The sequence below is a fragment of the Leuciscus leuciscus genome (assembly GCF_965113295.1).
Source record: "Leuciscus leuciscus genome assembly, chromosome: 7".
NCBI lineage: Eukaryota > Metazoa > Chordata > Actinopteri > Cypriniformes > Leuciscidae > Leuciscus > Leuciscus leuciscus.
The window spans coordinates 10,856,561-11,000,739 of NC_138731.1; the positions used below are offsets into that span (position 1 = coordinate 10,856,561).

Genomic DNA, 144,179 nt, shown 5'->3' on the forward strand with positions numbered 1-144,179 from the left:
TATCCTAAAAAAGTATCACAGGTTATGAAAAAATATTAAGCAGCAGAACTGTTTCCAACTTTGATAATGAATCATCATATTAGAATGATTTCTAAAGGATCATGTGATAGACTAGATGTCACTGAGATATCAATGTGACACTAAAGACTGCAGTAATGATCCTGAAAATTCAGCTTTGCATCACAGAAATAAATTATAATTTAAAGTATAATAAATTGAAAACCAATTATTTTAAACTGTAATAATATATCACAATATTACATTTTTTTCCTGTATTTTTTATCAAATAAATGCAGGCTTGATGAGCAGAAGAAACTTCTTTCAAAAACAATAAAAATAGTAATGTGTCCAAACTTTTGACCTGTACTGTATTTCCATATTTACTGTAATGTTGCCCCAGAAACTATGTGGAGTATGTTTTAATGCAAGGAGTAAACAGGGTCTTACCAGAAGAGGCCATCTCACGCAAGCTAAAGACAGGCAACAAAAGAAAATTAAAAAGAAAATACGTTTTGAAAGTGAGTAGAGAAGACTAGGAACAAGTTTGAGCCAGACAGAACATCAACCTGACCGTCAATAACTTTTTGTCTCTCGAAATAAATTATAGACCCATCCACTGATACTCCAGGTCTGCAGCCTCCCCCTACTGGACGCATCAGGAACATCTACCAGCTCCAGGTCTGCAGCCTCCCCCTACTGGACGCATCAGGAACATCTACCAGCTCCAGGTCTGCAGCCTCCCCCTACTGGACGCATCAGGAACATCTACCGGCTCCAGGTCTGCAGCCTCCCCCTACTGGACGCATCAGGAACATCTACCAGCTCCAGGTCTGCAGCCTCCCCCTACTGGACGCATCAGGAACATCTACCGGCTCCAGGTCTGCAACCTCCCCCTACTGGACGCATCAGGAACATCTACCGGCTCCAGGTCTGCAGCCTCCCCCTACTGGACGCATCAGGAACATCTACCGGCTCCAGGTCTGCAACCTCCCCCTACTGGACGCATCAGGAACATCTACCGGCTCCAGGTCTGCAGCCTCCCCCTACTGGACGCATCAGGAACATCTACCAGCTCCAGGTCTGCAACCTCCCCCTACTGGACGCATCAGGAACATCTACCGGCTCCAGGTCTGCAACCTCCCCCTACTGGACGCATCAGGAACATCTACCGGCTCCAGGTCTGCAGCCTCCCCCTACTGGACGCATCAGGAACATCTACCAGCTCCAGGTCTGCAGCCTCCCCCTACTGGACGCATCAGGAACATCTACCGGCTCCAGGTCTGCAGCCTCCCCCTACTGGACGCATCAGGAACATATACCGGCTCCAGGTCTGCAGCCTCCCCCTACTGGACGCATCAGGAACATCTACCGGCTCCAGGTCTGCAGCCTCCCCCTACTGGACGCATCAGGAACATCTACCGGCTCCAGGTCTGCAGCCTCCCCCTACTGGACGCATCAGGAACATCTACCGGCTCCAGGTCTGCAGCCTCCCCCTACTGGACGCATCAGGAACATCTACCAGCTCCAGGTCTGCAGCCTCCCCCTACTGGACGCATCAGGAACATCTACCCGCTCCAGGTCTGCAGCCTCCCCCTACTGGACGCATCAGGAACATATACCGGCTCCAGGTCTGCAGCCTCCCCCTACTGGACGCATCAGGAACATCTACCGGCTCCAGGTCTGCAGCCTCCCCCTACTGGACGCATCAGGAACATATACCGGCTCCAGGTCTGCAGCCTCCCCCTACTGGACGCATCAGGAACATCTACCGGCTCCAGGTCTGCAGCCTCCCCCTACTGGACGCATCAGGAACATCTACCGGCTCCAGGTCTGCAGCCTCCCCCTACTGGACGCATCAGGAACATCTACCAGCTCCAGGTCTGCAGCCTCCCCCTACTGGACGCATCAGGAACATCTACCGGCTCCAGGTCTGCAACCTCCCCCTACTGGACGCATCAGGAACATCTACCGGCTCCAGGTCTGCAGCCTCCCCCTACTGGACGCATCAGGAACATCTACCGGCTCCAGGTCTGCAGCCTCCCCCTACTGGACGCATCAGGAACATATACCGGCTCCAGGTCTGCAGCCTCCCCCTACTGGACGCATCAGGAACATCTACCGGCTCCAGGTCTGCAGCCTCCCCCTACTGGACGCATCAGGAACAACAGGGCCTGGGGTGTATACCAGCTCCAGGTCTGCAGCCTCTCCACTCATTGTATGGACAACAAGCTGGTAAAATTTACAACAAAAGTCCTGGAAGTTTAATGCATATTTTACCAACTAAAAATGTTCCTAAAGGAGGAACCTTTTTTTTTTTCATACGCCTTTGCAAACATGGTTACTCCCTTACTACACCACGGGTTTATTACACTGGAAATCTACAAACCCGCCTAATGCATCGCATTGGCTTCAGGATTATTTGATGATGTTAATACCTACACTTAGAAAAGATTAAATGAAGAGTTCAGTTGCAAAAGCCTCTAAGTAAGTGCCATCTGAAATTTTCTTCTAGAATGATCATTTTTACCAAGCTCGTATATTTAAGTTCTTAAATGGCAATGCAAATTACCTATTAATTATCATTTAAGTGAAATTACTTAACTTAAATATACAAGCTTTATAAAAATGATCATTCTAGAAGAACATTTCAGATGGCACTTAGAGGCTTTTGCATCTGAACTCTTCAAATATTCAATTAGAGGTTGTCATACATTTTCTTATGTCTGGCAACCCTTATTATAATTTTTCTCTGCCATAAATGTACTTCCTAGTAATGGGATTGACATTGATATTGTAACTTATTCTTTTTCACACACCTCTCTAATATGGTATTCTTGTGTTGTTTGATGCATGGGTAGCTTTACATATGTCAATATGTAGGGTTTATGTTGTTTACTGTTGTATCATTGTTACACCTTGATTGTGGTATCCATCCATTTTTAAATATTGTTACTATTTAACTATTGCATAATTGTTATTTTATTTTAATTATTATTATTTATTTTTTTAAAACATCCTAACTAACTAGCATCCTGTAAGGCAGTATGCTCGGGGTTGGTTGGGGAGGGGTTGAAGATGTAAAATACAGTCTCTGTATACAAACAATAGCATTTGTCTTTGTAATAAAAAAGAGAGGGGAGAAAACCACCAAACTACAAAAAGTCCCTAAAATTCCGACGCCAAGTAAAGTTCAACAGACACGCAAAGCGAAACATGCATTGAACAGACAAGGCTTCGTTTGGTATCGACCACGTGATATTATGACAACAATAAGCCTTGATATGAAGCCTCTTTGGAAATTGCCCCGCATAGCCTACTCGATACACATTGGAGCCTCAGTGTCATAATAACATCACTACAAATTACTGAAGAAGAAGAAGAAGAAGAAGAAGAAGAAGAAGAAGAAGGAGGAGGAGGTAAAGCCTACGAAAATTATATTAGACATTAGTTTGACATTGAGTTTCCTATCTGTCTTAATCGGAATGCGGGCGAAATATCATGTTGGGTAGAACAGTATGTGTTTCCAGATAAATCATTAAACCAATATTTCAACAAAAAAGATAAAAAATACACTCTAGCCTAAATTATATTTACTAAATTCAAGTTGTGTAAGCTCAATGTTAATGCACTGCAGCTATAACAACACGTTTCTTCGAGTTCATAGAAAATGGTTAAAAACAATGTGAAAACAATGTAATAACCACGTTACTTTTTCTCTCTCTGCTTTTTTCACTTAATTCACACCATTACATCCAGTTTTTTTTTAATGCTACACATATTTTGGAATGAATGATTTTTGTTTATTATTGTTATGCCCTAATATATGAAAGTCCCTCAGTGAACTTGTTTAACCTATACATCCTGAGGACCAAATGACCCCACAAAGTTAGTAAAACCTGAAATGTTTTACATATATGTTTGAGTCCACCTTATAAATGATAAATTATGTGTTTTTCTTTCTTTCTTTCTTTCATGTAAATGTAAAAATGCAGAATGTTTTCTGTGAGGGTGTTTAAGGGTTAAGGTTAGTTTTTGCACACGTTTCTTAAACAGAACCAGGAAACCGTTTCAGCTGTTCAGAGAAAATGAAACTTACTGGGCTGTCATATCTGTCTTTCACTGTCTGTGTGTAAATACAGTGGAATGGCAGAAGCCAGTTTTTCTCAGGAGCAGTTCAGCTGTCCAGTGTGTCTGGATCTACTGAATGATCCGGTGGCCATTCCCTGTGGACACAGTTACTGTAAGGTCTGCATTACATGCTGCTGGGATCAGGAGGATGAGAAGGGAGTCTACAGCTGTCCTCAATGCAGACAGACCTTCACTGAAAGACCTGCGCTGAATAAAAACACCATTCTGGCTGAAGTGGTGGAGCAACTGAAGAAGATGAAACTTCAAGCTGATGTTTCTGCTCGACCGAAAGATGTGGAGATGTGTACTGGAAAAAAACGCAAGAAAGGAAAGAAAACGCCAGGAAAAAAACATCTGGTGTGCCTTAACTCTTACTTTGCTTCGTGACCGTCTCACACTATATCCATTTTTGTCCCCCAAGGTACAATCTACACTAACGTACCCCATAGGGCTTATTATTGGACCTCAAGGTACATATATGTATGTATTTTTGAGGGTCAAAAAGGTACATATATGTTCCCAAGCATTAAAAGGCCTATGCCAAGGGTACAAAAGCTGTACCCTTGAGGGTACAGCCCCAGTGACAAGCCATTGTACCCCTAAAGGTACAATTATGTACTTTTATTTTCTGAGAGTGTACACAAAATATATATTTTTTCCTCTCTCACATTTACAGTTTTACTTGTTTTTATATCCAGACGATTGTAAAAGAGCGACAGAGTAAGTTCCAGCAGAGAATCCAGCAGAGAGAGAAAGATCTTGAGGAGTTGAGAGAGGCTTTGGAGTCTCATAAGGTGAGTTTAGAGAACAACAGTAGTTTAGACTCTCTGTCAGTATCTGTCAGCCCCACTGAAGCCTATCGTTACTCAGGCCATGTCTCTGGGAACAGAAAGAGCCGACTGTGATGTGTGTCGTGTGTCCTATACAGCGCTCTGCAAAGGCAGCGGTGGGGGACAGCGAGAGGATCTTCATTGAGCTGTTCGGCAACATTGAGATGATCTGCTGTAAGGTGGCACAGCGGATCAGAGATCAGGAAAAGGCCGCAGTGAGTCGAGCTGAAGGACTCGTGGAGCAACTGGAGCAGGAGATTGATGATCTGAGGAGGAGAGATGCTGAGCTGGGGCTGCTTTCTCCCACACATCGTTTCCGCAAGGTAACAGAGATCTGAAATACATGTTGTTTTAGAAACACCTTACCATTAGATACTTTCTTCATTTTCATTTCTATTTTATTGGAGGAATTTGTTATACTCACACAGCTGAAAAACTGTTAACCTAAGTTTTAAACTTTAGTGCTTAAAGGAACACGCCGACTTTTTGGGACTTTAGCTTATTCACCGTATCCCCCAGAGTTAGATAAGTCCATACCCTTCTCATCTCCGCGCGTGCTGTAACTCTGTCTGACGCACCCAGGGCTAGCCTAGCTTAGCACAAAGACTGGAGGTAAACAGCTCCAGCTAGCATACTGCTCCCAATAAGTGACAAAATAACATTTTCCTATTTACATGTTGTGATTTGTATAGTCACAGCGTGTACAAATAACAAAGTCACATGAGACACAGCCATCTTCTAACCGTATACTGGGAACTATATTCTCAGAAGGCGAATTGCGGAGTGATTTACTCCAACTCTGAGCGAACTCTCTGCTCCTCACCACGGGGTTTCTCAGGCGCTGCGAGCAAATCACTCCGCCAAAGTAGCAGTGCTTCGCCTTCTGAGAATATAGTTCCCAGTATGTATACGGTTAGAAGATGGCTGTGTCTAATGTGACTTTGTTATTTGTACACACTGTGACTATACAAATCACAACATGTAAATAGGAAAATGTTGGCGTTATTTTGTCACTTATTGGGAGCAGTATGCTAGCTGGAGCCGTTAACCTCCAGTCTTTGTGCTAAGCTAGGCTAGCGGTGGGTGCGTCAGACAGAGTTACGGCACGCACGGAGATGAGAAGGGTATGTATGGACTTATCTAACTCTGGGGGATACGGTGAATAAGCTAAAGTCCCAAAAAGTCGGCGTGTTCCTTTAACTAAACATCATGCACCGTTTGTGCTACAGACATATATGATACATTAATTCATGCGGCTTTTTGAGAAAAGATGACACTATAACTTTTCTTAACCATTAGGATTTTAACCTGATGGATGATAAAAAGCATAAAAAGTCCCAAAGTCTTGAAAGAGGGGGTAACATTTACATTGTATTCCATTTAAACTGATTGGATTTCTCAGATCTATGGAAGCTACTTGAACAGAAGTGCTAGACTAGACCTGAACAGCCCAGTAGAACACCATGAAAACGATACAAGACACAACTGTAGCAAACAAAGCGTATATAATATCAACATAGGTGTCGATTTCGGTGGGGACGATGGGTACGTCCACTTCCCACCGATCATCATTGATCGTTGTTTAGGTATATTAAACCACGTTAAGCTTTTCCCTAACAATAGGCTCTAATGAAGCAGAAACGCTTAATGTCAGATTACGTCCATAATAATTTGACTTTTGGTTCGATTTTTTGACCGTTTTCGGTGGTTATGAGGAGCAATATGAGAGAGAAATTTGGTAATCATTGTTTAGGTACATTAATATGTACACGTCATGTCATATTGTCAACATGGTACTTATGAATCAGAATAGTGGGTCATGTCTAATGCTTTTTGAAAACTTAAGGCTTTCTTCTTCTTCATAAAACGAATCGGACATCACATTTTTGTATACATTTTTATTTATTTACATTAGTAAGCTATAGGACATCGTCTTTCAAAACATGACCAAAAAAAAAAAAAAAAAAAAAAAAGATTGCATCATTGTACCCAGCACTTCTGAAAATGCATTTCCGAATGCGTCTCTGTCCCCAGCACATTTCAAACCAAACTGACGCCCATGAATATTAAGTATACACAAGTCACTCAAGATGATTTGAATAAACAAGCAGAGTAAATATCTGTTCATGAAGGTTTTTGTCTTCCTGTAGAGTTTCCATTCTCTCTCTGAACCTCCTGAATCTACAGATGTACCCAGCATCACTGTCAGCTCTCTCCTCTCTTTTGATGATGTGGGAAAGTCTGTCTTTCAACTGAAAGAAAAACTGCTGGATTTCTGTAGAGAGGAGATAGACAAGATATCTGGCAGAGGTAAAGTAGTGGACATTTATGAACTCTTAGACTTTTTAATGGGAGCTATATTAACTATGTCTGTTTAATTTTTTTAGTAACATACATTGAAATCATTCCCACCAATGAACCCAAGATCAGGGAGGAGTTCCTGCAATGTAAGACACAATGATTACATTTACATTTTCATTAAAATATTATTAAGTAGGCTATGTTACAAAGACAATTGGGATGTCCTCACAATACAGATATTTGTGTGGCCATTTTTGGTATTTCAGTCCAACAGTAATATGCCTTTTACTGTTTGTTTACTCTCCGCTTGTCTGTGCATTAGTGGTAGGGATTTCTCAGTGATTGTTTCCATCCAAAGTTGTGAATTTAGCTTATGCACAAAATTGGAATATCGCATAAAACAATTGCGCATAAAGCACCATCTCCATCCAGCAAGTCGCAAGGAACAAAATTGTCACTTCCTGATAAACCTGTGAAAAAAGTTCCCTTTCAGTCAGTCAAGTTCAACATCACGTTGATTGACTGATGCATTGGGGTCTCACTTGGGAGCCCAATCACCTTCGATGGTAACAAAATGGGCCAATGGACATTGGCGAGTTAGATTTGCATGACAAGCCACTCCCCCGGACATACATGTATATAAGCTTGCCTGCAACTCACTCATTCAGGTTTTTGCTTCGGAGCTGAGTGGATTTGTTACAGCGATCTGCCATTCGCCTTTGCATTGAGTGGGAGAAGCTTCTTCAGTTGGAGAGAGGGCACATTTAGCTGTGTTTTCGCCTAAAAAGAGCAAACTTGCACAGATAAGTGCGGTGATTTCATCCCTGGGCGCTTCAACAATAAAAACAGCAGTTTCCCAAAGGAGCAAGCACAGGTAACATCCAACAAACAGCAGCTATCGACCTTCCCCTTAGACAGTCCTGTCCTTCCATCCCACCAAGTACGGAGGTCTGTCCGACTTACAGGGGGCACTGGGAAGGGTCAGCGGTTGTGGTGCTTTCCATAGGGACCTCAATGCGTAACGTTGAACATGAGGTCCTAACCCTTATTCACTGAAGGCGGGAACGGGGACGTTACGTCCCACCTGCCACAACCCTGTATCCCTGAATGCCTGCACCCCTCTCAGCTCCTCAGCACAAACCTAAATGAGTGAGTTGCCAGCAAGCTTATATACCCGTATTTTCGGTGTAGTGGCTTGCCATGCAAATCTAACTCGCCAGTGTCCATTGGCCCGTTTTGTTGCCACTCAAAGGTGATTGGGCTCCCAAGTGAGACCTCAATGCATCAGTCATTCGACGTAACGTCTCCGTTCCCTCATTCAGGGAGTAAGCGAGACATTGCTGCAGTAGAATTCACTGTGGGGTTTTTCAGTCATGTTATCTTGCTTTCGGAGGAGAATGCCTGCTGTTTTCAAACGTAGTTGTGTGAGACAGTTCTGGGAGGTACTTACACCGAACCACTTTGACGACAGACTTTGGCTCAGGCATTTCAGAATGACCAAAATAACATTTCAGAATCAGATGCTGTGCAACGAGATCCGCTGGTTAGTCCAGTTATGGCGTCCCATTCCCCAAAGTCACCTGTCTTTTTTGATGGACATCAAGGAATTTATTCAGTAAATGTGTTTCCATTGTAGGTTATCATGCGCATGTTTTCTTATTGGATAAAAAAAATAATTAGCCTCAATTGAGTGCCTAAGTTTTTAATGCATATTTTTTTAAATTTATGCGCATCTTGGTGTTTGCATTTTGTGTCATATCACAAAATGTGCTTAAAAATAAGGGGGATGAAGCTATTGACACACCAAAATGGAGGATGAATAAATAATTTTGTGTTTTATCTCCATCAGATTCCAGCCAGTTCACTCTAGATCCAAACACAGCGAATAAACACCTCCATCTGTCTGAGGAGAACAGAGTGGCGACTTTCACTGCCAGTGTCCAGCAGTATCCTGATCATCCAGACAGATTTCATTATTATCCTCAGGTGTTGTGCAGAGAGAGTGTGTGTGGACGCTGTTACTGGGAGCTTGAGTGGAGTGGGAGTGGATTTGTGGGTATATCAGTGTCTTATATGTACATCAAGAGGAAGGCACAGAGAGATGAGTGTGTGTTCGGATATAATGATCAGTCCTGGAGTTTGATCTGCTCTACCTCCAGATGCTCATTCATTCACAGTGACAGTCATACTGAACTCCTTGTGCCCTTCATCAGCAGTAGGATAGGAGTGTATGTGGATCACAGTGCAGGAACTCTGTCCTTCTACAGCGTCTCCGACACAATGACCCTCATCCACAGAGTCCAGGCCACATTCACTCAGCCGCTCTATCCTGGGTTTGGGGTTATAAATGGGACAGCAGTAAAACTGTGCGATCTAACACTGTAGATTACAGAAAGCTGACTGCAAATATTACTACAATGTGGCTTTGAGTTGCATGATAAATCGGGAACAGTGAGATATTATGGTGTTTAGTAAATTATTAAGTCAAGTATTTCAACACGTAAAGTAACAAAGTAAAATGTTCTCATTAGAATAATGTTCGAAACTTAGTGTATTTACTAGTTGTCATATCAACACCAAAGAAAAAAATCTTCAGAAATCTTCAGCAATTTCTTTACTATAGCCAACTTACTGAAGTTAAGTGGTTAAGTTAAGCGTTATTCAGTTTTAATGTTTATTTAAAACAAGACAAATCTGCTACTTTAATCTCTGTTCTGTTATTTAAAAGTTTAGATACTTCTTTAATGCTTAGCTAACTAGCAGAAGACACTAGCCAGGTTAAAATCCCTGTTGCGCAGATGGAGCATGTTGTTACAATGTGCCCCGCTGTTAGAACTAGCGGTTATGACGTTAGAGATATAATTCACATTAATTGCTTTAATGAATTCTATTGATAAACCATGAGAAACAGGTGAACAAATACTGAGAGTTCAATGTAAAGCAAAGACATGTAACGCATTCTGGTTCGTCTGTTTGTGTCCTGTTCTGTGAGAGCTGTGTGTGGAGGGGGGGAGGAGTGTGTTTTGTTCAGCTCTGTGTTTTTCTGAATGCGTTTCTTCATCTTTTTGCCCACATTGTTTTGAATTATGCTGTACAGATGTGTTATGCAGTGTTCATTGTCAAACTCCTGAAGTCGGTGGATTGGGATCAACTGCTGCTTCAATGTATATGTAATGAGTGATTATAATCAAGGTACTAATCAATATTTCTCCTTCTAAATATCAAATGAGTTGAATGACTTCTCTGGAGATTTTACTTTGTTATAGAAGTTACCAGTGTGATTACCTTTAATGTTCTTTTCATGTATTCTCTAATGTCTGTATTTGATATCTGAATGCCGTAACAGTGCTTGCCTATTTATCCCAGTGTCCAGAAATGAAATAGGGACTGGTTTTGTGTTTGAGAAAGGTCTTCAACGTGTTAAACACGGGGTCATTGAAGTGTATAGTTTAAGGGACCATTTGTCAGTTAAAGCCTATATTTTCCATTTAGACTAAAGTGTCCTATCCTGAGAGAAAGAACTTGTTATCTTGATGTTTTGAGACGACTCTCCTGTTTATAGTTAGAGCCTGGCCAAATCCAACCTTGGAAAAGCTGTGTGTCAGTGTGTCTTCTTGGTTACAGGTTAAGGAACCACTGGCATTATTGGAGATTGACTGAGTTCTTGTCCGGGACATGCTGGCACCCAGCAACCCAAATCTGTGACCTGGAAGATCACGACGTGCCTAACTTCAGAGTCCGAGTGTCAGCCGCATAATCTATGGAGATATGCTTCAGTCTATCTGTATATGTGTGGAAAATGTCTCTGTTTATCTATTTCTTAGCCAATGAGAATCATTCAACCTGTAAGCAATGACGTAGCTTAGACCTTGGTGTAGGGTATAACTGCTGTGATCTTTGTAACTGTAAGCGGGGCGGCCTACGCACTCCTGTGTGAGTCTTGAAGCTGAACTTCTGCTGATGAAACTACAAAATATCTTCAGTAAAACTTTTCTTCAATTTTTTATAATTCTGACTCCGGGTCTTCTTTCAAGCATCTGGGGCCTCATGTATCAATCTTGCGTACGCACAAAAACTTTGCTTACGCCAGCTTTCACGCTCACGGTCGTATGTACTAACAGTGAAATTAACGCGAGAATGTGCGTTCCTCCACGCCAATTTCATGTCTGGCGTACGTACATTTCTCAAGAGTCCTCCAAGACTCTTACAGGCAATGAAGTGAAGTTGCAAACATTACACAACGAATTGTTCTACAAGTCTATCGCACCACCACCTGTGGGAAGCATTGCTATAAATTTATAAAATAATTGACATATATTGTCACACGAGCCTTATGGGAATATTCTATCAATTATGCAATTAAGTAAGAACATATAAAAGCATGCAAATTGATACAACCCTTAGTTTATGGCAATGACAGCTTTGGTTTAATGTCCACCTTTATATCAGACCATTTCTTTTTAAGGTCATTTAGGGTAGACTGTTTACAGTTGATAGATGTGTACAGTTGAGACACCTTAAATAACTTGCGTTCGCAGCAAGCACAAGTTGTGTTTTTTTTTTTTTTTTTTGCTGTGCACGTGCGTATTAGTGTCCTCTTTGATCGTGGGAAATATGAACAACGGACGCATCTCCGATCCGAAGATATTGGGAAAAGTTTTTTTTTCTAAGAAATGACGTTCACTTCACCATGCACTCTCCACAATGAATAGCTTATTATCCTTATGTGACTGTTAAACGTAACTGGTATCACCACAAACGTTATTCTGTATTTCATGGTATTGTGTCATGCAAGGTAATTGCAAAATCTAGAGAAATGTGCGAGGTGTCCAGCGGGGGATAGTTGAGACACATATCTACTGTACCCCCGATAGAGTTCTATTAGGAAACACACTGTTTAGTTGTTCAGTGTTATGATAACAGGTTAAACGTCGTAATTAGCCAGCATAGGACGCAAATGAAAATAAAATTTGATATTTGTGATATTTAAACTGTGTATTATTAATAAATATTGTTACATATCTTGTTCCTGCTTTATACATTTTAACCAGTGCTAATTTAAATAAAATGAATGAATATAAATGGATGAATAAACAAAAATGTTGCCCAATTGTTATTTTCTTTATTTGTCTTTATTTTTTATATTTACAATGAATGGTTAGTTACCTTCACATCATTAAAAATGGGTGTCTCAACTGTACCATGCACTGTCTCAACTGTACCACATATGGGCACCTTATTTTTATGAGCTAATTGTAGAAAATATAAACTACTTGTTGTGGGTATTATTGATTGATAATATCTTAGTCTACAAGCTAATGAAATGTCATGTGGCGTGTCATGTGGAAATTCACTTCTTTTCAGTGTCTATTTTTGTGTGAAAAATCAAAACGCAAAAAGTGTCTCAACTGTACTCAGTCTACTCTACAGTGCGACTTTCAGATCCCACCGCATTGACGGCATCAGCCAAACTCTCCCACTCATATTTTTTCCTTTTGTTATTTATTCCGGAGGACAAAGTTCCAAATAAAATATTTTTTTTTTTGTTTCTACCTCCGATAGTAGCACCTCCAATTCACTCTCTGTAAAGTTTCGTTTCTTGCTGCCATTTTCTTACTGCTTTCTTTTGCCAAAGTGGACTCATTACCATATTTAAATTAATTTAATTAAGGGAGGAGACTGGGTGGGGCGCTGTGCTCGTGCATGTGCGCTCAATTTTACGTTAATTGGGATGTACAAAGAGAATATGCGTGGGATCCTTCGTACGCAGAGATTCATACATATGGGGTTTTTTTTGCGTACGCACATTTACAGCTTTGTCCGTACGCAATGTTTTAGTATGAATTCAACGCAAGTCTTTGTACATGAGGCCCCAGGTCCTTGGGTCCTAAACTGTTAACCCCTAACACTCCAAAAATGAGTTTATTTTTATTTATTTAAAAAAAAACATTATTTTATATGAAAAGGTTAATAATGTTACTTTATTGAGAAAATATTTCGCTCATAAAACTGACATTTTCATATGATCATGTTACAATGTGCCTCACCTATGGTGTGTTTGTCACATTTCACTTCCATTCTTTTGGGGTAAATAAAGAAAAGATATATACACTCTAATAATTAAACAAAACCACATGTAGCACCTGTGGAATTAATGTGGAATAAATACTCTGAACCCCAAGTGGATTTACAAACTGAGAAAGTCAAAAAAGTAGGTTGTGCACTCTGTACATCTACCAATCATTACAGCATTCTGTTAGATTTATAAACACTTACATTGGTATAGATCAGGGATAGGAATGATACTGGATACTAGTCCAACCCTAATCAAACACACACCTGCCTGTCATTTTTAAGCAGTCCTGAAGACATTAGATTTTTCAGATGCAGTCTTTTCATATGTTTAATCATGTACATACACACCTTTGTGTAGTTTAATATTTGTCCTGTTTTTAAGCATTTCATACTTTCTTGTTCTTTGAAAAAGAAAGAAAGAAAAGAAACCACACATTATCTTCTGCATCTCTATCTTCTGCTTCTTGCTGCAATGGCAGAATAAAATGGTCAGGTGGAATGTGCAGTACTAGACTCTGTGTTCTTCCCTGCTTGGACTCAAGCCAGACATTTCAAGCACTAACCCAATGGTTTCCAGTCCAGGGACCAGAGGCCGGATGTATAAACGTCGCAGTGTCGCAATTTTTCCCACACGTATCGGGATTTATAAAAAAGAAATTGAAATATAAAATTAAATAAAAGCATAAATATGTTCACACAATATATACCAATATAACCTACATGGTAGCCTATATGCCCCCAGAGGGTAATAACTGTAAAATATAGCAATGAGTTAACAAAAAGCAAAAAAGCAATAACTGTAATGTTTGCTGTTTTCTTTTAATGGAGAATTTTAGCATTACTCTTTCCTTTTTTTTTTTTTTTTTTACATCTTTGAGAAAACAATCGCGTTTTTGACATTCGGTTATATTGATCCTCCCCGGCACCCGTCAGCCGCGCCTCCTCCGCATCCGCGCACCCGGAAACTGATCAGTGCAACAAAAGCATCGCTTTCTGCAGGCAATAAACACCACCAGGTCTGTTCACAACATGCTTTCAGATAGGAGAAAACATTTCAGCAGTATGTTTATAATACAAATCAACTGTTTATCCTTCAGTATGTCACTTTTAATGTGTTGGGTGTAGTCCAGCGGTAGGGTTTTACTGGGGCTGCTACTACTGTGAATCAGATGGCAGTAACACACATTAAAGTCCTCTGTGTTATATATATATATATATATATATATATATATATATATATATATATATATATATATATATATATAACATGCATGCTGTAAGACTGTGTGGTTGATGTTTTGTTGTTTCTGCTGTGAGAAGGCAGAAGTTAATCTCATTCAGATTAATCCGCTTTAAAATGGATTACAGTAAATGTTTATGTGCTCTCAGAATCAGAGAAGTGTACACAGACTTGAAATAGATTATTGGACTTTCAGTTTTGTAGTGCCTAAACAAACAATGATATTATTATCATTATTAATGCATATTATGATCCCATGAGTTGCTGAAAGATCGATCTGTGTCTCTGCTCTCTTTGCTATAAATTACACTGAAAATGCTGATAATTCTAGACTTGGACAGTTAATTCAAGCCTAAATTGCATAAATGCCATTGTATTGTATAAACACATTCACATGCAGTGTCATTCAAAACATTAGATGTAATGTTGTGCGATCTTGTCAGATGTAAGTGGAAAGATGTTCATAGTTAATGTGATGAACTCGAGGAGAAATGACTAAATATATTCACTTAAATTCACAAAAACTTCTGTTAAAGTCTTTGCACAAGAATGAAGAAGAACAATATAATTCTGCGAAAAGATCAGTATGTTTTGCCACTTGAGATCGTTCAGGAAGTTGGTTGAAAGAAGTGCTTCTTTTATGCTGAAATTACTAAAATGATCTTGTGTGACTCTGTTTTTAAAGTGTTGAGTTTAACAGTGGTTATATTGTGCTGTGAACTCCTCCTAAGATCACGAGTTGTGGCGTGATGTTTCTGTATCAGGACTCAGACAGTGCTGGAGTCTCCAGTGGAAACTGGCCTGGTTACTGGACTAAACTAGTCCGTTTCAAGTGCATTAATGTGGTCATTCAGAGCGGTCTTTGAGATACACACACACGACTCCTGTACATCTGTCTGAAGAGCCTGAGACGAGACTAGGTGAAGGAAGGGTGTCTTCTTTCCCTCAGCGCCTTACGCTTTTCTCTTACTGTTTGCTGAGAATGTAAATAGAAATAAGTCACACCCGAGGTTGTGTGTTACTGTAATTCAGCAGTACATTTTTAAAAGCCTACTATATCATATTTGATACACAATTCTAAAGCCTCTACATTAACATATATATAGGCTAGTTGATAATTCATACTTTTTATCAAGTATAACCGCCTCAGGTTGTTGTACACAAGTCTTTTTGCTGTGAAATCTTAAGAAGTAGACAAAAGAATAACATTTATGTTGTAAGTAATATTGAAGATGAACATACATATTTTTTTTATATGATACCTCAGGCTTTTGAGGATGTATTTGTTCATCTCTCAATCATCATTGTATTGCATTGCGTTATATATGTTTTGCCCCCACAACAAAAACTACAGAGCTTTGATCATAAAACTAAGCATTTAAATATCATCTTACTGAGACATTATTTTAATAGCAGATATAGAGTGACGACTTGTATTTATATGCATTGTATGTAAGTAGCCTGCTTATGAAGATCTCACTGATTTGCATTACAATCACAATTTTACTTTTTGGCCATATAAATAAATTAGAATTTTTTTGCTCAGTTTGTGCCTCTGAATAAAATGTGTTTTTTTCCTCCTCGAGAATGAGCTTCATATTCTCACTATATCAAACTATATTAGCCCCCCCCCAAAAAAAACTATATTAGCCAAAAAAAACCTTATGTAATCAATATGATACTCAACAAAAACACATATGCAAACTATTTTTTTTTATTATCTAAAGGTTAAATATAAAATAAAAAAAAACGGGCTGTTTTTCCTTTTTTGACATTGTCTCTCTAAATAATTGTAGATGTAATCATTTTGAATGCACATTATACAGAAAAACCTTGCATAACACATATATTCTGGCTTCCTGACACTAACTTTTCTTTGTGTGTGTGTGTGTGTGTTTTGTGAAGCATCATGTCAGATAAAAGTGAGCTGAAGGCTGAGCTTGAGCGAAAGAAACAACGCTTGGCTCAGATAAGAGAGGAGAAGAAGAGAAAGGAGGAGGAACGCAAGAAAAAAGAGGTACAGACGTTTTACTTGCATTAAAGGGATAGCTCACCCAAAAATGAAAATTCTGTCATCATTTGCTCTCACTCAAGTTGTTCCAAACCTGTATACATTTCTTTCATCTCTTGAACACAAAAGAAGATATTTTGAAGAATGTCAGTAACCAGATAGTTGGACCCCATTTACTTCCATAGTATGGAGAAAAAGACACTATGTAAGTCAACGGGGTCCATCAGCTGTTTGGTTACCCATATTATAATTATAATATTATTCCATAATACCATAATATTCTTCAAAATATCTTCTTTAGTGTTCCGCAGAAAAAAAGAAATGTATACAGGTTTGAAACAACTTGAGGGAGAGTAAATGATGACATAATTTTGATTTTTGGGTGAACTATCCCTTTAAAATACCAGAATAAGTTCCACTTTATGTGCATTCATTCACACATGCCAGAGGTCTGTTGCTCTGAGATGTGTCTGTAAAACAGCTTGTCTTTAGTGTGCATAGTATGCTTTTATACTATACTGTGCATAACTGCGATAGATTAGAAACAATACTCGACATTTACACTGGTTAACATATGTCATGGTAATATGAAGCAATGTTGTTGAAGCGATGAATCCACCAGGATCTTCAGCACTATCTGCATATTTTCAGGCATAATACATAATATATAATTTTTTTTAGTTTGATTGTTAAAGTTATAGTAAGATAAACAGGGTTGAGCTTGATGAATGCAATCAACACTACAATTTGTGTCGAAATTGAGTAAATGCTGAAGGAGGGGTCCTGGCGGAAGTAAACCGGGTCAGATTGCTGGTTTTTGTTCTTTGGGAACAATAGAAAGTTAGTTTTTGAATGAAGTGTTTGATCGACTGTGTTTGTGTCAGGCTGAGCTGAAGAAGGAGGCCGTCCCGCAGCAGGATGATTCGGACCTGGAGAAGAAGCGCAGAGAGGCTGATGCTCTTCTGCAGAGTATGGGCATCACGTCAGACACACCTGCGGGTAGGACAGTTTCAGATTTACCTGTCCTAAGATATCAAACTCTGAACGGTGAGACGACCCCTCCTGCCAATGTTCAATAATAATAACTTATTTTTGGTATATTATTAGGCCACAATTGATCCTACAAGTGCAGTCACGTTAGCGGAAATTTGGCAGGATTTTATGGGCAAAGCAAATTGTCCATTATCAGTAGTTTATCAATGCATGAAGCACCACTTACTCATAGGTGACTTCTAAAGTCGGCAGCTTTATATTGTTCAGCGCATCACGAATACAAGCATTGTATCAAGAAACTTCACTGCCGTACCATGAGTGCAGCAGGTGTAATGATATGACAATAAGTCTAATAGGTTAGACAAACTTAGTCCCGGTCACGTTGGAAGTTACTGAGCTGGGGACTATTTTCAGGCGCTGCGTCATATCATTACGCCTGCTGGACTCATGGTACGGCAGCAAAGTTTCTTGATTATTACGCAGGAATGAGAGTATAGTTCCTAGCCATATCAGCCTAGAAAATCGCAACTTTACATTTTCCGTCGGTCTTAGTACACGATGTAACTACAGAAGAGTCAAGTTTTAAATAGGAAAAATATCGAAACTCTTTGGTCATTTTTTTGAGAGAGATGCTAATGGTCCTGTCCGATTCAATGATCTATGCTAAGCTATGCTAAAAGTGTTACCGCCAGACCCGGAGTTCGGCTGAATGGATTCGAAAATGGTAAAACTCAACTGTTTAACTCTGGGGGAGTTGTAAAATGAGCCTATATCCCAAAAAAGTGGAGTATCCCTTTAACAAACTTAAATCCAATGCGAAATCCATGTGTTTCGTCTTATGCATCCATCACGTGACATTCCATATTACATAGATTTTTTTTTCAAATATGAAGTTTTAACAGTGACATGTTTTAGTTTTTTACCCCTTACCCCAGTTTAACCCCCCAACTTATTAAACCCCCAGTTTAATAAGTTGCACAATATAAACTAATATTTCTAAAAACAGCATGAATAAAAGGTAAAATAAATATAAACAACACATGCACAGATCAATAAAGGGTTGGGTCAAATAAATATATTGTTTCGACTTTATAGAAATAGTAGGTAGCAGCACAGAGATATAGGACATATTTGGAAGTGCTCTTTCTCTTTTTGTAATACATTCTGAGTCAGAGAGATATAGGGACCCCAGTTTTGTCGCACAGATTCCTATGAAGATGACTTCATTTAGGCCCCAGAATTATGCTGTGCAAATTTAAATATTCAAAATCTGTCTCTGCAAGACTATGTGCACGTCATACAAATGAAGAAACCCAGTGTAGTGTGCTTCATTGATTGAACACAAGGGGGCAGAAGTGCACCACAGTAGTTCTGATGGGGTCTCTCTGCAATTTCATCAAGCACTTACATTTTCTATATCTCAACTGTGTCATTTTAATAAAGAACATTGTTTAAATGGAATAGAAACGTTGACAATCTTGGTCAAATGTTTAATGCTCTGGCTAATAATCATTTAACAGATATCTATATCCATTTTTAAATAATTCTGTTTGTAATTAGTTGAGATAAATCCTTTTTTTTAAATTATTGTTATTATTTTTGTGTGTAGTATTACATACATCCACTAAAAATAGCCAAAACACCAGTTCATTAAAAGACATTGAGCAAAAATTTCTTTTAATGAACTGAATCTGCAAAAATGCAGATGAAAGTATGTTTATCTCTTTTTCTCTTTCTTTAGTTCCTGCACCCGTGTCTCCCACGGCCAAATCTGTGGGAAGTCCAAGCGAGGCAGGGAGCCAGGACTCAGGAGAAGGAACCACCGGACCAAGGTATTATCTCTCTCTCTCTCTCTCTCTATATCATGCATGTGTCAGCGGAGAGGTGTGTGGCTTTAACATTGCATGAAGGACAAACCATCAGGGAAAGGGTTGTTGTATTGTCGTGTCTGTGCTGTGCAGGTCTGAGCCGGTTGGGAAAGGCTCTGCTGAATACATCTCTGTCATTAGCTGTTTTCATCTGTAACTTAAAGGAGAATTTACTGCTGGAAAACCCCTGAGAAGAGAGGAGGAAAACATGTTCTCCAACACCTAGTGCGCTGCCCATCTAGTCTGCGTTTGAGAGCACCATAGATGTGCTCTTAATGTAAAAGCTGTTCCATAATGATGATGATGATGATGCGGCCTTCTAAGCCATATTCTAAAGGAGAATCGTATCTACAAAGAAGGCTATCCCAGAATGCACTGCAAAAAGCTCTAATCAATGATAATTGTATTGAGGGGTGCACTGACGATGTGTTTTTGTAGGCCAATTTGGAAGTTCGGCAAAACTATTTTTCGAAATGATCCGAAACCAACAAAAGTTTATGATTTTTACATGTTTTGTTCATCACGAAACCCAAAAACAAACAGCAGAAGTAAAAAGCTAAGCACATGCTATAAACGAACTACACTGCGGTCACATCACATGACTTCAGTGCCTCTGCCATTAAGCTTCTGACAACTCTTTCAGTCTTTATTCTAAAAAAAACCATTTTCCCTGAAAGTTTGAGTTATAATAGTTTGCAAGAGCTCGATTATAAACAAACTGTGGTAAAGCTGTGAAAGCGACTAGTTAGTAGATGAGTTTATCTGTTCGGCTGATGATGTTTAATGTCCCCGACAAGCTCTCTGGTCCCTTTTAGACACTTGTTAGCAGTTTTTTAAAAATCACATATTACTGATGTATTTTATGTCGTAGAATAAAACATGAAAATATCTTGATAAAACCTATAAAAAAACGTTTTATAGTTTCCGGGTTTTGACCTCCAAAAAAACCATCATCCCTACATCACTCCAACAGAATAGTAAAAACCTTACAATATATCTGTTAGGTGACAGCTGTGAATTATCAGTACCAGATTCCATTTTAGGGTTAAAAAAATCTGGTTGTAAAACAATTTTGCCACTTTATTATTGATAGTCAAAATAGAGGTGAAACTGGAAAATATTCTGGAGTGTTAAAATGCGATCTCTATTCCCTGACGACACAGGCTAGAACCGAACATGCATTTCCCACAATGCTTTTCTGAGGCACATGAGCTAAGCACTACTAGGCCATAGCTCCAGCTAGTAAAACAATATGAATATATAAATGTTATAGATTTTTATGCTGGAATAAGACCTGTGGGAGCCGTGAAGAGCTGCCGTGGAGAGTGTTTAACCCCTGATTACAGCAGAAGCTCTCTCACACACACACACACACACACACACACACACACACACACACACACACACACACACACAGATGCCCCCGGGGCTCCGTGTCCACTCATATCCCGCACCACTTCACCACTTCCTACACACATGCAGGTCATGTTACCGACTGCACACACACACATTCTCCCTCATCACAGTCACACTCCCTCTGATGCACTCATGACCACACACAGCCTCAGGTTGTGCTTCCGCTGATGTGGGTCGGTTTAGTGTCAGGATCTGTTAGGATTTCATTGCCTTTTTAAAGTCAGCATGAAATAAAAATGAACCCTATTTATTTTCTAAATGCACATTATAGATATGCATTTATTGTGAACCAGTCATTGATGCCTGTTTTTTTTTTTTATATATGCTTTGACCTCATAATGTTTCATCAAAATGCCATGACTGGACCTTCCAGTAAAAACAACAGACTTCTCTCTGGTGATGAATGCAGGATTTCTCCAATCATTAAGGCCCTGTTTACACCTGGTATTAAGATGTGTTTTGGTCAATCGGATCACAAGTGGACGACGCTAAATACAGGGGTAATGGTGTCTAAAACATTTTAAGCTTGTCCACCGAAAACACATTTGACTGGATTGCTTTCGTAGTGTAAACGCTCATGTGATCAAATGTGTTCAAACAGCCACAAAACACCGTCTGCTCTCCGTCTACTGATCTAATGAGTAACATTATGGGAAGAGCTCTAGCCAGACGAGATTTAAACTTTGTCGGCTGAAGACCCGAGTTTGGTTTGAAGATGAAAAACGTACCAAACACAATGTTCTCTCACCATTCCTGATTTCTAACACACACTCACAGCGTTCGGCTGGTCTTGAGCAGAAACTAAAGCTGATGATCTCTGTGTGTTTTTCCATCGTCTCTGGTTGTGTTCATATGTAAATTGCGTGATCTTATTTCATCATTTATAAATATGTGCTGTGATCTTTGTTCTACAATAACAAAATAAACACACAGCAAAATTACAGCGGTGAGAAAACAGCAGTTAAAGTCTTTTTTTGGCTTTTAGTATGAATATGTTGTTAGCCTGCTGATATCTATAATCTAGTGTGCTCCAAAACAATGACAACATTTACATTTAGAAAATATAAGCGTGCAAAACTTACAGTCTTTCACTTCCGCCAATATGTATCAATGATTTTGATGACATCACTCTGCACTTCAGCTTCTCATCAGATTTTGTCCAGTCAAATCAAATTGACTGTCCAATCAAATGCTCTGTAGAATCTGAAGCTCCGCCCCCTGCACTGTAAATAGATGCTGATGCTGCAGCTAAAATCGGTCACTTGTTTACACATTTACTATTTTCTAAATGGTGAATGGCACATAGTGCACTATATAGGGGATAGGGAACGATTCAGATAGTGTAAATATGCTTTCCATTGGGGCGAATGAAGTCTGGTTTCACGTTAGTGTCACTTGAACATAGTCCGCTCCGGTCCAGCGACACGACAGCACAGAGCGGATCATATGAGCGAGTCCCGCAGACCAGAAAACGTATCGGACCCATTGAATTCTGCACAGAATGCTGTATTTTAAAGCGATATGGAGGAGATTAGGAGGAAACTGCGGTTTTACCGAGTTCAACAGCTCCGGCCGAGATGTGATATAAACTAAATGCTATTGGCTATTTAAAAAAGGGGAGGAGCTGTTCGGTATGTCCCGCACTGTCTTCCTGTTACAGTGGAAATTACGTCACCACATTGAATAATGCTGCGCGTTTCAAGGCACTTCAGTGGACCTTTAAGAAAGCATCTGATCATAGCAGATATGTTATGTGGATATATGATGTGGATATGTTTGCACTAGCTCTGCAATTCAGCACTCCAGTCACATAACGATTATTTAAACAATAGATTGCTTGGTAGCACTTTTCTTTACAGTCCTGTTCCCCATGTACAAACTATGTACTTCTTATAGTAATTGCAATAACTGGGTAATAACTAGGTACTAACCCTGTACCTACCACTAAACCTAACCGTAACCCATGTAGTTACCTTATATTACCAGTACTTTCTTAGGGAAGTACATGTAAGTGCACATACTAAAAAATAAAGTGCAACTGATTGCTTTAAAGTGTCTCTTTCAATTAGAATAACAACTTCAATTCCTGCTATAAAGCACCTCTCCAGTGTGTTCACGTTTGATCTCGATGGACTGAACAGAAGAAGTTAACCAGAGAAGATTTACACGTAAAGGAAGGCGGAGCCTCAGAGCCACACGCTACCTGTTACGTCATCGCCACTCGCTACCTGTTACGTCATCGCCACGGACTAACGGTGTTTATCAGCTGGAACAAACTTTGGCAAGCTGTTTCAAACTCCAGAAACTCCAAAGAAAGTTAGTTTTGGCCTGATTTTGTCCGAAATGACGTCACGCCAGTTTGTTTTCCGATTTCACTTGAAGATTATCGGGGCCTTAATGGAGTGGAGAAATCACAATACAATGTCTTTTTCTATCAAAAATGGCCAAAAATAATCTGTAGATTCGCGTTAGTCTGTTGTTGTTTTGAGAGATGAAGGCTATTTCATGCCCCACTGTCTTAATAGAAGAAATCAAAGACTTCAGTTTCAGACCCTGCGCTGGTGCTCAGCTAGAAGCTTCATCGAACACCACACATTACACACCAGCTACATTCACAGTCAAGAGAATTTTCATCAATAGCTATAGAATAGGTTTATAATTTTTTTTATCTTTTTTTATTTTTTATCTTTCATCATAATGTAAACACCTCTTGTGCTACTTTCCTTTTTGACTTGTGTCACTCCCTCTTATTTTTAACTCAGAGGGAATAAGGTGGCAGATTTAATTTCATGTTGACTTTAAAATTACCCATACTTAGAAGTTAGAGTTCTCAGACCCCTAAAAATAACCAATTGTGATAACCCCAAATCTGCACACTCATTTTTTACCTGCTGTGTAGACCTTACCTAAGACAATTATTTAGGAGACAGACAGCTGATGGCCGAACATTGCACCAATTTAGTGACCAAATTACACTCACCTAAAGGATTATTAGGAACACCTGTTCAATTTCTCATTAATGCAATTATCTAATCAACCAATCACATGGCAGTTGCTTCAATGCATTTAGGGGTGTGGTCCTGGTCAAGAAAATCTCCTGAACTCCAAACTGAATGTCAGAATGGGAAAGAAAGGTGATTTAAGCAATTTTGAGCGTGGCATGGTTGTTGGTGCCAGACGGGCCGGTCTGAGTATTTCACAATCTGCTCAGTTACTGGGATTTTCACGCACAACCATTTCTAGGGTTTACAAAGAATGGTGTGAAAAGGGAAAAACATCCAGTATGCGGCAGTCCTGTGGGCGAAAATGCCTTGTTGATGCTAGAGGTCAGAGGAGAATGGGCCGACTGATTCAAGCTGATAGAAGAGCAACTTTGACTGAAATAACCACTCGTTACAACCGAGGTATGCAGCAAAGCATTTGTGAAGCCACAACACGCACAACCTTGAGGCGGATGGGCTACAACAGCAGAAGACCCCACCGGGTACCACTCATCTCCATTACAAATAGGAAAAAGAGGCTACAATTTGCACGAGCTCACCAAAATTGGACAGTTGAAGACTGGAAAAATGTTGCCTGGTCTGATGAGTCTCGAGTTCTGTTGAGACATTCAGATGGTAGAGTCAGAATTTGGCGTAAACAGAATGAGAACATGGATCCATCATGCCTTGTTACCACTGTGCAGGCTGGTGGTGGTGGTGTAATGGTGAGGGGGATGTTTTCTTGGCACACTTTAGGCCCCTTAGTGCCAATTGGGCATCGTTTAAATGCCACGGCCTACCTGAGCATTGTTTCTGACCATGTCCATACCTTTATGACCACCATGTACCCATCCTCTGATGGCTACTTCCAGCAGGATAATGCACCATGTCACAAAGCTCGAATCATTTCAAATTGGTTTCTTGAACATGACAATGAGTTCACTGTACTAAAATGGCCCCCACAGTCACCAGATCTCAACCCAATAGAGCATCTTTGGGATGTGGTGGAACGGGAGCTTCGTGCCCTGGATGTGCATCCCACAAATCTCCATCAACTGCAAGATGCTATCCTATCAATATGGGCCAACATTTCTAAAGAATGCTTTCAGCACCTTGTTGAATCAATGCCACGTAGAATTAAGGCAGTTCTGAAGCCGAAAGGGGGTCAAACACAGTATTAGTATGGTGTTCCTAATAATCCTTTAGGTGAGTGTATATGCAATCCTGTATCTGGTCACATGAAACATGATTATGATGGCATTTCTAGTATTTACTTAAAATTCTCGTATTTATGGTACATCTATAATGGTGTCATTTAAGTTATATGGGATTTTATTATGTACTGGAGGAGTGTGGTTTGTCTCCTGGACATCAGAACAGATGAATTCCTTTAGAAACATAGCACTACATGGACATCTGGTTCTGTTTCTATGTTTGTGGTGTGTGTGTGTGTGTGTGTATAGAAGCTTTTCTGCTTGTGTCTCTTAACTGCTCTGAAGTGTCGTAACATTGTGTTTTTAGCCAACTTTCATATAACAACCTCTCTCTGTCTGTCTCTGTGTCTGTAACCCTGTCCCGTGGCTCTGACACTAACAGGACTCTGCACTGGGACTGTGACCCCTCTACTCTTCTGCTTCACTCTGAGCTGGGGTACTGCACACTTTCTGCTCTTTCTCCTTCAGTCTTTCAGACCTGTAGAGGAGCCATGAGTGGCATATGATCATGAGCAGGGATTCACACGGCAGGAGAGCGAGATGTTTTAAATGCCACACAGATGTGGATGTAAATGTAACCAGACTTATAAAGCGAGAACAGTGATGTCCAGAGGACATGTAGGGACTGTTTACACCTGTATGAACATCTGGGAGTGATTCTGGGAGTTTGGTGCATGTTTACTCTACATGTCAATAGTTTGGACACACTTATTTAGTATTTATTCATTAAGGTTAATATTTTTACCCCCGGTTTCACAGACATGGGTTAAGCCTAGTCCCGGACTAAAATGCATGTTTGAGCTGTTTTAACTGAAAGCATCTTGCACTGACATGATATTGCACTTGAAATATGCGAGCTCCACTGTTTTGTCTCGAGATGAACACCAGTAAGGTTTTTGCCTAATCCTGTCTGTGAAACCAGGCCTTAGAATAATAGTAAAGTCATCAAAATTACGAAATGACGCAAGTGTATAAATATATATATGGTGATATATAATGACCAAAAATGTTAAACAAATCAAAACTATCTGTATTTTAAGCTTTTCCAACAGTATTGAAGGAGTTCCCAAGTGCAATGTTGGCAACTTTTCCTTCACAACCCGTTCCAACTTTTCCATTATAATTAATCAATTAATTAACAAAAAAATATAATATGGTTTTTGCTTTTGTTTTGAAATTAATTTATAGACCGGTTATATTTATGTACAAAGGTAATTTTTAGGCATTTAACTATAAGCCTTTTAAGATCATGAGTAACAAATTTAAGTGTGTCCACATTTTTTATATTTTTTTTTCATGTCAGAATGTTACATGCATTTCTAGTCCCCTATAAATGTTTGAAGGGGTGATTGGATCACAATGCTTTTCTTAGGCCCTTTTTACACCTGTTATTAAGATGCGTTTTAGTCGAGCACAAGTAGACGAGGGAGACACATTCCCGTTCACACCTGGAGTTGTAATCTGTCTCTTTTGTCAACTTTCAACCACTTCTGTCCTGATTACTTTGAGGGGAGGGTCTATGGGCGGGTAAATGTAATAAAAAAACAAACTTTTGATCTAATGGACAAAATAAGCTTGTGTAATTTACATATGAACGCACACGGAGACGATGGAACAACAAATGGAGAGCATCAGCTTTAGTTTCTGCTCAAGACCAGCCGAACGCTGTGAGTGTGTGTTAGAAATCAGGAATGGTGAGAGAACATTGTGCTTGGTATGTTTTTCATATTCAAACCAAACTTGGGTCTTCAGCCGACAAAGTTTAAATCCCGTCTGGCTAGTGCGCTTCCCATTATGTTTACTCATTAGATCAGCAGACGGAGAGCAGACGGTGTTTTGTGGCTGTTTGAACACATTCGATCACATGAGCGTTTACACTACGAAAGCAATCCGGTCGAATGTGTTTTCAACAACCTCTGGAAGTGGTCAAAAGTGGACAAGCTCAAAATGTTTTACACCCTGTTTACTCCTGTATTTAGCGTCGTCCACTCGTGATCCGATCGACCAAAACGCATCATAATACCAGGTGTAAACAGGGCCCGAGACTCATTGGACCCCGTTTACACCGGTACTGTGATTAGTGCTGTTCACTTATGATCAGATCAGCTGAGAGGGCTGTAACTAGGTGTAAATGAGGCTTTAAAGGATGAATTAGCTGAATTTGAACAATATTTTGTATTGTTATAATGTCGGTAGTTGTAAAAATACACCCGAAACTGCACTTTTATTAAAACTACTGATTGAACTTCTGCAATTTTGTATTCCTGCCCACGGGCAATCGGATCAACAGAAGGGTGGCGCCAAAATCAAAAGTGCATTATGAGTGTTTTTGGCAAAAGGGAACAGGCCTTTTTATCTGTTTTCTCTAGCAATATTGCATCAAGTAAAAAAAATAAAAGCCTTTTTACTGCATAGACAGCGGCATTTTATTAAAAGCCTGTGTGAATTTGTATATGTATAGCAGTTGTGTGCACAGTTCCTCCGTATGATTTGTGTTCACTGTGTGTGTTTGTGCGCTCTCCCAGACGTGGTCCTCTGAAGTTGGCAATGGCGAAGACGACCCACGTGGATTTCCCCCCCAAAGAGGTGGTGTCCTACACCAAGGAGACCCAGACGCCCACCACGACACAGCAGAAAGAGGGTAAGCTGTGATCATGCACGAATTATGACTAATACCATTCTAGGGCTGGGCGATAAAACGATAACGATATGTATCGCGATAGACACGTAATCAATATCAATAAAAAATGCGTTCGATAAAACGTTCGATAATTATTTATTTATTTTTTTCGTTGGAAGAAACCAGCAAAGCAAGTTTGATTGCATGAACAAAGGCACTCACTCTCTAGTAACTAGATAAAACAGAAAAAGTCAGCTCGCCTGACTTAAAGTCTGACCGTAGTCAGACCAATGTCGTCTGCAGATTATGCAAGACCGTCGTCAGTTTTTCTGTTATTCGCGTGCTTATGCGCTGTTCTAGCTAGTTTCTCAGCGCATACATGTGAAGCTCACATGCACTAAAAGCCTGTCTACCAGCGCCTGAATACTAAGTTATCTTTCGAGTCTTATTTTGCTAATACTGTTATACACACAAGGTTTACATAAACTAGTCGGATATGTCTAAAGTGAAAGCAAACTTGAGAAAATTGAGAGAAAATCTGCTTGTCAAATGCGTGTATAATAGACGCGTCGCGCGCAGCTCTTAAAGAGACAGTAGTAATAGTAAACACGCTGCCGCTTGTCCTTAAAGGGATAGCTCACCCAAAAATAAAAATTATCTCATTATTTACGCACTCTAATGTTGTTCCAAACCTGTATTAATTGCCTTCTAATATTTTCTAATATTAATATTTTGAAGAATGTGGGTATCCAAACAGTAGCTGGTCCCCATTGACTTCCATAGGAGGAAAAATATACTATGGAAGTCACTGGGGTACATCAACTGTTTGGTTACCCACATTCTTCCAAATAACTTTTATTTTCAACAGAAGAAAGAAACTTATTCGAGTTTAAAACAACGTGAGAGAGTAAATTATGAAAATTAGAATTTTTAGGAGAACTATCCCTTTAATGTTAATAAAACAACAAAATGTAAAGAGAAAATCACTCACTGCTCTTGACTAATAACTTTATTAATAGCTTTAATAAGTATCAATGTATAATTTATAGAAAATAGAAAGAAATAGATTTATATAATTTATAGAAAGAAATCGTAATATTATATTTTTGCCATATCGCCCACCCCTTTATAAAGCATTTCTTACGTATTCTTTAATTTTGCACCTTAATGTTAAGAGATAATTGTTAAGTGTTCATTGTGATTTTAGACTTTTGAGTTTTCCATGGTCGTGTTGACATTTCTGCCTTTTTAACTGATGGGATTATAATCAGAGGTAGGTTAAGTTTAAAATAAAAAATCTTTAAATGTAATATATTTGTCTCCTGGACTGGTCCTTATTTTAAATATGTTATAAAAAAATTCAATAATTATCGATATCGACCGATATGAAACACTTATATCGTGATACAGTTTTCAGCCATATCGCCCAGCCCTATACCATTCAAAACCTTCAGTTTTTATGTTATTGCCAGTAAACAAAGCAATTTCGGATATTGTTATATATTTAAAACACACACACACACACACACACACACACACACACACACTACTTACATCCTGCAGACTGCAGAGTTTTACATGCTATAGGGGAATTCAGGCATCATGATATATCTGTGATCAGATCAGTAATGGCCAATGTTTTTAGGGAACACTTTATTTTACAGTGTCCTTGTTGCATGTTACATGTACTTACCATAGTAATAAGAGTAAATTAGGCATAATTACATGCAACTAACCCTAAACCAAACCCTAACCCTATAGTAAGTATATGTAGAATAATTATTATTATTATTATAAATATATAATTACACTGTAACAATGATGAGTAATTTAATAATCATTCTAATTCTGTGTGAATAGTGAAGCGTAAACTACAACTATAGCGATAACGACACAGAGGAACAATATTGTTGGAATCACTTTCAAAATGATATTTTCCAGCTGATAAAAATATTGACAGCCAGTCTGAATCCACCCAACTTTAAAGAGCTTGTGCATTTGAAATGGCAGACAACAAAACTACTCTGCTCTGCTCTGATTGGTCAGATGACCCAGTATGTTGTGATTGGTCTACTCTGCTCTGATTGGTCAGATGACCCAGTATGTTGTGATTGGTCTGCTCTGCTCTGATTGGTCAGATGACCCAGTCTGTTGTGATTGGTCTTCTCTGCTCTGATTGGTCAGATGACCCAGTCTGCTGTGATTGGTCTACTTTGCTCTGATTGGTCAACCACTTACAGTGTGTCGGAAACGAAATGTCCATTATCTGAATTTCAGCTCTGGATCTTCCTCAGCACTTGATACACAGTGATGCAAACAGTAATGATGGCGTTGGTTTTTCCAGGGTTTTTTTCTCGCAAGTCCTCATCCTTTTGAAAGTGCATCAAAGTGGATTTGCTTCCACAGCGCAGAAAACAGCGTCTTCTCGACATGAGCAACACGAACCAAACTCTTCCAGTCTCAGCTACAACTACAGCGTTTGAGGCTCAAAGTATATGTTGTTCCTGGGCATCCAATGAAGATTATGCAAATGTGTTACAAACCTACGTAAGAAGTAAGACCGGAATCACTGACGACTCGTTTCAGGAGGTTCAGAATGTTTTCTTCTTCTTTTGGGAGTCAGTTACTCCATTTATCTGTACTTTGATCTTGGCAGACCTTTTACATTCAGAAACAGCTATATTACATGCTATATAAGAGGGGCACTTTAATGCTCCAAGTGAACATAGTAATCGGCCAATGCTGATAATCTCAAAACGGCATTAGTCTATCACTAATGTAGAGTATAGATCACAAACTGTGTAGTATATTTCCTTTAAAATCTGTTATAGAAACTGAATTTGCTGTTTGAAATCAGCAAATAAACTAATGCAAATAATCAAAATCCAGTAGTTAATAAAGAATAAAGCAGTATTGGTTGTTATGATTGTGGTATAGTTTATGATTGTGGACTAGTATATTGTGCATCTCTATATTGGATCTACTCTTTTACCCAGAATTCTTTTTGGTTACTAATGAAACATGTCTCAGAAACAAGTAGAACCTGATTATATAATGCTGAGGATGCAGATCATGGTCGAAACAAGCAACCCCAAACATCAGACAGCGTGATTGACACATGTCAGTCATAGGAGGCTGCTGAGTGGCACTGCATTTGCTCCCAGAGTTAGAGCGCAAGCCTCTGATCTGAGAGCTATTCAGATGTGTGTGTGTGTGTGTGAGAGAGAGAGACATCAGAAGTGTGTGACCCTTTTTGGAAATGATCTGACCATAGTGAACATGGAGATGAAAGCTGAGGGAAAATTGCAGCGACTCGAGAAACATAAGACGTCAAGGCAAGATTAAACACACACACACACACACACACACACACACACACACACACACACACACACACACACACACACACACACACACACACACACACACACACACACACACACACACACACACACACACACACACATCCGTTTACAGAGACAGCGAGAGGGGGCACAGGAAATGAGCAGTAGGTTAGTGGAGATATCGGAGTGTGTGTGTGTGTCCAAAGGCAGGTCAGGATTTGTGTAATTGCTGTTGTGCCCTTTCATGTGGTCGTTCGTGCATGTGTGTGACCGACCCACTCATGACAAACACACAAGATCACTGCTTTACCGTGTGTGTGTGTGTGTGTGTGTGTATCTTTGAGATGTTTATTCTGTTGATGTTTTTTCAGGAGATAATGAAAGAACATTTGAATGAAAGCCGTTTTAGGGATCTATTTTTAGGGATATCATGACTAAATAATTATTGGACAATTAAATTGCCATTTGTCTGATTAGGCTGATAATTGCTGCAGATAATTTTAGATTTTTACTATTCGTACAGTAAACTTACTCTCTATTACAGAATACTTTATAAGTTAAATATGTTTAATTGGAAGCACTATTATTAAAAAAATTGAAACTAAAACAGACTAAAAAGAAATAATTTAATAAATTAACCCTAAATAGCAATATAAAAAAAAACCTAACAAGATACATAAAAAATATATAAAAATTAAACTAAAAATATAAAAATCAAAGGTAAAACTGAAATAACACTTTGTATAACAGCTTTGAGACAGATAATGTAATATATATGTGAAATGTCAAAAGTGAGAGTAAAGACTTTTACTTTTAAAAATATGAAGCAGCACAATTGTTTTTTACATTGATAATAATAAGAAATTAAGGATCATGTGACACTGAAGACTGGAGGCATTATGCTTTGAAAATGCAGCTTTGATCACAGGAATTACATTTTAAAATACATTCAAATAGAAAACAGTTATTTTAAATTGTAACATATTTCGTACTGTTTTTTACTGTGCATTTATTTGTTCATAAAAAGTATTTTTTATGCATAATAGACTTCTTTAAAGGGGTCTTCTGCAAAAGTGCAAAATTCACTTTTATATGGTGTTTGCATATAAATGTGTCTTTGCACTTTGCAGTCTGTGGACAACCACCATTAAAAAAAAAAAAAAAATCCATTCCCTCCTTTTCTTTTAATCCACAAAAAGTCTAAACACTCAATAAAGCCGTTTGGATTTTCTGGGTGAGCAGTTGCTCATTAACATTTAAAGAGACATGCACCGAAACGGGTCGCTGTGAACAGCTGTTTTTGAGGAGGTAAAAAGGGTATATATATATCTTTTTTTTTTAGCTTTTTACTGTATTTTACTGTATTTTACTACTTGCAATAATTTTTTATTGTACGTGAGTATATTTGGCTACAATGTGTGTTTGGATGATAGGATGCTACCTCGAATTGGGGAAAAAAATCTTATATATTTTTAAGCTATTTAAGAGCAATTACATAAAGATCATATGACGATACATATCAAATATCGTAAAAAGTCTGAAAAGATATCGAGCTATACATTTTTTTCCCCTCCTGTATCGCTGGGCCTCATCCCACTGCGTAGTGAAAGTGTTGAATAAGACTTATCTGCAGACTGTCCAAAAGCTCTCCTCTCAACACACACACACACACACACACACACTCACACCATCTCTCCCTCCATTCCTGCCACTGTATAATCATTTCATCAACTCTCACGCTCTCTTCTGTCTCTCCTCCAGCACATAACAAATCGCTCTGGTTGAATTTTTTCTTCATGTTCAGTCTGACCTGATATGACCAATACCTGAAGGTTTTCGATCAAGATTCTGTTTTCCAGTGGCGCTTCATCCGTCTGTTTTATGGTCTTGGTGTGCATTAAAAAAGCTGTAGATGTGTGTACGGAAATCCCGTTCATTACTGCCCGATCCACAGCTCTGCTTGCTGCAGCACCAGGGGTTGTGAGGGTATGAAATTGAATTAAATATGATTGTTTTAATTGCCCGTGTGCTCACTGGAGGGTTAATATCCCGTGCTAATCACAAGGATCCTCTCATATGGAGAGCATCTCTCTTAAAGTGAGGAACCCTCAGCCTGGCTCTTCACTGATCCCAGCATCTCTAAATTAATACTATTGTCTATCATCTCCTAAATACACTTAGTTCATCATTTATCAGCTATCAGTCAATGACACAGGAATTACGACATTGATCATAGGGATAATAAATCCCCCGCTTTGCTCATTTTATTTTTAGTTTGTGTCTTGCACAAACTTTCTGAGACGGAACTAATTTGGTAAAGAGCTTTCTGTTGGTCGACACGAAAAATCTGCATGACCAACTTTAACCAGTTATGAAATCTGCATTGGGAAATCTTTCGCCCATTGGCGAAAATGCCCAATCTCATGAAATAACTGGATTTTGCCAGCAAACATTCACTGAACAATGTTAAATGTGACCGCACCGTAAGATTTTAAACATTGGGGTGTATTTATTTATAATGTCTTTACAACAAAATGAATGAAATACAAGTTGACCAAAAATGTATGCACCTCTTGATGGAAATAACATCACAACATTTATTTCCATCAAGAGGTGCATCAGTTTTTGGTCAGATCTTGTATTGACAATGCAAAAGTCCAGCACTCTGTAAAGTCTCCTCCAGCACATCCAGAAGACTTACAATGAATTTAAGGTCTGGAGGAAATGATGTGTGTGAAAATGATTCTTAATGCTCCTCCCAACCATTCTTACACAGTTTGAGCCTGATGAATCCTGACATGGTCATCCTGGAATATGGCCATGGTGTGTCTTCCCTACATGATTGTTTAAGAAATGAAAAGCTACACACTCCATCACTTAGGGCTAGAAGAACTGTTGCCAAACATATAACATGTTAGAAACATAATCAATGCAATAATGATCCAATCATAGACTCTTACGCATTTGCCTATTTAAATCCAAACAGCAACTTGTTGCTGTTTCAGCCATAAGTGAAATTCCAAATCCTGTTGATTCCTATTGAAATAACTGGATTTCGCCCACAAAAATATGCTGAACAAGGGTAAATGTGACATTAAATGTGACTTTAAGACATTAAAATCCAGGCCTGTGATGCCCAAAAGTGACATTGATCTGTTCAAATGATCTTCCTGTGTGAGCTCTAAGCGCACATCTTTCCTTTGCTTTTTCCAAGGGTAAAGCCAATCACAAACAACCCGTTCATTGAGTTGCAGAAGTCCCGTAGTCTTATTCACAGAGCTAAGGTTTGCTTGGTCCTCTTTCACAAGCACAAACAAGGAAGTCAGCGTTCGGAGGGTCTCTCTGTGTCCTCTTTTCTGCGGGCGTGCGACGGAGTCTGTGCACCTGCAGAGGACATCAAAGAGCATTAGTCTTGTTCTCGAACAACCTCTGACCCCATGGGGCGCATGCATTAATACATTGTCCTTTGACAAAGCCTGCCGATTACCGGCCGCTCTCTTTCTCTCTCTGCTTACGCCCTCCCCCCTGCAAAAAAAGCTTTTATTTCTTGAGGGATACAAAAGCTATAATTGCTGCAGCTTTGAGATGAGGTGTCGATGGGAAGGGGATCTGCCATCAGGGTGAATTCTGTTAAATGTTTTTCTCTCTCTCTCTCTCTCTCTCCTCCTCTCTGTGGGGTCACCAGGATCACTTGCTTTTCTCCAAATGGGCATTTTTGCTGGCAGGTGCATTACACCCCTTATTTTCAGATTGTCTTTCCGCTGCTAATGCCTGGCAGGTTGATTGCTCGGGTCTGGCTGGCAGAGAAAGGGCCGCGCTGCGTTCGGGCCCCGGACTGAAAGACACTGATTACTGTTTTCCTCCAAGCCTGATTGAGGCCCTTGAAAGGAAAGATTTTAACCTTCTCTCCTCTCTCGTTCCTGAGTACGGGCCCGGCACGGCGAGATGGCCCGTGTCATCAGAACGACTCCATAAACTCATCAGAGCGAACCCCCCCCCCCCCCCCCCCCCCCCCCCCCCCACACACCTCTCTCTCTTCAAACCCGGCCTTTCCAGAGAGAGCCGTGGACACGTTTCCGATGTAAAAGCTGACAGATGACATTATCATTTTGATTATTGCAGGAAAGGGCGATTTCGCTCTCTATTGAAACAAGTTTTTCTGGTCATGCAAAACAGCATGCCATTAACATGGGCGTAACACAAAATCATCATTTTGATTATCGAATATGACTGTTTGTCGAGAAATTAAAGGAAATTTATTACTTTGGCTTTGTGTCATTAGGTGAGAATCTTTGAAGAATGGCCTAGACACTTTTATTTTCTATAAAATGGAAACCAAAAGCAGTCCATTAGACAGATGTACAAAGTCTTTAGTTGTAGCGCTATGTTCATAGTGTTCTGAGGTCAGAGCTTTGTGTGAGGAAAACATTGAAAGTCGTTATTAACTGATAATATTCCCATTTAAAATGGTTCAAGAAGTCATTTTGACTAGAAAAATGGTGCCAGTGGTTCTCATTTGTCGTGGCTAAATGGCATTTGCTGCCTTATTTCATTTGAGAGCCGTGGCGGAGGGGAGTATTTTCAGTGAATAATGACTATTTCATTCTGTTTCTCACAGACAAGCTTGTCTTATGGTTTACTATAGACCAGGGCTACACGATTAATATAAATAAAAATGTTTACATGTGAGGAACTCATGACCTATTGTAGTCAGTAGCTATGTTTCCATCCTATTTTTATGCGTATTTTGGGACATCGCATGAAAAAACCCTGAATGGAAATGCCAAGATGTGCATAAATTAAAAAAACGTAAAAAAACAAAAAAACGTATGCGCTCAAACTACAAATGAAACACATTTATTGAATAAATCTCTCGATGGGACAGCATAACCGGACTAACCGGCGGCATCTGAAATGTTGTTTGGGTCATTCTGAAACGCCTGAGCCAAAGTTTTTGTCGGAATAATACCTCACAGAACTGTCTTGGGGCCGTTTACATAACACTGTTTTCAACTAAAATCAAAAAACGTTTTATGCGTTTTAGCCGCTCATTTACATAGCAATGGCGTTTTGGGGACCTGAAAACACAAGCTTTTGAAAACAGGCTTTAAAGTGCACGTTTTTTAATGCAATACCGTTATCGTCACATGTAATCACACAGGTGTCATGCACTAGGTGGCGGTATGTAAAGCATATTTAATGCACACTTTTGTAACAAATTACTCGAAAATCTTTTTTTTTTACAGTTTATGTTTGATCTGCCCATCAGACTATCTGACGTCGTTGCCATATGGGTTGTGTCTTGCTTCGGATATTCTGCCATTCTGACACCGCGAGATTCATGCTTTCTAACCTTATTTCCACTATTTTTATTCTGCTCATTGTACATATAATTGTACATATGTCGGAAGCAATGTCTTGACTTGATATAATTACTAAGGAACTCTCTGCACATCCCTGTGTGCATTGGAGGGATTTTAATCAATTAAATGTGCTTGAAGTCTGCAACAAACACTAGGAAAATACAAGTATCGGATTGGGACTCAATATTCAATTAGTCGGATGCGGGGCACAAAAAACTTGATCAGGACATCCCTAGTAATATTTTTTATAATGTTTACATTTACATTTATGCATTTGGCAGATGCTTTTATTCAAAGCGACTTACATTGCATTTCAAGGTACACATTTTTACATTCTTATCAGTTCTTGCTTTTCCTGGGAATCGAACCCATGACCTCGGCGTTGCAAGCACCAATGCTCTACTGTCTGCATATATATATATATATATCCCAAAGTCATGCAGCCTTAAATGGACTACTTTTAATGGTATTTTTATGGTGGTTATATTTTTTTTCCATTTCAGAGCTTGACAGACCTTCCTATTTTATTTGACTGAAAATGTAATGGGGCTATAATATTCTTTAGATATTCTCCTTCTCTGTTCCATGGAGGAAAGAAAGTCATGCGAGTTTGGAATGGCATGAAGGCAAATAAATGAAGACATTTCATTTTGGGAGCTAGTCCTTTGAGGTCTTTTTAACATGTTTTTTCCCCCTGAGCTTTTGCATTTGTTCAGGCTTCAGTGGTGAGTATTGTCGGAGATGAGCTGTGTGTGTGGCTTACAGCTGGTCAGGGCAGCAGCTTCATTTAGCTGCTCGTGTTTAGGGGTGAATAGCGGCCCGTGGACCCCCTGCCGACTCTCTAATTGCATGAACTTGTGTATCCGGAGAGAGTCTTGACTAAAAGCAGTCAGGCAGAAACCCCTGTGCCATCCCCGTGCCACCACACACACACACAATTGCAGCAGAACCATCTGCCTAATACACACAGCCAGCCGTCAGCTGTCTCCGCCACTGGCACCTGCTGCCCTGCGTGTGTCTATGGGATGCGCTGCTGAATAGTCCCTGTCTCAGTTACACCGGGAGTCTGTTGGACGGGCTGTAGGTTAAGACCTCTGAGATGGCGAAGACCCCTGTAGATTAGAGAGAAGACAAACTCGATACAATGTTCACTCACACACACACTCTCTCTCCAGGTTGTTCTTGAGCAAACAATCAGACAAACTGTCTGTCAGGAGTCCTGGACTTGGAAGTCGGTGGCTGATTCACTTTGGTTTTTCCACCTATTCAATTGATATTAATCAGAACCAGTGAAATGAAGCAAATCCTTCCACAGTCCTGGTTATTTTCTGTTACGGGCATTCGGGGTGAAATTAACATCTATCACCTGCTAGTTCTTTTAGCAACATCACTTTTACCAGTGATGGGTAATTTTATCTTATCTTAAATACTTTTATTGTATTTGTTCAATTTCAAGTACCAGTTACACTTAAAAATCTGCATTACACATTCTGGAGCCACTTTATATAGTGAGTTATTTTTAAAATGGCAGATAATATAGAGCATGTACTAACCGCTATGGTCGATCAGTAAAAATACAAGTAAATTTCCCTCTCTGAATGCTCGAAAAACAGAGGTTTAATCTGTGTCTTATTTTTACAGGTCTGCTTTTTTAAAGGTATCTTGGACCAAAAATTGTAATTTTAGATTTTAATAACATTTATCGGTAGCGCTTTACAGTAGTCTCATTTATATAAACATTAATATGTTAACTAACATTAGCAAACAATGAGCAATACATTTTTACAGCATTTATTAACCTTTGTTAATAAAAAATGTCATGTTAGTTCATTAACATACAACTTTTGATATTTGTTGAATTGTATTAGTACATTTGTAAATCAATATTGATTAAAATTAATTAATGATGTAGAAGTATTGTGCATTTGCTAGGTCATGTTAACGAAAGTAGTTAACTAATGTTAACAAATGAAACCTTATTGGAAAGTGTTACCCATTTATCACACTCTCTGACCCATACATTTAAAAAGGTTACTGTTCCTTTAAGAGGTCGTTTACATATGTTAATGACCTCTGTTATGATTGGCTGACTTCATGCAACACTTCATATTGTCCTTAGGCCAAGTTGAAGGCAGTGCTACATTAAGTTGTTAAACACCAATCAGAAACTTTCTCACTTCTAAAATCATTGAATACATATAACTGCTAACACTTTAGTTTAGGGTCCAATTCTCACTATTAACTAGTTGCTTATTAGCGTGCATATTACTATGATCTTGGCTGTTTATTAGTACTTATAAAGCACATATTAATGTCTTATTCTGCATGACCATATTCTACATCCCATAATCCTGGCCAATACCTAAACTTAACAACTACCTTACTAACTATTAATAAGCAGTAATTAGGAGTTTATTAAGGCAAAGGTCGTAGTTAATAGTGAGAATTGGACCCTAATCTAAAGTGTGTCCATGTAACCTCATAAATATCCACAAAAGAACTTTAACCAATGGTTTACAAATGCAATGCACTTAAAGGGATAGTTCACCCAAAAATGAAAATTCTGTCATCATTTACTCACCTTCAAGTTGTTCCAAACCTGTATGAGAGAAGATATTTTAAAGAATGTCGTAACCAGACAGTTGGACCCCATTTACTTCCATAGTAATGGGGACCAGCATCTCTTTGGTTACCAACATTCTTCAAAATATCTTCTTTTGTGTTCAACACAACATAGAAACTCATAAACATTTAGAACAACATGAGGGCGAGAAAACGATGACAGAATTAAAATTTTTGGGTGAACTATCCCTTTGACCCAGGGTAAAGTATTAACAGTTTAAAGCGTGGCTCCTTTAATAACACAGTACTGCAGCTCTGGTGTAAATGATGTTTGTGATGTGACTATTGCAGAGGAAGATGAGGAGGAAGAGGCCCCAGCACCACAGCCAGAGGTCGAGGCAGAGAAAGAGAAACCAGTGGAGAAACAAGAAGAGGAAGGTAAAGTATTGAACACCTCTCATGTTCACTGTCCTACCAACTCCACTGGAATGCATTACAGATCATTTGGTGTGTTTGCATGTTTTATATGTTTCACTATAATAATCCAAACACTGATTTTTGTTGACATCATATTATTCATGATTGAAGAAGACAATTCACATATGTTCTGTCTTTGCCTATGAAAATTGGCAGTGGTTGTTGCTGAAATCAGATTTTTTGTATAATGTTGGTATATTAGACACACAACTAGAGAACATAATGCAATGGGGAAACACAGACCGCTGAATTATTTACTATTTAATGCACACAATTTCAACTCCAAGTTATGGACATATTTCCACCTTGAGTGTGTGTTCAGTTTTCAGTAGTTCAGTGGTTCGAAATAAATTTTTCCACTTTTGTGCAGTTACCCTGTGCGATATATACTTGTGCTCAGACATTTAGACAACAATTAACCATCTTGTTTTTCTCAAAACTGGAATAACAAGAACGAACCTGGAACATTTGTTAAAGGGTTAGTTCACCCAAAAATTAAAATAAGCCCCATGATTTACTCACCCTGAAGTCATCCTAGGTGTATATGACATTCTTCTTTCAGTCGAATACAATCTGAGTTATATGAAAAAATGTCCTGGCTCTTCCAAGCTTTATAATGGCAGTGAATTGCTTTTTCTGTTCGGAAGCTAGTTATTTTACTTTATAAAGTTTTAAATATGGATATTTTTCGTACACAAACGCATCGCTTCGCTTCAGAAGGCCTTTATTAAAGCCTAGTTTGGGACACTTTTATCATGGAGAGATGTACTTTTATCATGGAGAGATGCACTTTTATCATGGAGAGATGCACTTTTATCATGATAGATGCACTTTTATCATGGAGAGATGCACTTTTATCATGGAGAGATGCACTTTTATCATGATAGATGCACTTTTATCATGGAGAGATGCACTTTTATCATGGAGAGATGCACTTTTATCATGGAGAGATGCACTTTTATCATGGAGAGATGCACTTTTATCATGATAGATGCACTTTTATCATGGAGAGATGCACTTTTATCATGGAGAGATGCACTTTTATGGACTTCAAAACAGAAACAGCCATTCACTGCCATTATAAAGCTTGGGAGAGCCAGGACATTTTTTTAATATGACTCCGATTGTATTCGTCTGAGAGAAGAAAGTCATATCCACCTAGGATGACTTGAGGGTGAGTAAATCATGGGCTAATTTTCATTTTCTAAACTATCCCTTTAACCATTAGAATCAAGAATTCCACTATTCTTTATAAATGGAATTAATTTCATCCGATTGCACACCTGTCGTTTGTTCCCTGTCTGTCGGTGAGTGCAGCGGCCCCTCGTGAGCTAACAGAGGAGGAGAGGTTGCAGATTCTGCACTCGGAGGAGTTCATGGAGTTTTTCGATCACAGCACACGCATCGTGGAGCGCGCTCTGTCCGAACACGTGGATGTTTTCTTCGACTACAGCGGCCGTGACATGGAGGAGAAGGAGGGGTAACCATCAGCCCAAAAACAATTTAATCACTGAGCAGCTCATATGCACTGTTTAATGTGAGATGTGTGTGTGTGTGTATCTAGTGAGATGCAGGCTGGGGCGAAACTGTCTCTGAACAGGCAGTTTGTTGATGACCGCTGGTCCAAACAGCGAGTGGTAACCTGTCTGGATTGGTCCCCACAGGTACGGGACTTCAAAACTTGATTTTATAAATCAAGCATGCATGCACACAGTACATACAATGATTATAACACATGAAATTAGGTATTGATCAAGTTTTAATTACTTATACTTCTTATAAGTGATATAATATCGGATATAATATGGATGTAATATGTATAATAAGTCATTTACTGTAATCATGAATGGTTTATTTATTATAATCTAGTACCATTTAAAAGTTTTGACATGCTTGACTGATCTTCAAAACCATTTAATCTACAGATGTACAGGTCATTTTGATTTTACAGGTCAGTTTGACCCTGTTTGGATGAAGTTTAGGATCTGTAAAATCACAGAACACTTCAGTTTTATACTCATAATTTCAGAGCCACACACATTTATTTATTATTTATTCTTCATGGATTTTCTCTGAATTATCTTCACTACATTTCAAAATGAACCATGATGTTTCAAAATCTGCTTGTATATAATACTGTATAATATTATATTACTGATCCTCTTAAAACAAGCAAAAGCTCTAGCTCATCTGGTAAACATAAGAGAATAACCATTTTGGACTCAGTTGGCAGTATTATTTGTCTCTGCATGCTGGGATGTGATAAAGTATATAAAAAATACACTCACCTTCAAAGTATTTAAAATAGAGTCAAATGACTCGTGGAAAAAAGGTGACAGCATCAAACCCCAATTGATAAATTTACAGTTAATAAAACAAAGTAAACTAAAAATATCTTAAGATTTAATTAAAATCTTGCACAGCTGCACTGAAGTGTCATGTTACGCCATGGCTTGTTAAAAAAAGTTGTTGTTTTTTCTGGTAAAGCTATTTTTATTTTTTATTTTTTAAAGCATGAAATTTCAGTCATTTACTCAACTACCTGTTATTCCAAATATGTATGACTTTCTTTATCACTGAATAACAGCTTAAATTTCAGTCTGAATATAGCATGTAATTGAAGAACTGCAACATCGACACTGTTATTGAACTGAATTGAATCAACATTGAATGACTTAAAGAGTTATACCATTGCTTTTTGTAGAGCTGCTTTACAGCATTAATTAAGATCATTTCATAATTGATGAATTTTGCAACAATAGTTTTTTTCTCTTTATTTCTGTGAATCTGCTTTGAAACAATCTATATTTACAAGGCGCTATACAAATAAATGTGACTTGATATGAGTTGTCTACTACTTTTATAAGTTATACATGGTTTAGAATGCTGTGAGGTGAATAACTACTTTGGTAGCATTTATTTTGCCTTTTTTTTTTTTTTGCATATTTGTAACAGTCAGCATAAGAAAAGATTAAATGTGTGTAAGTGGGCGGTTCTTTGCCAGAATGAGCTGTAATGTGGACCAGACTTAATGCCTGCAGTCAAAAGTTGTTCTTAAATAGACAAAAGTTTTGTTTTCCTGACCTATACACACGTGTTCACAGTATCCAGAGTTGCTGGTCGCCTCTTACAACAACAATGAGGAAGCCCCACATGAGCCCGATGGAGTGGCTTTGGTCTGGAACATGAAATACAAGAAGGCCACACCGGAGTATGTCTTCCACTGTCAGGTACGCACACACACACCTCCTAAAAACTCTATTTGGCACTCATGCATTGTCTGATCGACACTTTTCTGTTCTATGACGTTAATGTTAATCAAACAACAAAAGAAAAAGAGAAAATCTGCCACTGCACTTGACTGAATAACTTTTGTACCCTTAATAAGGATTAAGCTATATTTATATTTTTACACAATATATGTACATTTGATAACATTTCATTTCTGAAGTATTTTGTGGATCTGATAGACCTGAAAAATGTAAAGCATTGTTTATTTCATTCATGTTCTGTTAATTTTGTGTGTGTGTGCTTTTGCTTGTAATTTGTATTTTTAAAATTGTGTACAATTGTGAAATTTCACAACAAAATCGTTGTGAAAATTTTTTAATTATTAGAATTACAGGTTACATGGATCAAAAGTAGGGCTGCACGATTAATCGCAATTAACATGAAATGGCGTTTAAACCAATTTGGCTTTTTGCCATTTTGAAATCGCAAAGGCTGCGATTTAAAAAAAAAAAGTTTTTAAATTATAATTATAATTTGTTTATGCGCAGCTTGTCAGTGACGCACAGCTCTGTGATCCGTAGTAAACGCTGCTCTGTTTGAAAGCACTGCGTGTTTGAGTCGCTTATAACGTGCATTTGAATAAGCAACACACGCCAAACATCTTTCCAAACATGAGAAGCATTTATGAACCTCTTATCCAACAAAAGACAACATTTAATAACATGATTTTTACTCCAAACTCACTTCATAACGACAGTTGAGCATCCTTCTGTGAGATGACGTGGCTTCTTACACAGAATAAGGCACACAACATAATATTTCATAGTATTCTATACAGTGATAAAGGCTATGTCTTTTAGCTTTGAAGTATAAATATACTTTATTACCATGAAAATACCCGAGAAGACTTGAAGAACTCAGATAAACCATATATTGTCGTAGTCGTGTCGTGTTTATTAGTCATGTTTAATCAATCAAAGCGTTTCAATCTACTGTTTATTCAGCTACAGATAGAATGATGCCCATTGGGATTTCCTGGGATGCCCATTGGTAGATAACCTGTGTTATCTACTTCGGTGGGGCATACTTGGCGTGTCTGTGTGAGAGCGCCCTCTATCTTTCAGATGGAGCAGCATTTACTGCTGATCACAGAGCCGTGCTTCACCGAGAAGCTGCACATAAAATAATCGCAGCCTTATCCAAGTCGCGTGCGGTTTAATTTTGATTAATTTAAATTTTGCAGTCCTCATCACAAGCAACAAAAACTATTTATTTGAAAATTTTGGCTGGGTAAGTAGAAAAACTGCTATATTTTTACTCTTTTACTGTGATTTCATAGACTTGTGTGACATACAGACCCAAATTTAAACTGTTGTTCATTGACAAACTTGCCCTCTGCTGTAGACATTTAATTTAAATTCCACGTAATAAAAGTTCCCTGTTCGCTTTTTCATGCACACAAGTGTTTGGCATCAACCTAGTGCAACATCTCAAGTCATGCTTAAATTGAACACAAGGGAGGCTGAGATTTGAGAAATGCAGTGAAGGGGAAGAGTTTCAGTGAATATTGAGTTAATTTGAGTTAATTGAGTTAAGTCTTCAGAAGACCTGAAATATTGTCTTATGGATTACTTTTATGTCCGTGGTGTTAGCCGAGGTTTATAAGCATACTTCTATAAGTAACACTTCTTATATTCGGTGTTCTGCCTCCTGAATATTACTTAAAGGGATAGTTCACTTTGAAATTAAATTTTGGTATGTTTTAGCTTACCTCAAGGGCATCCAAGATGTAGGTGTCTTTTTTTCCGCAGTAGTTTCAATTTTGATATTTTTAGGTCAAACCGTTCTTGTCTGTCAGTCATATAATGCAGGTCTATGGTCACTGTCTCAAAGAGCATGCACAGAGTCCAAATTAAAACAATTCCCCATCGTCCAAATTAAACAATTCCCCATCGTAAGTACACATTGATGGCCTAAGACACGAAACGAGCGGTTTGTGCGATCCTGCTGTGTGACTTTGGCGACATCTAGTGTATATATCTATGCACCAGTCTGCGTACACATCACACGCCAGGATGCGCGTGCGCCCTCAGATCACTTGGACGTGGCTGTGTTCAAGAGGTAAAAACGATATAAATACTGTTCGTTTTCTCACACAAACCGCTCGTTTCGTGTCTTAGGCCATCAATGTGTACTTACGATGGGGAATTGTTTAATTTGGACGACGGGGAATTGTTTAATTTGGACTCTGTGCATGCTCTTTGAGACAGTGACCATAGACCTGCATTATATGACTGACAGACAAGAACGGTTTGACCTAAAAATATCAAACTTGAAACTACTGCGGAAAAAAAGACACCTACATCTTGGATGCCCTTGAGGTAAGCTAAAACATACCAAAATTTTATTTCAAAGTGAACTATCCCTTTAACCCTCTAAATACATTCAAAATCTGCATACGTCTTTTGCATTTTTCAGTTCTGACTTGGTAGATCTTAAGCTTATGAAACATTTATAACTTAAAGTCCCCCTGTAGCCAATCATTTTATCCCTTAAAACTCATCTTTGATCACCAAAATGACATATTTAAATGTTATTTTCTTCATGCCTTAAAATAGCTTGAATGTAACTCTCTACACCCTTGCCTCATTTAGTATACGCAGTTCTATGAATATGCAAATGAGCCCCACCTCCACTCACTCACACCAGCTCAGAGATCCACTTGTTGAAAACACCACATAGACATATAAACAACATTAAAAGCTGGATTTTCACCACAGGGGGACTTTAGGATTACGAAACATTTATAACTTAATAATTTTCAACTAAAACCATAATGTATCTAATTAATAACTTCTTAGCAACATGTGAATGTTTAAAGATTTAAAAAATGTTAAAGTTGCGGTGTTAATAACCATGTTAGTACTACATTAAACGCCATTGACCACCATACAATTTTTTGAAATTCTTTGAAATTTCAAATTATACATGAACTACAGCAAAACTAGTGTGATGCATGAAAAAAATGACATTTTTACCAATATTTTATTTGAAAATATCATTATATGAAATTTGTAAGAACTTACTACATGAGAATTACCAGTGTGAACTCTATTGACTTCAGTTGATTAAACACTCAGTAAAGTCATGAGACTTAAAGATTTTAATCATACTATTATGCTGCATTACAAGCAATACAGAAGCAGATTGTGGCATTTCTTGGAAGGTTTTATCTCTCCGGATGTGTATTTGTTGAGTGTTACTGTATGTTCAGTGTGTGTTTGGCCTGAGGTGATCCGTTGTGGATAGCCTGAGTAGAACCACATGTGCTGCCCTCAGGACCGGATACACAGCTCGCTCTCTCTCTCTCTCTCTCACACACACACACACACACAGATGCAAAAACACTCCACTAGTATTCACAAACACTCACAGAAGTTTGGACTTTTTCCATCTTCTTAGCTGAGTATGTTGGGGCTGGTAAACTGGAGAGTGTGATGAACATTGATCAACACATACATGAATCACATCAAATATGGTAAACGAAGGCTCAAATCTGCTTGCTTGATGCCTGAGAACCAATGAGTTTTGTTTTCACGTCACTCCAGTAAGTTTGAGCTTCACAATAAGGTTTAATCTCACGTGGCAAACAAGCACAGCTGAGCTGCCTTTGACTATATTTGATCAATGTTTATATGAATTAAAGCCTAAATTAAATCTGTTCATCATATAAAGCAATAGTGTCTCTAAAGAAGACCTGAATTAAACTGCTTGATTCATATGGATTACTTTTATTTCTATGAACTTTTAAAAAGTTTGTATCTCTCTCTCTCTCTCTCTCTCTCTCTCTCTCTCTCTCTCCTGTAGTCTGCGGTCATGTCTGCAGCGTTTGCAAAGTTTCATCCTAACCTGGTTGTCGGTGGCACTTATTCAGGACAGATCGTCCTGTGGGACAACAGAAGTAACAGGCGCACCCCTGTCCAGAGGACCCCTCTCTCTGCTGCGGCCCACACGGTACATGGCATCACACACACCACGCAGAAAAGGAGGCGAAGCCTGTGATGTCCTAAAACAAAATACTGCTTATTTTTCACATTTTAATATTTTTACACCCTAACCCAGAGCTCCAGACTAACTGTTTTCACTAGGAGCACTGTAGCCCCTAACTGAATTTTTTTTAGGAGCATACCAAAAAGTTACTTGGTTGCACTGAGGGGCTGACAATAAAGCACTGAGCTTAATTTGAGGTGCAGATAAAATTAATTTTAATTATTATCATTCATAATGTCTTAATATTAATTCAAAAGCAAAACGAGTGAAAAATAGATATTAGGGAGTGAAAATAGCCATAAGCGTCCTCTGCAGCCACCTATTGGTTACAACGATAATTTAAGCTTTTTTATTTTTAAATAAAGAGTTTTTTTTTCCCTACATCTTGAAACTTTTAGTTTTTATAAATGGGGACAATCTTTGAAGGATGAACAACAAATGTTTTGGTCATCACATTAAAAATAACATTTAAATATGATATTATAGTTTTGAAGTGCTGGAAAAAGATGTGTAGTACTCGTAAGCGTTAGACTATTTCTGTCACAATACAATAGTTACGGTTAGTGTTACTACATTAAATCTATGGTGAATGTTGCTGATTTGTGGACTGAAAGCCTTCTATAACTTGTTCATTCTTGGCACAATGTTTCTCCTGGTTTTCACGTCAGTGGTGTTTGATCTGATATCTATGGTTTAGCACAAGTGAAGCACAAATGAGTAGCGCAGTTTCATTCCGCTTTCATTTCGTTTGCCATTTGTTGCTGGGCAACGTTGTGGTTGCTGACCTATATCAAATTTTGGTCGCACCAACAGGAAAAATGGTCGCAAAATGCAACCATTTGGTCGCAGTCTGGAGCCCTGTCCTAACCTTACTTTTCTGTTTCTCTTCCAGCACCCAGTGTACTGTGTTAATGTGGTTGGCACACAGAATGCTCATAACCTCATTAGCATCTCTACTGATGGAAAGATGTGCTCCTGGAGTCTGGACATGCTGTCTCAACCACAGGTACCCACAATTCTCTCTGCTCTCACGTTCTCGCTCTCTTCATGTTTTCAGAGTTTGAATATCATACTCAAAGAAAGCAACTTGCTTACTCAACCTGTAAAAATAGTGAATGTTGTGAACAAATCTTACCGACAAATGCCAAGGGAAGTGATTTGTTGGCTTCAGAAGTACTGACTCACTGACTGAGAGCCACAACCTCTTCCCTGCTGCCTTATATATACACACACACACACACACACACACACACAGTGAGCTGCGTTTGGAGTTAGTATACCATTAACTCATCCTTGAGTTTCCAAAAACATTTGCCAAACCACAGTGTCAGATGTTAATGATTGGTAAAACACCGGCTGAATTTAAATTGCGCATTTCTAATCTGTGAGAGAGGCTGTGGTGTTATTGATGTGTGTGTGTCAACAGGACAGTATGGAGCTGGTGTTTAAGCAGTCTAAATCCGTTGCGGTCACCTCCATGTCCTTCCCTCTGGGTGACGTTAATAACTTTGTGGTGGGGAGTGAGGATGGATCAGTGTACACAGCCTGTCGCCATGGCAGGTAATACACACATTTACACACACTGTTCACTGCAGGAGATCTCTGGATCTGTGCATGTAATCTGATTACGCAAACAAACATTTTCTTTCTCACAAAATTAGTGGTCAACTGATATATCGGCCAATATTTGGAATTTTTTTTATATCGGCATTGGCCAATAAGTTTTTCTGTGTGGCCGATATATTGGACACAGAACTTTTATTTTGACGAGACGCCAGACTTTTATTTTGACGGTGCTGTGATACTGCAGCTCTGAGAACACGGCTCTCCTGTTCTTCTCTATTCTCCCATCCGTCTTCAGTCTGTGCGAGTTAAATTTAGTAATGGGAAGTTTGGATCATTTTACTGATCTTTGAATCTCGTTTATCAAAATTAACTGATCTTTTTGGTCATTTCTGCAGAATATAATTAAAATGTTACATGTTAATAGCCAAATTCCCCAACACATCAACTTACTATGTGTTTTAGACTCACATTTAGAGTAAGAAAAAAATTGCAATGCAAGGACAAGGCCAAATTATGAGTAACAGAGACAATTAATTAATTGCTTAACTGGGTCTTCAGGCTATGCAGTCTGTTAGTTTACCTCACCTCCCGATCTGAGTCGTTCGATCATCCCGTGACACCCTCATAAACTGAGCTGTGCAGTCGCTACTGTAGTACCGCATACAGAAATGATTAGTTCACCTCTCGAGTCTTCGGGTTCGAGTCGTTCATTCTTTTGTCACATAACTGTATGTTGTTATTATATGTAGGTATATTTGCTTTATCAGAGTGATTTTTTCCCATCATACGGATACAATTTAAAGCATTAGCAATTCTTTATTACCACATGCAACGTTATGGAAAAGAACCATTATGACAAATACAAAAATATATATATAAATTGTAAGAAATAAAATAGATACAATTTGAGACCAGAAACGCGGCATGTAACCATTTTTTTATTTTTATTTACATTATTTGTGTAAATGTGGATTAGACATAGTTCAGTGTATAATATGATTATATGAACATATTTTTGAAAGTGGAAATTTGTGGAAAGGCATGTTTTAATGTTTCTTCAGTGGACTGATCAACATTTTTATTTATATATATATATATACACACACACATATATATATATATATATATATATATATATATATATATATATATATATATATATATATATATATATAATTTCTTAATTGTAAGTAAATAGTAAATGAATGTGTATAAGTAATTCATATACATTTCTATTATATTTATAGTGTCTACTGTAGACTGTAGGGCTTTACTTAGGCAGAAATCATGTCATGATTGTTATCTGTTATCTCCCCAAACTTTATTGCTCTAAATGGAAGTTCCTGCACAATTTTTTTCAAAATTAGAAATATGAAAATCAACTGTTTATGAATGGGATATAGTAGATGTGTTTGTGTGTGCTGTACTGAGCTGAGAGAGTGAATGTTTCCTCTTCATTTGTGATGCTGTGATTATCTCATCCTCTACACACACTCTCAGCATCTCACTCGGCTGTTTACCTCTCACAGTAATGAGCTCACACACAGCACACACACTCGGCGGTGTTTGTGTGTTAGTAATGTGAAGTGTTACCTGACTGATGGAAACATGCTGAGATCATTAACCCTCTGTCATTCTGTGTGCGTGTGTGTGTGAGCAGTCGGGCAGGTATCAGTGAGATGTTTGAGGGACATCATGGTCCAATCACAGGCATTCACTGTCACACAGCGACTGGGCTGGTGGATTTCTCTCATCTCTTCCTGACCGCCTCTTTTGATTGGACCGTTAAACTCTGGAGCAGCAAGGTAACGGATCATTCATACACACTCATTACATTACACTGTCATTCATGAATCTCTCAGCTGACTGTGTGTTTCTCTCTCTACTGTAGAATAACAAGCCGCTGTACTCGTTTGAGGATAACTCGGATTATGTTTATGATGTGATGTGGTCTCCGGTACACCCCGCCCTGTTCGCGTGTGTTGACGGACTCGGACGCATCGACCTGTGGAACCTCAACAACGACACCGAGGTTATAACAGCATACATGCCATGAAACATCACTGATACACACACTAGCATATGCAGAATTAACTTTATTTTCACCACACAGGCTTCTACACTGAGAGACAAAATCTGATTTCTTTTAGTAGTGCTGGGAAATATAAACAATTATATCAAATATATTTTCAGTTAAAATTTTTCTTAAAGTCCCCCTGTAGTCAATCATTTTATCCCTTAAAACTTATCTTTGATCACCAAAATGGAAAAAAAGTTATTCATGCCTTAAAATAGCTCGAATGTAACTCGACACCCTTGCCTCATTAAGTATACGCGGTTCTATGAATATGCAAATGAACCCCGCCTCCACTCACTGACAGCAGCTCAGAGATCCACTGGTTGAGGATCACACGTTGATCTGATTGGTTACAAGGTAGTTTGTGACGTCAGAAACACCAGCGATTTCAAAGCGTGTCTTTGGTTCACTGCAGTTTTAAGGAGAAAATACTCAGCAATGGTGTTGACTTATGAATTTAGACATGGTTTGTCTTAAATCATATTATAAACACCACATAGAGATATAAACAACATTAAAAACTTGATTTTCACCACAGGGGGACTTTAAGTACTGTGGCTGCGTGTTTACCAAGCAGGACTCTGAACCAGTATATGAACATTGTACAGTTTGTTGTGATCAGCCTTGTCCTGTTTGTAGTTCAACATGCATTTGACAGCAAGTTATTTTTCAAATATCAGCATGAAGTCCTTCTGTTACATGTTACATGACCTCTTTGATTAATAATGTGGATGGTTCAGATACTGACTGAACAAATGGTATTATTAGTCAAGCTCAATGTGCGTGTGTCTGTGTGTGTGTGTGCGCAGGTGCCCTCTGTCAGCGTGGCTGTGGAAGGGAGTCCTGCTCTGAACAGACTGCGCTGGTCTCAGTCGGGCAGAGAGATCGCCGTCGGGGACTCAGAGGGACAGATACACATCTACGACATCGGCGAGGTGAGAGAGAAGAGTTTACTGAACACACACATCACAGACTGACTTCACATCAACACCTTCAGCTCCGGGGCGGCTTTCTCACTCTCGCTCTGTCACGAGACAGTCGTGTAAAAAGCCCATGCGGAGCCTCTAAAGATGACACACACCACAATTACACGTCTGTCAGAGAGGGGCCCTTCAGGGGCCACAGAGGGCCTCTGTCACTCACAAGAGGGGATGAAAGCAGATAGAGTAGAAGAATGAGATGGGGGATTGTTAGCCAGGGGTCAGTTCACTCTAAGAATAGTCACACTGTTTACATCTCTTTACAAAACACTCACATATTACACACTGTTTACACCTCAACGCTCGCATATTACACACTGTTTACGCCTCTTTACAAAACGCTCACATATTACACACTGTTTACGCCTCTTTACAAAACGCTCACATATTACACACTGTTTACGCCTCTTTACAAAACACTCACATATTACACACTGTTTACACCTCAACGCTCGCATATTACACACTGTTTACGCCTCTTTACAAAACGCTCACATATTACACACTGTTTACGCCTCTTTACAAAACGCTCACATATTACACACTGTTTACGCCTCTTTACAAAACGCTTGCATATTACACACCGTTTACACCTCAATGCTTGCATATTACACACGTTTACACCTCAACGCTCGCATATTACACACGTTTACACCTCAACGCTCACATATTACACACTGTTTACGCCTCTTTACAAAACGCTCACATATTACACACTGTTTACGCCTCTTTACAAAACACTCACATATTACACACTGTTTACACCTCAACGCTCGCATATTACACACTGTTTACGCCTCTTTACAAAACGCTCACATATTACACACTGTTTACGCCTCTTTACAAAACGCTCACATATTACACACTGTTTACGCCTCTTTACAAAACGCTTGCATATTACACACCGTTTACACCTCAATGCTCGCATATTACACACGTTTATACCTCAACGCTCGCATATTACACACTGTTTACACCTCAACGCTTGCATATTACACACTGTTTACATCTCTTTACAAAACGCTCACATATTACACACTGTTTACGCCTCTTTACAAAACGCTCACATATTACACACTGTTTACACCCCTTTACAAAACGCTTGCATATTACACACTGTTTACACCCCTTTACAAAACGCTTGCATATTACACACTGTTTACACCTCAACGCTCGCATATTACACACTGTTTACGCCTCTTTACAAAACGCTCACATATTACACACTGTTTACGCCTCTTTACAAAACGCTTGCATATTACACACCGTTTACATCTCAATGCTCGCATATTACACACGTTTACACCTCAACGCTCGCATATTACACACTGTTTACGCCTTTTTACAAAACGCTTGCATATTACACACTGTTTACACCCTGTTTACACTGTTTATTGGGGCAGTCATGGCCTAGTGGTTAGGGAGTTGAACTGGTAATCCAAAGGTTGCTGGTTAGATTCCACAACCGGTGGGAAATGACTGAGGTCCCCTTGAGCAAGGCACCTAACCCCTAATCGCTCCCCAGGCGCCACACAAAGGCTGCCCGCTGCTCTGGGTGTGTGTATCCAAGTTTGCAGTGTGTGTGTGTGTTAACTACTCACTACTCTGCTCCGCTCCTAATGTGTGTGCATTAACTTGGATGGGTTAAATGCAGAGGTCAAATTCCAAGTATGGGTTACCATACTTGGCCGTCACGTGTCACTTTCACTTTCACTTTCACTTTACAAAACGCTTGCATATTACACACTGTTTACGCCTCTTTACAAAATGCTCACATATTACACACTGTTTATACCTCTTTACAGAATGCTCACATATTACACACTGTTTACACCCCTTTACAAAACGCTCACATATTACACACTGTTTACACCTCAACGCTCACATATTACACACTGTTTACACCTCTTTACAAAACGCTCACATATTACACACTGTTTATTCCTCTTTACAAAACGCTTGCATATTACACACTGTTTACTCCTCTTTACAAAACGCTTGCATATTACACACTGTTTACACCTCTTTACAAAACGCTTGCATATTACACACTGTTTACGCCTCTTTACAAAATGCTCACATATTACACACTGTTTATACCTCTTTACAGAATGCTCACATATTACACACTGTTTACACCCCTTTACAAAACGCTCACATATTACACACTGTTTACACCTCTTTACAAAACGCTTGCATATTACACACTGTTTACACCTCTTTACAAAACGCTCACATATTACACACTGTTTACACCTCTTTACAAAACACTCACAGATTACACACTCTGTTTTTCCTCTTCTCTCCATAGCAAATTGCAATCCCGCGGAGCGACGAATGGACCCGGTTTGTGCGAACGCTGGCGGAGATCAACGAGAACCGCGACGATGCGGAGGAGCTGGCCGCCCAACGCCTTTCCGCTTGATCGTCATGGAAACCAGCAAAGCTGTAATCATCTCTCTCTTTGGAAATGAAATGATTTCTGTCTGCAAACCTTTGATTCTGCCTTTTGTTTGGAATGAAAATAAATAACGTTGACCGTAGGTGCGATTCATAGTGCGAGAGCAGAAGGTCTCCCTGTCGCCCCACAACCAGAAGCCTTAACATTTGCATGCAAAAACAAAAACCATAATGAATGTTTCAGTTTTTCTATCCAGGTATCGCTGAGCGTGCTAAACTCTCAGCTCATTATGCACAGCCAAATATAAACCATTTACAAAGATGAATCTCATTAAACCGGTGTCTGGCTCATAGTTCATCCCCAAAATTATAAAAAGAAAAATGAGTTTCAGTTTAAGGCAAAACAAAATCTTTAATTGTTAGATTTACTGCCTTAAATTTACACAGATTTGAGCAAAACTAATTTTGTATTTCAGGTTTTTTGTTTGTTGTAATACAGTAAGAATGGTTAATTGTCATTAAGTAGAAAATGTCCTAAAAATATCCTTCGTTCCCTTTAAAATGTAGTTGTTTTCTTTTGATTTTGGGGTTGAAATATGGTAAATGAAATATCTTTGAGAGGTTTTGTAAGATTCACCCTAACATCAAACTGTTGTCAATACTAGTAAACCGTTGTACTCTATCAAACTCGATCACAGACCTAGAGAAATCTCGAGATCTACCTCTTGTAGATGGTTTCAGTGGGACACGTTCAGCATCACGAGTGGAGATTTCTGCTGTCTAGCTCTGGACCAAATGCTGGAGTAATTTGTGACTTTCAACTCTTTGCTCTTCTTTTTCTTTTTTTTTTTTTTTCTCCTGTTAATGATTGAACTTGTTCCTCTCCACCTTAGCAGAGGCACAATCACGTATTTATTATACATATCAATATACTGGGTTGATTTTCAGACCGTCTGAATTGCTCTTTTCGAGATCAAGGTCTTCCTTTTCCAGTGTCCCTCTCCTGTTTGAAACGCTAACATTATCTTTTGCAGAACCTCTTTGAATGTCTTTGTATATCTCAATACTTTTTCTAAACAAAAACTTTGGTAAATGTCTTCTGATTTACCTCAATCAGTTTGAAGTCATCAGTCTTTCCTGTAGTATTCATGAGCAGAAAGTAGGTTTATGAGGATTTCAAAACCTTGTTTCCAACAGTGTTCCTCATGTTTAAATGAATGTCCAATCATTTCTGCATTTGAAAATAACTATTGTGATTTATTTCAATAAATGACAATACAATAATAAAATGCATTTAAACAAATATATTAAGTGTCTTTTTTTATTTTTTTTATTTTTAAAAAATTGTATTCCCTGTTAGATCCCATAACAGTATATACATACCATGATTCCACAGTCAGGCATAATTGTACTTTGGTCATTATTTAAACTTCTGGCAGTCATATGAAAAAAATCCACAACCATTTTCAACATTGATAATAGAAAAGAAAAAGAAGAAGAGGGCCGCACACAGGAGTTGCCCTCACAATTTAAAAGATCTGGAATGTTTTTGCGAAGTAGAGTTGGGAAATATTCCCAAGACAAGATGTGCCAAGCTATCTAAACAGAATGAGTGCTTTAATAAAATCAAAGGGCGCTTCAACTAAGTGCTAGTTCAGGGGTGTGAACACTTATGCAGTTACATATAGCAGAATAAGTGATATATACAACCCCAAATCAAGAAAAGTTGGGAAATTCTGTAAAATGCAATAAAATCAAGAATCTATGATTTGTTCATTCTCTTTCAAATTTATTTAACTGACAAAAGTACAAAGAAAAGATTTCCAATGTTTTCACTGAACAACTTAATTGTATTTTGTAAATGGCTTCAACACTCCAAAAACGTTGGGACAGAAAAGCTCATAGAATATCCAAATTAAACTCTTTTGAAACAGCCCATAATTAGCAGGTGAATTAGTAATAGGTGAGGGAATCATGATTTAGTGTAAAAAGAGCATCTCAGTCTTTGCAAGAAAAGATGGGTCATGGATCACCACTTTGTGCATGAGAATTGTCAAAAACACATTTCTTAATGCAAGACTGCAACAAATTTATGTCTTTCACCATCTACCATACAAAATATTGTAAAAAGATTCAGGGAATCCAGAGAAATCTCAGTTCATGTATTGTAGGGCAAGGAACGAAACCTCTGTTGAATGTGCGTGACCTTTGACCCCTCAGACGGCATTGCATGAGAAACCGTCATGCTACTCTGTTAAATAAATTTAGCCACATTTACTCTGGAGAACTCTGGAAAACCGTTGTCACTTAGTACTGTCGCTGCATCAAGAAATGCAACTTGAATCTCTGTTATGCAAGGAGAAAGCTATACATAAGTTCTATGAGGAGATGCCGGAGAGTTCTCTGTGCCCGAGCTCATCTCCGATCATCCAAAACAGTGGAAATGTGTGCTGTGGTCAGATGAGTCCATGTTTCAGCTTGTTTTGGGAAAAAACAGACATCAAGTTCTCAATCCCACAGACGAAAGAGACCATCCAGATTTTCATCAGTGAGAGGTGCAAAGCAAACATCTGTCATGTATGGAGGAACATCAGTCATGTATGGAGGAACATCTATCTGTCATGTATGGAGGAACATCTATCTGTCATGTTTGGAGGAACATCTGTCATGTATGGAGGAACATCTATCTGTCATGTATGGAGGAACATCTGTCATGTATGGAGGAACATCTATCTGTCATGTATGGAGGAACATCTGTTATGTATGGAGGAACATCTGTCATGTATGGAGGAGTATCTATCTGTCATGTATGGAGGAACATCTGTCATGTATGGAGGAACATCTATCTGTCATGTATGGAGGAACATCTGTCATGTATGGAGGAACATCTATCTGCCATGTATGGAGGAACATCTGTCATGTATGGAGGAACATCTGTCATGTATGGAGGAACATCTGTCATGTATGGAGGAACATCAGTCATGTATGGAGGAACATCAGTCATGTATGGAGGAACATCAGTCATGTATGGAGGAACATCTGCCATGTATGGAGGAACATCTGCCATGTATGGAGGAGCATCAGTCATGTATGGAGGAACATCAGTCATGTATGGAGGAACATCAGTCATGTATGGAGGAACATCTGTCATGTATGGAGGAACATCTGTCATGTATGGAGGAACATCAGTCATGTATGGAGGAGCATCAGTCATGTATGGAGGAGCATCTGTCATGTATGGAGGAGCATCTGTCATGTATGGAGGCACATCTGTCATGTATGGAGGAGCATCTGTCATGTATGGAGGAACATCTGTCATGTATGGAGGAACATCTGTCATGTATGGAGGAACATCTGTCATGTATGGAGGAACATCTGTCATGTATGGAGGAACATCAGTCATGGATGGAGGAACATCTATCTGTCATGTATGGAGGAGCATCTGTCATGTATGGAGGAACATCTGTCATGTATGGAGGAGCATCTGTCATGTATGGAGGAACATCTGTCATGTATGGAGGAACATCTGTCATGTATGGAGGAACATCAGTCATGGATGGAGGAACATCTATCTGTCATGTATGGAGGAACATCTATCTGTCATGTATGGAGGAATATCTGTCATGTATGGAGGAACATCTATCATGTATGGAGGAACATCTATCTGTCATGTATGGAGGAACATCTGTCATGTATGGAGGAGCATCTATCTGCCATGTATGGAGGAACATCTGTCATGTATGGAGGAACATCTGTCATGTATGGAGGAACATCTGTCATGTATGGAGGAACATCAGTCATGGATGGAGGAACATCTATCTGTCATGTATGGAGGAGCATCTGTCATGTATGGAGGAACATCTGTCATGTATGGAGGAGCATCTGTCATGTATGGAGGAACATCTGTCATGTATGGAGGAACATCTGTCATGTATGGAGGAACATCAGTCATGGATGGAGGAACATCTATCTGTCATGTATGGAGGAACATCTATCTGTCATGTATGGAGGAATATCTGTCATGTATGGAGGAACATCTATCATGTATGGAGGAACATCTATCTGTCATGTATGGAGGAACATCTGTCATGTATGGAGGAGCATCTATCTGCCATGTATGGAGGAACATCTGTCATGTATGGAGGAACATCTGTCATGTATGGAGGAACATCTGTCATGTATGGAGGAACATCAGTCATGTATGGAGGAACATCAGTCATGTATGGAGGAACATCTGTCATGTATGGAGGAGCATCTGTCATGTATGGAGGAACATCTATCTGCCATGTATGGAGGAACATCTGTCATGTATGGAGGAGCATCTGTCATGTATGGAGGAACATCTGTCATGTATGGAGGAACATCTGTCATGTATGGAGGAACATCTGTCATGTATGGAGGAACATCTATCTGTCATGTATGGAGGAACATCTATCTGTCATGTATGGAGGAACATCTGTCATGTATGGAGGAACTTCTATCTGTCATGTATGGAGGAACATCTGTCATGTATGGAGGAACATCTATCTGCCATGTTTGGAGGAACATCTGTCATGTATGGAGGAGCATCAGTGCAAACGGTATGGATGACTTGCATGTGAAGGTAGCATTGACGTAGGTGCATATATTGGGATTGTACAGAGACATAAACTTGACATAAACAAGATTACATTTTTCCTGGGAAGCAAGATAATGCCAGGCCTCATTCTGCACATGCTAAAAGAGTGATTTTGAAGTCACTCTGCACCGTAGAAGGGTTGTGCTTTACTGTCTGCCTGCAGTCCAGATCTGTCTCTTAATGAAAACGTATGATGACCCATCATGAAAAGGAGAACCAGACAACGATGACCACAGACTGTTGAGCTGTCTTATATCAGGCGAGATTGGGTAGAAATTCTGCAACAAGTAGTATCCTCAATTCCCAAACATTTAAAAAGTGTAATGACAAGGAAAGGTGATGTGACTCAGTGCTAAACAATGACTCAAAACACAATTAAGTTGTTCAATGAAAACATTGGAAATCTTTTCTTAGTACTTTTGTCAGTTAAATAAAGTTGAAAGGATGATCAACTCACAGATTCTTGATTTTATTGCATTTTACAAAATGTCCCAACTTTCTTAATATTGGGTTGTATATACAATTATACAGTGGGTACGATAAGTATTCAGACCCCCTTAAATGTTTCACTCTTTGTTATATTGCAGCCATTTGCTAAAATCATTTAAGTTCATTTTTTTACCTCATTATTGTACACACAGCACCCCATATTGACAGAAAAACACAGAATTGTTGACATTTTTGCACATTTATTAAAAAAGAAAAACTGAAATATCACATGGTCCTAAGTATTCAGACCCTTTGCTGTGACACTCATATATTTAACTCAGGTGCTGTCCATTTCTTCTGATCATCCTTGAGATGGTTCTACACCTTCATTTGAGTCCAGCTGTGTTTGATTATACTGATTGGACTTGATTAGGAAAGCCACACACCTGTCTATATAAGACCTTACAGCTCACAGTGCATGTCAGAGCAAATGAGAATCATGAGGTCAAAGGAACTGCCTGAAGAGCTCAGAGACAGAATTGTGGCAAGGCACAGATCTGGCCAAGGTTACAAAAGAATTTCTGCTGCACTTAAGGGTCCTAAGAGCACAGAGGCCTCCATAATCCTTAAATGGAAGACGTTTGGGACGACCACAACCCTGAGCTATCGGGGGAGAAGAGCCTTGGTGAGAGAGGTGAAGAAGAACCCAAAGATCACTGTGGCTGAGCTCCAGAGATGCAGTCGGGAGATGGGAGAAAGTTGTAGTAAGTCAACCATCACTGCAGCCATCCACCAGTCGGGGCTTTATGGCAGAGTGGCCCGACGGAAGCCTCTCCTCAGTGCAAGACACATGAAAGCACACCTGAAGGACTCCAAGATGGTGATAAATAAGATTCTCTGGTCTGATGAGACCAAGATAGAACTTTTTGGCCTTAATTCTAAGTGGGTATGTGTGGAGAAAACCAGGCACTGCTCATCACCTGTCCAATACAGTCTCAACAGTGAAGCATGGTGGTGGCAGCATCATGCTGTGGGGGTGTTTTTCAGCTGCAGGGACAGGACGACTGGTTGCAATCGAGGGAAAGATGAATGCGGCCAAGTACAGGGATATCCTGGACGAAAACCTTCTCCAGAGTGCTCTGGACCTCAGACTGGGCCGAAGGTTCACCTTCTAACAAGACCATAGCACACAGCTAAAATAACGAAGGAGTGGCTTCACAACAACTCCGTGACTGTTCTTGAATGGCCCAGCCAGAGCCCTGACTTAAACCCAATTGAGCATCTCTGGCGAGACCTGAAAATGGCTTTCCACCAACGTTTACCATCCAACCTGACAGAACTGGAGAGGATCTGCAAGGAGGAATGGCAGAGGATACCCAAATCCAGGTGTGAAAAACTTGTTGCCTCTTTCCCAAAAAGACTCATGGCTGTATTAGATCAAAAGGGTGCTTCTACTAAATACTGAGCAAAGGGTCTGAATACTTAGGACCATGTGATATTTCAGTTTTTCTTTTTTAATAAATGTGCAAAAATGTCAACAATTCTGTGTTTTTCTGTCAATATGGGGTGCTGTGTGTACAATAATGAGGGAAAAAAATGAACTTAAATGATTTTAGCAAATGGCTGCAATATAACAAAGAGTGAAAAATTTAAGGGGGTCTGAATACTTTCCGTACGTGTCACTTAGATTTTCAGTGGCATTGCATAGGTTCTCATTTTTACATTAAACATGCAAAAGTTCTGATATGTGACCCTGGATCACAAAACCAGTCACAAGTCGCACAGGTATATTTATGGCAATAGCCAACAATACATTGTATGGGTCAAAATGATAGATTTTTTCTTTTATGCCAAAAATCATTAGGATATTAAGTAAAGATCAATTTCCATGAAGATATTTTGTAAATTTCCAACTGTAAATATATAAAACATTTATTTTTTGCGAGTGATTGCAGCACAATCGTGAACATAAATGTAGAACTTTAAAGGCGATTTTCTCAATGTTTCGATTTTTTTGCACCCTCAGATTCCAGATTTTCAATAGTTGTATCTTGGCCAAATATTGTCATATCCTAACAAACCATACATCAATGGAAAGCTCATTTCTTCAACTTAAATTGACCCATGTGACTGGTTTTGTGGTCCAGGATCTGTGATTTATGGTGTGTAGACTTACTAAACTGTGCAAGTATTACATAACTGTATTTGTAACTGCAGCCAACTGGAGTCTCCCAACATGATTGACACTAACGTGAGGAAGCTCTGAGGTTGAGGCAAAAACATCTTGTAATATAAACCACAGGCATTCTTGTAATGTATATGTCACCTGCAGATTACATGGCTACTTTTGAAAGCTCGACATAGTACCAGCAGGGACACCAACACTAACCAGTCAAACCTCGACCCGCTGGTTAACACACATCCAGCCGGACAGCAGAATGAAGTATTAGAGAGACACTGTCCTCCAAAGTTAATGTAAAACAACTCTGCAGAAGGTCATAGAGTTACAGCAGACTGTGGAGATGATCTGAAAACACAGAGTGACAGTCTTGCGTCCCAATGCAATCTCACACACATCTTGCAGACCGCAATTAGAGGAGTCCTGGAAGGACTGTGAAACCTCTAATTTCACCGTAGTGAGACATCACAGGTGTGTGTTTGTATCTCCTGGCCCTCCACAGAGCTCTGAAGCTCTTCTGTCTCCATTTTCCTCAGTCAGTCAGTCAATCTCACTGCTGTACGTTCACGTTGTCCGGCCCGATCGAGCGGCCACCCGCGTGCACGTTTAGATGACATCAGCAGGGGCCACCGACGAGCCAACAAATGCATTGCAATGCAAAGACGCACTATCATAATACCTGCAGAAGAATCTCACATCCGTCGCTCCTGCTATGCTGGATTCACACAGGGTGTAAAGCATCTACATACATAACACTGACAGCAATTTAAAAAAAGGTGAGCTGCAATCCGAAAGTCCTTTTTCTCGAACCAGGTGCATTCATATGCAGATATTGACTTCAGCTGGAATGGAATATCTATGAGACATTATCCAAAACAGTGATATGTAACCCGTAGGCTATTATAGGTGTGGGTCATTCTCAGGTGCCTCGTTTATGACTTACTGCTGATATTAATCAAAATAATGCTGAACTGAATCATATTTGATAGACTAGATTATGGGTGGCTGCTGAAAATTCAGCATCGCCATCACAGGAATAAATTATATTTAAAAGTGTAACAGTATTTCACAATATTACTGTTCACTGTATTTTTGATCAAATAAATTCAGCCTTGGCATAGGAGACTTGTTTCAAAAACATTAATATCTTACAGAATCTAAACTTTTGAATGGTAGTATTCTTTACATTCTGATTTATTTAAATGTAGCCTATGCCTATGTGTAATTGTTCTGAAATGTATATTTCTGTAGGCCAACCTATAAGTTCGCACAAAAGACAATATAAATGTTCAATTTGCTTTTGGATTATTGCGGGAAATAAACTCTGTGACCAACACAATTTTATGATTCCTGCATGTTTAATTTATCATGATAATCTTAACAAATGAACACAGCTTTTATGAATTTTGAAGCCTAAAATCGGCAGAAGTCAAAAGCTAAACGAAGGCTATAAACAAACTACATCACGGTCACGCCTCCAACAACTCTTTTAGTCTTTATTAAAAAACTTTTTTTTTTAAATTATTTTATTTTTTGAATAGTTTGCAAGAGCGCGAGTATAAGCACAGGCTGTGGAACTGGACTACTGAGAATAGTTTTGACCAATCTTTGGTCACATTTTCAAAACTATAAACAATTAGCACAACGTCCGTCTGTTGTGACATTAACACGTTTCTAAAATATTAACATTTTCTTTTCACACAAGCTTACCCAATACCAAAATCATATATCTTTCTGGTCTTATTTACAAATGCTTAAACACAGCATGACAGAAATGAAGACCTTATGTTCCAAATCATAAAGCCTCTACTCCTGCAACAACAGCAACTCAAAAGTACTGAAAAAAATACTGATAAGCAGTTTTTGGTAACAGATCACTGAAATATTGAGAAATAGCTGGATCCAATCTCAGTTGGAGGTATAATCAGGTGTTGAAGTTCTTTCCATTACTTGGACATACACAGTATAATAGGACTCTTTGAATTGGTTTTGTTCAGTGTGGTGCAGAACAACTCAGCTGAGAAGCAGAGAGAGAGAAAAAATGTATCTGGGTAGATGGAGGAGGGAGAGCAGTAGTTGATAAAAGAGAGGAGTAGATGAAGGGGGAGAGATGGAGGGAGAGGAGGAGATGAGGAGGAGAGGAGTAGTTGATGAAGGAGAGGAGTAGATGGAGGAGGAGAGGAGTAGTTGATGGAGGGAGAGGAGTAGGTGATAAAGGAGAGGAGTAGATGGAGGAGGGGAGGAGTAGATGAAGGAGGGAGAGGAGTAAATGGAGGAGGAGAGGAGTAGTTGATGGAGGAGAGGAGTAGAAGGAGGAGGAGGGGAGTAGATGGAGGAGGAGAGGAGCAGTTGATGGAGGGAGATGAGTAGATGGAGGAGGAGAGGAGTACTTGATGGACGGAGAGGAGGAGATGAAGGAGGAGAGGAGTAGATGGAGGAGGAGAGGAGTAGTTGATGGAGGAGAGGAGTAGAAGAAGGAGGAGAGGAGTACTTGATGGACGGAGAGGAGGAGTTGAAGGAGGAGAGGAGTAGATGGAGGACGAGAGGAGTAGTTGATGGAGGAGAGGAGTAGAAGAAGGAGGAGAGGAGTACTTGATGGACGGAGTGGAGGAGATGAAGGAGGAGGGGAGTAGATGGAGGAGGAGAGGAGCAGTTGATGGAGGAGAGGAGTAGAAGAAGGAGGAGAGGAGTACTTGATGGACGGAGAGGAGGAGATGGAGGAGGAGAGGGGTATATGATGGAGGAGAGGAGTAGTTGATGGAGGGAGAGGAGTAGATGGAGGAGGAGAGGAGGAGCTGGAGGGAGAGGAGTAGATGGAGGGAGAGGAGGAGATGGAGGAGGAGAAGAGTAGCTGATAAGGAGAGGAGTAGATGGAGGTGGAGAGGAGCAGTTGATGGAGGGAGATGAGTAGATGGAGGAGGAGAGGAGTACTTGATGGACGGAGAGGAGGAGATGAAGGAGGAGAGGAGTAGATGGAGGAGGAGAGGAGTAGTTGATGGAGGAGAGGAGTAGAAGAAGGAGGAGAGGAGTACTTGATGGACGGAGAGGAGGAGTTGAAGGAGGAGAGGAGTAGATGGAGGACGAGAGGAGTAGTTGATGGAGGAGAGGAGTAGAAGAAGGAGGAGAGGAGTACTTGATGGACGGAGTGGAGGAGATGAAGGAGGAGGGGAGTAGATGGAGGAGGAGAGGAGCAGTTGATGGAGGAGAGGAGTAGAAGAAGGAGGAGAGGAGTACTTGATGGACGGAGAGGAGGAGATGGAGGAGGAGAGGGGTATATGATGGAGGAGAGGAGTAGTTGATGGAGGGAGAGGAGTAGATGGAGGAGGAGAGGAGGAGCTGGAGGGAGAGGAGTAGATGGAGGGAGAGGAGGAGATGGAGGAGGAGAGGAGTAGCTGATAAGGAGAGGAGTAGATGGAGGTGGAGAGGAGATGGAGGAGGGAGAGGAGTAGCTGGAGGGAGAGGAGTAGATGGAGGGAGAGGAGGAGATGGAGGGAGAGGAGGAGATGGAGGAGGGAGAGGAGTAGCTGGAGGGAGAGGAGGAGATGGAGGAGGAGAGGAGTAGCTGATAAAGGAGAGGAGTAGATGGTGGAGGAGAGGAGGAGATGGAGGAGGGAGAGGAGTAGCTGGAGGGAGAAGAGTAGATGGAGGAGGAGGGGAGTAGCTGTATATACATTTATATACACATTTTTTTTAATAATAGTCATTGTTTTAGTAAATATATACGTACCGAAATCGTGACAACTCTTTTTCTTTTTTCTTTTTTTTATAAATAGAATATTTGTCCAATACATGTCCACTTAAACATTAACATCCTATGTCCGCACATCAGATTTGTTGTTATGTGGATGTGTTGACTGTGTTGACTGTGTGGCAGCGCGTCAGCAGCAGAAACACTGTGTTGTGCATGCAGATATGTTGACCCAGAAAGAAGGGCTCAATATGAGAGAGAGACAACATTTAAAATATTAAATTGAAGGCAATGTCTCCCTTCAAACCTGTTACAGTCTTCAACCCTGTCACACTATTCTCAACTATTCTTTTGGGGGAAAAATAGGGAAGACGATTAAAAATGAAGCCATTTCTTGCTGATTAACACCTGACATGTTAAGGACTAACACAATCAAACTTTGGGTTTATTTCTGAAAACACTTTTTTGTTTTTGTATTAAGTCCAACCTGAACAATCTGGGTTCTGAAATAAACCCGTTTGAGATCCACTGTATAATGTAATATTTGCTAAATTTGCTAAATTTGCTAAATAAGTGCTAAATGTTGGTTTAAAACATTCCTTATTCAAACGCTGAGCATTTTTCCACTTATAGTCTAAAATAGGGACTAATGTACAACTAATACACACCTGTTGAAATTAACTCAGTGTCATCTTTAGTCTCACAGGGAAACTCCAGACTTGCTTTGGAAGTCCCTTTAATGATCTTTGTCAAAGTTCATATGGATTCAGTTCTGCTGAATTCTCCTTTATGAACACGTTGATATCAGAAACCTCAAGTCTGCTCATCTGCGAATCCTAATGCAAACCAGCCGGCTGATTCAGAGGAAGTCCCAAAAGAGACAGCAGAGACGCGGCGCTGATCTAGAATCAGGCCGCTCCATCTGAACTGTGTGTGTTTCAGGCAGCGCAGCTGATCCAGGAACAGCGCTGAGAGGGTTTATGAGTGAGATTGTAGGAGGGCAGTGGAATAAATCTGTGGTTAGACTCAAAATGAAGCCAAACAACGGCAGTATAATACAAGCAGAGAGAGAGAGAGAGAGAGAGAGACCACTGGCCACAAATACATACATGCACACACTGAAAAATAATACTGATACCCACAAACACACACATAACTCTACTTCATAACTCTAAGCTCTACAGACTCACATACAAACATCATGATGGGGTTCATATCTTGTTTTAGAGGGGATTTTAACATGGACATTTTTAACATAGCCTAGTAAAAAAGAAGTGTGCTTAATTGTGCTGAATGTGCACTTCAAATCTTAAAGGGATAGTTCACCCCAAAATGAAAATGTTGTCATTATTTACTCACCCTCAAGTTGTTCCAAACCTGTATGAGTTTATTCCTCCAGTCGAACACAAAAGAAGATAAAGATATTCTGAATAATGTCGGTAACCAGTCAGTTGATGGGCCCCACTGACTTCCATATTTTTACTATGGTCAATGATGTCCAGCATCTCATTTATTACCAACATTCTTCAAAATATCTTCTTTTGTGTTCGACAGGAGGACGAAACTCATACAGGTTTAAAACAACATGAGGGTGAGTAAATGATGACAGAGTTTTCATTTTTGGGTGAACAAACCCATTAAAAGTATATTTAAAAAATAAAATAAAATTACTTGCAGATAATATAATATTAATGATAATAATATTAATGAAAAAAACTTAATTTGACTGCACTTTTAAGAACATTTAAGTGATTATGTTTTAATAATCTTTTGTCACACTTATTTTGATGTGTTGACTAACATACTAAAGCACATAAAATACTTGATTATAATTTTTACTGTAATTTTTTACATTTAAAGTTAATATATTTAAATGTGCTACACTGCAACTTCGTCATTACGTGTATTTACAAATATTTTAGAATAGATTAAATTCATGACATACAAGTTTCAATAGAAATTACATTAAACTATATTTTAGTTTCCCATAAATGTTTGTCAATACATTCAGCAGTACATATTTCAAAGACAATAGATGTGAAAATAGAAGTGAAATTACTTAAGTCTTACTGTAAGTGGGTCAAAAACACTCTAAATTTCAGCCAATTGCAATTAATATAAATTGAAACTATAATACATTTTCATTCAATTGCAATCAGCATGAAATTAAGTGCATGAAAACATAACATTCAGTTCACACACTTTCAGTATATTATTTTAAAATATATTAATTTTCACAATAAGGACTCTTATTAAAAGTATGCTGAAGTGTACTTCTTTTTCACAAGGGTATATGTATACCCCCTCATTCTCTATATAGAATCCACCCATATCCCCAAAATTATAATAATAATAAATTTTATTTGTAATGCGCCTTTCTCAAACTCACATCGCTACAGCATGCACAGAACAAAATAAATCAAACAAGGAGAAAAATCCAAATCACTCAAAAGCAACCACCCTGAACATAAAATCTAGAAATGGATGATTATAAATGTTGGCTTGATACTCAAGGCCAGAATGATAAGAAGGACATGCATCAATGGTTTACTGTTTCGCACTATGAAAATCAAAGCAGTTACAAACAAACATTCCGCAACATTCATTCAAAAGCATCTGATCTTTCTTCGGCTATTTATAGAAACCATAACTCATCTGACGGACTTCTTTATGAAAACTGAGCAAAAACAAAAACATTTAGGCCCCTTTAAAGCCTAACTATGCAGTGATGTATGGGGTAATCAGATAGGAGGGGGCATTTGAGGCAGACAATTTGGCCCCTAATTTTTGTCACATCAGGACTGTGCACCCCAGTAAGTGTTTCTAAATCAGCTACATAAACCCGAAAACAAAGGTCCCTTTAAGGCGTGATGTCACTGTGTCAGAGGGACGGAGCGGGCGAAACAAGCGTCCATTCAGAGCCGAAACACAAAGGTCATCAGGATCAGGGTTGGTGTGAGACGGATTCTGGCGGGTCCTGACCTCCAGCTCCACCCCCTTTACTCTCTGCGTGTTCCCCTTGGGGGCTTCGCCTCACTGGGCCCGAGAGCCCACCTCGCCCCCTCCTGTCCCCGGAGAGAGCACCCCCTCCGGGGCGTCCCGGCCTCTGACTCGGGAGCATCTATCACTGCTCCGGGACCCTAATCAGGGCCAAAGAGGGGCGGAAGTGACACCCGGGGTCGAGGTGGACTCTGTAAACATCCGAACGGTTTCTTTAAAAAGGCTGTCCGTCAAGATCCGAGAGGTAAAGCGGGATATCCGTTACTCTAAAAAAAGATCCTATCCGTCATTTGATTCATTAATTACTCCTCTTAAGTACCCGAGTGATCTATCAATAGCTCTAATTAGCCTGTTAGCGTAACTGTGGTGGATGGATACAGCGCGAGGCGGTGCAACTCAACTTAACTGATGCTGCCTTCTGAACAGTGTTATTTTAGTGCCACTGACGTTTTCAATTCGATTTTATTTTCGGCCACTTTATTTGATGGTCCACTTCAGATATTCTGCTAACTATAAGTAACTTTGCAACTACATGTCAACTAACTCTCATTAGAGAACTGTAGTGGACTGTTAGGTTTGGTTAGAGTTAATATAATAAGTTGATATATAGTTACAGAGTTACTTATAGACAGTAGAATGTCTGAGGAGCATCACAATAAAGTGTTAGCAGATATTAATTAGACAGTCTACTAATGAGAGTTAGTTGACATGTACAGTAGTTGCAAAGTAGTCTAAAGTGGGCCATCAAAAAAGTGTTACCTTATGTTTTCATTTCAATTTTTGTTGTAATTTTGTTGTGTTTATGTCATTTTTATTAGTTTTTGCTTTTTTATTTAAGTTTTTTTATATCTTATTTCAGCTATTTGCCAAGGCAACATTTCTCGTTTTCGTTTAGTTTAAGTACGGAAACTAAAACTTAATAAGCTATAACTAAAACTAAAACTATACATTTAAAAAAAAGAAATGTAAGTCTATAGAGTGCAACAATCGAGATCTGAGAATAAAAATCCCATTCATTTTGTGAAGGAATCAAGTGTGCCATGTTTGTTCAGTGTTTCCAGTTGTCGTTTTGGTACCACTTTACAATAAGGTTCATTTGTTGACATTGGTTAATGTATTAACAAACATGAACTAACCATGAGAAATACATTTGTTACTGTATTTGTTAACGTTAGTTAACGTTAGCAGAGGCTTGACAGCAGCTTGAAACATGAATAATAAGAATAATGAATATGGCAATAAGCTAAAATTATAGAAACTCCCAGAAGAAGAGGCACACCTTCATAAAATACAAGTAGCCTACGTGTGAAATCTTATATTCAAACACAAATAATTAGTCAAACCTGCTTGCTTGCAGTCTGTGTTCTTCCGACTTTTTTGTGTAGTAAGTAATGAATATGCTTCGGGAAAATGATTCGGAGTAAAGCGTACTTTTTATTTAAGAAATGTAGAGGAGTAAAAGTGAAAGTTGACAGAAAATATAAAAACTCAAGTAAAGTACAGATACTCCCCAAGAATACTTAAGTCCTGTAAGGAAGTATTATTACTTCATTATATTACACCACTGGTCGTTTAACGTGAAAGGCTTGACATCAGCTTGAAACGTGAATAATAAGAATAATGAATATGGCAATAAGCAAAACTGCTGGAGGCTCCCAAAAGAAGAGGCGCACCTTCATAAAATATAAGTACACACGAATTCTTATACAATATGTATAAATAAATACATTAAATAAATAATAGGGAATCGACTTTTAACGATAAAAAAAAAAAAAATTGTCATGCAAGGTTGCTTTATTATTTAATAAAATATGGTCCCGTGCATTATTTAAACTTATTTTTTAAATAATCATGTTTAACAGTGGAATTCCTGGTAAAAACTACATGATTCTGCGAAAAATCTCAACAACTAAAGAATATCTAACAAGCAAATCGCACCAGTAGAAATCTTTAGCACCTGCCTATTCATGAAACACCACAAATGATGTAATAGAAAGTTCCAACTCACTTACTGTACATTAATAGAATTATGTTCTACAAGTTGTAGTATGTTGGAATGAGTATCCCAAAGTTACCCGGATGGTCTACTATTTCCTGTGGAAATTCAAAGTGCAGATCCATATAAACTCTAATATGCTAATATTGATAATCATTTTTATAAGATACCTCCATGGGAAAAATGAAAATGTGGACGGGTGGGTGAATATCGTAAAAAAAAAAAAATATATATATATATATTTTCAACTATATAGAATAAACTGTGAGTGACGAGTGCTGAATAATTAGATTTTGTTCAAACCACTAACCATTGAGGATGGTCAATATTAATAGTGATGAAAATGACTGGCCATTATATTGAACAGAAGCATGTTTAATGGTGGTGGCAGAAGCGGTCTTAAACATGTAAACTTGTAAGTGTGTTGGCGGTTTCTACATGCCGTAAGAGTGGAGGCCGCAGGTACACACACTGCTGTCAAACTCAATACACTCACAGTGTAGCCGGTTAGACACAGTCCTGCAGGGCATCTTGCCCCAATTATGCCCTGACAGAGGTCACAGCCCCGCAGACCTGACCTCTCTCTCTCTCTCTCTCTCTCTCTCTCTCTCTCTCTCTCCTCTCTCTCTCCCTCTCCCTCTCCCTCTCTCTCTCTCTCTCTCTCTCTCCTCTCTCTCTCTCTCTCTCTCTCTCTCTCTCTCTCCCTCTCCCTCTCCCTCTCCCTCTCTCTCTCTCTCTCTCTCTCTCTCTCTCTCTCTCTCTCTCTCTCTCTCTCTCTCTCTCTCTCTCCCTCCCTCTCTCTCTCTCTCTCTCTTTCTCTCTCTCTCTCTCTCCCTCCCTCTCTCTCTCTATCTCTCTCTCTCTCTCTCTCTCTCTCTCTCTCTCTCTCTCTCTCTCCCTCCCTCTCTCTCTGCATTATCTGACACACCTACCAGCTTACATGTGCACAATTAGCATTTGATAAAAATGGGCTTCAGTTATGCAGCATTCTTGAAAACTGCTGTGAATTAGAAGGTGTGGTCAAATGTGAGCTTGTCCGGGTTTTAATCGAGTCACCAAAACAAGTAGTGTTTCACTGATGTGTTTTTTTTAAATAGCTGATGGTCCTAACAATATTTAGAGAGCAGGACGGCTGATATAATGCCAAAAATATTATAATTATTATAAGAAATGGAACATTACACGACTTGCAATTTGTAATATCTAATGTATTCCTGTGATCAAAGCTGAATTTTCAGCATCATTACTCCAGTCTTCAGTGTCACATGATCCTTCAGAAATCATTTTTATTATGATGATTTGCTGCTCAAGAAACATTTCTTATTATCAATGTTGAAAACAGTTTCTTCTGCTTAATATTTTTGTGGAAAAAATGTGATAATTTTCTTCAGGATTCTTTGACTAATAGAAAGTTCAAAAGAACATAATTTATTTGTAATTAATGCCCATACTTCAATGCAAATATATCTTTGTCTTTTTAATTGTCCATTAGGTCAAAATCACATGTCGAATCACTAATCACAAAAGTGCAAGCGCACCTCTCCTCAACAAGCTACAAGTTTTGAGGTAAGAGTTAGAAAACAAATACATCAATGCACACTCTAATAACACACACACACAACACACACACACACACACACACACACACACACACACACACACACACACACACACACACACACACTTCTTCTTTCTAGTAATATGGCACATAGTCTTGGAGCTCAAACATGAATTGGGGCTCAGGTCAGGAGGCAGACAGACTGGCTAAACCGACCGTCTGCTAGATGTCTCACGTCACTGAGGTCAGATAAATCCAAACACAGATACTATCATCATATAGAGACTGTATCTGTTTCCCTAAATTACGAAATATAAAAAACTCCCAAACCCATAAGGGTCAATTTTTTTATTGATGTTCAACAAATAAAAGCAAATATAATACGGATGAACAAATGATAAAGCTCGGGTTGCTGAATATTCGATCCCTTTCTTCAAAAGCAGTCATTGTTAATGATATGATCACAGATTATAACCTAGATGTTCTGTGTTTGACAGAAACATGGCTATAACCAGACGATTACATTACTTTAAATGAGTCCACCCAGCAAAATTACTGCTATAAACACGAGGCTTGTTTAAAAGGAAAAAGGGGAGGTGTTGCTGTAATTTATAGCAATATCTTCAGTATTACTCAGAAGTTTAGTTTCAAATATAATTAGTTTGAAGTGATGCCGTTGAAATTCTGCAGCAGAGCGATGACATCTGAGATCATTATTTAATCTCATGTAAACTTAATTTAGCCAAGGCTGCAAAGCCGACTCTGTGTTATAAATATGGTAGAACTATCACTTCTGCCACTAAAGATTGCTTTATTAATAATCTTCCTGATCAGTTTCATCTCGTCAGCATCCCAGATAGCCTAGAAGAACTCGATGTTGCCTATTATAGACTCGATGTTGAACTCTCTCTTTTCCAGCACTTTAGACGCAGTTGCTCCATTGCGCTTAAAGAAGATTAAAGGAAATAGTTCAATTCTGTGGTACAACGAGCACACTCGGGCCCTTAAGAAAAATGGAGCGAGAAAAATGGAGAGCAACTGGAAGAAAACAAAATTAGAAGTTTTCCGCATTTCGTGGAGAGAGAGCACGATTGCATACAGAAAGGCATTAAAAACAATTTTTCAACCCTATTAGAAGAAAATAAACAAAACCCCGGGTATTTATTTGAAACAGTCGCTAAATTAACGAAAAATAAATCTTCAACCCCAGACGTTTCCAAGCAGCACAGCAGTAATGACTTTATGAACTTCTTTACTTACAAGATTGATAATATCAGGGAGAAAATGATAACTATTCAACCGTCTACTACAGTATCGCATCAGGAAGTGCATTGTAGTGTCCCTTAGGAAAAATGTAATTAATTCGTTGCTATAGGAGATGAAGGATTTTCTAAACTCGTTACTGTAAATCATCTAAATCAACAACATGTATGTTAGACCTTATACCGACTAAGCTACTGAAAGAGATGCTTCCTGAGGTCATAGATCCTCTTCTTAGTATCATTAATTCATCTTTGTCACTATGTACCGAAATCTTTTAAGCTGGCTATTATTACCTCTTATTTAAAAACCGCAACTTGATCGTACAGAATTAGTCAATTACAGGCTGATCTCGAATCTACCTTTTCTGTCAAAGATACTAGAAAAGGCAGTATCCTCACAACTATGTTCCTTTTTAGAAAGAAATGATATCTGTGAGGATTTCCCGTCAGGATTTAGACCGTACCATAGTACTGAGACAGCTCTCATTAGAGTCACAAATGATTTGCTCTTATCATCCGATCGTGGTTGTAGCTCTCTATTGGTGTTACTCGATCTTAGTGCTGCATTTGATACTATTGACCACAACATTCTTTTAAATAGACTTGAAAATTATGTTGGCATTAGTGGAATTGCACTAGCATGGTTCAAATCATATGAATCTGACCATTATCAGTTTGTAGCAGTAAATGAAGAGATGTCATATCGATCACAAGTTCAGTATGGAGTACCATAAGGCTCAGTACTAGGACCGTTGCTGTTCACTCTGTACATGCTACCCTTGGGAGATATCATTCGGAAGAATGGCATTAGTTTTCACTGTTATGCTGATGATACTCAGCTCTATATTTCTTCGCACCCCGACAAAACGCACCAATTCACAAGATTAAATGAATGCATTCTAATTATCGGACAAAAAACAAAACTCCAAAAAATAAAACTCCAAAAAACAAAACTCCGCAGTACTTGAGCGAGCTCTTAACGCATTATAGTCCTTCACGTCTATTGCGATCTTAAAACTCTGGCCAGTTGATAATACCTAGACTATCAAAATCGACTGCTGGCGGTAGATCCTTTTCCTATTGAGCACCAAAACTTTGGAACAGTCTTCCTAACATTGTCCGGGAAACAGACACACTCTGTCAGTTCAAATCTAGACTAAAAAACACATCTCTTTTATCTGGCATTCATATAGAACATTACACATTTCTATTATTCAAATCAGTTAAATGATTATTAGGCTGCTTAGATTAGGTCAGCCGGAACCGGTGACACTTCCCATAACACCGGATGTACTCGTTACATCATAAGAAGAATGGCATCTACGCTAATGTTAGTCTTTCTGTTTATTCCGAGGTTTACTGAAGTCAGCTGGATCCGGGCCGTATCCAGATCAGATGGTGGACCTGCGCCTGGACCCATCCACAACGCATCCCTGAAGTGCCAGCCTCATCAGCCCTGTGAAGGCCTCATCGACACGACAGCCATCGGCACTGATCCTCAACAAACTCGTCTCCATACCGGCGCGATGACTCCGACCTCCAACCAGATGGAACTGGATAATATTCTGAATGTTCTGATCCAATCTGACTTCTGACCTGTAATGTTGCCTGGCCCTGGATCATACTGTTCGCTCGTTGGCCAGAGGAGAACTGGCCCAGACTGAGCCTGGGTTCTCCCAAGGTTTTTTTCTCTCTATTCTGTCACTGATGGAGTTTTGGTTCCTTGCCACTGTTGCCTTGGCTTTTGGCTTGCTTAGTTGGGGACATTTAATATTCAACAATATTACTGATCTGCCTTACTTAAGGTGGACAATGACGCAATTTTCTTCTAGAAACAAACTTTGTTGTATTATTTTCATGTTATCAATGTGAAGCTGCCTTGATACCAATCTGTATTGTAAAAAAGTGCTATATAGAATAAAGGTGACTTGACTTGACACACACACACACACACACACACACACACACACACACACAGCACACACACACACACACGACACACACACACACACACACACACACACACACCACACACACACACACACACGACACACGACCACACACACACACAGGCACACACACACACACACACACACACACACACACACACACACACACCACACACACACGCACACACGACACACACACACACACACACACACACAGAATATTAGTATGACTTCTCTGTAGTGGGATGGCATTGTCTCCAGTGGTCAACTTATCTCTCAAAAATCATTCACCTGCATAATCGCTAGTCACCTCACACACACCCAACACAATTACACTGCTGCCACAGTAACACCCATGGCCTTTTCTAAATAAAGCCTTTTTAGAGTGATAATTTCAGGGGTCTAGATGTATAGAAGTGTGTTGCAAAAGTGAAGTGAAATTGGATAATTCTTCTTAGGATGCAAAATCATTATAAAAGTACCATGTTTAGCCTACGCTATATTCCAAGCCTTTGGAAGTCATACAACATTTGTGTAAAAACACTGTATTCACTGATAATCATCCCCTCTAGAGGCCTGTCAACCGCTGTGACCGGATCATTGAGTCAGTGAGTTGAACCAGAACCAGATCAGTCTGATTTTCATTGAATACTGACTTAAATTTCAGTCTGTTCCTCATGAATTTAACATGTGTGCTTTGATGTAGCATAGTCGAATAGTTCTATATGGTTATTCTGTGTAACTTCACAAAAATCAACAAGGTGTGTGGATAAGAACAAATGAATTTTAGGACAATATCAGCAACACTTGTATAGAGTGGAGAAATTAAATGATCACAAAGTTGAACTGAAAAATTTATACTTTTTTTTATTTCACCAAAGACAATTTTATTTTTAAACTAAAGACAGAGAGAGAGAGAGAGAGAGAGAGAGAGAGAGAGAGAGAGAGAGAGCTGTTTAACCAGAGCACATATGAAAGAGAGAGAGAGAGAGAGAAAGAGAGAGAATTGAATTGAGAGAGAGAAACACTACGGCAGAAAGAGAAGAATGAAAAGCCAGAGGCAGCAGTAGATGGCAGTATTGATCTCCATCATGTTTCTAAAACAGGTTCTCTGTCTCTGTGTGTGTGTGTGTGTGTGTGTGTGTGTGTGTGTGTGTGTGTGTGTGTGTGTGTGTGTGTGTGTGTGTGTGTGTGTGTGTGTGTGTGTGTGTGTGTGTGTGTGTGTGTGTGTGTGTGTGGATTAGCGGAGTGTAAGGAGGCACTCTCTCTCTCTCTCTCTCTGGTTTATCTCTGTACTGTTGACATCTTAAGAGAAAAGAGTAACACTAACCACTGGCCCATAATCCCCTGGGAGGCAGACTGTCTAAAAACACAGGTCTGTCTTTCAGCGGCGTGTGTACAATACTGTGAGAACATCACACTCTGCGGCTGGCGCGTAATCTTCAGATTTGTAAAATAACTTATAATTTGTAAAATAACACAAATTCAGTGGGGTCCCTCTTATTGTTTGCAAATCAGCAAGTACCACATAAACCTCAGAACTGAATCTCTGTGTCTGTATAAACTGAACTGACTCCACAGGTTGCTTCTGCATTATCACCTCAGCTCTAATCGTATCAGTCATTCAGCTCAGCTCTATCATTAAACTCCAACAAAACAATTTGACTTTAGTGAACCATGATGGCTGATTCAAAAACACTGTGTTTGTCTTTAAGGTATCAAATTACAGTAACAGAGCTGACATAAAGCTGATAGTAACAGATTTAAAAGTAACAGACCTGTTTGCAACAAATATCATGGAACAAGAGATGACTTGCTTCAAGCTCTCATGGGATGCTCCTACTTACTGTGAGAGATCAAAATATCTTATCTATAATAGATAGATTGCCTGTTTAAGTGATTTTGGCCAGAATATAATGGATGCATCAAATAATTTAATATTCTTTATTAATGTTAGTGCATCAAAATGAAGAGCCAAGAATGGAGATTTTATTTATAGTTGAGGTCTTATCTAAAAGAGCTGACGGTAACATAACTGGTAGTACCAGGTAAGATAGTAACAGATATTACGGATATATAATAAAAAAAGAGGTAACAGAGATGACAGTAATGGAACTGGTGTTAAAAGATTTGATAGCAACAAAGCTGATAGTAACTGAGCTATCAGTATCGTAACTGATAGTAAAAGAGCTAAAAGAAACAGAGCTGACAGTAACATCTTTGACGTAAAATCTAATAGTAACAGGACTTAAAGTAACATGCTTTATCTAATTGAGATGACAGTAACAGACACGAAAGTAACATGCATTCCAGATACTTAGTGAAAAGGAGGTACCAGAGCTGATCGTATATGACAGTAATAGAACAGACGTTAAAAAATCTGATAGAAACAAATCTGATAGTAACAGAATTGACAGTTACAAAGCAAACAGTATCGTAACTGATATTAAAATAGCTTACAGTAACAGGGGTGATAGTAACAGCCTATAGAATAACTGACAGTAACAGAGCTCTCAGTAACATCTGATATTATAACAGATACTAACAGCTAACAGACAGTGACAGAGTTGACTGTAACAAACCTAAATATAACAGATAGGATAGTAAGAGATTTTAACAGAGCTGATGCTAACAGAGATGAATGTAACAGACAACACTATAACTGATAGTAAAACAGCAAACAGTCAGAGCTGACAGTTATAGAATTGATATTAACAAACCTAAATAAAACCTATAATAGGAAGGATAGTAACAAAGCTGATAGTAACAGAGTTGATAGTGGCAGAGGTCACAGTAACAAACCTGGATATAACAGACATAATATTAACATAACAGATAGTAACAGAACAAAGAGTCAGAGAGCAAACAATAACAGAGTTGACAGTAACAAACCTAAATATAATAGGAAGGATAGAAACAAAGCTGATAGTAACAGAGCTGACCGTGGCAGAGGTCACAGTAACAAACCTGGATATAACAGACATAGTAACATAACTGATAGTAACAGAAATAACAGTCAGAGAGCAAATAATAACAGAGATGACAGTAACAAACCTAAATATAATAGAAAGGATAGTAACAAAGCTGATAGTAACAGAGCTGATAGTGGCAGAGGTCACAGTAACAAACCTGGATATAACAGACATAATATTAACATAACTGATAGTAACAGAACAAAGAGTCAGAGAGCAAACAATAACAGAGTTGACAGTAACAAACCTAAATATAATAGGAAGGATAGAAACAAAGCTGATAGTAACAGAGCTGACCGTGGCAGAGGTCACAGTAACAAACCTGGATATAACAGACATAGTAACATAACTGATAGTAACAGAAATAACAGTCAGAGAGCAAACAATAACAGAGATGACAGTAACAAACCTAAATATAATAGAAAGGATAGTAACAAAGCTGATAGTAACAGAGCTGATAGTGGCAGAGGTCACAGTAACAAACCTGGATATAACAGACATAATAGTAACATAACTGATAGTAACAGAACAAACAGTCAGAGAGCAAACAGTAACAGACCTGATAGTAGCATATGTGACAGTAACAAACCTGAATATATCAGACATGATAGTAACATACTGTAACTGATTTTAGGAGAGCTGATAGTACAGCTATAATAACAGAGCTGACAGTTCATGTGTTAACTCTGTGGAAGCCAAATAGGCCTTCATAACAGAGCAATTTCTTGATGCAGTCAAAGCTATTTTTGTTTTATGAGCTAAACTTTAAAGAACTCATCAGACCTTTGTTTCTGTGTGCAGGTCTTCAACAGGTCGAAGAGTTACACAGCTGTCGCTCCTGTTGCTTCTCAAGACAACCGAGTAAATCTGTCAATCAAACCCTGAGCACTCTCCATCAGTATTCAGACACATGCACACATACACTTATAGTCAAAATATGAACTCTGAACTACACACTCACACAGAGACAGAACCACACACACTCAGAGCAGATGTCAATCAAAATATGAACTTCCTGCTGCAACAAACATGCAAATGAAAGTGAATCAGTTTGCAGGGAAAATCTGCAGACCAAGTTTAAGGGGCTTTGATGGGATTTCTCACCCTTGTTCTTTCTCTTGTTATCTCTCCTTTACTAATTGTGGAACATTTAACTAAATAAATGTATTAAATGCATAGTCCCCCCATCAACATCTGATTAAATGGTCAGACTCAAAAGGAAATATTTATAAAGCGACAAAATAACGTTTTTTATTCACTGTGAAAAATGCCTAAAGTTGTACTTAGAGTTAGTTGTCTGTGCTAATTACAATGATCTTAATTTAACAACAATAGATGTCTGTGTGTGTGTGTGTGTGTCTGAGAGAGAGAGAGTATGACTGTGAGTGAGCGTGTACTTTATGTACACTAGCTTTGTGTGCTATAAAACTGTTACTGTATGTTTGTGGCAGACTCTTTTGATTTGAATCTTTTGTTACCTGCTCAGGAGACACTGTCACGACACACCATTGCCACATTCTTGCATGCAGGTTTGGTAAGAAAGCATCTGTCATGGGCATCAATGAGAATATAAATGAAGTTATGAGTGCAGCAGCAAGTGACAGTCTCAGAAACGTACTTCTCCGGGGTGTGAGCTAGTGCAATGACTGCTGCTTTACAACACAAAAAGATAGTTCTGTGTTTTTATTACACAGTACAATGTAAAAAAAGAATCGTAATCCCCAATTTTTACGTTAAAGATTCATTTCTATCTGATTAAACCCATGGGTTTGTTACAATAACAGTGATGTTAAATAATATTTTTGACTTGAATAAAACCATTTACAGTTTTTCTGAATTGCTAAAACACATTTCTTGAAACCATCACTCACTTTCTCAAAACCTCAAACACAAAACCAAATTCTCAAACCACATTCAGAGAACCTCTGACTCTTCTGGCAAAATCAAACAATTGCCTGAAAACCATTTTATCTGTGTTCAAAATCAAATAATGCTTTCAGATCATACAGCAAGTCAATATATAAAGACTACAGATCATTCATGGACACTACATAAAAAATGGAGAACACAGAATCCAAAGCATGCAGTTAGAAAAAAAGTATATAGTAATAAAGTAAACTAATTTTGCCATTATGTAAAACGTATAGTAATGACTACTTACAGTAGTAAGGTGAATATATTGTATGCACTGCAAGTATAGTATTGTACTGAATATTGAATAGTATTTAATATCTGTATATTCAGCACTTGCATACTCTGAAAATACAGTGACCCAACTGCAAAAGACAATAAGGTTACAGTAAAAAACTCTAAATGAAAAGCATGTTACAGTCACTCAGAAGAGTTGTGCGACTGCAGAATCAAGGTCAGTGAGAGATTGATTCTGCTTCAGCATCACGTCTTCATGTTGAGTCAGTCTGAGGAGTTTGTCCACATCACAGACAATCTCTGCAGGCGAAGGGAAAAACCCTAAAGCAGATCCAGCCTTGACAACATTCTCCACTCTTCCTCGTCCTCGTCCTCTTCCTCCTTGTTCACCACCTCTTACACACACTTCCTTCTCTCCCTCTTATATTGTTCCATCCATTGTTGGTATCAACATTCAGTGCAACATTTTGAGTCAATTTTGGGACTCTGTACTGACTTGTATTATGTACAGTTGGTTTTGATCACATCATTAGAAATAAGTGTGAACAATTTTGAGTCATTGTGTGTAAACGATGACAACTTGTAGTTGGGTTCAACTTTTGCCTGCCTGTATTTAGTGTTTTGAAACATAAGTGCATCATTTTAGTGAGTGAGAATGTGTTTAGAGTTTTGCTTTAAATACCATAACTTTTAATGTTTTACAGAAAGAGTGATTATTATCGGAAAATTTGGTTTAGGCTATTGATAATTTGCATGGTTCAGAGTATGGGGTTTAGTGTTTTAGTAATTCAGAAAAACTGTAATTACATGTTACAAATTCTTCGCTTTTCCTACCATTCCAAATGTTGGGGTCTGTAAGAAAAATGAAAGATTATTTTTTTTTATTAATGAATTCTTTTGATCAGACAAAACACATTAAATTTATCAAAAGTTACTTTAAAGACATAATGTTACAACATTTATTTATTTTTCAAATACTGCAAATGCTGTTCTTTTGAACTTTCTATTCATCAAAATATTGTCACAGTTTCCACAAAAATATTACGCATTTTTGACCAAAATAAATGCAGCTTTTGTGAGCAGGGCCGTGCACAGAAAAAAGGGCACCTCTCTTGTAATTATTTATGAAAAGTAAATTTACATATTGTTGATCATCTTTTATTTAATTACACTCTTTAACACTATACAATAGGGCTGTATCAACAAAGACCATTTTATCATTTATTAAAATCCATTTACACTGCATTTTCCATTGCCTAAACAATGGAATGAGATACATTTTCTAAATATAACAGTTTGAAAATAGAAATATGAAATGTTGGGAAAAAATTTATTATACTATTATATATGAAACTAAAACCGCCAGTAGGAGACGACAAGTCGTAATAAGTGAATCACAGAATCATTCATTCAACTGATTTGTTCAAACCGTCTTATTCTTTCATTAAAGAAGCAAGTGTCCACTGATTTTATAAACGGGTCATTGAATCATTGACTCACCCGATTTGTTCAAAAACAGTGAGTGTTGCTGGGAGACGCAATGTTTGCTGATATTCGAGAAAATAGCACTCTTGCATGTGTGATTTAGCTTAACTAAATTATGTTATAAACACAAAATACAATATATCATATAAGGGCAATCTTGAATTTTTGGGGATATTTGTATTAATTTTGGTGGCATTTCTGATCTTGCTATTTTACGTCAATGCCAGATCAGTTTGCTTGTTATTAAGCTTAATGGAGAGTTATTGCCTTTAAGTTAGGCTGGCTGTATTGGAATGTTTTAATAGTGGTTTAATTTCACAGCGGTGACAAATAGTGCCGAAGTTTAGGGCACTAGATCCGGGTGTGAGATCTGGTGGCTGTGACAAAGGATGTCGGAGAGTGGGAGAGGCTTGTACGGTTGGGAAGAATTATTAAGAATAAGTTGTCGGACACACACTTAATTAGGAATTTTAACAAAACAAATTAAATAACAATCCTAGTAGTCTATCTGTTTGTGAACATAAGAGTTATCTTTCAAAACATCTTCACATAATCCTTCTTCTTTAATTAATGTTATTTTCTAATTTTACTTTGTATTCTTTTATAAATTATACATTTGCATTTTATTTTATTTTAATAAATAAATAATAGCTCATAAAAACTGCTATAACAGAGGAAGACGTTCGTGGTTGTGTAAGTGTGTGTGTGGTGAGACCTCAAGCATGTGCGTTTGCATTATTATACAGTGGTCTCCTTGTATCAGTTTCCTTAGCCATAATTAGTAAGAGATTCCTCTGTGGTTCCAGAAGATTTGAGACATCCGGATCTGAGGCCTCCAAAGCTTTAGATCAGACACACATGTCTTTCTCACTGTCTGTCTCATTCTCTGATGGGACGTAGTACGTACAGCTATGGTTACCCACCCCGCAGAGGACAGACCTCACTCACCTCCCACAATGGAAACCAGAATGAAACAATATGCAGACATCAGAGCTGGAGATAGAGAGAAAGTATAAACTGAGATTCATAAAACACAGGCATAGTACTAAGTGGTTGCTCACATAAGGCATAGTTGACATCAAAATGAAAATTCTGTCATCATTTAATAATGACATCATCATTGTATAAAAGGCTACCGGAGTAAAGAAGACTTTTATTGTTGGACTTCTATTTTGATAATAGTAAAGCACCTGCTTTCCCGATGCTTCTTTATTGTTAGAGTTCTACAAAGTCCTTGTATAATACTGAGAGAACGTCAGCTGTGTGCCTAGAAGTTTCTCCCTGCCTGTTATTCGTTGGTGTTCACAGTGTTAGTACATGACCATAAAACTACTATTCAATACACTTTGGAAAGAAGCTCCAGTCTCCTCATTCTTTGTGTCCTGACTGACACCCAGGAGTGTATACTGCTTATTAATAGAACCAGAACCTAGCAGTCTCTTTCCCAACAACAGGTCCTTCGATCCTGATGCAGTGTTCATTTCTGGTATCATGGAGTCTGATGAAGAGATTGTTGGGGCAACCAGACCAAAATGCTGAACACGACTCCAAGTGCAGTATGTAGGGCAGGGCTCCAGACTAACTTTTTTCACCTCCGTCCTGGAACCGTCCTGAAAAACGATTTGAACCGTCCTAAAGTGAATGTCAACCGTCCCAAAATAAACTTGTTGTTTCTGTACTTTGTTATTATCATCTATAGTTGTTAGTTACATAATAAAAACACCATTAAAAATGTTTATGATATATATTATTATATTTATTTAGCTCCATTCAAAGTAGTTATCTGTAAACAGGTAAAAAACAGATTTAATAAAAAATAACAGGAGTTAAATGCTTTTTTGTATTCATGCAGAACAAATATGTGCAGTTCATGCAGATAAATTCATGCAGATAAAAATACATACAGCTCAAAACGTTTTTGAGTTGGTTGGATTAAAAAATAACAAATAAATACTGGTGACTACATATCTCAAAAATATCATCATTCTTTATTCTTTCAAGCAGACATATTTATTTGTATGAATTAAATATAATGAATCATTATTAAAGCTATTAACGAGTAGTGAATGCTTTTCTCTTTTTCTTTTGTTGCTTGATCAATATTAAGGACACAGACCGCATTAGGTTTATCACTGTCTGTCACTTTAAGACATCGGATCATGTCCAATGACGTGCGCTGATGCACATCCGATACACTCAAAACTGTTTAAAACATAACCAACATAGTTTACGTGAATACTCTCCAAAACGGACATTTCGACATAATATTGTGTGTATTTGTCCACTCAGACACGAAAGAGAGCTCAGTTCAGTACTCGCGCGCTGTATAGGTGTCTATGTGCATGGCTGCACGCTTCGGGTCGGGTGTGTGCGCACAGAAAACCGTACCGAATAGAGCTCTTTTTTTGCGTCGTCACTCTTATTCAGGTCTATATGTCTGCTCTACTCATTCTCCCAGACGTTTAAGTTTTTTAACGTTTTATGAGACATGCATGTCAGCCCGTGTGCCGCTGGGTAGATCAGCACGTTACAGTACAAATGTGCGCATCAAACGCAGGACATCAGTTCTGACTGGATCGCTTCCCAAATCGTCACTATCTAACATTTTTGTCTAGGTTTTATTCGTTGACGAAAATGTCAATAGATTTTCGTCATGGTTTTTGTCATTCAAAACTAGTTTTATTTAGTTATCGTCTCGTTTTTGTCTGTGAAAATAAGCCATGTGATAGATGTACCGCGAAACAAGTCTCCGGGTGAGTAACCGGCCAGTGATAGTAACTATAGTAACAGCATGAGAAGACGCGCTCCGTTGTAGTCAGCGCTTGGTCGGTTAATTTTGGCATTTTCTAAGTAAGTTACCCTAATAGGCTAGAAATAAATGAACACGCATACAAAAATGTCTTTCGTCCTGTAGGCGTGAATATTTCTGTTCGTCCTAAACACATTTTCTATCGTCCCCAGGACGATAGGACGCCGTTAGTCTCGAGCCCTGATGTAGGGGCAGACCCGTAACTGAACATGCCATCCCACCCCCCTGGGAGGTAACTGCCCATGTGACACCCCTCCAGTAATCATGGGACAATCCTGACTACTCCAATGACAATTGACAATGCTGCTTCTTGCACAGGCCCTCGATTAAGACCAACAAGCTTTAGTTATACAGAGCGAAGTTAAAACCTACCTCAGTTCTTCACATCAGCCCAGCGGAACAGTTTCCCCCGAGCTTGAATAGTATAATGAACTGCAAGCCATTCGCAGAGAAAACTCACAGTTGCTGCGATCACACCAAGCCTTTCGCACTGACCTGATGGAGTTGAAAGAAGTTAGTATTAAGTTAAAAGAACTGGTCAGATCTTAGCACTACTAAAAGCCATGACAGTCCTCCAGTATGACCAGACTCCCAATTGCCATCCTATCCTCCCTGCCACGTAGTCCAGCCACATCAGCTGATGATGAAGAGTGGCCCGAGCGTCCACCTTGGCCTGAGTCAGAACTGAAAAGGGGTATGGGGACTTTAAAGTTAAAAAACCTGGCACAGCTACATACCAACCACAGGTACCAAAGTATTTAAGGGTCTCCCAGGCTCACCCTTTACAAGCATACCGCCATTCTCAGTATTACTGTCAAAATCCAGATGGGCTACCCCTGCCTCCAACACCCAAAGACCTCAAAGAGTTATTATCCTCAGCTGCACATCCCTCATATCGGAAACCCTTACAAACCCAAATTCCAGTTTCTTCCAGTCCAGCACCTGTGATTAAGGTAGAGACAAATATGCCACATTTAACCCATACATCAGTGTCAGAGTATACATATAGAGGGCCTCCCCTTCTATCCCCAAGTTCAGCTGGCCGGATCCAAGCGAGTTTGCCAGGCTTAGAATAGCTTTGGAGAATCTGCTTCCTCCAGATGGGACTGTACTCTTTAAATATGACACTGAAGGACCACTCCATGAGAAGTTTTAGGCAGCCCCACCAACTAGTTTTGAGGAATTCTGCCAGTGTCCTGGAAGCCCCTAATGTAAAGCATGGGGATACCATTGCATTCCTGAAGTTTGCTTTTTAGGTACAGTTGTTGGTGGGTTTGTTGAACACCATAGGACTGAAGGTGACATTGACCTGAGTTGTGGGTCCCATGTCGCACGTCTTTTTAGGAAATGTCCTTCTGAGCAGCAAGTGGAGTTCCGCCCGTCACATGATCCGGCAACCTTGAACGGTACTGACTTTATATGATCTCTCAAACTGGCTCCGCTATGAAACCTGGTTCCTTGACTTTGATGTAGAGATTGCCTCATGAGGAGTTTAAGACTGACAGACTTCTAGATCTGAAAAAAAAAAAAAAAAAAAAAAACTGTAGCCATTCTTCATCATGGGGTTGGAGACGCTCAAAATGTAACTTCCCTGTCACATCAGAAGGGTACTACTCAACAGACCAAGCGAGAAACAGCCTCCTTGGCCAATACGGGATAGGCAGAGGAGGTGGGAGCATCCACAACGACACAGACTCGGTGCTGGGCAACGAAATAGGCATGGTGGTGGTGGATGACGAAACAGGTTTGCTGCTAATCCTTTCACACTCCTCAATCTTAATTCTGGGGCTCGAAGTCAGCACACTTACATCACCCTTGGTACTTTTGGTGGTGCTCTACTCCATGCCCTCGTACAAAATGAGAATTCCCACCAAAACGGGTCACTGAGATGGTCCACCAGGATGAATATATGCCTTCAGGGTATGCTTCATTTAGTAAGTGATGGCCAGCAAGACACAGGTGAGACACATGAGGGCAAATCAGAAAACTGTCAAATGGTTCAAACCCAGAACAGATGTCACAAATATGCTGATTTGCTGCTCAAGAAACATTTGTAATTACTATCAATGTTGAAAACAGTTCTGTCATGACAACTCTCGGAGTGTTTAGCATGGTAATGGGAATGACATAAATAATGTTGATATGTTTGATCTTGGTGTAATAGATCTGCTACGCTGCTGCTTTAGAGCAAGTACAGGACTTGCTACTGCTAATACATACACAACACACTGCTGTGAGCAAGTAAGACATGCTGCTGCTGTACAATATAGTGTACATGAATTACCCGTAGCAGATCTATACAGGTGGAGCTGGGGAAGGTGGAGCGTTTCTGAAAGGGGCGCTGCACTGCTAAGGGAACCAAATATTTGAAGGTAGAGCACGCAAGCTCATTGGCTACTGATACAGCAGGATTGCAAGTGTTTGAGTTGAATAGCCTGCGGCATCTAGAGTTTCATGACAGAACTTTGTGTTTGTTCTGCTTAATATTTTGTGGAAACTGTTTTCTGGATTCTTTGATGAATAAAAGTTCAAAAGAAAAGAATTCATTTGAAATATTTAATGTAACAATTATTTATTGTGACTTTTGATCAATTTAATACATTTAATCAATGTTTAGCATAATATGTTTATTAGTGTTTTTAATAAAAGTTATTATAGTGTTATTGCACATGAAAATCTAGTATTTTATATTAGTTGGTACTTGATACGGACTCAGTGTCTGGGTGGGGGGTGGGGGATTGGGGGTCAGAAAATACTCTTTGCTAAAGAAAAAAAAAAGCCAAAAGATTAAAATATGTTCCTATTTGACTTAGCAGTTCAGGTTTTTGTGGTTAGATTTTAAGGGGTCAGACTGGGTATTGACATGTTTAATGTTTTTAGAAAATCATTGAGCTCTGTTGAGGAAGGTGAACTGGGTGAAAGGTTTAACCTTCTATTTCCTTTCATCACAATTCTCTCCATCCTGCAGAAGCTGGGTGAGAGAGCAGATTTGGGTGATTATACCTGAGGGATTTACCCTGAGCACTGAAATCTACATACAGCAGTGTGCTCTACAGCTGAGGATCACGGGTCTCTCTCTCTCTCAAACACAGCTGTTTTTACTGTAGGGCAGAATGCTAACGAGGCTGTGCTCTGATCAAAGAAGTCACAAATTACACACCCAGTGAGGCCTGTGTGTGTGTGTCATAAAGAGCAGAGAGGATGGCCCATAGGCACCTCCGACTCTGCCTCCAGACTTTCACACTCTCACGACAGATAAAAGCTCTGCTCCAAATCCCAGTGAGTTGCCTTTCAAGATACCTTCTTTTGGCCGAACTCACATTAGCCAAAAAAAATCTTTTGTTAACAGTGTTGTGATGAATGAAGCACAGCTCACACAGAAGTCACTTTCAAACCAAGCAGCTTTCTGTTGGTCAGCACAGCAAATTTGCTTGACCACACCTGTTCTGTTTCACCCTTGAGTTCATAAGCCCTGTGTTCTTTCAGCTCTTTGTCCGATCTTGTTAATGGAAAGTGGTTGTGTTTCCTGAGTTTCTCCAGCTTGTTTTGTGCATTTTTGGATTAAAGACTATTTGTATTGTATTCTCCTGCATCGTGCGTTTTGTCTACAGCCGTACCGTTACATCATTGTGTACATATATGTTTTTACATTTTACTTATATTATTATAAGTACCTACAAGTAATTACATCTGTAATTAATTTCTGCAATTACATCTATAATTACACTGTTGATCTTTCCCTTCTGTTTTAACCCACCCTTAAAGCGACCCATACAACATAACCTTAACCATATCCCATCCCACATCAATAGAAGCAGAAGTGTTTTCGCAATACAACATGAATACAATATTTACATTTTCCTTGTTTTGTGGTGTAAGTAAATAGTAGTTAAGAATACCTAATATAAAGTGTGAGCAAAACATTTGTCACTAATGTCAATAGTGTAATTATACATACTGAATGACTCAACGCTTACACAGGAGTCATTTTCAAACTAACCACCTGTGTGACCAACTTAAGTTGAGCCTAACCCTAACCCTAACCCTAACCCTAACCCTAACCCTAACCTGCCCTCACAAAATTTAAGATTGAGTGGATCTCTATAAGAAAAATTACTGGATTTTGCTCTCAAAATTTTGCAGAACAACATTAAATGTGTCCGCACCTTTAATGTGCAGTCACATTAACGAAATATCACTGGAAAAAAAGGTCAATAGTGTAGTGATTTACTGTATGAAGCAGTCTTAGAAGTCACTTTCAAACTATGCAGCTTTCTGTTGGTTTGCACAGAGAATCACTTTCGTCCTGACGTGAAATTTGAGATTGTGGATTTCCTATTAAAATGACTGGATTTCTCAAAAGTTGCTACATACTGAATGATTAAACACTCACACAGGATTCATTTTCAAACTAACCATCTGCGTGACCAACTTAAGTTGAGCCCTTTGTGAAATTTGCTTTGGACATTTTTTTGCGCTTACATAAAATTCACCATCATGTTTCTATTGAAATAACTGGATTTCGGAAACGAAAATTCGCAGAACAACAGTATATGTGTCTGCACCTTTAGTGTGCATAATAGTCAAATTTCACAAGCAAATAAGGTCTGTCTGCTGTCAATAATGTAGCGAATGAAGTATGAAGCACCACTCACACAGAAGTCACTTTCAAACCAAGCCACATTGTGTTGAACCAACTTGAACTCATTGAGAAATTTGCTTTTGGACATTTTTTGCCCACACAAAATTTAAAGCTACACTGTGTAGGATTTTCTCCCATCTAGCGGCGAAATTGTTTATGACTACCAACTGAATATTACTTTCTAGCCCCTCCCATTCCGAGGGCGTTTTAACTCCTACAGTGGCCGTATTATTTCAAATCTGCCGGCAATCGCGAGTAATCTCCCCCTCGCATTCGTCACGGTGCCACTGAGTGTCAAAACGTGAAAGGCGAAGCTTGAATTTCCAGGTATGTCCCTCTTTGGCTAATGTATTTTCAAGATGGAGGTGCAACATGGCTGCCGCCGTTCGAGCGACTCGCTCTTATGTATTCTAAATGGCAGATTCTATGCTTACGAGAATACTTGATTAGTTGGTAGAAGTAATTACACATTAATGAGCACATATCATTTTGAAAGAACAAAGTGTTTTTTTGCTAAGAATCAACTTAAAAAATTACACAGTGTAGCTTTAAGATTGAGTGGATCTCTATAAAAAAATTACTGGATTTTGCTGACAAAATTTTGCAGAACAACATTAAATGTGTCCGCACCTTTAATGTGCAGTCACATTAGCGAAATATCACTGGAAAAAAAGGTCAATAGTGATTTACTGAATGAAGCAATGCTTGGAAGTCACTTTCAAACTATGCAGCTTTCTGTTGGTCAGCGCTAATTGAATCTGTGAGACCAACTTGAACAAGTTGCGAAATCTGCATGGGGAAAACTTTCGTCCTGACGTGAAATTTGAGATTCTGGATTCCTATTAAAATGACTGGATTTCGCAAAAGTTGCTGAACAAATGTCAATGTGCACCTTAACGCAACATCTCAAATAGTCTTTGCAAAAGCTGTTTCACTTAGCTCAGTGAAACCCATCCAAGATGGTGGACAAAAATTCAGTAAGTTTATAGAAAGTTATATCTATTTAAAAACTGACCCAGTATTTGTCCCAATATTTCAGTTAGGAACCTGCCTGAAGAAGCTACGCTCCGTCTGGTTTCTCCTTCTCTCACATGAACAGATCTCTACTGAGAATCTTCACACAATAACGTAGCAGAAAGCCCTGCCCTGATAAAAGCAGCTATTAAAGACTCTCAGATGTGAGTGTGTGTTTGTGTGAAGTATGCATTCATTCAGAGCGAGGACGATAAGCCACTACTGCAGGAAATTGGGGATATTTTTTTCTTCAATTAGTTGTATGTAATGCTGGATTACAAAAGAGTGCATGTCCCTGCGCTAATTCTGTTTTGGAAAAAGCCTGTGTCATTTTCCCTGTAATAAGCAGGTGATTATGGCATTATAGAGGATGAGAGACCCAGGAGATTAAAGCTTCCTTTAAAACCTACATCACAACAAAAGGGAACTGCTGAAACTCCGAGGCCCATAGAAAAGAAAAATCACCAATGAGATATCTTCAGTATATCAAATGTTTCTGCTAGACAGCAATGAGATTAAATGAAGAACAAAAAGAAATCTCTTGCTTCTCAGAGAAAAACATTACATTAATCTCATATGTCAGTGATGTTTTATTAATCTCAACTGTCTCAAGGTGATCTCAGATTTACCAAGATATCAAAGTCTGCAATCAAAAGCCATTTTGAGATTTGAATATGTTGCTTAATATATGTTTGAATATGTTTGGTTCTTCGACCAAAATCTAAGCTATGCTTTATACATTCATTTTATAGCTCTGCTGTGTTCATTCTGAGGAAGATAAATCTGCAACAGAGTGGATAATAAAAGGAATAGTTTACCCATTTTCCATTTATCAACTTTTCCCCCCTCCATATCACACAAATGACCACACTTTTCCATAAAATGATTGTGAATGGAGACTGGGACTGTCAAGCTTCAAAATGAACATAAATCACCAGAAAAGCACCAACTCATTGACCTAAATGTGTGTCTTACAACAAAATGTCATTTGTGTCAATCCTGGACAGCTGTTGTGGAGGGAAGGATTTTAAGGTAAAATTACATACATTTTGTTCTGTTGTGGTTTGTTACTCACACAAAACTATTGTCATTTTGCAATTTGGTGTAAAATCAGAACATACACTACCAGTTTGGAAAAGTTTGGAATAATCAAGTTATTTTTAATGTTTTTGAAAGAAGTCTCTTCTGCTCACCGAGGATGCATTTATTTGATAAAAAATACTATTACCATTTAAAATAACTTTTCTATGTTAAAATGTAATTTATTCCTGTGATCAAAGCTGAATTTTCAGCATCATTACTCCAGTCTTCAGTGTCACATGATCCTTAAGGAATCATTCTAATATGCTGATTTGCTGTTCAATTATTATTGGTGCTCAATTATTAATAATGGTTCTTATTATCAATGTTGAAAAAGTCTCGGGTTACGACTGTAACCGTGATTACCTGAGAAGGGGAATGAGAGACTGCGTCTTGCATTGATGCTATAGGGGCGTTCCCATCAGCATGAACGGTATCTGAAGCACATGTAAACACACACCAATAAATAATTGGCAGACGGCAGTCCATGATGTCACACACATAGATGTCATACGCCCGTGAGCATAAAGTAGGCGCCTGAATAAACGTCATCAACTTTTTGCTCACAAGCATTGATGTTCTGATGTTCCCCATAGCGTCAATCTAAGACACAGTGTTGAGTTCCACTTCAAAAGTGAACAGTTTTTTGCTGCTTAATTGTCACATCTAGTCTGTTAAGTTGGGTTCTTTGAGTTTGGTTTCATTACTTGTGTTTTGTCCCAGTGTCTTTGTTTGTCTTGGATTCTGATTTGTTAATTGATTAGCCACACCTGTTCCTTGTTTATACCTTGTTAAGTCTGTGTACATAGTTACCTTGTCCTCGGTTTCAGTTATTTGTTGTCTATTCTCGTCAATGTATGGTTTAGTTTTTCCTGTGTCCTCTACTGGTTTGTTTTCATAAATAATCTTATGCTGGCATCTAGATTCTCATCCCATCGCTCCTTGTTTGAACCGACCCTAACAATAATATTTTTGTGGAAACAGTGGTATACGTTTTTTTAAGGATTCTTTGATGGAATGAAAGTATAAGGAACAGCATTTATTTGAAATATAAATCTTTTCTAACATTATAAATGTTTGATGAATGTATGGCATCCTTGCTGAATAAATTTTGTATTATTATTATTAATATTATGCTATTTTTAAATATTACATACCCTATACTCTGAACTGTTCAAAAATCTTAAAACAATTAAATGTGACCAAATACTTGATTGAAAAAAAAAAATCTTATTCTTCCATAACCACTTTATTGTTCCTAATGTTGTCAAAACAGCTATTTCAAACATATCAGACTGCAGTAAAATTATTATTAGTATTATTTATCATACAAGTGATGCAGTAGGTCATTGTAACTGCCCATGCTGATTTTTGTCCCAGTCCATCCCTAGGAGGAAAACTAAAACGAGAGAGGAACAGAGGTGTTAGAGAGGAAGGCAGGCTTCAGCTGTCCCCGCTGGGAAGCTCAGACTTGCTCCCAGCAGCATGAGCTCATTTTTTCCACAAGCTTTTTACAGTCCTATAACCTGCTTTACTGCCGCGTTATAATGTGTGTTCGCACACACAAACAAGAAAACAAGACTGGACCGGAGCCATAACACACACACACACACACACACACACACACACACACACACACACACACACACACGCACGCACGCACGCACGCACACACACACACACACACACACACACACACACACACACACACACACACACACACACACACACACACACACACACACACTGACTACAGGCTGCAGGCGTCATTCCAGTTTTCCCTCTTTCCCAAATAAATCAACCCAAGCAGCAACTGCTGTTGAAACCCAGCAATAATGTTACATTTACGAGCTATAAATGCAATTGTACTGTTTTTATACCCTTTAGCTTTAATCACAAAGGCTGTTCAGGTTGAGTGTGTTTAATATGCAAGACTAAAAGGTGTAGGTAAAATATTCCGCCACACGTAACAGACGTACAGGGTGTTCGGAGCCTCAAGCTAAAGCATCACAGATATTGTATAGAAAAACGGTTTAACGAGAAAAAATACTGACATCAGAGTTAATAAGTACTTGGCCAGACAGTGGGAACAGTTTGTTATTACCCTCGATTATTTAAACACCTCTTGTGCTGGCATTCAAACTGCTTAACTTGAACTAAACAGAGATGAGGAGGGCCCGGTGGATGTGACCTCTGCACAATCCAGTGTTGATTTCACTTTATAAAAACGGGTCAGTGGGACCTTTGTGCTTATAACCCGACTCACAGATCTTTTATATGAGCGTCTTCAAAGTCACCCCCCCTTTTGATGTGTAATGTCTTTTTATCAGCTGGTGTTTTTTAGTGGATGTATGAAGTCAGTTCTCTTCAAGGTTCACATCACATTTCCTATCAACATCCACTAACACAGAGTGTAGCATACAAATACTTTTTGACTTGATCTTTAAAATTTTGAATAATTCAGTGCAATGGCATTCATACATTTTGACTTAAGTATCTAAATATTTCTTAGGTCACTTTGAGATGACTCACAGCGTTTATCTTACGCACTCCTCTTGTGAAAAAGAAGTGTGCTTAATCGTTTTGGATGTGCACTTGTAGCGTACTTCAAATCTTAAAAGTATATTTTTTTAAAAAATGACTAAAGTGTAATTTAAGTGTAGCACACTCAAAGAAAGTACACTTTCTGAAATGTTTCTTAACACTCAAGTGCACATTGTGATAATGTCAAATAAAATGTTTTATTTAAAGTAGCCTATATTTTAAACCATGCTTTAATCTTTTGTCAAGCTTTAATGAAGCAGCAATACTTATTTTGATGTGTTGACTAATATACTTTTAAATACTTGATTCGAATTTTAGCTGTAGTGCTATTTAAAGTTAATATAATTTAAAATATACTGAATTTCAAACCATCATTACAAATGTGAAACGACAAATAAATATAAATACATGACGAGAAATTTCCAATAGAAATTTAACGCAATTTTAGTGTGTTTTAATGCTCATTTACCAGTACACTTTTTCAAAGACAATTGAAGCTATTATGAAATTACTTTAAGCCCTGGTTTCACAGGCAGGTTTTAGATTAAGCCAGGATTGGGGATAGTTAAATTAGGACATTGAAGTAGCTTTTATAAACGTGCCTTAGAAAGAAAAAAAAAACATTACTGCTGTGAATCTTGAAACAAAACAACTGATATATTTTGTGCAACAGTGAAAGTTGTTTTCAGATAAGACACCTTAAACATGCATTTTAGTCTGGGACTAAGCCATATCTGTGAAACCAGCCAATAGAGATGTACTTCTAAATCCTGTGAAGTGGGATTTAATATTACAGTCTGCATTTGCTGTAATAGAAATGTAAACTGTGTTTTAATTTAATTGCAATTAAGTATCCGCAAACATTACATTCAGGTGCACTTGCAAAAGTATGTTAAAATGTTTTTCTGATCCTAACTGAGGAATAAAATGTGTCCAAAGCAGAATCCTGTGCATGTGCGTTTAAAACATTTTGTCAGTCTGAGTCATAGTTCTTCGTCTTATGGAGATCACAGATGTGAAGATCTTGACTGGCAGTTGTTGGAAGCTCTGCTGGTGTGTGTGTGTGTTCTGTGAGTTTGCAAGTCAATATGTGTGTTTAATGAAAGCCACATCAGGTGTAGCCTGATCCTGAGCTTTGAGCCCCGGAGAGGAGGCAGGTGCTTCCGGAGATCCAGGCGGACGGCCCCACAATCAGCCGCAGGAGAAGGGGGGGTTGTGAAGGAGTCAGCGCTGCTGTCAGGACTCATCATATATTACCAGCGCAGAGCCTCTGATCTCCACAACTCAACATGCTATCAGTAACTGCAGCCAGGTCTGCTTCAAGACCCGCTGAGTGGACAGAAACAAATCCAGAGAGCCTCAGAAATGAGGACATGAGCACTCTCATTCGCTGTCTTTACCTCAAGTGCTTTTCTGAAGATTTTTAGTAAATTAATGAAATCAGTTCCCCTCAGGTGTCCTAAATGGTCTTAAAATATAACACTCAGTGTGCCTGAGCCTATCTTTCTTTTAAATATTTGATATTTTGTAATGTTTTGCAATGGCATTCAGACATTTAAACGTTACTTAAAGGCACACTATGCAAGATTTGTACCTTAATATAACAGCTTCGAAATTATTTCGAAGGGGAACGCCGCTGGCAAAACCAGCAATGCAGGTTTGAGAGGTGGCGCCCCGACAAATCTCGCGAGAATTACGACTTGCTTTACGGCACGACATCACATAGGCTACATCAACAACATATGAAGCAGCCTCTATGGAAGACACTAGCACACATTTCAGACGTGAATCATGGCAGAGTCGACAAAGAAAACGAAGAAAGCGCGGTCAGAAGAGTGCAGAGACGGCTCTGCGTTAGTGATATTTACGACAGTAACGTTAAATACAAGTACTCCACAGCGACTCTAGGGGTCGCTGTTTGAGAAAAACGGAAACTGCATAGTGCCACTATATTAAAAAGACATTCCCCATAACAAACAGAGGTTCTCTTGTGAAAAGGAAGTGCACTTTATTGTATTGAATGTGCACTTGTAGTATACTTCAAATCTTAAAAGTGTATATTATATATATATATATATATATATATATATATATATATATATATATATATATACGGTGGGTACGGAAAGTATTCAGTCCTAATCATTTAAGTAAATTTTTTTCCCTCATTATTGTACACACAGCACCCCATATTGACTGAAAAACACAGAATTGTTGACATTTTTGCACATTTATTTTAAAAGAAAAACTGAAATATCACATGGTCCTAAGTATTCAGACCCTTTGCTGTGACACTCATATATTTAAGTCAGGTGCTGTCCATTTCTTCTGATCATCCTTGAGATGGTTCTACACCTTCATTTGAGTCCAGCTGTGTTTAATTATACTGATTGGACTTGATTAAGAAAGCCACACACCTGTCTATATAAGACCTTACAGCTCACAGTGCATGTCAGAGCAAGTGAGAATCATGAGGTCAAAGGAACTGCCTGAAGAGCTCAGAGACAGAATTGTGGCAAGGCACAGATCTGGCCAAGGTTACAAAAAAATTCTGCTGCACTTAAGGTTCCTAAGAGCACAGTGGCCTCCATAATCCTTGGGACGACCAGAACCCTTCCTAGAGCTGGCCGTCCGGCCAAACTGAGCTATCGGGGGAGAAGAGCCTTGGTGAGAGAGGTAAAGAAGAACCCAAAGATCACTGTGGCTGAGCTCCAGAGATGCAGTCAGGAGATGGGAGAAAGTTGTAGTAAGTCAACCATCACTGCAGCCATCCACCAGTCGGGGCTTTATGGCAGAGTGGCCCGACGGAAGCCTCTCCTCAGTGCAAGACACCTGAAAGCACACCTGAAGGACTCCAAGATGGTGATAAATAAGATTCTCTTGTCTGATGAGACCAAGATAGAACTTTTTGGCCTTAATTCTAAGCGGTATGTGTGGAGAAAACCAGGCACTGCTCATCAACAGTGAAGCATGGTGGTGGCAGCATCATGCTGTGGGGGTGTTTTTCAGCTGCAGGGACAGGACGACTGGTTGCAATCGAGGGAAAGATGAATGCGGCCAAGTACAGGGATATCCTGGACGAAAACCTTCTCCAGAGTGCTCTGGACCTCAGACTGGGCCGAAGGTTCACCTTCCAACAAGACAATGATCCTAAGCACACAGCTAAAATAACGAAGGAGTGGCTTCACAACAACTCCGGGACTGTTCTTGAATGGCCCAGCCAGAGCCCTGACTTAAACCCAATTGAGCATCTCTGGAGAGACCTGAAAATGGCTTTCCACCAACGTTTACCATCCAACCTGACAGAACTGGAGAGGATCTGCAAGGAGGATTGGCAGAGGATACCCAAATCCAGGTGTGAAAAACTTGTTGCATATTTCCCCAAAAGACTCATGGCTGTATTAGATCAAAAGGGGGCTTCTACTAAATACTGAGCAAAGGGTCTGAATACTTAGGACCATGTGATATTTCAGTTTTTCTTTTTTAATAAATGTGAAAACAATTCTGTGTTTTTCTGTCAATATGGGGTGCTGTGTGTACAATGAGGAAAAAAATTAAAAAATTAAATGATTTTAGCAAATGGCTGCAATAATCACAAAGAGTGAAAAATTGAAGGGTGTCTGAATACTTTCCGTACCCACTGTATATATATATATATATATATATATATATATATATAACTAGAATTGCAGATAATATAATATTAAATAAAAGACCACTTAAGTGTAGCTATTTAAGACAGCTTACTAGTTTACTTTCATGAATGTTTCTTCACACTTAGGTATAATAAAAATAAAAAAACTTTGTAATAATGTCAAATTAAAGTTTTACTTTAAAATACATTTTAAATCCTTTTAATAATTTAAATTGTATTTTAATAAAACTTTAACAATCTTTTATTAGGTTTTAACTGTGGAAATTACATTTAAAGTTAATACCCGGCCACTTTATTAGGTATACCTGTTCATTTGCTTGTTGATGCAAATATTTAATCAGCCAATCATATGCATTCAGACATGTAGACATGGTCAAGACGGCCAGCTGAAGTTCTGATACTGAGCATCAGAATGGGGAAGAAAGTAGATTTAAGGGACTTTGAACATTCCAGGGTTGTTGTTGCCAGACGGGCCCATCTTACTATTTCACAAACTGCTGATCTACTGGAATTTTGACACATAACCATCTCTAGGGTTTATAGAGAATGGTTAGAAAAAGGGAAAATATCCAGTGAGTGGCAGTTCTGTGGCCAAAAATGCCTTGTTGATGCCAGAGGTCAGGAGAATGACCAGAATTTGCCGTAAACAAAATGAAAGCATGGACCCATCCTGCTTTGTATCAGCGGTTCAGGCTGCTGGTGGTGTAATGGTGTGAGGGATATTTTCTTGGCACATTTTGTGACCCTTAGTATCAATTGAGCAATGTTTAAACACCACACCCTACCAGACTATTGTTGCTGATGTCTCATGACCATCCCTTTATGATTACAGTTTCTTTTCTTTAAATTTCTTTATGACCCATGAGTGTTACCCATCTTTTGATGGATAGCCACTTCCAGCTGGATAACACATTGTCACAAAGCTCAAATCATCTCAAACTGGTTTCTTGATCATGACAGTGAGTTCACTAAACTCAAATGGCCTCCACAGTCACCAAATCTCAGTCCAATAGAGCAGCTTTGGGATTTGGAGGAACAGGAGATTCACATCATGGACGAGTAGCCGATAAATCTGCAGCAACTGCGTGATGATATCACTTTCAAACACCTTGTTGAATCTGTGCTACAAAGAATTAAGGCAGTTCTGAAGTCAAAAGGGGGCCCAACCCGGTACTTGCAAGGTGTATAATGAAAGTGTGCCTGGTGGACCAACTAGAGACTCTGTGCTGGATGGGAGAAACAGGAAATTATCCTCTTCCAAATCAAAATAGCCTCATTCCCAGAGGCCAACACATCCACAGCGGTGTGTGTGCGGGGCTTACCTCCATGCCCTCGAACTCCACAAGTACGATGTAGCGGGATCACGCACTTGGTCAGATGTTTACGAGGCTTGGGCTCCGGGGCGATGGTAGGCTCTGGCTCGAGCATCACGGCAGGCTCAAGCCCTCTGTCAAACCTGCACCCTCTCCACGGACTCTGCAAAAGTTCCCTGTGGACCGACACCGGGGAGTCGAGCCTTTTTGCATTCATTCATAATAGAACGCACACAATGAGTGGTCGGGAAATTATGTAAGGAATCCACGTGTTTGGTCCTCGAGGCTCTTCATGCTCTAGGGAAAGCAGCTGGACTGCCGGTAAGTCCATGGTTTACCCTTGTGGCTCAATTTGAGGGTCTGGTACTCTGTAACGTGCAGTAGCTGTGCACGCATGACGAAAGGAAATCCAAAAGAACAGTCTTTATTAATCCACAAAACTCAGGAGATACACTAACAACCAAGCAAACTGAAACGCAAACAATACTGGACAAACAATGGAACTTAGGGGCTGTTTACACGACAACGTTTTCAACTAAAAACGTAAAACTTTGTATGCGTTTTTTTGCCGTTCATTTACACAACAATGGCGTTTTGGGTGCCTGAAAACGCAAACTTTTAAAAAAAGGGTTTCAATGTGCAAGTTTTTGAAAACGGTTTTCATGTAAACATAGACAGTAAAGGAAATGGACACAGCGACCCCATTGGATTCAATGGAGAAAAGTGAAGTCAATTAGAAGCTCTCACTTCCTGATGGCTGAGCGTACTGCACAGACTCAAACTGAGCTTGACAACGTAGATGTGACGTGAGAAACCTGTCTGTCTTCTAGTAGCTGTGCCAAGAGAAATCTGAATCATTCCCTTCCGAAACTTGCAGAGATGGAGAGTGTGAGTAGGATGTGTCCATGAGCTAGGAGCAGGAGAAACTTTTGCTAATTATTCTGATTAATTACTTTGTCATTTTGCCTCCACGTCCCCCCGACTGCCCGCGAGCTTCTCCTCCTGTCCATACGGTAATTTCTCTACTGTGCGACAGAGAGTCGCGTGATTATGACGCAATCGTTAGCCTATTAGCCAATACTACGCATGTTTTAAAGAGAGAAACGCGTATTTTAGAGCGTAAATGGAAACAAACTAATTTAGAGGTCTTTAGAATCGCGTGGAAAGACAGTATGTCACGTTATAAAAAGGCCCTAAAAGCGGCCAGGGCTGAGCACCTCCGCAAACTAATAGAAAACAACCAAAACAATCCAAGGTTTTTATTTAACACCGTGGCTAGACTAACAAATAAACAGACGTCACCCGAACAAAATATCCCGTTACAGTTCAGTAGTAATGATTTCATGAACTTCTTCACTGAGAAAATAGAAAGCATCAGAACCACAATTGTAAACGTTCAATCTTCAATCGCGCCTTATAATTCAGCTTCAATTATCACCCCGAAAGAACAATTACAGTGCTTTACAACTATAGAACAAAAAGAGTTAAATAAACTTATCACTTCATCTAAAACAACAACATGTTTATTAGATCCTATACCAACTAAACTACTGAAAGAAGTGTTACCTGTAGTGGAAGATCCTCTCCTCAATATTATTAACTCGTCTTTATCTTTAGGTCATGTTCCAAGAACATTTAAACTGGCAGTTATAAAACCTCTCATTAAGAAACCACAATTAGATCATAATAATCTAGCAAATTATAGACCCATTTCAAATCTTCCATTTATGTCTAAAATATTAGAAAAAGTGGTGTCCGCTCAACTGGGCTCTTTCTTGCAACAAAATGAGATCTATGAAAAGTTTCAGTCTGGATTCAGACCGCATCATAGCACTGAAACTGCGCTCGTTAAAATCACAAATGATTTACTTTTAGCTTCTGACCAAGGCTGTATCTCAATACTAGTTTTACTTGATCTTAGTGCTGCGTTCGATACTATAGATCATACATTACTCTTAGATCGACTACAAAATTATACTGGTGTTCAAGGACAAGCACTAAGCTGGTTCAAATCATACCTATCTGACCGCTACCATTTTGTCTATTTAAATGGAGAAAAATCGATCATAACTCCAGTAAACTATGGAGTGCCGCAGGGATCTGTATTAGGCCCTCTGTTATTTTCAATATATATGATGCCACTTGGAAATATTATAAGGAAACATGGAATTAGTTTCCATTGTTATGCTGATGACACTCAAATATATATTTCATCACGGCCGGATGAAAACGCAAAATTTTCCAAATTGACAGAGTGTGTTAAAGATATAAAAGATTGGATGACGCGTAATTTTCTTTTATTAAATCCAGACAAGACAGAGGTAATACTTATCGGTTCAAAAAACCGCCCACAAAACCTCGCACAATACAACTTTAACATCATAGGATGTCCTGTTACTTTATCCTCTACAGTAAAAGACCTGGGTGTTATACTCGATTGCAACCTGTCTTTTGAAAATCATATTTCATATGTTACAAAAACAGCATTTTTCCACCTTAGAAACATTGCTAAGCTACGTAATATGCTATCAGTTTCTGATGCAGAAAAGTTAGTTCATGCATTCATGACCTCGAGACTGGATTACTGTAATGCTTTATTAGCTGGTTGTCCTGCATCCTCAATAAACAAGCTACAGTTAGTCCAAAATGCCGCCGCTAGAGTTCTTACTAGATCAAGAAAATATGATCATATAACACCGATTTTATCATCACTGCATTGGTTACCTATAAAGTTCCGTATTAATTATAAGGTATTGCTACTGACTTATAAAGCCCTAAACGGCTTAGCTCCAGTCTATTTAACGGATCTTTTATCACCCTATAATCCATCGCGCTCTTTAAGATCACTAAATTCAAGGCTTTTGGTCATACCTAGGATATCCAGAACCACCAAAGGAGGGAGAGCATTCTCACATTTGGCTCCAGAACTCTGGAATAGTCTTCCTGATACTGTTCGTTGCTCAGACTCGCTCTCCCAGTTTAAAACTAGATTAAAGTCGCATCTCTTCAGCCAGGCATTCATATAATCCTACAGTTCAAACTACAATCCGGCCTCTAGCTCATAAATGCCAGAGGAGAACTGGCCCCTGACTGAGCCTGGGTTCTCCCAAGGTTTTTTTTTTTTTCTCCATTAGGTCACCTGATGGAGTTTTAGGACACCATTAGGTCACTTGATGAAGTTTTTCGGTTCCTTGCCACTGTTGCCTTTGGCTTGCTCAGTTGGGGATATTTTGGGGATATTTAATTTAATTTTATCAATCAATAAATTCCTCTTGAAACAAACTTTGTTGTATTATTTTAATTTAATACTGTGAAGCTGCTTTGATACAATCTGTATTGTGAAAAGCGCTATACAAATAAACTTGACTTGACTTGATTTGACTTGACTATTTTTACAAAAACTGCTTCTACGGGGCCATAACGTAAGATACAAGGTAATGGAGCCTTCTATACATTTTCGAGTTTCTTTAGAAATAAATAATGGACAAATGGAGTCTTTAAACGCCTCAGATGTGAAGTTATTCGCTGTCAAAATGAATGGGAGTCAATGGAATGCTAACAGCCGGTGATGGTCTGCTAATCAATGGCGGCCCCCGGGGAAGCTTCAGTTTTTTCGGAAAGATTACCCCCTTGCATGTAAACAACAAAAACGCGAATCTCTTAAGACGACGATGACGACATGCACATGCGTATTACGTACGCATTACGTACGCACATAACATTGGTGCAGTCTGTATGCGGCAAACTCAAAGGCAAAACTCCATTTTAAGCATATCGTCAACACAGGGCTTAAATAACAGGGAGAACTAATGAGTAATAGAACAACAGGTGAACGAAATCCGTAATTAAGGGAACTAACTGGCACACATTAGGAAACTAGGTCAGGGAAACAAACAATACAATGAACAACACATAATCCCCACACACCCTAATTTCAAATCCATGAGTTCTTAGATGGAAGTTATCATTTGCAGCCACTTACTATAGATCCCAGTCAATATTTACGCTATTAAACGGTCCTACTTCTTGTGTACATTGGCATTCCATTTGCTTGTTAAAAGTTCCAAGTTCCAAAACAAGCAACAGAACATCAATATTTCACTCCATTTACACAGACTCATGCCAATACCATCTCTTTTTTCCCACTCAAGGACACTCACTAATGTGTGGTCTGTCATTGCCACTAAAGTGCTCATCCCTAAATCATTCCAAAGGCTGAAATCGAAGAGAGCAAAAATCTAAGAGTATTTTTCATTCAACAGCACGTCTGGTGGCACTAATAGCAGTGGGAAATGAAACGCTCCACACGAATAAACATTTGTTTGCTCTGTAAAATCTTCTGAGGGAACATGGAGGAAAATCAACCACAATCACTCCTTTGTATCATTGTTCCCAGAGCGATCAGAAGACTGCTTTATTTTCTCAGAGCTAAAGCTGCTTTTCACTCCTTTTTATTCTGCCTGTGAAAAGACCAAAGTCATTGATTCCGGCTTCCCAACAAAATCAGTACATACTCAGTCTGAACTGGATCGATAATTTTCAACTCTTTTCATAGATTCCATTGATGACAAAAAATGTACAGAACGGTTTCAATGTTCACCTGTCATTGTGCTGAAAGGTAGCTCTTTATTCTCAACACAACAGCTTCAGATTCTGAATGACTTTAGGAGGAACAAGAAAAAATCATTTGTGTTTCAAATAGCTTGTTACAAAACTTTTCTCTGTGCTCTTTTTCACTCTTTTACTTTTTCTGACTGTGGCAAAGTTCTCAAATACTCTGACTCTGAACCTGTTTTAATTCCATAATGTGATGTGATTTCCAAATGAAACAATATAAAAAATGAACACTGATTAAAATATCCATTGCAGATTGATTTGATGGTGTAAAATGTAAAGGAGTCAGAACTGAATGTAAGTTTGCAGTGGATACTGGAGGTCTGGTCTACTCCCCTCCTAAAACACCAGCTGCACACACTTTTCAACTGAGACGTGGAGGCTAAAGGTCAAATTCACTCTCAAGAGCATCTCCACATATCCTAATTGTGATGCTTATTGCCATAACCTTCATTACATTAACATAAATTTGCAATATGCGGATTAATTTGCTGCTACTTGGCTATCGGTTCATATTATCCAATGCCCTTTTTGCAGCCTTGATGACAACAGATTAAATTTTATTTGTTTTAGAGGTAGAGTAAGTTATTATAATTTGATGAAAGATTATGAAGACAACATTTTTTTATTTATTTTTTACAAACTGAACAATGTTCGCTGATGAAAAAGAATGTGCACTGAAAAAGAAATGTGAGGCAACAGTAACACTATCATATTTTGACAGACATAAATTCAGTTTGACACAATATCAAAGCTAGTCCACTAAACTTGATTCCAAGATGTACTGTTCCCGGAAACTGGATGAATAAAAGGCAGGAAATAAAGTGGAAGAGCAAACAGCTGTCCATAAAAAAAAATTAAAAAAAATTGTGCAGTTTTGTTGGTCTGATGTGGTTTTAATGAAATGTTATATGTTGAGAAATAGAATCCAAATAAAATTCACAGAACTTGCATTTATTACTCACTTCAGTTTTGCAGTTCTGCAGAAGGCCAAACAAATACTGATGTGTTTTCTGCTGTTTTAAATATTCTCACACATTCTGATGTTATTTAGACCAGATTTACACTTCACACCTCTCATATTCAGATATCATTTATCCACTTCATTTACACCTGGCAACACAAATGTATCTCATATCTGATTGCATTCATCATGCTTTACTTGCATCACATGCAAATGCAGAGAAATTGATCTTCAGTGTCTTATTGCAATCAGGCACACTAGATGATATATAAATGTATGTATGGAGATAGGCGCAAAGTTGTATACGCTGTCTCATAAATTATTGTTCTCTGTTGCAGTGGATATGTATGTTCATTTATTATTAACTGAAATATACAATAACTGAATAGTTGAACTGTTTTCCCATAAACATCATTTTGGGGCATGTTGTCACAGTGATACCTCATCTGATATCATCAGACACTCTTTCTTGTTTGGTGTTTTAAATGTTGTCATTTTCAAAAATGTAATATTTGTTTGTTCGTTTTTTGTCTTTGCTGTTTCTTACATTTTTGACATGCTAATTTTGTATTATTTTATTTCTGCTAATAAATATAATGTATTCACATTCAGATATGTTGTGGAAGATTTTTTTCTACTTCAGTATTTGTTTTTTTTATTTAATTAATTAAAATGAATTAAATAATTTAAAATTTTAGCTCCGCCCTATTAAAGGAACTGCATTTCTGGGCAATTACAATGGAAATATTTTTAATAGCATACTCAAAGCACTGGACATGTTCAGCTCTCACATTGTATTCATATTCATATTTTCACAGTGTGAGACTTTAATTATCTTTTTATTTATATTTTTTAGAAGTAATACAAGCGGTGATCCTTTAGACATGTGTCTGTCACAGCCGGCACACACACATTTCCTAAGTCACACCTAAGAGAAAACATTAATTCCAAACAATTTATTTAACAGCTTCACAACATAATTAAGCACAAGTTCAGCTTGATAAGCACGAAGGACTTCATTGCTAAACCAAGCACGCCGGCGCTGGGATGAAATTCAGCTCTTGCTAGCAGTGGTTCCTTTACACATTAAAGCAGTCTTAATTTCAAAGAGCTACTTAATTATTTCATGTGACAAGGGGGGTATTAAAATCATAACGCCATCAATTATAGATTTGATCATTTACGGGCAAGGTTAACTATGCAGTGATGTGTGTTGGGAAAGTGGCTTTTAAAATGGAACTGGGTTAAATTGAACAGCTCACTGTCGAGAGTAATGAACAGTGACAAGTGGGTTCAATGACTACTGCTGCTAACAAGAATTCAACAATACTTAATAGTTATTTTCTTCAAAGATAACTGATATTATAATACAACACACACTGTAACCACATTAATATGTTAAATGTATACACTTTTGGCCCTCCAGCGGTTAAAAAAAGTAATCTGAATGCATTTTGTAGAAGAACATTGTTTTGGTTGTGCTTCGGCTCTGTGTGACTGTGCGGATGAATATGACCCTTCACAATAGATAATGCTTTACAATGAACTCAATTAGAGAGCTACAATTTACCTGTTCAATAAAATACCTGAATAAATTCATTGTGTTTTCAACCTCTCACGTGTTCCATCATCTCGTCGTCGCTTTCACAACATTTCAGATCCCTCAGTTCTCGTCTCCGAAAAGCCAAGCCAAGCCAATGTTGATTCTGGTTTTATTACGAGCTCTGTCACGTTCTCCTTTCTCCAGCAGACTCTCCTCTGTTCTGCGTTTGTTTAAAACGGGTGATTCCCCAGAGGTTTGAGATTTAGGGGCTGTTTACACGTCACCGTTTTCAACTGAAAACTTTATGCATTTTGACCATTCATTTACACAACAATGGCGTTTTGGGGCCTGAAAAAGCAAGTTTTTGAAAACTACACCGTTATTGTCTCCATATACAAAAACGCAAATTTGTGAAAATGGTGTAATGACAAAAATGTAAAAAAAAAAAATTGTCTTTACGTGTTCAGTCTATAAGCGTGTAGTTTTTCTTTACAAAGTGACATCGCCAACTACTGGCCTGGCAGCATAACACAGCGTTTTTGATCGTTTTCAGGGATCGTTTTGACAACATTGTTGTCTATATGCATTAAAATTCGAAGGAAAAAACGTTTATCGGTTTAACGGTTATCGTGTAAACGGACCCTAAAATTTAAGCTTGTTTTAGATGTGCCTAGTCTCGCCAGAAATTTAGGCAAGAATCGGCGATTGCAGTGAGGGGAGGAGTAATTATATAATCTTTATTATTTCATTTCTCAATTGCTTCAATATTTTTATATTATGGATTAATTCTAAATTTGTGAACACATTAACTTGTACTTCTAAACATACTTATTTTTGTCAGCAGGGTCAAAAAAGAAAAAGAAAAAGTGAAACGCCTTCCCTGCCGGTCCCGTCACCAACCAGAGGCGAAATAGACTGCGCCACTGCATTAAAGTCAGCTTTATTCATCATGTGGTTGTTGTGTGCTTTAATATAGCCACAGACTGTTACAACAAACACTTGGTAAACTTAAAATAATTTATGCCTTTTTCTGAAATTTTAAGTTTAGAGAGTTTCTCTTTGAAGGTTTTCATGGAGGTTTCAGAGACGACCACAATTCACATTTCACTGCCTGTTTCTCCTATCAGGAGCAGAGGTGGCTTTTTCCAGGGATCCGCCTCACAGATCACAAATCAGTTAACATGTTTTACTCTTCTATGGTTCAGGCAGCCCTGTAACGTCCGAGAGGTCATGAACGTGCTTTCAGTAAACCACTAATCCAGTGCTGTCGGGGAATCAGTCAGGATATTACAGACACAAGCGGTTTCAGTAGATTGTCCGGCACAGCTCAGAATCACCATGGCAGGGATAATGACACAGGATTTCCCCGGGTCAGTCTGCACAGCTATTCCATCTTCCACTCCGTAAAGGTCATGTTTTTCATTGAGCTCCCACACCATCTTCCCCGTTTCGAGGAAATTTTCCCTGTATCTAATCTATGAGTCAACTGACATAATGGCCCACTTCATAAAGGTCCAATTTAGTGTTTGACAACATATTACATCTTACCTGATCTCTCGCTCTCTCTCTCTCTCTCTCTCTCTCTCTCTCTCTCTCTCTCTCTCTCTCTCTCTCTCTCTCTCTCTCTCTCTCTCTCTCTCTCTCTCTCTCTCTCTCTCGTAGAGGTATTTTATGATCTTTTAAGATCGTCTAGGATGAATTTGGTCAGATTATAGAGACTAACCCTGTCATTTATTGCATTTGAGCTTGTCTGTTTTCATATAAATGCCTGATGGTGACTGCTACTTTTCTGAAATGCCCATATCAATCCATATGAATTGAGTGGTTCAGTCCAAATGTTAGATTGCTTTATATGATGAACAGATTTAATTTAGGCTTTTATTCACCTATAAACATTGATCAGCGAACATAAACCGAAGCTCCAACCGAACCTGCTTGACGCGTGAGAACAAACCTCTCGCTGAAACTCAAACATGTTGCGTAACACGAGAATGAACCTCATTGGTTCTTGCAGAAGCTCAAACGTGCTGCGTAACACGAGAATGAACCTCATTGGTTCTTGCAGAAGCTTAAACGTGATACGTAACACAAGAATGAACCTCACTGGTTCTTGCAGAAGCTCAAACGTGCTGCGTAACACGAGAATGAACCTCATTGGTTCTTGCAGAAGCTTAAACGTGATACGTAACACAAGAATGAACCTCATTGGTTCTTGCAGAAGCTTAAACGTGATACGTAACACAAGAATGAACCTCACTGGTTCTTGCAGAAGCTTAAACGTGATACGTAACACGAGAATGAACCTCATTGGTTCTTGCAGAAGCTCAAACGTGCTGCGTAACACTAGAGTGAACCTCATTGGTTCTTGCTGAAACTCAAACGTGCTGCGTAACACGAGAATGAACCTCATTGGTTCTTGCAGAAGCTCAAACGTGATACGTAACACGAGAATGAACCTCATTGGTTCTTGCTGAAGCTCAAATGTGCTGCGTAACACTGTGCACCTCATTGGTTCTTGCTGAAACTCAAATGTGCTGTGTAACACGAGAATGAACCTCATTGGTTCTTGCAGAAGCTCAAACGTGATACTTAACACGAGAATGAACCTCATTGGTTCTTGCAGAAGCTCAAACGTGCTGCGTAACACTAGAGTGAACCTCATTGGTTCTTGCTGAAGCTCAAACGTGCTGCGTAACACGAGAATGAACCTCATTGGTTCTTGCAGAAGCTCAAACGTGATACGTAACACGAGAATGAACCTCATTGGTTCTTGCTGAAGCTCAAACGTGCTGCGTAACACGAGAATGAACCTCATTGGTTCTTGCAGAAGCTCAAACGTGCTGCGTAACACTAGAGTGAACCTCATTGGTTCTTGCAGAAGCTCAAACATGCTGCGTAACACTAGAGTGAACCTCATTGGTTCTTGCTGAAGCTCAAACGTGCTGCGTAACACGAGAATGAACCTCATTGGTTCTTGCAGAAGCTCAAACGTGCTGCGTAACACTAGAGTGAACCTCATTGGTTCTTGCTGAAGCTCAAACGTGCTGCGTAACACGAGAATGATCCTCATTGGTTCTTGCTGAAGCTCAAACGTGCTGCGTAACACGAGAATGAACCTCATTGGTTCTTGCAGAAGCTCAAACGTGATACGTAACACGAGAGTGAACCTCATTGGTTCTTGCTGAAGCTCAAATGTGCTGTGTAACACTGTGCACCTCATTGGTTCTTGCTGAAACTCAAACGTGCTGCGTAACACTAGAGTGAACCTCATTGGTTCTTGCTGAAGCTCAAACGTGCTGCGTAACACGAGAATGAACCTCATTGGTTCTTGCAGAAGCTCAAACGTGATACGTAACACGAGAATGAACCTCATTGGTTCTTGCAGAAGCTCAAACGTGCTGCGTAACACGAGAATGAACCTCATTGGTTCTTGCAGAAGCTCAAACGTGCTGCGTAACACTAGAGTGAACCTCATTGGTTCTTGCAGAAGCTCAAAATTTGCTGCGTAACACTAGAGTGAACCTCATTGGTTCTTGCAAGCCAAGCGAACATGCTGATGACCGGAAGTATTAAGGGTTTGGATTGGAACGACATAGGGTAATTAATGACAGAATTAAGAATTTAGGGTGAACTATCCCTTTAAAAAAAATACACTTTTAATGGACTTTTACAGGACTGTTCACATTTCTTGTTAAGATTCATTTACATTGTAATAATTACAAATTGAATTACCCCCTCCAGATTCATGTGAACAAATAATTATATGTTATTAAAATTGTAACATAGGCATACCAATATTAAATTAGTATTTTTGTAAAGCCTTTCATTTATGCTGATTTAAATAAAAATAATTTTGGTAGGAAAATAGGAAAATAATTAAATGGAGGGGTTATGTAGTCACGATCCTATATTGCTTAAACCATATTGCTTGCATATCTAGCCTACCAGCAAGCAATTTTGCGTTTAAAAGCCGTCCAATAGCCGTTCAGACCTTTTTTTTACAGTCTATGGTTCAGACCCAAATAATAACTGTTGTGTTGACGACAGTAATGCCAGGAGCCAGGACCTGTGCTCGCTCTGTCATGCGGCGCTGTTGAAAAAGCGTAGGAGACAAATCAGATTCTTCTGCGATCAGAAAAACAACGCGAGACGTTATCCAATGGCTTTAGCGAGCGGAAGCACGTGGGTAAACAGGAAGTGGTTTTGGCATTTGGCGGGTTGAACGGAGAAGACGCGCAAAAATGGCGGGTGAGTGTAAAAACCCTTTTATAGCGTCCGTGTTTTATTTTCTGATGCTGTCATGAAGCATGTGTGTGTGAATGTGATCCTAGAGCTGGAGCGGTGCTGTGTGCTGAGATGTGCGGGTGCAGATAGAATAGAGAAACTGAGTTTTAGCTGCGGCTAAATGCTAACCATCACAGAGAAGAACAGCACATGTTTGTTTTCATGGGTATCTGTTCGTTTTTAAATGTCAGATATACTAACAAACACACGAACTCACAATATCACACAGATTAAGCAGTGCACACGGGTGGCTGCAGCAAATGAACTCTCTGAGAGCTGTCAGTGTAACGTGCATTAGATGTGTTCATGTCTTTATGTCTGAGATCAAGTATATTTCTCACAGAGAGCAAGAAAGATACATATAAGATAGATATATAAACATAAATATATACTATGATGGATAGTTAGTTATATAAATGTATACTCTTGAGTCCAGAATTATAAGACCAGTAATGCAAATGCTTCTTTTTGGTATTTTTGTCATTACAAATTATATCAGTATAACAAGTCAATAGTTCAAAGCACTCAAGGACAAGGACTTGATCTTGTTCTCCAGTATGAGTTGAGATGTTCCAAAGAGTAATATTAAGAAAGTCTGATTGTGTGCACAATGAAGCGCACATGGTCAATATGCCAAATTTGTTTTATTTGATTAGTGAACTTAAACATTTTTTATTAATCTGTGAGGTATGTTAGTGCAACGACAGACACATTATTGTATTGTGTTATATTGCATTGAATTGATTATTGTATTGTATGAAATTGAGTTGTTTAGCTGATGACAGATTTTGAGCATTATATTATGACGATGAACATGTTTCTCTTTCTTTCCTACAGCTGTGAATGACATGGAGAAGAAACTTGCGGAGTACAAATGCGACACTAACGAAGCTATATGCCTGAAATTAGGTAAATCAATAATCATCACTATAAAAACTGAATCTGTTGTTGTACGATCATGTTTTGTATTCCGAAAACATTTGTCCTGCAGTATTCTACAAGTCGACATGAAATTGACCATATTTACTTTTTCCTAGTTTTGCATGATTCATCAGAAGATGTTATTCAAGATTTAACATGTTCTTCATCTGAAGCAACTTTCCTTTTCTGCTTCGGATTTGTTTGGATGATGATAATGTTAAACAGCAATTTAAGCACTTTTATTTAATTTGACTCCATTCTGATATGTAATGCTCACCTTCCATTCAATTCCCAATGGATAAAGTCAGTTTTTGTGTGTGATGTAGTGCGGTTCCCAGAGGATGTAGAGGATGAGAGCACAACGTTTCACCCGGAGTTCAGTCATCAGCTCTATGGAGACGAGTATGTATATCAAACTTTCCATTGCATATCAATCACTGTTATACATTTATTATTGTGCATGTATTAATTTACGAATATGTAATCAGTGTGTGTGTGTGTGTGTTTCCCTGTTTCTCTGATGTTTGTGCTTTGATTTTGCACAGTGAAGTGGCGTTTGGCTACAAAGGTCTTCAGATCCAGCTGTACTACAGTGCAGGGAACCTAAACACCCTGTTCAAAGTCAAGTACACTTCCAGGGTCACAGACAAGTTTGACTGTGTGGAGGTACAGCTTCTCATACCACTCACTGTGCTGACATGAACAGTTTTTATATTCATACAATCTAATGAAAATATCCACTTACACATATGCACCACATTCTGAACAAAGCATGCACACCATGTGCCTTTCCAACACATCCAGGACTCAACAGTAAGCATGTGCTTGTTCTAGTCTATGCAAACTTAAATATTTGGTGTTTTGTCACGTATTCAACATCGTTGTTGCAAATTCTACTATTTTAAATATGTTGAGACTATAAAGTTATCCAGCTGACTAATATAGGTGAGTTATTGTCAAAATACTGAGAATGATTTGTGGTAGTCTTGAATTAATGATAACTAATTAATATTAAGCCAATCAATAATGTTTTGCATCGCATGCCACTGTTTTTCAGGAAAGTGATATTTAGGAATTTTTCCACCTTATTTTTAACGTGAGTGCATTTGTAAATTATATTATATTTAACTGTTTAAAGTAGCAGTGTAACGGAAGTAGCGACAGCTCTTTTACTTCTGTATCTGGATGCACATCAGGTTTATTATAGTTAATCTAAAAACATAAACATTTTTGTCACTTGCATTAAAATACACTATAATTTTTTTTTCATTTAGTTTCCAAGGCAACATTTCTCAATTTAATATAGTTTAACTTGATGTACTACAATGACTAAAACTGAAATAAAAATTAATAAAACTATATAGACAAAACTAAACTACTAAAGTGAACATATATAATATAAAAATAAATTATATATATATATATATATATATATATATATATATATATATATAAAATATAAAAACAAAAACTAAACAAACAAATGCAAGCATTTGGTGGGAGTCTGGAGCCCTGGTGCGACCGAAGGTTAAGTTGAGAGGTTTAGATAAAGGGGTTTGAGTGACTAATAATAATCAACATTTAACCTCATGAAAAATGTTTATTTAATGTTATCCGTGTTATATTTCATCTGCAACATCATCTCATCTCTGATGAAAGACCCACGACTGGCAGATCAGCGTGCTCTTTCTTTTCTCTCCAATACAGAAGGACATTCATTTAAATGAAATGTGGAGGATGTTAACTGTGACAAGATGATTGACAGGCCAGTTTACAGTGACAAGATGCACATAACTAGTGTGACAGAGTGTCTGTTAAAGACGCAATTATAATGTTTTTCAATTTATCAAAGGAATAATATAATTTGCCAACAGTATATTTCTTTAAGCTATTGCCGTTTTTGTGCATTTGCATTTATACTAAATGTGTTTATGAAATTGTTTTTCATAAGAAAACAGTCACATTTTACCATGGCAGCAATGTACCTGTGGTTATCACATACCTGTCAACATTTGGTTTTCAATTTTAGCACTACAACATAATGGGAGATTTTCAATAAATAATTCACAAGTTTCATATCACTTGAGCAGTGGTTCTCAAACGTTTTGACTCCAAGGATCCCCACTGTCCACAACAATATTTGAAAGCCTGACACTCCTACTTTCTGCAAATTAAATTTCAGGATTACAGATGTTGAATATTCAGGTTAGGTTATTTTTAAAGTTAAAAGACTGTTCCAGTCATTCGTGATTTACTGGGAAAGGATTGAGAAAAAGTTATTTCTTTATTAGAAATATTTCAGTCTTAGAAATAACACTTTTAAAAGGCTAGTGGCTCATAAGGGATTGAATTTAAATAAGAAACAAGTTGATTTTAATTTTCTATATTAACGTTATTTTAATGCTTGTTTTGTTTTTAAGCCATTTGAGTCTCCTTGAGGCCCTCTGATCGAGAGCCAAAGCTTTAGAGGGCACAGAGTATAGCGCAGACAGTCTCACTTTATTATCAAGAAGAGTAGAGTCAGAATATACCTTTTGTGTGGAAGTCATACAGTTTTGGGAGTGACATTAGGGCGAGTAAATGATGACAGAATTTGTATTTTTGTGATATTCTGTATTCTACCACTGCACACACACTCTTTACAGGCCTATTCAATTTTGCATCTTAGTCTTTCTACAGTGATTGAACAAGCTTGCTTGTGCATGTGATTGAATCAGGCAGTTAAGGTTCGATAAGCTCAGACCTGAGCTGTTTTTTAATTTTATTTTTTATTAGACCTAATTGTGTGTTGACACCATGTGACTGCCGTTTTTAGTGCCATTTCTGAATATCTTTCACCTTTACGCGTAGCATGTAATTATTGTCGCTAAACATTCTTAAGATGTTTATTTTATTGTGTCTTTTACAGAGCTCCACCGTTGCTCATATTGGGTTCTTTTTTTCATCTTTTTTCCTCATAGATGAAGTCTTTGATTAGAAGGGTTTTTTCCCCCCAGTGTAATTGGATTCAATGCCTTTATTGAACCCCATCGTATAAAGAAGACATATTCTCAAAACGAAGCTCAAGTCTCTGAAGAGTCTTGCATCCTTAAGCGCCATTAGTTAATACAGGAACGCCACAATGCCACGCTTTTATTTGTGCGATCGAGCAATTTGCCCGAGAAACTATTTTTTACAATTTTCTGTCTGCTCTGTTTTTGTCGTCCTCTCTTCGCTCCCATAATGCAGCAGGACAATAGTGAGTGTTACTGAGCTGCAGGTGCACCGATCCCCTTCTGATATTAGCTGATGTCTGAATGAGCGGGAATTAGCGGCGTGTTGCATTAGCCTTTTGTCGTGTGTTTTGTGGCCGTTGTGAATGAAGAGTCCCGCGACACAAGTGCAGCCCATCATGCGGCCAAAGGGCCCTGCTTAGCAACTTAATACAAAGTGTTCTCATGTCAGGCCCGCTAGAAATGGATACAATGCAAACATGGGTGCACATTCTGCTGGGTAAAAAAATCTCAGAGCGGGTGGAGGAGAGGGGGGCCGCTATTGTCCGGTTCGTAGCCCGTGAATGGAGAGGGCAAACTCGTTTGATTGAGTTCGCTCACCAGCCTCAGAACACAGGAACCTATTATACATATCCAGGCTTTTTTTTTTTGTTAAGTCGAGATCAATTCATTAAATTTTATTGCCCGGTGAGAAGCTGGGACACATTACGGTGGGGGGAACTTCATCTGATATTCATGGTTTAAGATAAGTAGTAAATGTATTCAATTAAGTGGTCTTTCAGAGGAGGCACAGAAATAGGAGGAGGGGGAGGAGGGGGCTGGAAACTCCTCAGCTGACATTGCTAATTGCCTAATGGGTCTCCTTTTTGTGCCACAAAAATATGTATTTTTTTCCTTTAATTCCTTTTTGTGGCATGCCAGTCACAGCTGAAGTATAGCTTAATGACAGAACAATAGGGAATTACTCTGTTAGGGCTCTTTTGTGATTATATGTAAAGGCCGAGCACCGGGGGAATAGACACATAACTCATAAATGTGCCACTTCAGTTTATATGATTAAATTCAGCTGTTCTCACTGTATACTAGACACAGCTGAGTTAACCGATCTCGCTCTGTGGGAGATTGAAACGTGCTTTAGATTAAGATGAACGTGCGTTACCTCTATAGAGATGCACAGAGTCATTGCTGATCTTTGGGATGTTCAGCACAATATTCTGTTATCATTCACAGACAAAAAAAAAAACAAGTTGTTCCAAGTTACAAAAGAGAGATGTTTTAGCAGAAAGATCACAGTGAAAACCGAAAGTGGCCAGTGGCTGTCTAGCTCCTAAAAGCACAATTTAAGTGTCGAGTTGAACGTATGACTCGTGCCGTCATGTTCTTCTGAAGCCATGTAAGTCTTCTGTATTTATACAATAGCTTTGTGTGACGATTAGACTCAATTTAAGTCATGATTCACTGAAAGTCTGTTAAAACATTATTCCCCATATATAGATGTAAACATACATATTAAACATATATATATATAATACACACACACACACACTCATGCATACATACACTGTCCTGGCCAAAGTTGCTGTTTGAATTTAAATAGGCAAATGTTTTTTGTCCATGATTGGATCATTATTGCTGTTATTATTATGTTTCTAGCATGTTATATGTTTGGCAACAGTTCTTCTAACCATAATTGTTGGAGTGTGTAGCTTTTCATTTCCTAAACAATCATGTAGTCAGACACATCATGGCCATATTCCAGGATGACCATGTCAAGATTCATCAGACTCAAAGTGTGAATGGTTGTGAGGAGCATGAAGAATCATTTTCACACATGAATCGTCTCCTCTGAGTCCAGACCTTAAATTCATTGTAAGTCTTTGGGATGTGCTGGAGAAGACTTCACAGAGTGCTGGACTCTTACATTGTCAATACAAGATCTGACCAAAATTTGATGCACCTCTTAATGGAAATAACATCACAACATTTATTTTCATCAAGAGGTGCATCAATTTTTGGTCAAGATCTTGTATTGACAATGTAAGAGTCCAGCCCTCTGTAAAGTCTCCTCCAGCACATCCCAAAGACTTACAATGAAAGTATACATTTCATGGTTTCCACTTCATGGCAAAAAAAAAAAACATAATCACGATTATTTTGGTCAACAGTGAAATCACGATTATTTAACATGATTATCGATGGGTGATTTGATCAAAGTCTTATTTCATGATATGAGTCATTTTAAATGTCAGTGAAATTTCACAATTATCGATTCTTGTTGTTCAGCAAAAACTAATACCAGGTTAATTCATGTAAGTTACAGTCCTCAAAACAGTTACAGAAGACAAGTAATAAAATAAGAACAAAGAAACAAATTACAAACAAAACAGACAAAAAATACAAAATAAATAAATAGTGCTTGAGGTTTTTCAGGATGATGTACTAACAGTGGTTTTCAGATAAGTAAAAGCCTTCAACAAAAATTGAATAAATCTAATGTAAAATAACACTGATGTATACATTAAATATAGACTAATCCTTATTAAAACTACTAAAGTTATTCATTCAAGAGCAGTGATTGATTTTATCTTCATCTTTTGTTGTTTGATTTACATGAATGACTTTACATTATTAGGCTCCTGTCACTTTAAGAGCTGCATGGATCCAATATACGGTTACACACACGCGTTTCAAACACGCTTTATTAAATGTGTGCAATAACCTAAGATATAACCAACTGTGTTTACAAGGAAACTTACCAAAATGGATTTTTACACATTTGTTTGTGGGCCAGTTGAGCGTTTAGGCCCATGTGAAGCCCATGTGAAGCCCATGTATACTTTGCTGATGCCCGTTCCGGCCCGTCTCGGAGCGCACTCACAGGAGGCCACCTAGGGAACAGCGTCTATTTCCTGGCTTAATGCGCTTTTAATAACACTGTTTAGTATCAAGCATGTCCTGCAGTTTAGCAGCAACAGTAGCCTCCATTTACATAATTTACTTATTCGGCTGATTTGGATGGGATATTTTATCTTAGGGAGGAATGAAAGCGCACCGCTGAGAAGAAAAGGAAAGTGCGCTGGACAGAATGCGGTAGCCGCACAATAACCGTTTTACCACCAATTACCTTGTTTTCATAATCGCTGGAAGCCGAAATCGAAATGTGATTAATCACACAGCCCTAGTTTCCACAAAAAAACTGTTTTGTGTTTCTTGAGCAGCAAATCAGCATATTAAAATGATTTCTGAATAATCATGTGCCAATATTTGGTACCAGGGCAAAAACTGTTTAATATGTACTTTTGTCCCATTTTTTTCCGGGTCTATTGGTTATTACTTCAACTTTTCCCATTCAGTCGTGCATTTAAATACGGTTGTCAATCCAGAAACTTTGCAGTGTGCTTAGCAGCATGAAATAAAGCAGGTGAATAAAGCAGGTGAATGGGTAATAAACAGAAAGCAAGAGAAGAGCCTCCCTTTATAATCACGAAGACTGTCAATCTCTAAACCACAAACTCACTGAATTCTGCATTCCTGCGAAAACCTGTCTTGATTGAACAGCGAATCTCTTATTTACATCGTGTTTACGCTTTGTTGGTTATAATAAAAGGATTTGCGAGTGTGCGGCTGGGATTGAACAGAACAAAATATTGTGCGTTTTCAGCGGCGTTTAGCGAATTCCTACTTAACTCTGATAGGCCAGTGCATTCACGCACTCAACAGATTTGATTGTGATTGGCTGCATTGCTCAATGCTTTTAAACACACACTGTAAATAGAAACCTTTGATGCTGAGAGTTAGTTCAAACAAACACAAATGTGAGCGTTTGAAACAGCATCTATCAGTGGGTACAGAATATATATATGTTTTTGCACTGTAGTTCGGTTCTTTAATTGTGATTCTTGGAGGTTTAAATATTGACTTTGAAGATTGCTTTGTTTCTATTGTTTGAATTGTAATATACACTGGTCTCTCTTTTACATAAATGTTGTTCTCCCGCTGCAAATGTTGGTAGTTTTTCATTTGTTGAAATGTTGGTAGTTAGTCATATAAAGTCTGCTCTCTCTTTCTCTGTTTGTCCTCAGCCAGATGATGTGGAGGGAAAGGTCAGAGAGATCATTCCTGCTGGTTTCTGCTGTAACACAGATGACTTCATCTCTCTCTTGGAGAAAGAGGCCAACTTCAGACCCTTTGGCAGCCTGCAACACACCTACAAAGTTCACAATGTGGAGGCAGGAGAGGATCTCACCTACCATATACACAAGGTACAGAGTTTCCCACTGCATTCGAGTCTCTGCTTTGACTGCTGGCAACGTCATTCAGCATTCAGACTGGAATATGATAGAGTTTCAGGCCATTGTAACAGGTTTGGCAGTGTGGATCATGAATAGTGAAATGTTACGCTATGATTTTATAGTTATTTTTTCTTGCTCATTTTTTTTTACGTCAACAGAAAAGTTTCAGAAGTGGAGAAAGTTATTACACTCGAATGAAGGACTATTGTTGCGTTTGTAATTGTATTAGGCTACTACCTAGTCTAGTGATGCACCGAAATGAAAATTCTGGACCGAAACCAAAAATTCAGGGTGCACTTGGCTTAAAACCGAAAATATTTTTTTTCAACAAATTTTAAAGTATATTTTTTGTATTATTATATTAATATTATACTTTTTGATTAATTTTATGATTTTTACCAAAACGCAGACAATAAAATCGGAAAAAGAAGGTTTATGGAAGTAAAATAATGACAAATGTTTTTAGGTAAATAATAAATAATAATGTTTTAAATGAATTTTTAGGGCTTGCATTTTTATGGGCTGAAATTCAACATGGTTATATATTTAAGATGTGAATATTTAAATTCAAAACATTTCACACACATTTTCATTAATAAAAATTCAATAATCCGTATTCACCTTTCAGATTTCACTTCCAAAATATTCATTCTGTGCAAAAGTGCAATAATTCATATTATGCAAACGTGCAAAAATGTTGACTTTCCCACTGCCCATTTTAAAGAATGACTTTGAATTAAGTTCTAGCCCAATTGCTTGTGAACCCACTATGGATTTTATCGGTACCACTTTACAATAAGGTTTCATTAATTAACTACTTTAGTTAACATGGTTAATATGAACTAAGAATTAACAATACTTCTACAACAAATATTAATCTTGGTTAATGTTAATTTCAAGGTTTACATTATTAACATCAAATGTTGTATTTGTTAACATTAGTTAATGCACTGTGAACTAACATGAACAATCAATGAACAGCTGGATTTGTATTAACTACCATTAACTAAGATTATTAAATACTGTAACAAATATATTGCTCATTGTTAGTTAATGCATTAAGTAATGGTAATAAATAAGACCTAATTGTAAAGTTGTACCATTTCATCTGCTCTTCATGATTTTAGGTGGATATCTCGTGTCCAGGGTTCAGAGAGTACCACGAGCGCTTGCAGACGTTTCTCATGTGGTTCATTGAGACGGCCAGTTTCATCGACGTGGATGATGACCGCTGGGATTTCTTCCTAGTGTGAGTGTCTAAGATGCAAATATTCTTTATGGTGTATCAGCATTAAAGTATAATCCCTCATTCCTCAGTTTGAAAACACTTGAAAATATTGCTTTTACTGTAATGATCTTCAGTCTAACAGGCAAGAATGTGTTTACATCTGCTCACTAAAGCAACTCACAATCAGCTGTGAAGTTCATAGATCTGTAGAACTGTAATCCCACCATCAACAGGATGATTTAGACTATATGGGTCATATAACATACATTTGTGTAAAGAATAATTTATATATAAAAAAAAAATATTAGTAATAAAACAAACTTCGCATTTCTGTTTTGAATGTCTCGCCCCATAGACTTCAGTTGTATAACCATTAACGGTAAGTGCAGTTTTGTTTGTTTTTACAGTCAACAAAACTCTAAATTATGTCACAAATACTGACATTAGGACTATATAGTATAGTACAGAACAGATACTAGTACAGATAGTAACTTTAAAGCTATAGTTCACCCAAAAATGTAAAGTCTGTCATCATTTACTCTCTACCCATTTACTATGCTGACTTACATAAAAGAAGATAATTGGAGAAATGTCTCAGTGTTCAGAAGTCAGAGGTAACCAAAATAATTTGTAAGGACATTGAGGGTGGGCAAAGAACAAATCTAAGTTGTCGGCAAAAACTTGTGATTAGTGTTGATAACTTTGGCAGGCAAAAAATCTAAATCAAGTGCTCTCACAAAGTCAGCGAGTGCCGATACGAATGTAGTGTCAATTAATAGTGAACAGTAACTTTCTAAACCCTAATTTCCTGAGTCTTTCTCACACGCGCACACGTCTAAAGCGTCCGAGCGGGCCCAGTTACGTCTCTCCTGCCTTTGTGGGGCCCGTGGGGCCAATTATCAGACTGCTTTAATTATATTTTCTCCTGCATTGAAGCAAATTGTTGATCTGGCAAGAGTTTCCTTTGTGTTGTTTGTCTGGTTTCTTTGCTCTTGTGTTTCTTTCTTTCTTGAGTCAGGCCAAGAGGCTGAATTGAATGTTGTTGTCTTTTGAAACGCTGAATGAAGTCTCCAGCGGTAGTGAAGGGGACTCTGCCTGTGTTTTCTTTGCTTTGGCACCTATTAAAACAGACAATGGGCAAATGGACTGGAGTGATGTGAAGAGGCTAGATGCCTGCCTCTCTGCTCAAAGTTGCAGTGCACCAATTAAGTGCATAATGCATTCAGTGTCTCCAGCAGGTGCAGCGACGGGCCACTCGCGCTGACGGGACGGGACGGGACGGGGGGGGGGTTTGGTGCATGGGAGCGTGCCTACGATTGACCTGCCTGCCTTTGTCATCTCTCTCTATCTCTCTGTCTTTCTTGCAGATTCGAGAAGTACAATAAGGATGGAGAGACCCTTTACGCGACGGTTGGCTACATGACAGTGTATAATTACTACGTATACCCAGACAAAACCAGACCACGTGTCAGGTAATTACTGAGGAAGCACGTGCCCACTATCTGCTTTATTCTGTGAAAAAAGGAAAAGAAAATTACACATCTTTCTCTCTCCCTTGTCCCTAAAACTCCCAAATTACCATCTTGCGTCTCTTGTGTGCCAGCCCCTCACCGGGTATTATAAGACCAACCAATTCAGCATCACCCACCCAAAAGCTCGTTTTGAAAACGAGTCTAATGTATTGATTGGCAAGACGTGCTAACGTTTCATTACATCGGCCACTCATGAATGAACAGATATAACCTTTTGGAGACTGATGATATCATTGCTTACTGTATTTGAGAACATTTTCAGCAGCTAAATTGAGGCAGTCTTTATCAGTAATTCGCAACCGGTGGGTCGCGACCCAAAATGAGTTCTGATAGGATCAACCATACAAAATGCAAATGATAAATTGCAGCTAACCTTATAGTCCCGCATAGAAAACGAATAGTCGAAATAATAGGCTTTTGAAAGGCTGGAGAAAATGCTTCCTGTTTCTTTTGATGTTGATTTCACAGGTCATGTGTACCATCACTCTTTCCCTTGGTAATATGGCAAATATAATGTGATATTTAACTGAGTGTTATATCATATCACACTTCTGCAGTTGTTTTTCATTGCATATTAATTAGGGTTGTGTACCGAAACCCACCGGTATGCCACTTTAATGCCTGAGCTGTGGAGGTGGTGGCAAGGGACTATATTTGATTGAGTCATTAAACCGTTCATTCAACTAACACGTTCAAAAACACAGATTCATTCAAAGATACACGTAATGAAACAAGGAGTTAATTCATTTGACCTTTTAGCATCACTTTACAAGGCTTGGCTGATCAGCAATGCGTCGCATAGGTAACGCTGAAGCTGATGCTCACTTCATAGAGATCAGTGGCATTGATTTAATGCATTAAAAAGCGCTGGTGGAAATGGGAAATACCCTTATTGTTTACGACAAAGATTTCGCTTTCCTTGGACATGGATAAAATATAATACAATTATTTGAATTTTAGCGGAGATTCACTTGCAGAAGCTCGTCCTCTCCTGACAGTGAAATGGACATGTTTGTTTGACTTTCTAACATTTACAGATGGAGAATAAACCTGTGAAATGTAAGTTTAAGCACTGAGGAAAGCACCACATCTCAAACGCTTTAAACAGCGCAGGTATTTATCTGTCAGTCAGCAACAGTGTCTGACAGAGCATCTGACAGGGCAAGCTGCTTTAAACTTGTTAACTATATCTTACCACTTATTTTGAAGCCCTTAATATAAGCTTGTGTCATGTTTAGGACAAATTGTACTATGTACTTCTATTGTACTCACTGCAGGAGCTCTCACTGCGTCCTCCGCTATTTTTCAGATGTGCTCGTATCAAAGTACTGTATCGAAACGGTATTGCCTCATCCCATATCGTTTCAAAAAGAATATATCGATATATCGTACAAACTCGATTTACCGCCCAGCCCTAAAACACAGTCATGTTATCATTATTAACTTATTTAACATTCCATACACATGCACAAAATGCATATCAAGAAGGGCATGGGCTTATAAAAAAAATAAAAAAAACGTGAATATCGTGGTTGCTTGCATTCCTCCACTAATGCCACTAGTATACTCTGTTATTTAATGTTGAAGTATTGCAGTTGGGTTAGGTGGTTTAGGTTTTATTGTGTATATTTATTTAAATCATTTGTGTTTTGTATTTATTTAAGTATACTTTAAACTTTTAATATATTGTCAATTTAAATATATTTTTTTTTCAATAAAAAGCCGCTCTTTAATGTCATCCATCGTTGTATTTTTTTTTTTTTTTTAAGTATCAGTTCAGGCACCGTTTAGGCACCAATACCGTTTTAAAAGTATCGATTTGGCACCGGTATCGTGAAAAAATTACCCAAACGATACCCAACCCTAAATTTAAAATATCTCATGGTTTTCTTAGTACATTTGTGGTACTAAGATTTTTCTTTTCTTTGGTATTTTGGTACTTTTGAAGAGAATTTTTGGTACTTTTGGTGTGATTAACAATTTTTGTTTCTGTGTTGTGTCAGTAACTTGATGTTGTTGAATGTAAAGTGGTGATCCTGAAGCAAAACCTTTCAGTTTCAGGAGATTCTGTAAGGTCCGTAGTGTAGTGTGTGTCTGAAGGGTGCTAGAGTTGAAACAGGGCCTGTGTTTGCAGAACAGTTGCTCAAAGCCTCAAGAGCTCTAACCTTAAATTGGTATTGTGCCTAATCATCGTGCTCTTCTGTGCAGCATCACTGAAGCTGTGTGTATTGTGTGTGTGTGTGTAGCCAGATGCTGATCTTACCACCGTTCCAGGGAGAAGGCCACGGGGCTCAGCTCTTAGAGACAGTCCACCGATACTACTGCACGCTTGCTAAAGTACAGGACATCACAGGTATGAGCGCACACCGAGGCCTGGATTAAACATTCATGAGTTCTTTTATTACTAGTGTTGTTTGCCAGAGAAATGATCCCTATTATTTCTTCTCATACTTAAGGCCACATACACACGGTAAAGATTCAGGAGTGCCAACCACATTTAAATGTGTTATAATATCGTGCATATACAGAACACGACTCACTCCCAAAATTGTGGTGATTGTCACGTAATAAAAGTTATCTTTTCCATGTTAATCAGAATTTTTGTCCTCACCAGCCGTGATGACGATATACACAACGATTCTGTTTTAGAAACGGTTTCTGTGACTTTGCGGCTGGAAGAACAACATACAAAGTATGGCAATGATAATCTCAGGTGCTGTTTATGTGCTTTATTTGATGTTGAAAGCATCTAATGTGAGTTTCAATATAGTTGACATGATACATAGCCATACTGAAAGCGACAATGGTTCATCTACTACTGATGAACAGATCTACTACAGATCATTCATCTCAGATCTTGAAAATAAATTAACAACATCTGAAAAGTGTATTCTATGACAAAGATTGCTTCATTCACCCAGTCTGTGTTTTTAATCCGGTTAAAATGGTGTAATATTAATTAGATTGTGGGTATCCATTTCGTTGCAAGTGCCGTGCGTTTGCAGAGAGACTCCGCCCACGCACTCCTCTGATTGGCTGTGATTTTTGATTGATTTTGGACGGACAAACTGCTTGTCGATGGAATCTTATCACATTGCGTCTGGTTAGGAGGACACAGTGTCGTTTTTCTTATCCACTTTTTTTTTTTTGTTAATTTGGTTGTAGAATGCGGTTGTCCCTTTAACTACTGAACTCTGTGTGTACTGGATTAAGCATTAAAAGCTGAATTGACAACCAAATTTAGCTGCAGTGTGTACTTTACCAAACATTTGAACAAAAGACTTATGCTAAAACAAAAGACTAACTAAAAGACTTATGCTAAAACTAACAAAAGACTTATACTAAGTATTATCTTTTAGATAGTAACTTGTCCCACATAACTTGTCCCACATAATGCTAACCCTGGCTGGAAGATGATACAGTGAGACAGAAAATGTCAGTGGTGCAAACAGTATAGCATAACGGTATAGTATAGATTTATAATATCAGCCATCATATCAGTTTTTGGCTGTAACATAATTTAAGTATCCATTTTATATCAATATAATATACATTATATTATTACATGTCTCACTGACCCATTGATGACCGTTGTAGTAGCATAAATATATTGTTTTATATAGCTATGATAGGTTCATTTATTTCAAATCACTCTACAGCCTCTTTATTCACAAATAATCAAATAATTTCTTCTCAAATCAATTTTTCATATATTAATTTATTATTATGTGGGATAAAGTCAGTCTCCATTTTGCGTCAGGGTTCTCAACACACTTCTGGGTTTATTTTGCAATAATGAACAGCTGACATGAGAAACCCGTATTGGTTGACCAACTTTTACAGGCATTAATGCAGTCAATAATGGCAGCATGAAAGTTCCACTTCAGTCGATGATAATTTGTCATGTTGTTTTCTTCATTTTGATCTAGGAAATCCTTTGCAAATGGCTTTATCTAATTTTAAAAAATGAATGTAAAACCTAGTACCATTAGAGCATGTGTTCAAGAAAGCTGACATGTATGATCACACAGCCATTCTAATGATATTCTGTGTGTTTGAATGGGAGCGAGGGCAAAGTGTTGTGAATGTCCTTTCATAAGGCAGTTGTTGCTGCTGAGCTGCTCTGCCTTCGGTTTTGGGGAGGTGAAGGGATGTGATGTTAATTGCCGGCAGTTTGCTGCTGAAATGTGCTGGCCACATGCTGCCACTCACTCACCCCCTCAACAAAGACACAATTATTCAGAGAGAGAGAGAGAGAGAGGACCACACTCTACCAGGTCTCTACGCATCTCGCACTATTTTACCATGTTTGTTCATTTCTCTATATAGAGAGAGGACCAGATAACAAGGGCTGTGTAGTATAGCATTATATAAAACAATATAGAAATAGTTGCTTGAAATGACCCTTTTTTTTCCATAAAGTGTGTATTTCAAGAAGTAAAATATAGTAAAAATGTAGTTAATAATAATCTAGATTTCTTAGTCTAGATTATAATAGTTAATTAAATAATTTAGAATATTTTTTCTACACTGAATTTGCGCTAAATGAACACACTGAATAATATTAAATTGTTTATATCAATCATACGCTAATATAACAAATGCATACTGTACACAATAATAAACAGCAATATTTATCCTCATATATTTTTACTGAAACATTTTATTCCCATAAAACGCACTTTCCCATTTGGACACTTCCATGAAAGTATATTTTATTTTATTTTTATGATGCGGCACAAATACAATTTTATCAGCAGTTTGAATCGATTCATTGAAAGTCAACTTTTTCAATGAAATGAGTCAAACTTAACCTTTTTGCAACTAAAGTTTAATATAAGACATTTTTAATGCCCCCGTATTTGCGAGGCAGTGACAGGAACTTAAGTCTAATGCTGTTGTTTGTATTAAGTACATTAAAATCATGATATTAGCTTGTTCCTGATTAATTGCCAGCTATATATTGTAAACATTCAGTGTATTGCCCAGTCCTAATCTACATTGTATTACTGTATTTTGTCTCCCATCTCTTTTTTTATTGAGTAAAAGTCTTTGTTTCCCCTGATTACCAGAGTAAACATGCATTTATCTCAATTTTCTCCAATGATGTATTCAGCATATGTAATGAGTGTTTTCGTGAAGGTTGTGCTGTGTTTGTCTGGCGTCAGTATCTCGATACTGTATTTTACCAAATGAAAACTTTCAAGACCCGTGGGCTGTCATTTCACAACTGTGTTCTCTGCAGCGGAAGATCCCTCTGAAAGTTATGTGAAGCTGAGAGATTTTGTGCTGGTGAAGCTGTGCTTGACTCTGTCCTCCTTCTCCAATGAGAAACTCTCTCTGGGCTTCAGTGAAGAAATGGCGTCTGAGGCCAGAGAAAAACTCAAGATCAACAAGGTAACGTCCCTCGCAGGTTTATTTATTTTACTTTTTAATAATTTTGCCTTTTTATTGATATCGATAGTCCAGAAAAGACATGAGAAGAGGTGGAAATAGATTGTAATAGGATTGAAAAGCCACAAGATGGATTCAAACCTGCTTCACACACACATATGTTTCAATAGCACCTCCATTTTCAAACCTGATTAGATAGTTTGATTAGTTTCAATCAATCCAGTTAGTGGTTGGATCATCACTAAAATTGTTCCCAACAGTTCATGTGTGGCATTTTATCTGCTTTAAAATGTTTTAGTAAAATATATACGCAAGTAGATACCACTGTTTATTACTATACATTTGTTATATGGGGTATATCAGATAAATTAAACTTTTTTTTACTTCATTTCACTTCTTGTAATTTGAATCGACTTGCCAGCAGTAGCTGTGTGGTTGAACCACCCCACAATTCAAAAAAAAAATTCTATATATATATTTTCAGAGCAAACTTCTTTTAAAACTTTACTGGTGCTGTATAGTGTAGCTAATAAGGCCAAATAATTATACAATTAATTCTACAAAGAGTGCATTTATGTACTGAGATGATGGCTTTGTCCTGATGGGTTTTTAACTTGCAATGCCCCTAAAGGTAGGAGTGAACATCCGTTTCCTCTGAGGGCCATTAGCAGGTAGTGAGTGGGAGTGGGCCTAACAGTGACCCCTGTGGGACTCCTCTCTCTCTCGCCACTCCGGTCACTCTTTAACTGCTCCAATTATGACCCAGCATCTCCTTTTATGCCCCACAATCCCCTCTGTTCGTGTTGTTTGTGAGTGATTATCTCAGGGTGGTGCCTGTGGCATGGCCAGGCAAAATGCGTGTCTCTCCATACTACCCTAGTGGGAACTGCTTGAGGTATGGTGGACCTCTCGGAGTCATAGTTACAGAAGGAGTCAGAGTAGCTCGGGAATCCCAGAGCTAGATGCTTTTAACCCAGAGAAGTGGACACCATTAAAGATTCAGTCCATAATTGCTGTAACTGGTACATTGTGTACAACGTATTTAGGGTTTCTGTTCTTCACTGTTACAAAACTATTCGTCAGTGACAGCGAGGATATGGACATTACATCTTATTGTAATGTGACATGCAATGGAAGCCTCCTTTACATGTTTAATTGATTAGAAACAAATAATCTGATCATCTATGGTCTTTGCCTTCATTAGTACAAAAAAGACTAGCTAAACTTATGGAAGTGACCCACATAGCACAGTAAACATAACTCTAGATTGATGGTTCAATGCCATTTTTCTAAAATGCATGATGTTCTTCCTTTTATTCAGGTTTTGTCTTTTGCATTTGTGTATGTCACTGCTTAGGCTATATGGAAAGCATCTGTGGCACACTGACAGTTTTTACACATTTCTTTTATAGCGGTGCTAGATCTTCTCGTTTCACATAAATCATCTCTAATTAAATCAGTATTTCAGGTCCATGTTTTATTTGTTCATTGGTGAAAACAATGTAGTTTGGATGATTATTGCACAGTCAGTTTGTAATTATCAAAATAAACCTCTTTAGGGTGATACACGACCCCTCAGCTTTGTATCCTAATCACCCTATCTGTTTATTTTGCAAAAATGATGGGCTGACTGAACTCTACCCACAGGAATTACATTGGTATAACACAACTATAATTGTATTGGTATAACACAACTAAACTTTCAACTATAATTGTATCGGTCTGGCATGACTAAACTTTCAACTATAATTGTATCGGTATGGCATAACTAAACTTTTATAGTAGTTCCACCTCTAAAGTACTATATTTACAGCAGTTACAGCTGAAAATAAATTAATTTTACTAAAGAACTCATTTAAGAGCTTTAAAGAAAATCTGAAGCTCGCATATTCTGCTTTTAAATGCTCAGGACTTAATTATTGCCACAGGTGCTTTCCCCAAACTCTAGGTTGAAAATAAGCTATGCGTGTTAAATGAAACAAACCTTTCCAATATGCCTTTTGTCTACTCTCTAACTTTCAGAAACATGCACGGCGTGTTTATGAAATTCTGCGTCTCAGAAACACAGACATGAGCGATGAAGAGAAAGCCAGAGAATTTCGCTTGGAGGTGAAAAAACGACTCTTTGGACCATACAGAGTAAGTGTGTTTGTGTGTGTTTTATCTGCTCATGTCGGCTGTTGGTCCTTCTGTCTCCGTCAGTGCTGATGGACTGCATTTCAGAAGCAGATTGACTGCAATCTGACTTGGTACACAGAGTACATTACCCATTAGGCGTAACTGCAACAACACCCATGCAATGATTAGTCAGTCATAAAGTTGCAGAGAAAGGAGCTTGGACTTCATGTACTGAAGGCGGGGTTCAAGAAACAACAAAACAAGTGAAGTCTTGCCAAAACAAACCCCGACTGCCAAGATTGGCCCGCTTGTGTAACGTTCTCCAAACCACGCAGCTCCAACTACAACATGTGAAATGAAGCATTTCTTGACTTCAAAGAGAGCTGCACATTTCTAGCCCAGTTTATATTAGTGTGCTGTGTAAAAATGAACAGAAACAAAACTCTTTCAGCGCTGCTGTTCTGATATTCTGCAGTCTTTGTCTGGCGTAATTTATTCATTGAGTGGTGTGAATAGTTTTTGCCGTTTCCTGTGTGATCCTCTCACGCGGTGTTAAGAGCGAGAGGGACCCGAGGCCTCGCTCTGGGTTTGTTTGAGGGTATAATGGCTCACACCGGGCGGCAGCCGCAGTCTCCACATCCACACCACGAGCTCCATTCACAACAAGTGTCATTATTACAGATTTGCATCTGATTTAAGCGGAGCCATTTAGCAGGGAGAATGCAGCACCCAGTCACCTGCACACAGTCTTTCTCTAATCCCATCTCTCTGCATGAAGACACGCTGCAGTTGTGTGTGTGTCTCAGGATTGGAGCTGAGCATCTGTGCAATATCACTAAATTAGTTTGACCCCAATAGTTATCTGTCTGCAGGCTTTTGTATGTTATAGTTATGATTTGGAGCATGTGATGCAGTATTTTAATGTCTTAAAGACAACCTGTGGTGAAAATCAAGTTGTTTATGTCTCCATTTAGTGTTTTTAATATGCGTTAAGACAAACCGTGTGTAAATTCATAAGTCAACACCATTGCTGAGTATTTTCTCTTTAAAACTGAGGTGAACCAAAGACAGTCTCGAAAACACGGTTTGAAATCGCTGGTGTTTCTGACGTCACAAACTACCTTGTAACCAATCAGATCAACGTGTGATCGTCAACGTGTTAGGGAACAGGGGAGTCTCGAGAGAAACCAGGTTATCCTGGTATGTTTTTCTGTTGATATGAAAAATCAGGTACATTTAGCAATATAGAGTGAGTTGTGTATATGATTTATATTATGATGAACTATATGCTTTTCTCCTCTGACGTTCTGAGTTGTTCAAAGTGTTTCTGCGGATGCTGATTGTTAGAAGCCAGCTGTCTGAATCTGAGATGCGAACGGGAACATGGTTTGTGTAACATTAGCAACACATGATTAGCTGTTTGATAAAGTAGTCAAGCCAAAGGCTAATCATATTAATTATTGTTATGTGTCCGACGTAGTTGAGAGCGGTGCATAAAACACATGACCATTCTGATACATCGACTTTGTATACGACCCTGTATAATTCACTCTTCCTCTTTTTCTGAATCAGTTTCTGGTTCAAACATATTTGGCTGAATTAAACCAGTATTTACACTTGCCATCGTGCGGCGTTTACTACAGTAAAGTTTAGCGAGTTGAACTCTGAGTGTGAGTGAGTGGAGGCGGGGCTCATTAACTCGTACTAAATGAGGCAAGGGTGTAGATTTGCATTCAAGCTATTTTAAGGCATGAAGACATTTTTCAGCAAAAAAAAAAAAGGTTTAAATGCCATTTTGGTGATCAAAGATGAGTTTTAAGGGATAAAATTGACCACAGGGGGACTTCATAACCTCTGTGCAATTGTATTGCACTTTTTGCACTGATTATGGGAGAAAAAAATGTATGCATTTTTTTTTAAAGAAATGCACAAACGTTCCAATGGTGGGGTTTAATTTACGTTTTATTTAGCAAGGATGCATTCAAATGATCAAAAGTGACAGTAAAGACATGTATAATGTTACAAAAGATTCTATTTTAAAGATGCTAAATGCTGTTCTTTTGAACTTACTATGCATCAAAGAATCGTGAAGAAAGCACAACCGTTTTCCACTGTGATAACAATAAGGAATATCTCGCCAATTATGTAGTTAAAAAAAAGATTATTGCATTTTAAATATCATATCTCATTTTGTTCCAAGTTAATATTTCTTTCTTCTGTGGAACACAAAAGGAAATGTTTTTACCATGTAAGTGCATACATTATGCAACCACAAATGAGATTGGAGCAGTGTTTTTAGTGAATATAAATTAACATTTTGTCCTGATTCTCACGCAAAACTATCATGTCTTCAGGAGTCTTGAAATATGAGTTTTTATTTCTCCTTTTTTTCTGAGCTTAACGTGTTCCGGTTGCTGTATGTATTCATAATACGCAAAAGAGCAACGTGAACGTTCTACTGAATTGTTTTGTGTTCCACAGTAGAAAGAATGTCAGACGGTTTTGGAACTTTCCAATTCTCAGGAGGATTTAGCAAAGTTGTGTGACTGCAGATTGCGTGCAGTCCTCTTTATCTTTTCATCTTGGATTGTACTCGATTAGCTGTTTCTGGTCACCGCATGCGTCCTGATTCCTCTTGGAGGTTGTGGGGATATTAGTTGATATTCTGCAGATAATGTGAGTTGATCTGATATCTGCTTTGGTGCTGAAGCCCCAGCACTGGTAATGTGTTGGACCAGAACCGCTCTCATCATGACACAGTCCAGGACAGAAAACTCTGACAGCAGTAAAGAGACCGAGCCAAAGAAAGAGGGAAAAACATGAGGCTGGGAAGAGGAAATGCATCAGGATCTGCAGACCATATGCCTCTCTCTCTCTTCTGGAGGTCTCTTTACTTGGAATATGTTGCAGTTTTTCCTGTCCTTGCAACATCGCGCGTGTGTGTAGGGATTTATGGGATAACGTGCTAAAAATGAACTTTGCCCAACATTTCAGTACACGATTACCTGATTTAAAAAAAAAAAAAAATGTATTTTTTTATTTTACATTTTTTTAGGTCTAACAACATAAATTGTTATTTGATGAATTTTAATGACATAAGTTGGATTGACACTGCAAGACTCCAAGTGCACAATAATTTAAATATATCTAATCCAATATTTTGCCTGTTTACATTCACTTTAGATGTTAATATCTCATCAACTCTGGCATTTTGACCAAGAAGAACATTTAAAGGCAGGGTAGGTGATTTGATCCAGAAATTTTTTTTTGTAATGCTGGTTGAAAGTCATATACTGTATATATAGGTAGTGTTATGTTGCAATGCTTAATATTTGCAACAACCCAATAAATGAATTTAACATCTTACCCTTGGGTATTTAAAACAATTTGGAGATTATCCTAACTTTTAGAGATTGTTTACAATGAATTTAAGAACAAAGATACGAACATTGTTGAGAAATGTTCTTGGGAATACCAAATGTTGTTATTGAGAATTATTTTTCTTAAGAATGTTTCATGAAACTTGACATTTTTCACTGGAACATGTGACATCCACACACTATCTGCACTGCTTTAGCGCTTACTAGAGGAATCACACAATAGAGTTGTTCAGTCGCGATCTCAACCCGGAAGGCTGATTCACCATGGCTTCTCTCTGGAATTTCCCATGGGTTTTCAATAGTGCTTTTTTGATTCATGAGTAAAATAAGGTCTGTGGTAACATTGATTTGTCCGTCATAGAATTATAGGGAAATCAACTGTTGAATATCTTTCTTAAAAATGTTACTGTGAATGACGCTGTGATGGGATCTCAATCTATATATGTTGTGCCTGTGTGTGTCTGTGCGCTTTCTTCTGAATTCATGTTTTGAGAGTCTTGATTCTGTGCCAAAGCCTCTCAACAACCTTACAGACTCGATTTTTGTTCACAGCTCTTTAATTTCCCCCCTCTTTCTCTCGCTTTGTTTTTATACATGAAGTTTAGCTGTGATGTAATCACATTTGCCCTGGGGTTTCTATTCAATGGCAGTTTTTGGATGGGATCGGGTGAGCTGGTTTGCATCTTATTTTCTCTTGCGCTGTACTGACACCTGTGTATTTTCTCCCGGCGCTTTTGCCATGCGTGTAGAAAAACCAGCGTGAGCTGACTAAGATGCGGAAATGTTTGAGGCCAGAGGAGTTGGCGTCCCACATCAGCCAGATGGACACGAGTCTGCAACACGAGGAACTGGAGAAAAGCTACCAGGACGTGCTTGCGGATTATCGGCGAGTCCTGGAACGACTGGCTCAGGCGTGAGCTACGCAAGACCTCTGCATCGTCCTGGAAAGACTGGCCGAGACACACACAACACACACACACACACACACACACACACACACACACACACACACACTGTTCTATTGCATTGTACACAGTGTTAATGAGGGATTAAACATGAAACATCTGCATTTGTTACTTTTGTGATAGACAGTTACAATTTTACAGTTACTTTTGTTATTCACATTATAAGAGATGAGTGCATTGGTCTACTGTGGAGATTAATTTTTCAGTTGGTGTTTTTTCCATCAAATATTTTCCTTAATGTAAAAAATGTAGATTTTGAAGCACTTCCTTGAACAAATAAAATGTTTTGTATATTGCTCAAATGTATGACTTTCCATCTCTTTGCTGATGTGTCTAAAATAAAAAGATTTTACTTAACAGGCTCAAACCCTGCATTGTTTATGTAACACTTGCATAATACAGTACAGTATGTGTTTGAAGTGTGCTATTGTACAAAAAAAAAAAAAATGTGAAGGCAATACACTTATTTAAGAAGGATGCATTAAATGGATCAAACATTACAGTAAAGGCTTGAATTGTTCCAAATAAAAATCGAGCTTTCTATTAATTACATAATCCTGAAAGAAAATGTATCACGTGAAACAGCACAGCTGTTTTCAACACTGATAATAATCATAAATGTCTCTTGAGCAGCAAATCAGCATATGAGAATGATTGAAGGATCATGTGACACTGAAGACTGAAAATTCAGCTTTGATCACATTTTACAATATATTCAAATAGAAAACAGTTTTATATTGTAATCATTTAACAATATCACTGTTTTTACTGTATTTTTGATCAAATAAACAGCTTTGGTGAGCATGAGAGACTTTCAAAAACTTAGTAATGTACTTTAATGTTTGGGGAGTTGACATGAAATAAAATATTTTGGTTGAGAGTTTTAATTACATTTTTATATATATTTTTTTGAAAAATTTACATGAACCTGAAATATTTCCAAAGAAACCAATATTGACTCAATTTAATCAAGATTGGAATCAAATAAAGAGCTTGTGAATTTCAATTCAATCAAACTAATATCTGTCAAAACCCGGCTGTTAAAACAACAGTTCTGGAAATCCACGACAGGTAAACAGTAGAGTAAACTACCGATCACTTCTTGATGAATCGCATTAGATGATCAGAACTACTAACTATTGTATAAAAAATATCCCTATTAATGTGATTTGTTTATTTATTTTACATTTTGATTCCAAATGAAGATCGAATGATTGAAGGTAAACCTGCAACTCAAAAATTCTGACATACAAGCTCTGAAGAATAGCTAGTGATTTAGCTAGTTTTAGCTGAAATTACTACACACTGATAAAGAATTTAAGCCTCTGATCATTCACTCATTTCAAGTCAAATCAATTTATAAGCAGAAATGTGCTGTAAAATGTGCTCCCTCCCTTTTGTAGCTAATGCATCTTCTGATTGCATTTAGCATTGAGTGCTTTGCTAATGACCGTTACGCTGAAACCCTTCCTGTCGCCACACGGACCACTCATGCTGATTCCATGGATGAATTACCATCTCTTGCCTTTTACTCAACGCATGCAGTTAAAAAATTAAGGTCTGGAGGTTAATTTTCATTTGTCATCCTCTTCAAATGTGAGAAGTTGAGCCCAGAACTCTTGACCATGTCAGATATTAATTGTATCCTCTCATGTTCCTCTGGCTCCTGAGTTCATATCAAGGCCTCTCGTCTAAATCCAAATAGAGACGAATAATTAATGTGGCTGGAGTATCTGGAGTGTTAAAGAGGATTTCCACTGAAGATTTTGACAGTAGATATTTATGGTGGAGCTGGATTTTGTGAAAGATTCAACCCAGATAACTGCTAACCCCTGAGGAGCTTAAAACAAGTCTTCTGAAGATAATTGTTTTGGGATTTTCAGTTGGTGAAATATGATTTGACTGACCAGAATATTCGGGTGTTTTTGGAGCAAACTTTAGTGTGTAGATGAAGGTCAACATTGCCCGTATTTATAAACCAGTTAAGACCCTCTTGGACTTTAAGCTGATCTAAACAGGTTTTTCTGTAGGAATGTATCTCGGATCCACAACAATTTCTTTGTTGCTCTTACTCGTACTTGATACTTTGTATTTAACCCACGGATATTTATTTCCGCCAGTCTGCTTGTCATATTTCAAGCGTGTGAGCTAAAATACACCACTAGAGTTCTTGGATTAGAACACAGTCCGTAACTCTCACAGCTGAAATGTCTTAAAGCGTCTGACGGTCTATGTATGTGTGTTTTAGGGAAAATAACTGTATTCTTGGAGGCATCACTCTGAGAGCTGTGTAAACCGTAATATGTGCTTGTATTGCAGGGTTTCCCCGACTGCAGTCACTCAAACCGCTGAGAACGAACACAGACATCAGAGTTAACGCACACTACAGACAGAGGCTTTTGTGTTTTACAGTAGAGGATCCATCATCATCACCGTCAGTCAGTGATCTGGGTTCAGCGCTGGATGTAGAGAAGGTTAGATTACAGGAATCTGACTGTCTGCACCTCTTTTTTGAGATTAGCTGGCTTTAGCTGGTCCTGATCCCTGCTTTCCTAAACTGAGACGGATATAAATGCTTTCATAAGTCTGATTGTAAACATTCATAGTGAGGAACCATGATGTATTTGCAGATGTGTCTTGAGCACTGTTTTTTTTTTTTTTTTCATATAGGTTTTAATTGGATTTTTATATCCGTGAAGAACCTTTAACATACATGGAAACTTTCCATTGCACAAAAGGTTCTATATAGTGGAAAATGTTTTTCTTTACTCTAAGAAAAACATGGTTCTTTTAAGAACTGTTCACTGAAAGGTTCTTTGGGGAACCAAAATGTTTCTTCTATGGCATTGCTGAAAAAAAAAAAAAAAAATGTGGATCTTTTATTTTTAAGAGTGTGAGCTAAATGTCTGATTTTAGAAGTATGAAGTGAGAAGTTTTTGTCCCTCCATTGAAAATCCATTCGCTCAAAACTTTGACATCATAAAGACATTGTGAAATTATTTCAATCCAAGTCTTCTGGATAGACATGATGACTGCTTTATATATTATAAACAGATTGAGCTAGGCTTTGATTCACATACAAACATTGATCATCACACTTACATTGAGCACATCATTGTAAACTAAATCTAAATTAATAAATCCAAACTTGCTTGAGGACAAGCCTCATTGGTTCTTTTGCATCAAGCAAGCACGTTCGAGCTTCTGTTACCATATTTAATGCATGTGCATTGATCAATGTTTATATGTGATGAAAATCCTAAATTAGAGACATGTTTCTTTACAAATATGTTTCTTTGTGTTTTGAAGATGAGCGGAAGTCTTATGGGTTTGGAACAACATGAGGGTGAGCAAATCTGGACAGAATTTTCATTTTCATGCTGTCGTTTAACACAGGAAATCATTTCAAATTGTTCCTCAGTTTGTAAAATCAACAAAAATTACATAATTTACTTACAATTACATTGTTTCAGAAGTATTAAACATTGCATGTGCTACCATGAGATGTTGTGACACAGCTTTTCCAGTCTTGTCATGTATACCTAGTTACTTTCATTTTGTGTCATCACACCAGGAAGAGACATGGCGAGGATGTGACTTGACTTTTCCTTTACAGTGCTGTTTATATGGAGTGACTTCCACCAATTACAGTGGTAACACTCCACCTCGACAAGTAGTTCTGCTTCCAACTGAGGATTTAGACAGTTTAAGCGGTTTTAGTGAAGTACTCATGTAAGTGTTTTACGAAAAAACCCTCTAAACACTCTGGGACGCTTGGCTTCTAGGTTTTCGTTGTAAAAGTAGTACAATGTTTCAATTTCATTTATGTGAGTTCTGGATACTGTAGTATATTCCAGTGACAGCAGTGTTTCCCTCTGTAATTATGATGGACTGAAAGTTTCAATCTGGGTTTTCGGATCTCCGGTTACGCTCGTTGGCACGTAAACCCCGCGCCTCTCGTTACCTGGTGGCGCCTCCGTATCCCTGGCCTGAGACAGCGAGGAGCAGTTGGATCTCATCCCAGTCGTCCGCAGTCGTCAGCCTTACAAACCTGATACCTTTCCTTCAGGATCCCAGCGTCTCAGTGCCAGAATTCCCAGGGGGCGGGAGAGACAGACACGCCGTATCCCCCCCTTCCTTATCGTGTTCCCGGACCATTGTCTCCCTGAGCGCCTTCTCATGCCTGAGGGACAGCAGTTCTCCTCAAACTCACTTTTCCAGGCCGCTCTTTTTCTGCCTTAATTGAGACCTTCTTTAGATACCCTTTGACGTGCTGACAAGCCAAACCCAAACAAGGTTAAAGAAACCAGGTTTGACATCTTTTAATTGCGTGTGCCAACAGAAGACTGATTACTGTGGGGGGGATCAGGTGGGCAGGTTGGGTTGAAAACCTGAGAGCCCTGATGTGTGTGTGTGTAACAGAGCAAGGATCTCTAGGGGCTCGTGGCAAAGTGTCCCGCTGTGTAAACACACACAAACACACGCACCTCACTCTGCCTCGTACAGGTGTTTCTCCTGCTTGAGATTCCCTTTAGATCCCGATGGTTTTTATCATAGCTGGAATTTCTAAAGTCAAGTCACCTTTATTTATATAACGCCTTTTACAATACAGATTGTGTCAAAGCAGCTTCACAGTGATAACATGAAAATAATACAACAAAGTTTGTTTCTAGAAGAAAATTGCGTCATCGTCCACCTTAGGTAAGGCAGATCAATAATATTGTTGAATTTTAAATATCCCCAACTAAGCAAGCCAAAAGCCAAGGCATCCTTGAAATGATTTATACGTAACCTCACACAGGATCAATGTCAAAAGGGTTTTTATTAAAGCATATCAAAATATTTCAATTATATTAACCTAATTATATTAACAAGCATCCTTGTTCTTTGCAGATTTGAGCAACCCCCTAATCCTACTAACCTTCCAATACATCAATCAAACTTTGTGTGACTTTTCTAAGCAATCTACTTTCAAAGTCTTTTGCCTGGTGGATGATAAGTTGGGTGAGAGAAATCCGATAGACTTACATTGAAGGAGGGGCTTTAGCCATACCTAGTGGGACTTGATGGTAAGCTGTTTTGACTGGTAAGAGGAAGCATCTCCCTAGCAGTGGGGGCCTTTGCTATGTTTCACAAATTTTACTTGAAACGGGCCTCACAACAGAAGGAGCTTCCGCTTACACTCGGAAAAGAGCCCTGTCTCCCATCATCACAGAAATGAATTTGGGCTAGGGGCAATATTGCCACCAAAATTAATACGTACTGGTCACAAATATCATTGTGAGCACGTTTTTAGTATTTATAACAGGCCGTAGAGTGCTGTTTTCCCGATTATCAGCACGATTGCAAATGTGATAGCCTATTGATTTCATACAACAGTTCAATAAACAAGGACTTAATGTTAGGTGACTTTCATTTTAGTAAAATCCACAGAACCATTGCACATCTCTGAGCAACACAGTGATGTTTCGTTACTAAATGAATTTCGTTACGCGTTTTTATCAAATCGTTTGACTGAATGATTGGGGCCCTCCAACTGTTTCTTTGAATCGGGCCTCCTAACTGCAAAGGCCTCTGCTCCCTAGGACACCCTTGCAAAGGCCTAGCAATGGACGAAAAAACACTTAAGATTTTTGCCCAGATTTTTGCCCCAAATTGCAGTCTGGAGGAGTCAAAGTCATAGCCTGTCTGCAGATTTTTGGCAGTTGACAGATCTCACAGAAAATTGCATAGTGTACAAACGACAATCCTCAGTCATTTGGTGCATGATGCCTAGTTTTTCTTTGTATCCATTTCGGCAGGTGAATGAGGCCTAGGATTAAAAAATATTTTAAGATTTAAAAAATCATGTAGTATATTTTAGTCTTTAGTAACAGAAATGTAGTTATAATACAGTACATACACTAGAAAGATGGTTTCTTCCGTGATGTATCGAAAAAGGGTCTATGCATCGGTTGTTGATTGGATTTTGAGATGTGGCTGTTGCACTTTAAGTCACCACGAAATCAAAATGGACAATTCTCTTTTTTTTTTATGGAATTTTGTGTTTATTATAAATGATTTATCCATGCACATACAACTTCCCGTCCCTCTCGCAGCGGCATCTCTGCTCTTCTCTGATGATGTGTTTACTGGCGCGAGGGCGGGGAAACCTGTCACTCACATGAGATCCACCAATAGCAAAGGACAATGATCCAATTAATTCCGATTTTTTTCTTGTTCGTGAAACTATTTCACTCAGAGGTACGCCACAAGAGAAGAAAAGACTTTCGCAAGTTGCGTTTCATGCCGACTAAGTAACCAAGTCTGTTATTTTCACTGGATTTAAAAAAAATTAAACATATAAGGATGAATCGTTCATAACAAGATCTTTACAAAACATATTTTTCTTTAAAGATGTATATATTGTTTTTTCAAAAGATTTGTTTACATGGTGGTTCTGCATATTATTAGAAGTTTTTAAAGTGTTAAAGTTTTTAATAATTTTGAGAAGGTTTCACTTATCCTGGTATCTAATTGTGTAGCTGGAGCAAAGTAATGCAGAATTGGAATACGTGTGATTTTGATTCGTTTGGTTTTTACAATGGGCCTAATATATATTGAAACAGACTGGTACAGCAGTAAGACTGTAAGAAAGCACTTGTTGGCTGTGCATCTGGTTATAATGATTGACGTTGATTGAACAGTTCCAGTCCTCTGCTTGTTATTTTTAGTCACTCGTGATGTATGTAGGTAAAGCTGAGACCATAAACAGTCCATCCTGAATCGCGGCTCGATAACGCTCGGGTCTGATGCCCTAAAGCCTCTTCCTGTCAGAGCGGCGTAGCAAAACATTTCAACTTTTTTGTCGCCCTCGTCTGATGAGCTCATTTGTTACATCGTCCCCCCCCCCCCCTCGCTCATTCGCTTGTTTAACGTTTAGTTTTTTTAATTGATTCTAACAAATGCTAATGGGCAGATGTCATTAGGCTGAACGAGCCGTGCTGAGTGACCTTCGCTCATGGCGACTGAGGCCTTTTGTTTCTCCTTCACAGAAACTGAACATGTCGCACTTTCTTGGTTCAGACAGTCAGAAAGTGGAAGAGAGAAAGATTTCTATTTGAGCTCCTCAGGAGGGGGCTGTCTCGCTTCACACAGCACAATTCAAACAGCAGCACAATGCCCATGTGCTGAAACAAAACCAGTTTCCCTTTAACACCAATTAAAGTTTTTTTTTTTTTTACTATAAATTCATAGCTTAGATTCACTCACCATGCAGCAAATCTACATTTGCATAATTTTTAAACAAGTGGCTTTCTTTCTGAAAAGAAAAAGGAAACGTTTGAGGGAAACTGGAGCTGCTTGGAGAGATTGTTTGTAACTGGCGTAAAGGAATAAATCAGGTCTCGCTGCGGTCCAGAGAGGAGACATTAATCTCTTGAATCTAACTAGCGGCGGGTGTGGAGGACGTCTGGCGTTCTGCAATTAGCAGAGAAGATCAGGGGCCGGTTGCAGAAACTTCACCACAATGTTAAGACTGTGTGTTAAGAACTAGTTTGACCAACTAGCGGTTAGTCAAGAGGTCATCAGTCTTACCTTTCTGATTCAAGTTAAACCAACCTACCTTTTTATGTAACTGACTTTAAAAAGTTAGGACCAGTCTTTATGCAACTGACCCCAGGAGTGTGACCAAACACACACACACATGGACTGGACAGATGTGGTATGGTCAAATGAAGATGGAGATAGAGAGAGATAGTATCAGGGCAGGCAGACAGGAAGTCTGTGATGTTCTGAGGTGATGGATCTGTTCTGAGTCTGACTCTTACGCTAATTCAGTTTAACCTGCAACACACGACTGAAATACTCTCATGCTGTTCTGCGAGTACCGGCGAACCCTAATTGAATTAATCATTCACTGTGGCAGTAGGCCTACAGTGCTGCTACATGATTGCAAAAAGTATTTTTTTTTCTTTTGAGATCAATGACAAAGAGAGAGAAAAAAACAAGCAAAAATAAAAAACAGCAAAATATATGTGTAGATATAGTAGTGTATACAGGTACAGTAATACGTTTAATGAATAGGTTATTCCAGTGTGATATAACAACATTATTGATTATATATTGGTGATGTTGTGGTAAAAAAAAAAGATATAGGTATAAACTCACTGAGTGATAAATAGATATCAAGAAATGAGTGTGTGTGTGTGAGCACATCTTGACCCATTAGCGGGGCATGTTGTCACTTGATATTTCTCATAATGGAACCTTCCATTAATTAGTCTATATTTAGGCTTTTCAACAACTATGTGAAACAACTATAAAAAAATAATCCATTCATAAAATTGGAAAAGGTAGCATACAACAAAATAAAACCATTGTTTGCTTAGTCACCACAAAATCTAATTTGACAGTTCTTTTTTTTTAAAACTGAATATTGTTTATTCATGTTTATTTTATTCATGTTTATTTTTTTTTCCATGTGCCTTTGTCATTTTTTATAAAAACTTCTCCCTCTCCTCTTGCTCTGATGATGTGTTTACTGGCATGAGGTCGGGGCAACCTGTCACTCACATGAGATCCACCAATAACAAACCACAATCATCTCACCATCCAATCAGTTCCCCATATACAAAATCAAGTCCCGCCCTACATTTTTTTTTCTTGTTTGAGAACCCATTTCACTTGGATTATACGTCACAATAGGGAAGAGAAGATGATCGCAACTTCCGTTTCATGACGACTTTAAACAGAATTTTGTGAATAATAAAAAGTTCATCGTGTCAGTTAAAATCCATGTTCATCATAGTTGACTCTAGTCTGCATGTTTGTGGTTTTATTGTGTTCACTTGTTGGTCAACAGCTAGGCTATTAAAAATGATTGATAATTGTAATTTTCAGTGTTGAGGACAGAATTCACAAAAAAAGATTTGAATTTAAGAGGGATTTTAATTAAATATTTAAAAAAACATACAGTAAAACAACCTTTAGCAAAATAAAGTCAAGCCTACTGTATATTGCTGGATTAGCTATTTTGTAAATCCATCTGAGATGCTGTTGAAACACCAACACTAAGAGTAAACTATTATAACCTGAAAATAATTTCTACATGCATTTTTCCAAAATTCCCAAATTTAAAATTAGTGTTGAGTCAGATATACCTTTCTCAGAAAATTCAGATTTTTTTTTTCCCTATTGCAAGACAAACCGAAAAATGAGTGAAGGTCCATATACTTACACTGAAATAGTCATATCTACAGGCCAGAATATCATAGCGCAACCACATAGCGTTGCCCTGGCAACCAAACACAAAACTGCATCTGACTGCTACAGTTTTGCACAGGCAAGTACATTTTCTTCAGACAGCGTTAAACCTTTGTTGACTGCATTTGTCCCAGACAGCAACATTGTGTCGGCCCAGATCCGGCCCGCATCTGGGCCGTGTGGAATCATCGTGTACCAGATGTGGGCCGGATCTGGGCCGACACTATGTGGCTGTCTGGGGTAGTTATAGAAAATCCCCACAAATAATAGTTTTGGATTTATAGCTATTGATTTTCCTCTAAATCATAAATAATCATATATATACATGAAAAAATAAATAAAGAGTGAACGTCTCCCAGTAAGTAGCTGCTAATCCAGGATCAGGCTTGAACATTTCTGTTTCCCCTTTCTGTGAAGTCATGCTGTGATGGAGGTTATCCTGACTCAAGCCTGTGGGTCACGACCCTGATTACACACTGATTTCTGAGGAGATGATGTGTTTGCTGAAGCCGTTTATACATTTGTTTAACAGTTAGTATTTCTAAAACAATACATATATGCATAGGTAAGCCTATATCATAATCATATATCATATTGTATTATTTTTCAATAATTCAATGGCCCGGTGTCAATTATTCCGCTTATACTACGGTTACCACACCTCAAGACATTGTTCAGATGTTGTATTTCAAGGCATTTGTCAGGTTTTTGTCCTTAAAAAGCTCCTGTGTGTAGGACTGATTTCCTACGCATCTCATCCCACGCCTCCGTTGCCAATTCAAAATCCTCATTTTAGAGCTATAGCAGACGGGAAAGAGAGAGAGATAGAGGGTGTGTGAATTACCTGAGTCTGTGTGTCTGTGTTCGGCAGCGGCGTCTCTACTAATAATGAATCTGTACGTTTATCTGCTTCAAGAACAGCGCCGTTATTTCGTCGCTAGTGAGAAATGTCATGTAGCTTTTAAGTTGCTAAACTATTTTACTGATAAAATTGTCAGAGCAGCGCTGACAACACGTGTCTGTGCGAGTGTGTGTCCGTACTGTATGTGTGAGTGGGAGAAAGAGAGCATGTGCTTTGCAAACATAATACAACGTAATTTTGTGGCAAAAAACATGGAAATAATTCGGTGTTTTTATCCTATTGTTCACTATATTTATTTGCTGGATCAGTGTCGCTGTGGGTTTTTGTTCTTTTATTCTTTTATATATATATATATATATATATATATATATATATATATATATATATATATATATATATATATATATATATATATATATATATATATATAAATTAATTAATCTATTATTTTAAATGGGTTCACTGGAGAAGATAGTGAAGGAAAAGCTCCATAACGCACGCACAATATTATTTGAAACATGGCACTGATAAGGGTTGCACGGTTTGAACGGTTGGATGGTTTGCTTCACATTGCCCCTTTTGCACTTTATATGTGGCATCTGGATAATAAATGTATAGAGGTTTTTGCCCTATTTCTTGATGTGTGCGGATCTTCATTTTTCATTTTTCAATATTATTTGAAAAGCATCCCAAGTTGAAGCTGATAAAGTGTGCAGAGCTGAGATCCAGGCCAAGCCCAAGATTGTTTTGATTGGTTAAACTTTGTTTGGTCATTATATTATTTACATAATTCTAATTTAGTTATTTCATGGTTCTGATGACCATTATTTCATAAAGAATGAGTAGGTGTGTCCAAACCTTTGACTGGTAGTTGTATTTACACTTCAATTACAAAATCACATTGGTTTTGGGTTTACAGTTATTTTTTGGTCTGGATATTCATCAACTTGAGTTGCCAACAGCATGTATATTTTATACTGTCACCCTGCAGGATGTTTGTGAAAACCAATAATCACATCATGTAGCAATTTCTGATGTTTCCTTTCTTAATTCATTATTTTCTAGACTAATTATAGGTTTTGGAGCATTGTTTATTGGGTATTTTTTAGTCATCCACAGAGAAGTTTTGGGGTTTTAGGCAGCGTGATCTTACTAAGGGAATAGGAATGTTGCCAATGCCGCGAGGAGACAAGCTGAAGTTTCCCAGATGCAGAGAGCTAATTAGCCTTGAGTATTCCCATGATGCCGAGTGTGTGAGAAACCAGACTAGAGCAAAAACTAGTACACTCCTGCACCTCAACCTTTAGGATATGCTGCTGTTTACATAATGCAAACACTCCCAGTGCAAACACCTCTTCGCTATTTGCTTTACAAGCCATCAGGGAGTTATTTCAGAGAGTGAGAAACTGTCATGCTATAATAGGGTTATTCCAGAAAGATGGTTCGTGAAAGGAAAAGTGAAATGAATGCCATGGGAACCTGTTCTCTATGTGTGTGTGTGTGTGTCTATTCTGTGGGAGTTTCATGTTGGAGTGTGTTTTTTCTTTATTGACATTTGTCAGACTTTTTACAGTTACTTTAAAATCTCTCTCGGTCCACTTCTGCCTTTTTCCGCCATCCTTCCTCTCCGAACCCGCAGCCATTTGCCGTTTTTCCGAGGGGACTGTGCTGTAATTACACGTCTGTAAGCTCTGGCATACACACTCTCTCCCACACACCTCTGCCAATCTCCCTGCTGGGCTTTTGTGTTCAACACAAATCCTACAGTATGAACCGAA

At 38.5% G+C, this 144,179-nt stretch overlaps 3 protein-coding genes and 2 long non-coding RNA genes across 6 annotated transcripts; 3 read left to right on the plus strand and 2 right to left on the minus strand.

The window, feature by feature from the left end:
• The first annotated feature begins 3,409 nt into the window (after positions 1 to 3,409).
• Positions 3,410 to 11,268, plus strand: LOC309502214 (tripartite motif-containing protein 16-like protein). The gene is made up of 7 exons (XM_082174479.1): positions 3,410 to 3,500; positions 4,140 to 4,485; positions 4,827 to 4,922; positions 5,057 to 5,281; positions 7,109 to 7,268; positions 7,346 to 7,405; positions 9,109 to 11,268. The coding sequence occupies exons 2-7, from the start codon at positions 4,144 to 4,146 to the stop codon at positions 9,642 to 9,644; spliced, it is 1,419 nt and encodes a 472-aa protein (XP_082030605.1). The 5' UTR covers positions 3,410 to 3,500; positions 4,140 to 4,143; the 3' UTR covers positions 9,645 to 11,268.
• A 2,994-nt stretch (positions 11,269 to 14,262) lies between these two features.
• Positions 14,263 to 55,030, plus strand: dync1i2a (dynein, cytoplasmic 1, intermediate chain 2a). 2 transcript variants are annotated; one of them, XM_082176140.1, is made up of 17 exons: positions 14,263 to 14,350; positions 16,480 to 16,591; positions 17,470 to 17,584; positions 19,320 to 19,410; positions 25,440 to 25,524; positions 27,599 to 27,698; positions 39,298 to 39,384; positions 40,741 to 40,903; positions 40,988 to 41,087; positions 42,528 to 42,653; positions 46,522 to 46,668; positions 47,597 to 47,710; positions 48,131 to 48,264; positions 49,931 to 50,075; positions 50,162 to 50,302; positions 51,157 to 51,282; positions 53,639 to 55,030. In XM_082176140.1, exons 2-17 carry the CDS (start codon positions 16,484 to 16,486, stop codon positions 53,750 to 53,752), a joined length of 1,896 nt encoding a protein of 631 aa, XP_082032266.1. In that variant the 5' UTR covers positions 14,263 to 14,350; positions 16,480 to 16,483; the 3' UTR covers positions 53,753 to 55,030. The 2 variants fall into 2 exon arrangements, with proteins under 2 accessions (XP_082032266.1, XP_082032265.1); XM_082176139.1 differs by lacking the exon at positions 25,440 to 25,524 and having other exon boundaries at positions 27,583 to 27,698.
• Positions 19,319 to 31,614, minus strand: LOC309503524. The gene is made up of 3 exons (XR_014207690.1): positions 29,126 to 31,614; positions 27,558 to 27,743; positions 19,319 to 19,421 (listed from the first exon to the last, which is right to left on the minus strand). It is a non-coding gene; the product is annotated as an uncharacterized lncRNA (long non-coding RNA).
• Positions 36,795 to 66,059, minus strand: LOC309503586. Its single transcript, XR_014207757.1, has 2 exons — positions 66,019 to 66,059; positions 36,795 to 38,983 (listed from the first exon to the last, which is right to left on the minus strand). It is a non-coding gene; the product is annotated as an uncharacterized lncRNA (long non-coding RNA).
• A 43,256-nt stretch (positions 66,060 to 109,315) lies between these two features.
• Positions 109,316 to 132,653, plus strand: hat1 (histone acetyltransferase 1). Its single transcript, XM_082176225.1, has 11 exons — positions 109,316 to 109,437; positions 110,311 to 110,382; positions 110,721 to 110,796; positions 110,940 to 111,060; positions 117,470 to 117,649; positions 118,807 to 118,928; positions 120,275 to 120,379; positions 122,686 to 122,792; positions 125,685 to 125,836; positions 127,856 to 127,972; positions 132,081 to 132,653. Exons 1-11 carry the CDS (start codon positions 109,431 to 109,433, stop codon positions 132,246 to 132,248), a joined length of 1,227 nt encoding a protein of 408 aa, XP_082032351.1. The 5' UTR covers positions 109,316 to 109,430; the 3' UTR covers positions 132,249 to 132,653.
• Positions 132,654 to 144,179: the final 11,526 nt, after the last annotated feature.

Excerpts from the sequence above, each read along its gene's own strand:
- dync1i2a (XM_082176140.1), top strand. The coding sequence starts at position 16,484 with ATGTCAGATAAAAGTGAGCTGAAGGCTGAGCTTGAGCGAAAGAAACAA. Across the intron at positions 27,699-39,297 it reads CACGACACAGCAGAAAGAGG|AGGAAGATGAGGAGGAAGAG; the intron begins GTAAGCTGTGAT and ends TGACTATTGCAG. Across the intron at positions 39,385-40,740 it reads GGAGAAACAAGAAGAGGAAG|CGGCCCCTCGTGAGCTAACA; the intron begins GTAAAGTATTGA and ends CGGTGAGTGCAG.
- LOC309502214 (XM_082174479.1), top strand. The coding sequence starts at position 4,144 with ATGGCAGAAGCCAGTTTTTCTCAGGAGCAGTTCAGCTGTCCAGTGTGT. Across the intron at positions 4,486-4,826 it reads CGCCAGGAAAAAAACATCTG|ACGATTGTAAAAGAGCGACA; the intron begins GTGTGCCTTAAC and ends TTTTATATCCAG. Across the intron at positions 7,269-7,345 it reads AGACAAGATATCTGGCAGAG|TAACATACATTGAAATCATT; the intron begins GTAAAGTAGTGG and ends TAATTTTTTTAG.
- hat1 (XM_082176225.1), top strand. Across the intron at positions 110,383-110,720 it reads AGCTATATGCCTGAAATTAG|TGCGGTTCCCAGAGGATGTA; the intron begins GTAAATCAATAA and ends TGTGTGATGTAG. Across the intron at positions 110,797-110,939 it reads CATCAGCTCTATGGAGACGA|TGAAGTGGCGTTTGGCTACA; the intron begins GTATGTATATCA and ends GATTTTGCACAG.